Source organism: Anarhichas minor, unplaced genomic scaffold, assembly GCF_050575085.1.
Source record: "Anarhichas minor isolate MPS153535 unplaced genomic scaffold, ASM5057508v1 ptg000028l, whole genome shotgun sequence".
In the NCBI taxonomy this organism is placed as follows: Eukaryota; Metazoa; Chordata; class Actinopteri; order Perciformes; family Anarhichadidae; genus Anarhichas; species Anarhichas minor.
The window spans coordinates 2365741-2509356 of NW_027466474.1; the positions used below are offsets into that span (position 1 = coordinate 2365741).

General features: G+C 37.9%; 13 protein-coding genes and 1 long non-coding RNA gene across 14 annotated transcripts in view; 6 read left to right on the forward strand and 8 right to left on the reverse strand.

Moving 5' to 3' along the window:
* The first annotated feature begins 6230 nt into the window (after window positions 1-6230).
* On the forward strand, window positions 6231-6825 carry LOC142962650 (uncharacterized). The gene is made up of 3 exons (XR_012957347.1): window positions 6231-6363; window positions 6522-6580; window positions 6690-6825. It is a non-coding gene; the product is annotated as an uncharacterized LOC142962650 (long non-coding RNA).
* A 1708-nt stretch (window positions 6826-8533) lies between these two features.
* Window positions 8534-11142, reverse strand: LOC142962894 (immunoglobulin kappa light chain-like). Its single transcript, XM_076103576.1, has 6 exons — window positions 11100-11142; window positions 10636-10974; window positions 10186-10554; window positions 9673-9771; window positions 9044-9108; window positions 8534-8686 (listed from the first exon to the last, which is right to left on the reverse strand). Exons 1-6 carry the CDS (start codon window positions 11140-11142, stop codon window positions 8534-8536), a joined length of 1068 nt encoding a protein of 355 aa, XP_075959691.1.
* A 1048-nt stretch (window positions 11143-12190) lies between these two features.
* LOC142962896 (uncharacterized) lies at window positions 12191-19240 on the forward strand. Its single transcript, XM_076103579.1, has 6 exons — window positions 12191-12209; window positions 16474-16797; window positions 16967-17320; window positions 17458-17589; window positions 17712-17761; window positions 19187-19240. Exons 1-6 carry the CDS (start codon window positions 12191-12193, stop codon window positions 19238-19240), a joined length of 933 nt encoding a protein of 310 aa, XP_075959694.1.
* Window positions 19241-25243: 6003 nt separating this feature from the next.
* Window positions 25244-26749, forward strand: LOC142962897 (signal-regulatory protein beta-2-like). Its single transcript, XM_076103580.1, has 5 exons — window positions 25244-25592; window positions 25761-26114; window positions 26252-26389; window positions 26488-26531; window positions 26615-26749. Exons 1-5 carry the CDS (start codon window positions 25244-25246, stop codon window positions 26747-26749), a joined length of 1020 nt encoding a protein of 339 aa, XP_075959695.1.
* A 2450-nt stretch (window positions 26750-29199) lies between these two features.
* Window positions 29200-30757, forward strand: LOC142962898 (signal-regulatory protein beta-2-like). The gene is made up of 5 exons (XM_076103581.1): window positions 29200-29548; window positions 29717-30070; window positions 30208-30336; window positions 30459-30508; window positions 30623-30757. Exons 1-5 carry the CDS (start codon window positions 29200-29202, stop codon window positions 30755-30757), a joined length of 1017 nt encoding a protein of 338 aa, XP_075959696.1.
* A 2215-nt stretch (window positions 30758-32972) lies between these two features.
* LOC142962900 (immunoglobulin kappa light chain-like) lies at window positions 32973-34932 on the reverse strand. Its single transcript, XM_076103582.1, has 3 exons — window positions 34509-34932; window positions 34071-34406; window positions 32973-33070 (listed from the first exon to the last, which is right to left on the reverse strand). Exons 1-3 carry the CDS (start codon window positions 34930-34932, stop codon window positions 32973-32975), a joined length of 858 nt encoding a protein of 285 aa, XP_075959697.1.
* Window positions 34933-44837: 9905 nt separating this feature from the next.
* On the reverse strand, window positions 44838-50431 carry LOC142962901 (immunoglobulin kappa light chain-like). The gene is made up of 5 exons (XM_076103583.1): window positions 50311-50431; window positions 46946-47299; window positions 46523-46855; window positions 45979-46010; window positions 44838-44990 (listed from the first exon to the last, which is right to left on the reverse strand). Exons 1-5 carry the CDS (start codon window positions 50429-50431, stop codon window positions 44838-44840), a joined length of 993 nt encoding a protein of 330 aa, XP_075959698.1.
* A 1574-nt stretch (window positions 50432-52005) lies between these two features.
* LOC142962902 (uncharacterized) lies at window positions 52006-53724 on the forward strand. Its single transcript, XM_076103584.1, has 6 exons — window positions 52006-52048; window positions 52188-52511; window positions 52680-53033; window positions 53171-53302; window positions 53425-53474; window positions 53590-53724. Exons 1-6 carry the CDS (start codon window positions 52006-52008, stop codon window positions 53722-53724), a joined length of 1038 nt encoding a protein of 345 aa, XP_075959699.1.
* Window positions 53725-55902: 2178 nt separating this feature from the next.
* Window positions 55903-61175, reverse strand: LOC142962903 (immunoglobulin kappa light chain-like). The gene is made up of 4 exons (XM_076103586.1): window positions 61043-61175; window positions 57391-57729; window positions 56977-57309; window positions 55903-56000 (listed from the first exon to the last, which is right to left on the reverse strand). Exons 1-4 carry the CDS (start codon window positions 61173-61175, stop codon window positions 55903-55905), a joined length of 903 nt encoding a protein of 300 aa, XP_075959701.1.
* A 9434-nt stretch (window positions 61176-70609) lies between these two features.
* Window positions 70610-72555, reverse strand: LOC142962904 (immunoglobulin kappa light chain-like). The gene is made up of 3 exons (XM_076103587.1): window positions 72132-72555; window positions 71694-72029; window positions 70610-70707 (listed from the first exon to the last, which is right to left on the reverse strand). Exons 1-3 carry the CDS (start codon window positions 72553-72555, stop codon window positions 70610-70612), a joined length of 858 nt encoding a protein of 285 aa, XP_075959702.1.
* A 9803-nt stretch (window positions 72556-82358) lies between these two features.
* On the reverse strand, window positions 82359-88615 carry LOC142962905 (immunoglobulin kappa light chain-like). The gene is made up of 5 exons (XM_076103588.1): window positions 88483-88615; window positions 84463-84807; window positions 84046-84381; window positions 83500-83531; window positions 82359-82511 (listed from the first exon to the last, which is right to left on the reverse strand). Exons 1-5 carry the CDS (start codon window positions 88613-88615, stop codon window positions 82359-82361), a joined length of 999 nt encoding a protein of 332 aa, XP_075959703.1.
* A 1722-nt stretch (window positions 88616-90337) lies between these two features.
* LOC142962906 (uncharacterized) lies at window positions 90338-102047 on the forward strand. The gene is made up of 8 exons (XM_076103589.1): window positions 90338-90380; window positions 91012-91365; window positions 91757-91798; window positions 99357-99680; window positions 99850-100203; window positions 100341-100472; window positions 100595-100636; window positions 102007-102047. The coding sequence occupies exons 1-8, from the start codon at window positions 90338-90340 to the stop codon at window positions 102045-102047; spliced, it is 1332 nt and encodes a 443-aa protein (XP_075959704.1).
* Window positions 102048-110946: 8899 nt separating this feature from the next.
* LOC142962907 (uncharacterized) lies at window positions 110947-117201 on the reverse strand. The gene is made up of 6 exons (XM_076103590.1): window positions 117069-117201; window positions 113051-113395; window positions 112601-112969; window positions 112088-112186; window positions 111457-111521; window positions 110947-111099 (listed from the first exon to the last, which is right to left on the reverse strand). Exons 1-6 carry the CDS (start codon window positions 117199-117201, stop codon window positions 110947-110949), a joined length of 1164 nt encoding a protein of 387 aa, XP_075959705.1.
* Window positions 117202-143317: 26116 nt separating this feature from the next.
* Window positions 143318-143616, reverse strand: part of LOC142962909 (uncharacterized) — a 2489-nt gene continuing 2190 nt past the window's right edge. Inside the window, exon 5 of the mRNA XM_076103592.1 lies at window positions 143318-143470. Coding sequence (XP_075959707.1) covers window positions 143318-143470 — 153 coding nt within the window. The remainder of the gene's footprint in view (window positions 143471-143616) is intronic.

A 143616-nucleotide genomic window follows, 5' to 3' on the forward strand; every position in this document is an offset into this window, starting at 1 on the left:
TTGTATGATGCAAACAGCTTACTTTATTGTGCACACAGGATATTCTTTTAGCAATATGGATTTTCTCAAGAATGACTGTGGAAGATTTCGGACATAATCCTTTTTTATTTAAACTTTGATTAATGTTTCATGATGCAGTCAATATTCCAAGCCTCAACAGATATATTCATTCTTTAAACACAAGTTAAGGCTGGAGCTCGATACTCAGGCCACGCAGACATCTCTTGAAGACACCATCTTCAAGAAAGATTGTTACTTTGACTTGTATTTTAACAACTTTAACACAGTTAAATCTAAACAATCATAATCTTTAAAGTTCTACTTACACACTGTACCAAGAAGAATCAAAGCGGTCAGTCTTCCGATCATCGTGGTAGATAACCTTCTGTTGCACAGCGGATGTGTTTCCTGCCAAATGGAAGACGAAGATCACGAGGTGATCAAGGTTTACAAAGTAGAAGTCACAGTGATTGGCTCAAAAGAAGACAATGCTCATAACCGTAAATTAACAAAACTCATGATAATTTACCCTTTTAATGAAATCCAGATGGATTTTTGTTTTACTTTATTGTTAGACCAACTACACTGCATTTCAGGTGAGGAATGCTAGTTTAAAGATAAATATACAAAACAACAAATCCGCAATAATAATGAAGCTGAGGTTAAAAAATAAAATCATTTTCATTTTTCAAAAAGTATAAAATGTAACGTCGTCTTAATGGACCATAAGTAAGATACGCTTACTCTGCCTCAGGGAGCAAAGGACAAATAGCTTGATTTGATGTCTTTGACCTTTCCTGCATAAGTGATGCTCAACATGTATTCTGAGTTTCTATCTGCACCTTTAACAGGCTGATTACAGCCTGAACAATTCTGACTTTTCTGTAAGAGACTGGTTGTTACAAAGCTGTCTGACCTGACTAACACAAGACTACCAAACATCATGTAACTGATGTGTACAGGCAGCAAACCACAAAAGAAAACTAACTCTTGTCACAACAGTGTACCCAATTATTAGGAATTTATTGTTTAAAACTTTTTGCTACATGGGCTCACTACATTTTTTTCCGTAAAGTCCAATTCTTTTTGGGTTAGTTTATCAGTGTATGTTGAGTATTCATTCGAAAGTGACATGTCAGGACCATTTATTTGGCTTTCAGCACAATATCTCTATGAATTTGTGATTCTGCAGGACATGATTTCGGTCTGGTGCAGTGTTGGGCAGTGATTATGTTGTATGTGCATTTTTGTTCAGGAATGTTTGCAAAATAATGTATTAGTAAACATCTAGTGGGGACAACCACTGTCTTTCCAGTCTCACAGCACTTTGTAAAGACAATTTACGTTGAAAACAACAAGCAAAGCCACATGCAACAGCTACACTGACAGGCGAGCCGTTTCTGCCTTTGACCAGCCACTGAAGCTGCTTACTTGGAAGAGAACAGCCTATGAGTATCAACAGGATATGTAGTGAGGTTTGTGGTGCAAGAGGGGGAAACGCTACTAGAGGCAGCAGAAAGCTCATTTTAGTTTAACCACTAAAAGTGATCGTTTACATTTTGCCCGCAATTGGACTGCAGTACATTTGTTTTATTCTTAAGGAGTATAGGTCCGCTACATGCACTGTGCATCACACTGCAAATGAAAGGAAAAGCGGTAACCTTTGAGTCGACCGTTTTCACTACACAGTGGTAATGTGTTAATACTGTTTCCATCTGCCCTGCTGCCACATCATGTACATCTGAGAACATATTTACCAAAGACCAGTTATGTCTCATGAGTTCTTTGAGCTGCATGTTTCACTCGTGAGTGTGTGTAATGTGTGTGTGTGTGTGTGTGTGTGTGTGTGTGTGTGTGTGTGTGATGTGTGATGTGTGTGCGTGCATGTGTGTGTGTCCGAAACAGACGCATTATATATTTGGGAGTGTTTGTGGCAGGAATAACTGATGGAGAGTAAGATTTTGCAGCAGTAGAAGAAAACATGGATCTTCACCGAGATCTGGGTTGGATCAGTGAGTGTGTAGCACTCCTCTGTCCCTCAACAACAACCACCAAATAATATAAAAACCCGGACAATCACTCACTGACAATGCATGAGTTAAATACTGGATCACTGACCAGGTGTGGTTTTATAAAAGCCTGCTGCACCATGAAACTGTACTTTGTCTACTGCACTTTGTTTGCTTCATAACCCCCCTCACTCAGACTAAAATGGTGAGAATTAAAGGAAGTAAATGGGGTTTGAAATCACACCTCATTTCGGCAGCCAAACCACAACCATGCTCAACTTTCCACGCGTCATTTGTTTGTCAGTGGTGATCGTTAATGCCTATTTTTACACACACACACACACACACACACAAGAAAGTACAGGGCAGCATACAAATGTATTCTGGTATTTTTTTATTTATTTAGCAGGTACAATGCACATTACAGGTTACAGAGATAAAAGATTAGTTGTGGTAAATCAAAACCTTACACATTGTGAAAAGAAAACCGACACAACAAAGCACCAAAAATAACCACCCAGTTCACCCTGAATTTAGTATTGTTCTTTCAGCAACAAAAGAACAACACTAAATTCCCACTACCATTCCCACCATCAGCAATGCATGTAGGAACAAACACAAGACAGTGTCTACAGACTCCTCTGCCATTGTTTTGATGAGTTTGAGATGTATTTGTACGGGATTGTGTTCAATTGTGAAGTATCCCTACTATTGTATCAACCCAGGAACACACGTGTGTCAGGTGACTCTGAAACTTTAAACTATACAACATGTGTCAACATAGAGGATGGTGTAACAGCTCTCTCTGCTGAACTCTTCCTGCTGATGTGTTTCACTAAAGATGTCAGAAAGAGTGGGCGGGTCATAACTGATGAAGTGGAGTATCTGAATTTGTCCTGGGTTATTTGAAACGTCTCTTCTGTCTTCCGGTCTCCTTTATGACTATTTTGAATCCAATATCTTTATGTATACCACAAACTTAAAGTGATTTTTGATTGATCTGATTAATTTTGAGAATTGATTAAATAAACAAACATATTGATATTACTTGAGCTAATGAACAAAGAGTTTGTCTGCTGTTTGATGACTCATGTGGTTTTTACCAACAGATGGCAGTGATGTGAAGATAATTTGTAGCACCATCCATTGCTGTAAAGTCTCAACAGATAAACACTAAATGTGAAAGACCACAAAAAACAGACAAGGGCTGGTTAAGGGTTTTAAATGTCACTTAATGCAACCACTGAATTTGAGATTTGGTTTTTATTTCTAGTTCAGCTGGATTTCACCCATTCATAGCACCGCAGTAATACTCAAGAGATGTATCGCACGTGTTGAGTTTTAACTATATTCCTCTCAGAAACTGTGTACGGTAACAGTGAGCTGCACACACACCTAGAGAACGGGAGTAACTTGTATTTTGCCTGCTCTCATTACTTTGTATGAAACTACTCCCATGCAGAAGGTTTGTGGTGTAATGGCTTTAATTAATGTGTGTGAGTAGAACAGGAGTAGAAAACCATCTTTAAAGTTGAAATGAAATGGGGAAATGCCTTTTTAATCCTTTTAGATCGCATCCCAGTTATATTGTGCACCAATTTAATAATATCTTAAAAAAAAAAAATCACTGTATTTTTTTACCAATCGTCTTTTCTTCCTGTAAAACAAAATGTGAAGTTTGCTTACGTATGCTAGTACCAAACAATTCCAACCAATCATTTTACATCCATTTATCATTCAATCTGCAACTCTTAGCCACTGCATCTGTGTGTGTGTAGAGCCACAGTCCTCTGTAGCTCTGTGACACGCTTCATTCTAAGCCCACCCACTTTTTAGTGGTCCAATCAAACGTGGAGGATTTCATTTAAATCCTTCTTGTAGCTGTACACGGCTCAAATATTGCGTTTCACTGAGGAATATGTCACAGTAAAGAAGCTACAGACGCTCCAACTTCTGTTTCACTGGGACTTGTAACTTCCTAAATGTTGTCTTTGCTATTAACAATCTTGACCAGCACTGAAAACGTTTTGGGATAAAACACGAGCAGCCCACGCTGACCAATCACATGTCATGATGTGGTACATCTGTGTTGCTGCCATCACCACGACATGTACATTTTGGAGGAGGTACACCTCAGCTGCAGATTAGCTACAAAGCTATGCCATGTTTGAGTTAGGGATATTATATATCTTAACATTCAGTAACTTACATGCTGTTATTGCCAAAAACATTTTGAACCCCATGAATTGTCTTAGGATTGAATTGAGTTCATATTATTGTGCCGTTGGGGAAATTAAATGAAGCTTACATCTCGTCATGGTGTAAAAATTGTCTTTGTCTTTATTTGTAACCCTAACCACAATATTCCCAAACATCAACAATGTGTTTTAGTTACTTAATCATACTGTACTTGCCAAGCAAAGATATTGGTGAGATGAATAATTCCGTCCTGAGATTGTTGGTTTAGTGCTATGGACCAATCTGCAGGTGGAAATCCTTAAATTACATTGAACGATGGTAAAGTGGAGCGTGGGAAAAGAGTTCCCTTTGAGATCAAATTGCATCAGGGCCATGAGAAATGTGCTTTTGTTGTTGTTGATTTTCTTCACAGCAGAAATGTACACAAAATATGTGTAACGTGAGATGGCAAACACATGAAACAACACTAGCAACACTTGTTGGAAGGTTTTGGTTGATATATTTCCGCTGTGGTAGTACAGTGAAGAGCCAACATCACGAGAGGCCAATCAGATTGCTCTGACATTATTCCCTCCCACTTTATATGATTCTATTAAGGTGAATCATCTTCGGATACAATCTAAATTAACTACAGTCCTTCATGTGAAAAGAAGAGAAAATGATGAACATATATTTAATACTGCTCGTGCTGAAAATGGGACGTAAGTATTCAAGTCACATTTACTCCAGATAAGTATTTGAAAATTACATTTTCATGCAATAATATAGAGGAGATATATGAATGATCTCTGTTATTAATCACTCTGTTTTAATTTTATCTTCAGGATGCACCGAAGATCGGATCTTTGAGACAAAGACTGTTGGTGTTGGACAAAATGTCACTCTAACATGTGCCCGCCTGCATTCTTGGCATTCAACGTACTTATTCTGGATCAGGCTTGTTTCTGAAACCTTCCCTGAAATATTAGGAGGAACATTAGCCAATAATCACGACGTTGTTGAGGAGACTCGTCGCATTACAGCAAAACAAGAACCTGGAAAGTTTGTCCTGCATATTAACAAAACACAGTTCAGCGATACTGCAGTCTACTACTGTATGAAAGTGAGAGGCAGCACCATGACATTTACAAAAGGAATATTTCTGAGGATTAAAGGTAAAAACAGCAACAGAAATGATTCATGTTGTACAACAGCAATGTTACGTATTTGAATGTTTTGTAACACTGCATATTCATATTAATGTAGAAGTCACCAGACTTTTGTTAAAGAATAGATCATTGTAACCTAAGCAACCCGTCTATAATCTATTTGCTGATCCGATGCGTGGGTCCAAGGACAGAGGACGTTGTATATTGTAGAGATTGTAAAGCCCTCTGAAATTTAATTCAATAATGTATCAGCATTGAATTGAGTATGACATGTTAACTATTGTTGTTTTGATGTCTCAGGACCAGAACCTGATATCACTGCCGTCACTCAAGACTCTCCATCTGATCCAGTCCGTCCAGGAGACTCCGTGACTCTGCAGTGTTCAGTCCTCTCAGACTCTGAGAAGAAAACGTGTCCAGGAGAACACACTGTGTACTGGTTTATAGCTGGATCAGATGAATCTCGTCCCAGTGTTATTTATGCACAAAGAAACAACAGTGCTGGATGTGAGAAGAGTCCTGAGCCTCACTCTCCACAGAAATGTGTCTACAGCTTCTCTGAGAACGTCAGCTCCTCTGATGCCGGGACGTATTACTGCGCTGTGGCCACATGTGGAGAGATATTATTTGGAAATGGAACAAAACTGGACATTGAAGGTAACGGCAGAACATTTCAATACAAATCATTAATACAGATTCACTTTGAATCCATTTAGATCATGCATCACAAAGCAATTGTACCACATGCATTATATCATCCTGTCAATGATATCTTGTCAATATGAACATTGGAGGTATGTATATGATCATGTTGTCTAATAATCTAAAATGTTTATTACTCTTAATGTTAATTATATGTTGATTTAATGTTTCAGTTGACAGCACCTGTGATTCAAAGAACGACAACACAATTCTCTTTGTGGCGTGTTTTGCTCTGGCTATAAGTCTGATTGTTATAGCCGTCCTTGTTTATGCCGTCAGGAACAAATCCTGCGATTGTTGCAAAGGTAAGAGACGTTACTCGACCTAATAGTGTTTCCCCCAAAGCTAACATTTGATTTACATGTGTGCTGTGTGTGAGAACATACAGTATCATGCATCTTCTATAAAGTTAAATCCATCTTTAACGGTTTATTTTTTTTCAATATTTGTTTTAATAAAACAGCTGCTGCCACTCTGCAAACAAATGCTGCAACAGCCAGTAACAATCAGCAAAATCAGCAGGTAAGGTATATAATGATGTTGTTACTAAATAAAAGATACCTGCAATGGTTATGTATCTGTATGTGCATGTATTAGAATCTGCTTTCTCATGTTACATTTTTTCACTCAGAGAGATGAGGACTCTTTGGTTTATTGTACACCAAACTTTACCAGGAGGAAAGCTGGCAAAGCAGAGAGAAGGAATCAAAGAGAAGAGACGATCTACACAGATGTCAGGACTTTTGTGATGTATAAACGATCCAAAGTCTGAACATTTAACAGTAACGTTTTTGGTATTAGCATGTACGTGTAGCATTGTGCATTCCATCCTTGTAATTTTGTTACATTTTTGTGCGTTTTACAATTAAATGTTTCTACTCAAATGATGCATCTACCCAAGTTTGCTTTTTGGAATATTCATTTTGAAAGTGCGTGAGAAGGGTTGTCTCTCTTTCACTTTATTTTTTTTATCTGTTAATAAGCATGATTGTACTAAAATATATATGAAATCATATTTGTGTGCATGTGTTGTTTCCTTTCTTAGCAAACAAACTTATGACAAAAGATACCACAACTATAATAACATTTAAATAAAAATGAATACCTGTTTACTTCAAGGTCAATATGTACAGTGTGTTCATTTTGAATACTTTTATTTGTAATCACCGCAGGATGCATCTTAATGTACAAAGTCTGTTAACACATTATATTCAAATGTCAGAATTCACCACAAATCAACTTTCTTCATCGCCATCAGCACTCCACATGGAATATTTATGACTGCTGTGTAACCTGTAAGTTCAGCTGACACCACTTTGAGGTTCATGGTGGTTACATTTTCAGTTTTAGAGATTGATAATCACATGATGGAGAGTGACAGTGAGTTGCTTCCTGTCTCTGTATATAAACTGTTAGTTTCTGAGAGATGTTGGTGTTTATTTGCCTGGTATGTGAGTGTGTGAAAGTTAGATGGAGGTAGAGAAAGTTTGTTTTAATCTTTATTCATTACCAGCCCCGACAGCGAAGCTCACACACACAAACACTCACACTCCTGGCCCGATTGGGTGAAACTTCACAGTGACGTGTGAAGTTGAAATCAAAAATAAGGAAGCATTCTAAGATGGATGTTCAGGGTGATTTATTGAATCTATAAGTATTTATTTTCCACTTAGCGAAAGGTGCTCCAACCAATGTGCAGATAAAAAAGAAAACTTGAGACCATCTTGCCACGAGATCACAACAGCCGCAACTCCCAATTGGGCCAGGTTCAAAAAGGAAGGGCCAATGGCCCCTTGCCGACTTCCTAACCATCTAATTCTAGCGCCCTTGCTCGAACCACACCCATCTCTAAACACAACCTTCATTTTGAGCTCAACTACAGATCTGCAAGTTTTGTGACTGACTCTTGCACGGGTCACGGTGACTAACTCCATCCACAGAAACATACAAAGTACTTCTGTGGTAGTTCCTGATACAGTGGTAAAAGGATGTAACATATTTCAGCCATCTTTTTTCATACAAAAAAATTACCTCTTAAAAAGGGATAAAAGTGGAAGCAGACCTGAAGTGAAAAACTGACATACAGAGAAGCCTTTGGCGAAATTTACCCCAGTAAACTGAAAGGATCCTTTTTGTACTATTTGTGATGAGTGAAGATGTGGTTATTTCAAATGAGGAGACAATATAAATATCCATCTTTATGTCAACAAAATAACTAAAGTAAACAAGGCCACAGACATGATGACCTTGATGTTATACAACTACACTTTCTGTGGCTACGAATTCACAAAGCAACTGAAAATCTGGTGCTCTCCCACAAAATCAGCATGCAACATTTTTTTAGAAGATGTACACATTCTGATACACAACTTCCTTCTGTCACTATCGAATATCAGTTGGGAATAAAAAGTTCTGTAGACCAATGCTGAAGCTCTCTGTGGAGACTTTGGGGCCTCTGCACGGGCCCTGCTCTTTCTATGGAGAAGGGTGTTGCTGGTTGTGGTAATCTGCTCTAACAACAGAGTACTCACACTCTTGTGGCGACGCTCTCTTCTTCCTCTTCTCTCTTTTCACTTTCCGTTTGGAGAAATCCAGTGCTGCATAGTTTATTCCCTTTGCTTCAGCATCCTGCAAGAAATATTTGTGTTAATGATGAATATTTCATAGATTTGGGCTGCTCAACACAAAATCTAGAGTAAAGATTATTTTACAGCGACTTTACATCGATCTTAACATACTTTTTTTATGTATTTTCTCAGTCATCAGTACTATATTTAATCCTCTTGACTTTTACCTCATTCGTCATATAGTAACAGATATTATGTTGTACGTAGCTACTCAACAGTTAATTAGATTTGTCTTGTATGTTATGAGTATAATATTATGTGTGTTTTGTCCAGAGGATTAGTGGCAGTATATTTATCACACATCCACATCTAGATCGCTAGCCGGTGTAAATCAGACAGCACGCTGCCACATATTTACCAGATCATTTGACTGATCCACAGTTGACCTGTCATGTCCAAGATGATGGGAAGCACTCTCTGCTCCTGTTGATATAAAAACAAAGACTTCATAATGCGTGTACACATATCGCTGTGAATTTTGTCATTATCTCTTTTGAGGACAAAGAAATCCAACAAAAGATGTGGATCACATTTTCAGTTTTGGCTTCACACTTCAACATATTTACTTCTGCAATAAGCCCAATGATAAGCACTGAAGAGCTCCACTAAGCTTTCTGCAGTCAGGGAGACGTGATTTACTCGAGGGACGGATGATAGTTTGTAATGACTGACTTCTGAAATTGGATGTTCAATATTTTCCTGCTGTAACAGGATAGTGTGGTCGGACATGTCTCAGAGGGACAATGAAAATGACTCGCTGGTTTGAACAATCCTCATATTCTGTTGAATAGACACACAAATGGACAGTATGTTGACCTAAAGAAGACTTATTTGATGGATTGTCCATCATTCCATTATATTTTAGAGATAATGTAAACTGAATCCCACATGTTCTGTTTTAACTGCAAAGTATTTTCCTTCATTCAGAGCTTTATGGTACAATCTCAAAAAGCAAACAGAAACTAAAGTAAAATACGGTGAACCTACCTTTGCAATTTTTGCAAACTTTCCTTTGATTTCTGAAGAAAATAAGGACGACTATCACAATCACACAGCAGGCCAACAGCACTCCAAGCACAAGGACAACTGGGTCCAGTTCTGATGCTGAATCACAAAGAGAGTAAGCATTATCTAATTATGGACTCTTGGGAGTAATCTTATGTTATTGGAAACACAGTGACATTTAGAAAACTATTAGGAGGCACAATTGGTAAGCCTATGTTTCATACAGCGTTTCGTCAAAAATACTCTTTTATTTGAGCTGAAGAAAGTAATGAACACTGATTTATAAATGCAACTTGAAAAATCAAGGCTCATAGGTCCTCATAGGCTCATTAATTTATAATTTCTGTTATAACTTAATAACTTACTGTCTCTATGAAATAAGTATTAAATTTAGTTGATAACTAAGGCTTCAAATTTTGTATAAACTCTTAGTTATCCTCTTAAACTTAAAAATAAACTACCACTAATAATCATTACATTGATTTTAAATAAAACAAATATGATTTAAATACAACTGTAAAAACCTACTTGTCTCCACTTTGGTTCCTTCACCAAACAGGATCTCTCCACATGTGGCCACAGCACAGTAGTAAGTCCCAGCATCAGAGGAGGTCTGTATAGTTCTGTACAGACTGTAGACACAACTTCTTTCTTCTTGTTCATCACTGTGAGTGTAAATGATGCCTGGATGAGATTCTCCTGATCCAGATCTGAACCAGTGCACACTGTGTTCACCTGGACACTGGACTCTGTTTTCTTTGTTCTTGGAGAGAAGTGAACACTGGAGAGTCACTGAGTCGCCCGGCCGGACCGACTCAGTCTCCGGACTTTGTTTCACGTAGATAGATTTCTGATGATTACGATCTGCATGATTCAGGTAAAAATACATTAATAAGAATGAATAATTACAATTACTAAATGTGGCAAAAGAAAAATGTATTTTACCTTTCACAACCAAGAAGGTGCCATTAACAAAACTCTGTGAATATCTTGCTCCATGGACACAGAAGTATGTCGCTTCGTCCTCTTTGCTGATATTTCTGATGGTTAGAAAATACTGAGCGTTCCGCTCTGTGACTTCGAAACGTGGGTTGATAAATTGCACACTAAGTGTCATTTTGCCAACAATAACAGTAACTACCTGTTGGACCATATATCCAAGAGGCTGCTTGTACCAGTAAAATGATTCCGTTTCAGAAACTGAACACTGCAAAGTAACATTTCCACCAAGTTCAGTCAAAGTCAAAGAGAGCTGGTGAGGATCCTCTGCAGTTTGAATCAGATCTGAAGAAAAGAGACAGAATGTAACAAAGTTAAAGCACAAGATAAGTAAACAGGTAAAGTATGAACCCTTCCAAAGATTAATACATGGTCGTGTCTTTCTCAAAGTAGTTAAGAGTTGCACTTACACACTGTACAAAGTAGAATCAAAGCAGCCAGTCCTCCGATCATTGTGGTACAGCACTCGTGTCTTGCACTACTGATGTCACACAACCAAGTGGAAGATGTAGTCACAAGGTGATCAAGGTTTACAAAGTAGAATGATTGGCTGAAACATAGAAAATGACCGTCCCCCTTCATTTTTTCAACCTTTGGTCTATTTTCATTAGATAGGAAATCTACATGTTCTGAGTATTTGTTGTATTTTCAAAGCAGTGTCTTTATTCAGACTGCATGACTAAATGTATTGTTTCTGTGATAACCATTTTGTGTGTTTTGGCCTATTTAAGAGCAAGTACTGAAAGTTTTTCAACAGCAGCAAAATCGGTCTCATCGGTCACAATGTGGAGAAATATTTTTGATTTTAATCGCATGCACATGCACACAGGTGACACAATACACATTTTATATTTGTTTTTTGCAAGACAATTCCATAACTTCAAATTAACTTGGAGTGGCAGATGGTTTGTTACACAGAACAAAAACAAAGTGCTCAGCAGGTGATTGGATGAACCATCTGTGTATCACCGTCAGTCAGGAACAAACACCCTCTCCTTCGAGAAAAGTCTTCATCACTGTACTTTGTTCTTTCACTGAAGAAATACTCTCCAGATCTGATGAAACGGGGCCAAGCCCCTATTCAGAATTACACTAATATAACTGATGCTGTAGCAGCTTTTGTCGTGTCACAAAGACCTAAAACACGCCCGTGGCTGACACACTGCTTGGCCTAACTTGGCTGAAGTCCAGTTTTACAGTGATCCTGCTGGCCTCACACACTTCTGTAACTGAACTAAGACTGAATTAATTTTTGGATATATTGTATATTGCCAGCTTGTTGGCTAATGACATCTGACATGTAAATGAGACAGCGTTTTCCTCTTTCAATGTAGACTAGATGTTTTACTTCCTGTGTTTGTGCTAAGCTAGGCTAAACTCATCCTGGAACTGGATTCCAATGGTTTGATAATTGTCTAAATTTGGACGTCCAATCAACACCAAGAGGTGAAAAGGAGGACTTTTGAAATAGCATTAGCTACAGCATAGCCTGCAGGCTTTAATGACAGTTGTGGAGAAAGGTGAGACGAAATGTGGCCAAAGCCACAAAGAAAATGTCACTGGTTAAAGAGGGAGAAAGAGATCCAAACAAATCCAATAAGGGGCAGGCAAAAATCCAGGGTCGAAAAACAGGCAGGCAGGCAGGGTCGGAACAGGCAGATCATGAACAATATAAAGGTACGCTGGAGAACTTGGCAATAACACACAAGACAATCTGGCAGAGAACAAGTGCAAGTGAGGGGACCTACATAGTGAGGGCTAATGAGGGAATGGGCTGCAGGTGAGATGGGTGTGGAGGACCAGGTGAGGGGAATGAGAGATGATCGGGTGTGAATGGTAGGATCTGAAATGACAGGAGAGTTAATAAAACAAGCAGACAGGATGAAAACAAACTAATATGAAGGGGAATTCGTGACAGTTTGCTTATCATTTCCTCTTTTTTAATAACAGATACTTTGATTTGTTTTAGCACAAAAAGCACTAGTAAAACCAATAACATTAAGGACAGGCCCATTTAATGAATGATGTTACTAGTTACACTTGTGTGTTTCACAAGTCTGAATGTCTGCTTTGAAATGCACATTAAGACACAAAGTGAGAAGGATCAAATAGACTGTCAGTGTTTTTCACCAGTGAACTGCTGTGTAGCTGTCTGCCACAACTTCCCTCAACTGTAGAGCAAAGTATGGCCAACAAAAACACATACTGAGCATTATATGTTGTAGACACAATTAGTTTCCATTTTAAAACATATACAATGTAAAAAATGTAAGGGGACAACTACTCAATTGAATAAACACGTCAATCTGTCTGGTCTCACAGCACTTTGTAAATCCCTTCTGCATGAAGCGAGAGGAGCAAGCAATGCCACATGCAACAGCTGCACTGACAGACTGAAGCTGTGGTGGGCCACTTTTACACCCTTTGACCACCTTCAAGGCTGTTTACTGTCAACAGACTATTCAACAGGATGTGTAGTGAGGGAAGAGCTACAATAAGCTTCAGCAGGCAAACTTATTGTTTTATTTTTACTTGTTGCTGTGTTCATTTAAAGTATAGATACTGTCTATCCTTCATGTTTTTAAGATGCAACCATCTACGACCGTATGCATGTGCAGTCTTAAAATATCACAGATGCATATTTGCGTGTTTTGTTTTAATCTGCAGATTTATTCACCACCTGAGTCATGACATAGCGTGACTGGGTGCGTTTGTCCGACCCTCCTGAACCCTTAACCTACTCCTGTAAGTTGATGTGATATTAATAACAATCATCAAAACAAGTGTGTTATTAAAAGGTAAAACATCGTTCAAGCCGAGCTTCCTGAGGCTAAAACAGAGAAAGGTAGGTTTAGATTGACACAATAGTTTGAGGCCCGGTGTGGAGAATTTCAGTATTAGAAACGCATTATTAGTAGGATTAAATAACACCCCTAGTGGTCAGTAGAAGTGTCACAATAATAAATATAAACAATATGTTTCCATATGGAATGTATTATGTTCATAATATCCTCACTTATAGAGGATATTATATGTTACAGTATATTAACTCATTGAATGTATTAGATCATAGAAGTATAGTCACTGTAGGTATTAAAACACTGTAAGTCTTGAGGGTCAGATAGAGATTCTGAGTGAGGCTACACAGACATGCAGCAGCAAATGGAGGCGACCTCATCGATGGAGGATGGGGCCAGTGGGACGGTCAAATGCCAAAGCTGACCACGACGGAGAGGTGGAGCCAAGATGTTTTGCGAGGAGCCAAGATGTTTAGCTAAAGGATCGATAATGGGAGGGGACAGGATTCAAATGGAGCCAATCACTAATCGCCACGGAGGATCATTCAGACGTTTTATGACAGTATCGGACACTTTCCAACTCTCAGGGGATACAAAAGACAATGTTTTAGGGAGTTTACCTCAGATCTCTGCAGCTCTCATTTTCAGCTAACTGGCCGCGCCGGACTGTGAGGAGATGAGTGTATGTGGTCTCTGCTCTCGAGAACATCACTATTGATAGTTAATTCAGTTTGTAAGTGAACTTTGTGTAGTACATTAAATATTGTTTTTAATTTTAAACCGGATCCAGCTCATTTTTTCTGCTGCGCGTGCGCAGTAAGACGTTCGCAGCAGAGAGAAGTCCTGCGGCCTTGCAGCTCTTCATCCTTTGTTCTAACCCGAACACCAGCTACAGCAATGCTTAAGTTTCCATCCGTCATTTGTTTGTCAGCGGTGACTGTGAATGTGTGTCTATTTCTGTCCGTTTGTGTGTGAAAGTACAAAGCATGTTTTGGCTCGTTGTCAACAATACGTTGAACCTGATGAAGGCCACAAACCACAACGAGCTGGTCTAACAAATGTGATGGAAGTTTCAGTCTGAATTTTCTAGCGTGCATAACATTTAACATGTCTCTATCTCTGTGTATCGTGATGCAAATGGATGAATGCTTCTTTTCTGCACACAAATCAAACTGATCAATACATTCCTGATTAACTGAGTGCTGCAGACAATGTTGTAGAATTTGCATAGTCATATATGGAATTTGACTCCGGTTTTCACATTGCTCTCAACGTACATACATAGAATATACAAATAAACAAGAAAAATATGAAAACAAGGACATTAAAGACAACAAAGTACAACAGAGAAACTAAGCTTTAACATTTAACATTTACCTACTATGTACAATATAAATATATATCCAAGAATATATGTGAACATAAAGAACAACAACAATGACAATGGACAATGGATTTGGGATATTAGTGCAGATAACAGTGCAGTATGTCTGATTAATTGTTCATGAGGGTGACGGCCAGTGGAAAGAAGCTGTTCCTGTGTCTGGTGGTTTTGGCGTACAGTGCTCTGTAGCGCCTACCAGAGGGGAGGAGTTGGAACAGTCTAACACAGAGGAGCCATTTACTGCAGAAAAGAGAGGACATGTAATATGCTGAATATGTGCACAAATACAAGCACTCAACTGTGTGAAGAAAACACAAACAAAGGCTTAAATTAGCAGGGACGCTGGATTGTAAAGCATTTAGAGTTTGGCACTCTTCCTTAGACAGCATCCCGACAAACTGTTAGCATTTTAAATTAAATAGTTTTGTATGTTTTACACACTTTGAATCAATTTGAATCGAATCCTAAAGCTGGACATGTTAGAGCCATGAGTTAGCACAAAGCAACTGGATCTCAGTTTTGATGCATAAATGCTACAATCCTTAAATGTGTAAGCTAACACACAAACATAATGAGTGGCAGTAATTCAGTCTGGTTCTCTTTTGGAGATACATTCATATTGGACTTGTTTGCAATTTGTCATTTACATCCATCAGTGGGTTTAGAGAGAAATGTATAACTAAAATTCTGCACTGCAAACTGGAGCGTTTAAGTTTAAGAGACTTATACTAGTCAGTGAAGCTCTAATGAAAGACTCTTTTGAGTTTCATTAAAGGAAACGTAGGATCCAGTGTTTTTGGAGCTTGACTCATTGTAGGAACAAAGAATCAGGATGTCTTTTCCTCTGCTGCTTCAATTTTGATCACAAATTTAATCCATCTCTTTTAAGTTCTCCAACTTTTTGGGAGTGTCATTCCCCCTCTAATCTTGTTAATTTGCCATTCCAATGATCATAACCTTACAAAGGCTTTATTGTTACCTAACTTTAACCGCACTTTAATCTTTCAGGGAGGAAATGACTTAGTGCATTCTGGACAGGGATAATATCTCACCCCATGAATCACAAAAGAATGCACCAGCAATCTAGTTTAGGGTTTCTGGAAACCAGGCTACATCCCTCATAAATATGGTAGTACACGAGTGAATGAATTATTTTTTAACCAGATTGTTTTTGGATAACTGTGGTTCACATTAGTATTAAATCAAATCATGTCATATTTAGTCAGTGTCAGTTGTAGAAACCCACCATGAAACAAAAGTGAGCTGTTGGTGTTGTTTCATATTTTTAGGTTGGAAAATAATGACAGGCCAATCAGATTGCTCTGAAACTGTTCCCTCCCACATGATATGATTACATTAAGACACATCATCTTCTAATTTGATCTAATTTAACTGCAGTCTCAAGTGGATTAACAAGAAAATGATGATCGTATTTTATTTACTGCTGATTCTCAGAGTGGGGCGTAAGTACATGTAGCAATGTCAGATTTACTTCAGATGTATATTTATATCATTGTCATGTTCTTACGGTAATTTAGCAGAACATACCTGATTCTTTCTCTGTTAATAATCACTGAACCGTGTTTCTCTTAATATTTTCAGGATGCACAGATGATCTGATCATTGAGACAAAGAGTGTTGGAGAAGATGTGACTTTGACTTGTGCTCGCAATACATCTCTGAAAAGAGCAACCATGTTTTGGATCAGGCTTGTTTCTGGAAACTTACCTGAATTCTTTAAAGGAACATTCACTTTTGATTATGATAGTGTTGATACGACTCCTCGCATTACAACAAAACAAGGACCTGGAACATTTCTCCTGCATATTAATCAAGCAAAGCTAAGCGATACTGGAGTTTACTACTGTTTAAGAGTGAACCAACTTAATATGACACTTTTGAAAGGAACATTTCTGAGAATTGGAGGTAAACATTAATAACAAGTAGTTTACATAATTTAATTATCCTACATGTATGTATGAAGATAGTACATGTTTCCATAATTTATAGGAAAGTGTGTGCCATTATATATAAAAACATTGTTTAAGTACTTCAATGCTCACTAAAGCATTATTATCATGTTTGTATTTCTCAGGACCAGAACCTGATATCACTGCCGTCATACAAGAGCGTACATCTGATCCAGTCCGTCAAGGAGGCTCCGTGACTCTGCAGTGTTCAGTCCTCTCTGACTCTGAGGAGAAAACGTGTCCAGAAGAACAGAGTGTGTTCTGGTTCAGAGCCGGATCAGATGAATCTTATCCTAGTGTCATTTATGCACATGGAACCAGTGATGGATGTGAGAAGAGTCCTGAGCCTCACTCTCCACAGAAATGTGTCTACAGCTTCTCTAAGAACGTCAGCTTCTCTGATGCCGGGACTTATTACTGCGCTGTGGCCACATGTGGAGAGATATTATTTGGAAACGGAACAAAACTGGAAATTGAAGGTAACGGCAGAACATTTCCATATAAATCAAGATTAATTTAGATCATGTATCACAAAGCAATTGTACCATATGCCTTATATCATCTTGTTAAAATAGTTGTTAACTTCAATTATTTGCTCATTTTCATATACTTTCAGCACTCAACATGTGGGATTTGCAGAAGGCCAACACAGTTCTGATTCTGCTAGTTGCAGCTCTGGCTAAAAGTCTGATTGTTATTGCCTTCCTGATTTATACCATCAAGAGGAAAACGTGTGATTGTTGCAACGGTAATATAAGTTTCTAACAGTATCTTGCAAAAGCTAACTTTCCAGAATTAACACAACTGATATGTGTAAATTAACCTTCAGGGTCTTTCATCCTAAATCTCTGTTTTTATTTCATAACACAGCTCGGCAAACAAATGCTGCAACAGCCAGCGGTGACCACCAAGGTCAGCAGGTAAGGTTTATAAAGAAAAGATCACTATGGAAAAGTTATTGGACTTTTTTTCCACTCTACATATATAGAAATTAAAAGATGCTTTTTTCATATTTATTCAGAGAAATGAGGACATGTTGGTTTATTCTGCACCAACCTTCACCAAGAGGAAAACTGGCAGAGCAGAGAGAAAGAATGTAAAAACAGCAGAGGGAGAGACCGTCTACACTGATGTCAGGACTTTAGTGAAAGATTAACAATCTACTGGATTTGCTAATTAAAGCTAGTATAAACTGTTGTTAATATGATGCTTCACATCTGATATACCAACCTTAAAAGAGTCAGAGGGTTGAGGAAGGTTTCCATCTGTGTGTTTCGTCTGATGTGCAGTTTTAAGGCTGTAAACTTCTCCTATGTATCAATGCTAAGATGTACCGTTTTCAGTCTGTTCAAAAGTTTTCTCTTTTCTTTTATAATGGCATAATTTCATTGATAATGTTTAGTCATAATTTGTTTATTTTGAAATAACTTTAGTTAGTTGAACTTGTATAAGACAGGGAGATTGATTGATTTTCTTATTAAATGTTTGCAGCGCAGTAGAAACTAGTTCAATACTTTTACAGAAATAAACCAGGAGGCTCAAACAGCATAATCCTTTTTTATTGCTTATTGTTTTTGCTCATGCTGATCTCTTACCACTCTTAAAATCCATTGATTTTCACAATTTTCATTGTTTTGAAGACTTCTCAGAGCAATGTGCTCACATTTGCTCCTGGACAAAAAAATGTAGAGACTACTTTGAAAATAGAATTTGCATGAATAAAATCTACAGGGTTCATCTAGTATAATGAAAAAAATTAAATAAGGATTGCATACATTTTTCATAATTCCTGCAAGTGAAAAGCAATGTGACATACAGTATGTCTTAACCCTAAATTAACTTGAGATCTAAATATTAAAACTGTTTTAAATAATCAGGGCAAAAGAAAAAACAATTACATTCCACACTATCAAGCCTCTCAACAAAACTATACTGTGTCTCTAAATCTATTTGCAAATAAAGACAGTAATTAAATAAGTAATGTGTTGATGTGATTCCTATAAAAAATATTTTAGTATTGAAGTTCAGGTGGTATATCACAACCTTGAGGGTTGTTGTGAAAAAGTTACATTGAGCTGTGTGGCGGGCCGTGTATTTTATACCTGGGCCTTCAGTGCTGTCCTACCACAGTTGAGCCATCTCCTAATAACCTCATTATGACGCCACAGCTACAGGTTAGTATTTGTTTCTCGTGGTGTAACAATACACGTAATCGTATTGAATCGCTCGGTACGAGGCTCACGGTTCGGTACGCATTACGAACCGAACAATACGTTTGAATATTGCATTTGGAAAATGCATGGCCTAAATTGTGGGAAATATAATGTTCCCACCCGATGTAACAGGCAACGTGCTGTCTGACACGCCCACCACAGAAGAACGACATTGTTCCCTGGTGAGGCACGTGTGTTCTGGGAGGTCCGCTATGCTAAACTAGCTTAGCAGGAAAACTAACAGCAGCACACACGCTACAAACTCCCAGCAGGGTTTAGGTAGCTGTTCCCTACCGATTCAAACATGGCTAAAGTAATCGCCACACAACCCCCATTTCTCTAGACCATAATTCCTGCTTTGTAAAAGAAAACAAAAGCCCAAACAGAGAATCAAATGTCCGAACCCTAACCCCTACTGGTTATTTGTTTCATGTAAAAATGAAGCTCAACACCTACAAATACACTAACTGCAGAGTGCAGATACATGAATACGCACATGACAGGATGCTTTGTCATTAACGGACAATACATATAGTCAAAATCAACTTCATTAACACAATGACAAGAACAAACTCACAAGAACCAGTCACATATATTTAAATGACAACAAAGCATGACAAATCAATCCAGCCAAACTGCAGCGCTAAAACGCATTCCGCCACACACTCAAGAGCACGAGCCATTCAAATATTATTCACATCAGAGAGAACAATATTAACCATATCATAAAAACGACACGATAGACAAATTAACACAGTAGTAACGCTACTGCAGATGTAAAAAAACAAAGGCAGTTCACTTACCAAAGCTGCTGTTCACTATTTAATACAGACATAGTTCATCCTCCATTCTTTGTTAACAAAGAGTTTAATGACACAGTTGTACAGAACATCGTTTCAGTTCCAGCAAGAGGTCCTTCTCGATTGCCATGGACACCAGTGATGACAGTTGAGCCTCCCCAGTTGTATTTCTTGAATATCTTTTTATGCGTTTGAGGGTTGAAAATGTCCGCTCATCAGAGGCAGTAGATATTGGGATTGTCACCGCCCAACATGTTATGCTAGCCCACTGACCAATCATGTACTTGTAGGCCAGCTAGACGGCTCTGACATGTCAAAGAATACGCCCAACATGTCAAAGTAAAAATCTGATTGGTTGAAGACTATGACAATCAACAATATCGACCCCATTTACTTAAACTGCAAAAGGATTCACTTGTAACTCTGAAGGCCTCCGGGCAGCTTTTTTTGCTTAGAGACAGCATAGGGGCTAAATCTGATTGGATAAAAGCTCTACTTAAAACAAGCTGTGCTGGACGTAGCGCAACTGAGGAAGACAGTAGCTGTGCAATGAGATAATAAGCTAATGGGAAAAAATATTTAGAATACATGTAGTATATTTATGAAAAATAATTAAATTATAAAATAGCTATAACTGTGATTCTGTCGAGGCCAGCAGAGAAGGCTTTGCTTGCCCTGACGGCCCACCACTGCGTTACACACACCTAAAACATACCTGTTGCTGCCACTAGATCCTTTCAGGATGTTGACGGTTTGGACACCAACGCATAACTTGAAGCCTGACAAGGTGAATTCTTGAAAAAATCAGTTGTTTCATGAGCAGTTTTTACACACTGGAGCCATTTACTGACCAACAACTGCTCGGCCCAACGGCTGAAGTCCAGTTTTACAGTGATCCTGCTGGATTCACGCACTTTTGTAACTAAACTAATCCTATATGATTTTTTAGATGTATTGTTGGCTAATGACATCCGACATGTAAATGAGACAGTATTTTCCTCTTTCAGTATAGGCAAGCTGTTTTGCTTCCTGTGTTTGTGCTAAGCTAGGCTAAACTCATCCTGGAGCTGGATTCCAATGTTTTGATAATTGTCTACTAAGCCACAGGGTTGACCGTGGCTAAGTGGAGAGCAGGGCCGTCCTTCAATCAGAGGATCTGGCTCCACTAGCCACATGTCAATGTGTCCTTGAGCAAGACACTTAACCCCAAATTGCTCCCGTAGCTGTGCCTACAGTGTATAGATAGATACTGAATTGTAAGTCGCTTTGGATAAAAGCGTCTGCTAAATGACTGTAATGTAGTGTAATGTCTAAATTTGGACGTCCATTCAACACTAAGAAGTGAAAAGGAGGACTTTTGGAATAGCATTAGCTACAGCATAGCCTGCAGGTTTTAATGACAGTTGTGGGGAAAGGTGAGACGAAATGTGGCCAAAGCCACAAAGAAAATGTCACTGGTTAAAGTGGGAGAAAGAGGGCTCATGTGAATGTACAATTTGTAATTATGATAAAGCATTGCAGTTTTATCAACTCATAATGGACAATGGACTTATTCAAACTGATCTAAATCTTGATGATCTTGCAAGCACTCTGAAAGAGTTTTGTTTGTTTATCATTTCCTCTTTTTTTAATAACAGATACTTTGATTTGTTTTAGCACAAAAAGCACTAGTAAAACCAATAACATTAAGGACAGGCCCATTTAATGAATGATGTTACTAGTTACACTTGTGTGTTTCACAAGTCTGAATGTCTGCTTTGAAATGCACATTAAGACACAAAGTGAGAAGGATCAAATAGACTGTCAGTGTTTTTCACCAGTGAACTGCTGTGTAGCTGTCCACCACAACTTCCCTCAACTGTAGAGCAAAGTATGGCCAACAAAAACACATACTGAGCATTATATGTTGTAGACACAATTAATTTCCATTTTAAAACATATACAATGTAAAAAATGTAAGGGGACAACTACTCAATTGAATAAACCCGTCAATCTGTCTGGTCTCACAGCACTTTGTAAATCCCTTCTGCATGTAGTGAGAGGAGCAAGCAATGCCACATGCAACAGCTGCACTGACAGACTGAAGCTGTGGTGGGCCACTTTTACACCCTTTGACCACCTTCAAGGCTGTTTACTGTCAACAGACTATTCAACAGGATGTGTAGTGAGGGAAGAGCTACAATAAGCTTCAGCAGGCAAACTTATTGTTTTATGTTTACTTGTTGCTGTGTTCATTTAAAGTATAGATACTGTCTATCCTTCATGTTTTAAGATGCAACCATCTACGACCGTATGCATGTGCAATCTTAAAATATCACAGATGCATATTTGCGTGTTTTGTTTTAATCTGCAGATTTATTCACCACCTGAGTCTATCACTGCACCACAGACTTAAGCAAGGCTGGCTCACCTATTTGCAGATAATCAGGCAAACTTAACTTAAGATCAAGGTTAAAAATTCTGCATAGACAAATAGACCAGAGTGGGTCCAGTGAAGGATGAGCACCTCCCCCTCTGACAGCAATTACAAATGAACAGCACAACACTGCAGAGGAGTGTGATGAGAAATGGTCAGGACATAGCGTGACTGGTTGCTTTTGTCCGACCCTCCTGAACCCTTAACCTACTCCTGTAAGTTGATGTGATATTAATAACAATCATAAAAACAAGTGTGTTATTAAAAGGTAAAACATCGTTCAAGCCGAGCTTCCTGAGGCTAAAACAGAGAAAGGTAGGTTTGTATTGACACATTAGTTTGAGGCCCGGCTACAGCAATGCTTAAGTTTCCACGCATCATTTGTTTGTCAGTGGTGACTGTGAATGTGTGTCTATTTCTGTCCGTTTGTGTGTGAAAGTACAAAGCGTGTTTTGGCTCGTTGTCAACGATACGTTGAACCTGATGAAGGCCACAAACCACAACGAGCTGGTCTAACAAGTGTGACGGAAGTTTCGGTCCTAAACTGTAGATAGATAGGTTGTCTTTCTAATTTCTTTCTCCATTTAACATTCAAGTTGTCAGGAAACCTTAACGCTGTTTTGATAATTATTTTAACGCTGGAGTTTGTGGTGTTGTACTGGGCTGCATTTTAATGTTAGTGTGAGGATGTCAACCACTGTAAATAAAGTGACCCAGGATTGTTTATTGATAATCACCTTGTTATTGATTATATTGTTTTATTTGGGGTTTTGTCCCAGGTTCACACTGGACAGATAAATATATACGGGTCAGAAACTTTAAATCGCCTCCAGGTGAATGTGATACTGTGAGAGTGGCGCTCTGCTGCGGCCTCTCACCAGCCCCCTGAAAAGAAGTGATGTGAGTATAGAGGAGGGATGGTTTAACCGCCCTCCTCTGTACGCTGTGCTCTTCCTGCTGATATGACTGACAGGCAGGAGTGGGCGGGTCATCATTGATGATGTGGAGCATCTGAATTGGCTAGCGTGCATAACATTTAACATGTCTCTATCTCTGTGTATCGTGATGGCAAATGGCTGAATGCTTCTTTTCTGCACACAAATCAAACTGATCAATACATTCCTGATTAACTGAGTGCTGCAGACAATGTTGTAGAATTTTCTGTTAGACCCAGAAACATAGACCTACATATTTACAGATAAATTAAGTGTCATGCATTTATATTCAAAGGGACAGGCCAGTTTTTAAAAGTTAATTGTAAATCTACCGTTTGTATAGGCATGGAATTTGACTCCGGTTTTCACATTGCTCTCAACGTACATACATAGAATATAAAAATAAACAAGAAAAATATAAAAACAAGGACATTAAAGACAACAAAGTAGAACAGAGAAACTAAGCTTTAACATTTACCTACTATGTACAATATAAATATAAATATATATCCAAGAATATATATGAACATTAAGAACAACAACAACAACAATGACAATGGATTTGGGATATTAGTGCAGATAATAGTGCAGTATGTCTGATTAATTGTTCATGAGAGTGACGGCCAGTGGAAAGAAGCTGTTCCTGTGTCTGGTGGTTTTGGCGTACAGTGCTCTGTAGCGCCTACCAGAGGGGAGGAGTTGGAACAGTCTAACACAGAGGAGCCATTTACTGCAGAAAAGAGAGGACATGCAATATGCTGAATATGTGCACAAATACAAGCACTCAACTGTGTGAAGAAAACACAAACAAGGCTTAAATTAGCAGGGACGCTGGATTGTAAAGCATTTAGAGTTTGGCACTCTTCTTTAGACAGCATCCCGACAAACTGTTAGCATTTTGAATTAAATAGTTTTGCATGTTTTACACACTTGGAATCGAATCCTAAAGCTAGACATGTTAGAGCCATGAGTTAGCACAAAGCAACTGGATCTCAGTTTTGATGCATAAATGCTACAATCCTTAAATGTGTAAACTAACACACAAACATAATGAGTGGCAGTAATTCAGTCTGGTTCTCTTTTGGAGAAACATTCATTTTGGACTTGTTTGCAATTTGTCATTTACATCCATCAGTGGGTTTAGAGAGACATTTATAACTAAAATTCTGCACTGAAAACTGAAGCGTTTAAGTTTAAGAGACTTATACTAGTCAGTGAAGCTCTAATGAAAGACGCTTTGGAGTCACACTAAAGGAAACGTAGGATCCAGTGTTTTTGGAGCTTGACTCAAAGTAGGAACTTTGAGTCAAGTCACTCTTTGTTTAGAATTGTATCCGTCTCTTGTAAGTTCTCCAACTTTTTGGGAGTGTCATTCCCCCTCTAATCTTGTTAATTTGCCATTTCAATGATCATAACCTTACAAAGGCTTTATTGTTGCCTAACTTTAACTGCACCTTAATCATGAGAGGAGGAAATGGCTTAGTGCATCCTGGACAGGGATAACATCTCACCCCATGAATCACAAAAGAATGCACCAGCAATCTAGTTTAGGGTTTCTGGAAACCAGGCTACATCCCTCATAAATATGGTAGTACAAGAGTGAATGAATTTTTTTTAACCAGATTGTTTTTGTATAACTGTGGTTCACATTAGTATTAAATCAAATCATGTCATATTTAGTCAGTGTCAGTTGTAGAAACCCACCATGAAACAAAAGTGAGCTGTTGGTGTTGTTTCATTAGTTTAGGTTGGAAAATAATGACAGACCAATCAGATTGCTCTGAAACTGTTCCCTCCCATATGATATGATTACATTAAGACACATCATCTTCTAATTTGATCTAATTTAACTGCAGTCTCAAGTGGATTAACAAGAAAATGATGATCGTATTTTATTTACTGCTGATTCTCAGAGTGGGGCGTAAGTACATGTAGCAATGTCAGATTTACTTCAGATGTATATTTATATCATTGTCATGTTCTTACAGTAATTTAGCAGGACATACCTGATTCTTTCTCTGTTAATAATCACTGAACCATGTTTCTCTTCATATTTTCAGGATGCACAGATGATCTGATCATTGAGACAAAGAGTGTTGGACAAGATGTGACTTTGACTTGTGCTCGCATTACAACTCTGGACATAGCAACATTGTTTTGGATCAGACTTGTTTCTGGAAACTTACCTGAATTCTTTAAAGGAACACATCATTTTGATGATGATGTTCGGGTTAATACGACTCCTCGCATTACAACAAAACAAGGACCTGGAACATTTCTCCTGCATATTCATGAAGCAAAGCTAAGCGATACTGGAGTTTACTACTGTTTAAGAGTGAACCTACTTGATGTGATACTTTTGAAAGGAACATTTCTGAGAATCGGAGGTAAACATTTATAAAAGTAGTTTACATAATTTAATTATCCTACATGTATGTATAAAGAGAGTATATGTTTCCATAATTTATAGGAAAGTGTGTGCCATTATATATAAAAACATGTTTTAAGTACTTCAATGCTCACTAAAGCATTATTATCATGTTTGTATTTCTCAGGACCAGAACCTGATATCACTGCCGTCATACAAGAGCGTACATCTGATCCAGTCCGTCCAGGAGGCTCCGTGACTCTGCAGTGTTCAGTCCTCTCTGACTCTGAGAAGAAAACGTGTCCAGAAGAACAGAGTGTGTTCTGGTTCAGAGCCGGATCAGATGAATCTTATCCTAGTGTCATCTATGCAAATGGAACCAGTGATGGATGTGAGAAGAGTCCTGAGCCTCACTCTCCACAGAAATGTGTCTACAGCTTCTCTAAGAACGTCAGCTCCTCTGATGCCGGGACTTATTACTGCGCTGTGGCCACATGTGGAGAGATATTATTTGGAAACGGAACAAAACTGGAAATTGAAGGTAACGGCAGAACATTTCCATATAAATCAAGATTAATTTAGATCATGTATCACAAAGCAATTGTACCATATGCCTTATATCATCTTGTTAAAATAGTTGTTAACTCCAATTATTTGTTCATTTTCATATCGTTTCAGCACTCAACATGTGGGATTTGCAGATGACCAACACAGTTATGGTTCTGCTAGTTGCAGCTCTGGCTGTGAGTCTGATTGTTATTGCCGTCCTCATTTATACCATCAAGGAAAACAAGTGTGATTATTGCAATAATGAAGGTAATGAAAGTTAAATCTCTATATCACACATTATTTAGCTGACACTTATTATCATTTGTATTGTAACAAACTTTTTTATTTTATATTTCATATTGTAGCTGCTGTTTCCATGCTAGAAAATATTGCAAAAAAGAATTTGAAGGTAAGATCAACTTAACAAAAGAACATACGATGTATATTGATTGGTATTTGTCATCTTACATAATTTGCAATACATTTCCTCAGAGAAATGAAGACACATGGATTTATTCTACTGTCGTCTTTACCGTGATGGAATCTGGCAGCGGTGGAACGAGGAACGCAAAAGCAGCGGAGAGAGAGAAGATCTATGCTGCTGTTAAGGCTTTTGGGTTGGATTAGCATGTTAAGTGGACTGTTTGAGATCAGTTGGTACCGTATGTGATAGCTGATGTTATTCTTTTTAAAGTTAAAGACTGTTGTATGTGGCTATTATGTAATATTTAGCATTTCATGTATATCTGGATTAAATGTTTTGTTTTAGACCGTCCCACTGATACTTTACTGTCACACACACTTTGTCGTTGTCAAATGTGATACTTCTAGTCCTTTACTCTGTCGTCTTTACCGTGATAAAACATGAGCATAGACTTTGTTTCACATAGAAAGATTTCTACTGATTACGATCTGCATGATTCAGTTAAAAATAAATGAAGAGGAATTATAATGTAAATCATTTCCATGAAATAAAAACATGGCACAAACACTGAGTGTTCCCTGTTGTTGCTGTGAACCATGAGTTGTTAAATTGCTCACAAACTGTCATTCTCCCAAAAACTATTGCAACGATGGTTGGACCATATATCCAAGATACTGCTTGTTCCAGTACATTTTGAAGTTTGAATCCGATCTGAAGAAAAGAGATCGGTCTTATTGACTGCATGTGTGTATTTTAAGGTCGCGATGTGCAGCAATATTTTGATTTTAATCACATGCACACAGGTGACACAATACACCTTCTCTGACAGTTTCTTCTGGTTTCCATGGTCCTTTACTGGTCAACAGAAAAATAAAGCCTTCAGTGCTGTTCTTTGTTCTTCTTACTCAGAATGAGAATCAGAATCAGCTTTATTGGCCCTGATGCGTACGCATATATGGAATTTGACTCCGGTTTTCACATTGCTCTCAACGTACATACATAGAATATACAAATAAACAAGAAAAATATAAAAACAAGTACATTAAAGACAACAAAGTAGAACAGAGAAACTAAACTTTAACATTTACCTACTATGTACAATATAAATATAAATATATATCCAAGAATATATATGAACATAAAGAACAACAACAATGACAATGGACAATGGATTTGGGATATTAGTGCAGATAATAGTGCAGTATGTCTGATTAATTGTTCATGAGAGTGAAGGCCAGTGGAAAGAAGCTGTTCCTGTGTCTGGTGGTTTTGGCGTACAGTGCTCTGTAGCGCCTACCAGAGGGGAGGAGTTGGAACAGTCTAACACAGAGGAGCCATTTACTGCAGAAAAGAGAGGACATGTAATATGCTGAATATGTGCACAAATACAAGCACTCAACTGTGTGAAGAAAACACAAACAAAGGCTTAAATTGGCAGGGACGCTGGATTGTAAAGCATTTAGAGTTTGGCACTCTTCTTCAGACAGCATCCCGACAAACTGTTAGCATTTCGAATTTTTACACACTTGGAATCAATTTGAATCAAATCCTAAAGCTGGACATGTTAGAGCCATGAGTTAGCACAAAGCAACTGGATCTCAGTTTTGATGCATAAATGCTACAATCCTTAAATGTGTAAGCTAACACACAAACATAGTGAGTGGCAGTAATTCAGTCTGGTTTGTTTGCAATTTGTCATTTACATCCATCAGTGGGTTTAGAGAGAAATTTATAACTAAAATTCTACACTGCAAACTGGAGCGTTTAAGTTTAAGAGACTTATACTAGTCAGTGATGCTCTAATGAAAGACGCTTTTGAGTTGCACTAAAGGAAACGTAGGATCCAGTGTTTTTGGAGCTTGACTCATTGTAGGAACAAAGAATCAGGATGTCTTTTCCTCTGCTGCTTCAATTTTGACCACAAATTTAATCCATCTCTTTTAAGTTCTCCAACTTTTTGGGAGTGTAATACTTAATTGCTGGATTCCCCCTTAAATCTTGTTAATTTGCCATTCCAATGATCATAACCTTAACAAAGGCTTTATTGTTGCCTAACTTTAACTGCACCTTAATCTTTCAGGAAGGAAATGGCTTAGTGCATCCTGGACAGGGATAACATCTCACACCATGAATCACAAAAGAATGCACCAGCAATCTAGTTTAGGGTTTCTAGAAACCAGGCTACATCCCTCATAAATATGGTAGTACACGAGTGAATGAAAAATACTTTTCTTTTAACCAGATTGTTTTTGTATGAATGTGGTTCATATTAGTATTAAATCATGTCATATTTAGTCAGTGTCAGTTGTAGAAACCCACCATGAAACAAAAGTGAGCTGTTGGTGTTGTTTCATTTGTTTAGGTTGGAAAATAATGACAGACCAATCAGATTGCTCTGAAACTGTTCCCTCCCACATGATATGATTACATTAAGACACATCATCTTCTAATTTGATCTAATTTAACTGCAGTCTCAAGTGGATTAACAAGAAAATGATGATCGCATTTTATTTACTGCTGATTCTCAGAGTGGGGCGTAAGTACATGTAGCAATGTCAGATTAACTTCAGATGTATATTTATATCATTGTCATGTTCTTACAGTAATTTAGCAGAACATACCTGATTCTTTCTCTGTTAATAATCACTGAACCATGTTTCTCTTCATATTTTCAGGATGCACAGATGATCTGATCATTGAGACAAAGAGTGTTGGACAAGATGTGACTTTGACTTGTGTTCGCAATAAATCTCTGGACATAGCAACCTTGTTTTGGATCAGACTTGTTTCTGGAAACTTACCTGAATTCTTTAAAGGAACACACATTTTTGATGATGATGTTCGGGTTAATACGACTCCTCACATTACATTAAAACAAGGACCTGGAACATTTCTCCTGCATATTCATCAAGCAAAGCTAAGCGATACTGGAGTTTACTACTGTTTAAGAGTGAACCAACTTGATGTGATACTTTTGAAAGGAACATTTCTGAGAATCGGAGGTAAACATTTATAAAAGTAGTTTACATAATTTAATTATCCTACATGTATGTATGAAGATAGTACATGTGTCCATAATTTATAGGAAAGTGTGTGCCATTATATATACAAACATTTTTGAAGTACTTCAATACTCACTAAAGCATTATTATCATGTTTGTATTTCTCAGGACCAGAACCTGATATCACTGCCGTCATACAAGAGCGTACATCTGATCCAGTCCGTCCAGGAGGCTCCGTGACTCTGCAGTGTTCAGTCCTCTCTGACTCTGAGAATAAAACGTGTCCAGAAGAACAGAGTGTGTTCTGGTTCAGAGCCGGATCAGATGAATCTTATCCTAGTGTCATCTATGCACATGGAACCAGTGATGGATGTGAGAAGAGTCCTGAGCCTCACTCTGCACAGAAATGTGTCTACAGCTTCTCTAAGAACGTCAGCTCCTCTGATGCCGGGACTTATTACTGCGCTGTGGCCACATGTGGAGAGATATTATTTGGAAACGGAACAAAACTGGAAATTGAAGGTAACGGCAGAACATTTCCATCTAAATCAAGATTAATTTAGATCATGTATCACAAAGCAATTGTACCATATGTCTTATATCATCTTGTTAAAATAGTTGTTAACTTCAATTATTTGCTCATTTTCATATACTTTCAGCACACATGTGGGATTTGCAGAAGGCCAACACAGTTCTGATTCTGCTAGTTGCAGCTCTGGCTATAAGTCTGATTGTTATTGCCTTCCTGATTTATACCATCAAGAGGAAAACGTGTGATTGTTGCAACGGTAATATAAGTTTCTAACAGTATCTTGCAAAAGCTAACTTTCCAGGATTAACACAACTGATATGTGTAAATTAACCTTCAGGGTCTTTCATCCTAAATCTCTGTTTTTATTTTATAACACAGCTCGGCAAACAAATGCTGCAACAGCCAGCGGTGACCACCAAGGTCAGCAGGTAAGGTTTATAAAGAAAAGATCACTATGGAAAAGTTATTGGACTTTTTTTTCCACTCTACATATATAGAAATTAAAAGATGCTGTTTTATAATATCTTTTCATATTTATTCAGAGAAATGAGGACATGTTGGTTTATTCTGCACCAACCTTCACCAAGAGGAAAACTGGCAGAGCAGAGAGAAAGAATGTAACAACAGCAGAGGGAGAGACCGTCTACAATGATGTCAGGACTTTAGTGAAAGATTAACAATCTACTGGATTTGCTAATTAAAGCTAGTATAAACTGTTGTTAATATGCTGCTTCACATCTGATATCGGTTACAGTCTTTTACTTTGATAACCTTGAAAAATGTTTTATGTTTCATTTTGACATGTTTTAATGGCTTTTGTTGATATTCTAGTAGAATGTAAAAAATGTAAAAATGATTAAATATATTTTTCATAATTCCCACAAGTGAAAAGCAATGTGACATACAGTCTGTCTTAATCCTAAATTAACTTGACATCTAAATATTAAAACTGTTTTAAATAATCAGGGCAAAATAAAAAACGATTACATTCCACACTATCAAGCCTCTCAACAAAACTATACTGTATGTCTAAATATATTTGCAAATAAAGACAGTATTTATGTAATGTGTTGTGATTCCTATAAAAATGATTTTAGGATTGTACCTATAAGTTCAGGTGGTTTATTATTACCTTGAGGGTTGTTGTGAAAATGTTACATTGAGCTATAGTGTATTGTATGTTTTTGTAGTATTGTGTATGTTGAAGGAACACAATGGAAACAAGACATCAGTCACGATGTCTGTGCACAGCGTCTGACTTCCATTCTAGAGAGATCATCTCAGACCTACGATTAATGTAAATATTTTAGTAACAATGACGATAGTATTTCCGTCAAACGAATTTCCAGATATTAACCATCCTTTATCTCACTCCATGATCAAAATGTTATCATTGAATAATCTGCCGTTTTAGAATCGTCAAATGTCAACATGCTGTGCTGCGAAAACAGAAGGTTATTTTTTAATTTTGCCAAATTAAAATTCAACACGTCACCAAAATCTGTTGGATCTATTTACAATAATCATGAGGAGGCAAAACTTATTTGTCTTGTTGCTTCTCATTTCACAATCGAGTTGTCCTTGTATGCCACGCTAAGATTACAAAACCTGAATTTACCTTAATTAAGCCCAAAGTGAATGATTTTCACACAAATTCTATGAATCATATCAGTTATCTGTTCTACGTACACATGAGTATTTTTTTAACCTTTAATTATCCAGGATAGTGCCATTGAGATTAAAAATCCCATTTTCAAGAGAGTCTCGTATATGTGGGAAAGTTAACTAAATGTTCTTCTCTTGCTCCAGATATCTGGGTGCACTTCCCTTCTCTCACCAACAACCCCTAAAGAAAAGCTGCTAACCCCAGACAAGTGCAGTCAGATCAATCTGTGACCAACAGTCCATAACCTTAGTCTCACCTTTCTGTGTCCAAACTCCTCCTGCACCTTTATCTGCAGTACTCCTGTACGCTTTTATTGTGAAATGAATAATTAGCATTCCACTTGCCTCATTGAAAATGTAGCAAAGCAGCTTTCAAACTATCAGTTGTCAAATTAGAACGCCCATATGTCGATACGGCAGCAGATCAATATTAAACTAATTTAATACGTGGTTAAGTGCTAAAAGCAGGATACGTCCCACTTGCTCACATTGTATGATGCAAACAGCTTACTTTATTGTGCACACAGGATATTCTTTTAGCAACATGGATTTTCACAAGAGTGACTCTGGAAGATTTCTGACATAATCCTTTTTTATTTAAATTTTGATTAATGTTTCATGATGCAGTCAATATTCCAAACCTCAACAGATATATTCATTCTTTTTTCATCAAAGCAACATTAGTAAACACAAGTTAAGGCTGGAGCTCGCTACTCAGGCCACACAGACACCTCTGAACACACTTAGAGTACGGAGGCGAATATGCGCAGGAATTATTCTGAGACATTCACATGTCTTTTGTATTCATATGGATTTTGAGTACAATATTTCTGTGTATCTAATGTCATGTAAAGATGAAAACATTCACACACACTTTATCCATATAATACATGTTGGCTTTCCAAAATCTAACAAAGAGCTGAACTGTCTTTTTTTTTTTACAATCAGTGGATTTCACCCAAACAGAAATCAGTGCCGATCGTTGATTCCTTTGACTTGTTTTTCTCCTTCTTCTTCCTTTTCATTGTAGATAGATCCAGTGATGGAGTAGTTCAGTGCCTCTGTGTCACCATCCTAAAAATAATAGTTTTAATAGTCAGAGCTGTGACAACAAGACCAAGAGTAAATGGTATCAGAGAGGCTTCCTGTAACTTCCTGGATTTTTATTCAAGAATATCTGTTGATTCCAGTTATGTTCTCCGTCTTTGCAGTTTACTAAACTCACCTTCAGTTCCTTGAGAAAACAAGGATGGCAATCACAATCACACAGAGAGCCAACAGCGCCCCAAGGATGATGTTAACTGGATCCCAATCCTGAATTGTTCCTGAAAGTAATTTAGAAATGTAATTTAACTCTTTACTCCTTGTTTCCATGAAGTCATCCATGACTTTTAGGTGACTCAATGGTAAATAGCTTAAATACTGCAGATTAGTATTATTCAGTTTATCAAATGTGTAATTTATCATAATTCGTAATAATAATTTTAATTATTGAATTTCATGAAATAGTTGAGATGATGTCATATGAGTGAAGACCTTTATTGGTTTTCAAGTCTAAATGTTGGGCACCTTTCAGGTAAACGTGTGAAGGGAACAATAAGTTGTGAGATGATTCATGAATTTAAAGTTATAATTTGCACCATTTTCCTCAAGAACAATGTGTAGACTGTTGAACATTAATCCCTTTCAATCATCACTATGACCCACTAGTGTGTGGTGGTGTCTCTGCAGAGACTCTGCCCTCTGCCTGGATTTCCTCTTTGCTTCTTATCTTGCTGTGTTTGCGACGTTGTTGGGCGTCATTAAAGAGCCTTTGAGCCCCATGTCGGGTTGTCAAAAACCACCGCTTTGTCACGATACAGAGGCACAAGCCCCCCTTTAGCGACTGTGTGATACAAAGCGGCCATTTCTGACAACCTGGGATGAGAACGGGTTGTTACATCGCTGTGTTTTTATGTGCTTCAGTGTTGCCCCTGCTCCTCTCTCTCTCCTTTCTCTGTGCAGAGTGATGTTATCTGTGTGTCTGACTGAGAGCAGCAGCGAGTAACACACAGGGCCGACAGGATGGAGCGTCCACAAATCCGGCAACGCACACCTCTGCAGGGTTGTGCGGAGGTGTGGGTGTGTTAAATCATTGTACAACTTAGCGGTTTATATTATTTAAGGCTAAAAGTTCTGCATAGTTGAGTGCGTGGCCTCTTTGAGTAACAGGTTTGTGCCGTCACATCAGCTAGCTGTGACGTTTTAATGACTAAACTGTTTTTTTAAATATTTAAATACAATATATGAAAATACAATACTTTTAGTTCAACTATAAAAACCTACTTGTCTCCACTTTGGTTCCTTCACCAAACAGGATCTCTCCACATGTGGCCACAGCACAGTAGTAAGTCCCAGCATCAGAGGAGGTCTGTATAGTTTTGGACAGACTGTAGACACAACTTCTTTCTTCTTGTTCATCACTGTGAGTGTAAATGATGCCTGGATGAGATTCTCCTGATCCAGATCTGAACCAGTGCACACTGTGTTCACCTGGACACTGGACTCTGTGTTCTTTGTTCTTGGAGAGAAGTGAACACTGGAGAGTCACTGAGTCGCCCGGCTGGACCGACTCAGTCTCCGGACTTTGTTTCACGTATAAAGATTTCTGCTGATCACGATCTGCATGATTCAGGTAAACAGACATCAAAAGGAATTAATTATCTAAATCAATTGTATGACATAAAAATGTGGTACAAACACTGCAAGTAAAATATATTTTACCTTTAACAGCCAAGAAGATGCCATTACCAAAACTCTGTGAATACCCTGTTCCACTGAGACAGAAGTATGTTGCTTCGTCCTCTTTGCTGATATTTCTGATGGTAAGAAAATACTGACTCTCCCTCTCTGTGACTTTAAAACGTGAGTTGTTAAATTGCAGATCAAGTTTTAGTTGATTGTAACATCCTGTAGCAACCGTTTGGACCATACATCCAAGAGGCTGCTTGTACCAGTAAAAGAATGTGCTTTCCGTCTCAGAAACTGAACACTTCAACGTAACAGTTCCACCAAGTTCAGCCAAAGTCAAAGAGAGCTGGTCAGGAACCTCTGCAGTTTGAATCAGATCTGAAGAAAAGAAAACAAATAAAAACAAATTGACAACACAACAAGACAAAAACCGGGAAAAACGTAAAGTATCTACCATCAGATTATTATTTTGACTTGTCTTTTAACAACACAGTTTAATAGAAACAATAATAATGTTTAAAGTTGCACTTACACACTGTACTTAGAAGAACCAAAACAGCCAGTCTTCTGATCATTGTGGTAAAACACCCTTCTCTTGCACAACTGATGTCTTCCTACCTAAAAGAAGGTTTAGTCACAAGATCATCAAAGTGGAAATCGTCCTGATTGGCTGAAAAGCAGTAAATGCATTTCCTCTTAAATTGAGCAAATCTATAATCCAATTTGAACAACTCTTAGATGCACATGTATTCTTTATTCTTGTGTTTTACTTTATGGTAAGTGTACATGAATTATCATGAATCTATGCATAAAAAAGTAAATTGAAGGACAATATGTTAATTAATGCAACAACTAATGTTTCTCTATCATCATGATTTCTGACTTTATGAAGCAAATGAAACAGAAATTAGAGCATCTGTAGCTTCTGTAATGTGACTTATCCCCCAGTGAAATGAAGTATTTGAGCGATGTACAATCTCAAGAAGGATTTAAATCAAATCCTTCACATTTGATTGGACCTTTTAAAAAGAGAGCTGCAGACTGTGGCTTCACACACACCTCTCTTGTTGCTTCAAGCTAGAGATTAATTGATGTTTGGATGTCATGATATTATTGGTTAAAATTAGTTGTTACCTACTTATGGAAGCTCACGTCATATCTTTTTGAGAGGAAGAAATGATGATTGGATTTTGATCTAAAAAAGCCAACGTGCTGCGAAAACTGGTTATTTTTTTATTTCGTCAAAATCAATGAAAATTCAACACATCACCAAAATCTGATGAATGATTTTCACACAAATTCTACGAATCATATCAGTTATCTGTTCTACGTACACATGAGTATTTTTTGAACCTTTAATTTTCTAGGATAGTGCCATTGAGATTAAAAATCCCATTTTCAAGAGAGTCTCGTATATATGGGAAAGTTAACTAAATGTTCTTCTCTTGCTCCAGATATCTGGGTGCACTTCCCTTCTCTCACCAACGACCCCTAAAGACAAGCTGCTAACCCCAGACAAGTGCAGTCAGAGCAATCTGTGACCAACAGTCCATAACCTTAGTATCACCTTTCTGTGTCCAAACTCCTCCTGCACCTTTATCTGCAGTACTCCTGCACGCTTTTATTGTGAAAATTAGTAATTAGCATTCCACTTGCCTCGTTGAAAATGTAGCAAAGCAGCTTTCAAAATATCAGTTGTCAAATTAGAACGCCCATATGTCGATACGGCGGCAGATCAATATTAAACTAATTTAATACGTGGTTAAGTGCTAAAAGCAGGATACGTCCCACTTGCTCACATTGTATGATGCAAACAGCTTACTTTATTGTGCACACAGGATATTCTTTTAGCAATATGGATTTTCTCAAGAATGACTGTGGAAGATTTCGGACATAATCCTTTTTTATTTAAACTTTGATTAATGTTTCATGATGCAGTCAATATTCCAAGCCTCAACAGATATATTCATTCTTTAAACACAAGTTAAGGCTGGAGCTCGATACTCAGGCCACGCAGACATCTCCTGAAGACACCATCTTCAAGAAAGATTGTTACTTTGACTTGTATTTTAACAACTTTAACACAGTTAAATCTAAACAATCATAATCTTTAAAGTTCTACTTACACACTGTACCAAGAAGAATCAAAGCGGTCAGTCTTCCGATCATCGTGGTAGATAACCTTCTGTTGCACAGCGGATGTGTTTCCTGCCAAATGGAAGACGAAGATCACGAGGTGATCAAGGTTTACAAAGTAGAAGTCACAGTGATTGGCTCAAAAGAAGACAATGCTCATAACCGTAAATTGACAAAACTCATGATAATTTACCCTTTTAATGAAATCCAGATGGATTTTTGTTTTACTTTATTGTTAGACCAACTACACTGCATTTCAGGTGAGGAATGCGAGTTTAAAGATAAATATACAAAACAACAAATCCGCAATAATAATGAAGCTGAGGTTAAAAAATAAAATCATTTTCATTTTTCAAAAAGTATAAAATGTAACGTCGTCTTAATGGACCATAAGTAAGATAAGCTTACTCTGCCTCAGGGAGCAAAGGACAAATAGCTTGATTTGACGTCTTTTACCTTTCCTGCATAAGTGATGCTCAACATGTATTCTGAGTTTCTATCTGCACCTTTAACAGGCTGATTACAGCCTGAACAATTCTGACTTTTCTGTAAGAGACTGGTTGTTACAAAGCTGTCTGACCTGACTAACACAAGACTACCAAACATCATGTAACTGATGTGTACAGGCAGCAAACCACAAAAGAAAACTAACTCTTGTCACAACAGTGTACCCAATTATTAGGAATTTATTGTTTAAAACTTTTTGCTACATGGGCTCACTACATTTTTTTCCGTAAAGTCCAATTCTTTTTGGGTTAGTTTATCAGTGTATGTTGGTTATTCATTCGAAAGTGACATGTCAGGACCATTTATTTGGCTTTCAGCACAATATCTCTATGAATTTGTGATTCTGCAGGACATGATTTCGGTCTGGTGCAGTGTTGGGCAGTGATTATGTTGTATGTGCATTTTTGTTCAGGAATGTTTGCAAAATAATGTATTAGTAAACATCTAGTGGGGACAACCACTGTCTTTCCAGTCTCACAGCACTTTGTAAAGACAATTTACGTTGAAAACAACAAGCAAAGCCACATGCAACAGCTACACTGACAGGCGAGCCGTTTCTGCCTTTGACCAGCCACTGAAGCTGCTTACTTGGAAGAGAACAGCCTATGAGTATCAACAGGATATGTAGTGAGGTTTGTGGTGCAAGAGGGGGAAACGCTACTAGAGGCAGCAGAAAGCTCATTTTAGTTTAACCACTAAAAGTGATCGTTTACATTTTGCCCGCAATTGGACTGCAGTACATTTGTTTTATTCTTAAGGAGTATAGGTCCGCTACATGCACTGTGCATCACACTGCAAATGAAAGGAAAAGCGGTAACCTTTGAGTCGACCGTTTTCACTACACAGTGGTAATGTGTTAATACTGTTTCCATCTGCCCTGCTGCCACATCATGTACATCTGAGAACATATTTACCAAAGACCAGTCACGTCTCATGAGTTCTTTGAGCTGCATGTTTCACTCGTGAGTGTGTGTAATGTGTGTGTGTGTGTGTGTGTGTGTGTGTGTGTGTGTGTGTGTGTGTGATGTGTGATGTGTGTGCGTGCATGTGTGTGTGTCCGAAACAGACGCATTATATATTTGGGAGTGTTTGTGGCAGGAATAACTGATGGAGAGTAAGATTTTGCAGCAGTAGAAGAAAACATGGATCTTCACCGAGATCTGGGTTGGATCAGTGAGTGTGTAGCACTCCTCTGTCCCTCAACAACAACCACCAAATAATATAAAAACCCGGACAATCACTCACTGACAATGCATGAGTTAAATACTGGATCACTGACCAGGTGTGGTTTTATAAAAGCCTGCTGCACCATGAAACTGTACTTTGTCTACTGCACTTTGTTTGCTTCATAACCCCCCTCACTCAGACTAAAATGGTGAGAATGAAAGGAAGTAAATGGGGTTTGAAATCACACCTCATTTCGGCAGCCAAACCACAACCATGCTCAACTTTCCACGCGTCATTTGTTTGTCAGTGGTGATCGTTAATGCCTATTTTTACACACACACACACACACACACACACACAAGAAAGTACAGGGCAGCATACAAATGTATTCTGGTATTTTTTTATTTATTTAGCAGGTACAATGCACATTACAGGTTACAGAGATAAAAGATTAGTTGTGGTAAATCAAAACCTTACACATTGTGAAAAGAAAACCGACACAATAAAGCACCAAAAATAACCACCCAGTTCACCCTGAATTTAGTATTGTTCTTTCAGCAACAAAAGAACAACACTAAATTCCCACTACCATTCCCACCATCAGCAATGCATGTAGGAACAAACACAAGACAGTGTCTACAGACTCCTCTGCCATTGTTTTGATGAGTTTGAGATGTATTTGTACGGGATTGTGTTCAATTGTGAAGTATCCCTACTATTGTATCAACCCAGGAACACACGTGTGTCAGGTGACTCTGAAACTCTAAACTATACAACATGTGTCAACATAGAGGATGGTGTAACAGCTCTCTCTGCTGAACTCTTCCTGCTGATGTGTTTCACTAAAGATGTCAGAAAGAGTGGGCGGGTCATAACTGATGAAGTGGAGTATCTGAATTTGTCCTGGGTTATTTGAAACGTCTCTTCTGTCTTCCGGTCTCCTTTATGACTATTTTGAATCTAATATCTTTATGTATACCACAAACTTAAAGTGATTTTTGATTGATCTGATTAATTTTGAGAATTGATTAAATAAACAAACATATTGATATTACTTGAGCTAATGAACAAAGAGTTTGTCTGCTGTTTGATGACTCATGTGGTTTTTACCAACAGATGGCAGTGATGTGAAGATAATTTGTAGCACCATCCATTGCTGTAAAGTCTCAACAGATAAACACTAAATGTGAAAGACCACAAAACACAGACAAGGGCTGGTTAAGGGTTTTAAATGTCACTTAATGCAACCACTGAATTTGAGATTAGGTTTTTATTTCTAGTTCAGCTGGATTTCACCCATTCATAGCACCGCAGTAATACTCAAGAGATGTATCGCACGTGTTGAGTTTTAACTATATTCCTCTCAGAAACTGTGTACGGTAACAGTGAGCTGCACACACACCTAGAGAACGGGAGTAACTTGTATTTTGCCTGCTCTCATTACTTTGTATGAAACTACTCCCATGCAGAAGGTTTGTGGTGTAATGGCTTTAATTAATGTGTGTGAGTAGAACAGGAGTAGAAAACCATCTTTAAAGTTGAAATGAAATGGGAAAATGCCTTTTTAATCCTTTTAGATCGCATCCCAGTTATATTGTGCACCAATTTAATAATATCTTAAAAAAAAAAAATCACTGTATTTTTTTACCAATCGTCTTTTCTTCCTGTAAAACAAAATGTGAAGTTTGCTTACGTATGCTAGTACCAAACAATTCCAACCAATCATTTTACATCCATTTATCATTCAATCTGCAACTCTTAGCCACTGCATCTGTGTGTGTGTAGAGCCACAGTCCTCTGTAGCTCTGTGACACGCTTCATTCTAAGCCCACCCACTTTTTAGTGGTCCAATCAAACGTGGAGGATTTCATTTAAATCCTTCTTGTAGCTGTACACGGCTCAAATATTGCGTTTCACTGAGGAGTATGTCACAGTAAAGAAGCTACAGACGCTCCAACTTCTGTTTCACTGGGACTTGTAAGTTCCTAAATGTTGTCTTTGCTATTAACAATCTTGACCAGCACTGAAAACGTTTTGGGATAAAACACGAGCAGCCCACGCTGACCAATCACATGTCATGATGTGGTACATCTGTGTTGCTGCCATCACCACGACATGTACATTTTGGAGGAGGTACACCTCAGCTGCAGATTAGCTACAAAGCTATGCCATGTTTGAGTTAGGGATATTATATATCTTAACATTCAGTAACTTACATGCTGTTATTGCCAAAAACATTTTGAACCCCATGAATTGTCTTAGGATTGAATTGAGTTCATATTATTGTGCCGTTGGGGAAATTAAATGAAGCTTACATCTCGTCATGGTGTAAAAATTGTCTTTGTCTTTATTTGTAACCCTAACCACAATATTCCCAAACATCAACAATGTGTTTTAGTTACTTAATCATACTGTAGTTGCCAAGCAAAGATATTGGTGAGATAAATAATTCCGTCCTGAGATTGTTGGTTTAGTGCTATGGACCAATCTGCAGGTGGAAATCCTTAAATTACATTGAACGATGGTAAAGTGGAGCGTGGGAAAAGAGTTCCCTTTGAGATCAAATTGCATCAGGGCCATGAGAAATGTGCTTTTGTTGTTGTTGATTTTCTTCACAGCAGAAATGTACACAAAATATGTGTAACGTGAGATGGCAAACACATGAAACAACACGAGCAACACTTGTTGGAAGGTTTTGGTTGATATATTTCCGCTGTGGTAGTACAGTGAAGAGCCAACATCACGAGAGGCCAATCAGATTGCTCTGACATTATTCCCTCCCACTTTATATGATTCTATTAAGGTGAATCATCTTCGGATACAATCTAAATTAACTACAGTCCTTCATGTGAAAAGAAGAGAAAATGATGAACATATATTTTATACTGCTCGTGCTGAAAATGGGACGTAAGTATTCAAGTCACATTTACTCCAGATAAGTATTTGAAAATTACATTTTCATGCAATAATATAGAGAAGATATATGAATGATCTCTGTTATTAATCACTCTGTTTTAATTTTATCTTCAGGATGCACCGAAGATCGGATCTTTGAGACAAAGACTGTTGGTGTTGGACAAAATGTCACTCTAACATGTGCCCGCCAGCATTCTTCACAAGCATCGTACTTATTTTGGATCAGGCTTGTTTCTGAAACCTTCCCTGAAATATTAGGAGGAACATTAGCCAATAATTACGACGTTGTTGAGGAGACTCGTCACATTACAGCAAAACAAGAACCTGGAAAGTTTGTCCTGCATATTAACAAAACACAGTTCAGCGATACTGCAGTCTACTACTGTATGAAAGTGAGACGCAGCACCATGACATTTACAAAAGGAATATTTCTGAGGATTAAAGGTAAAAACAGCAACAGAAATTATTCATGTTGTATAACAGCAATGTTACGTATTTGAATGTTTTGTAACACTGCATATTCATATCAATGTAGAAGTCACCAGACTTTTGTTAAAGAATAGATCATTGTAACCTAAGCAACCCGTCTATAATCTATTTACTTATCCGATGCGTGGGTCCAAGGATAGAGGACGTTGTATATTGTAGAGATTGTAAAGCCCTCTGAAATTTAATTCAATAATGTATCAGCATTGAATTGAGTATGACATGTTAACTATTGTTGTTTTGATGTCTCAGGACCAGAACCTGATATCACTGCCGTCACTCAAGACTCTCCATCTGATCCAGTCCGTCCAGGAGACTCAGTGACTCTGCAGTGTTCAGTCCTCTCAGACTCTGAGAAGAAAACGTGTCCAGGAGAACACAGTGTGTACTGGTTTATAGCTGGATCAGATGAATCTCGTCCCAGTGTCATTTATGCACAAAGAAACAACAGTGCTGGATGTGAGAAGAGTCCTGAGGCTCACTCTCCACAGAAATGTGTCTACAGCTTCTCTAAGACAGTCAGCTCCTCTGATGCCGGGACTTATTACTGCGCTGTGGCCACATGTGGAGAGATATTATTTGGAAATGGAACAAAACTGGACATTGAAGGTAACGGCAGAACATTTCAATACAAATCATTAATACAGATTCACTTTGAATCCATTTAGATCATGTATCACAAAGCAATTGTACCACATGCATTATATCATCCTGTCAATGATATCTTGTCAATATGAACATTGGAGGTATGTATATGATCATGTTATCTAATAATCTAAAATGTTTATTACTATTATTATGTTAATTATATGTTGATTTAATGTTTCAGTTGACAGCACCTGTGATTCAAAGAACGACAACACAATTCTCTTTGTGGCGTGTTTTGCTCTGGCTATAAGTCTGATTGTTATAGCCGTCCTTGTTTATGCCGTCAGGAACAAATCCTGCGATTGTTGCAAAGGTAAGAGACGTTACTCGACCTAATAGTGTTTCCCCCAAAGCGTACATTTGATTTACATGTGTGCTGTGTGTGAGAACATACAATATCATGCATCTTCTATAAAGTTAAATCCATCTTTAACGGTTTATTTCTTTTCAATATTTGTTTTAATAAAACAGCTGCTGCCACTCAAACAAATGCTGCAACAGCCAGTAACAATCAGCAAAATCAGCAGGTAAGGTATATAAAGATGTTGTTACTAAATAAAAGATACCTGCAATGGTTATGTATCTGTATGTGCACGTATTAGAATCTGCTTTCTCATGTTACATTTTTTCACTCAGAGAGATGAGGACTCTTTGGTTTATTGTACACCAAACTTTACCAGGAGGAAAGCTGGCAAAGCAGAGAGAAGGAATCAAAGAGAAGAGACGATCTACACAGATGTCAGGACTTTTGTGATGTATAAACGATCCAAAGTCTGAACATTTAACAGCAACGTTTTTGGTAATAGCATGTATGTGTAGCATTGTGCATTACATCCTTGTAATTTTGTTACATTTTTGTGCGTTTTACTATTAAATGTTTCTACTCAAATGATGCATCTACCCAAGTTTGCTTTTTGGAATATTCATTTTGAAAGTGCGTGAGAAGGGTTGTCTCTCTTTCACTTTATGTTTTTTATCTGTTAAGCATGATTGTACTAAAATATATATGATATATCATATTTGTGTGCATGTGTTGTTTCCTTTCTTAGTACACAAATGTATGACAAAAGATACCACAATGAAATTTAAATAAAAATGAACACCTGTTTACTTCAAGGTCAATATGTGTACAGTGTGTTCATTTTGAAAATACTTTTATTTGTAATCACTGCAGGATGCATCTTAATGTACAAAGTCTGTTAACACATTATATTCAAATGTCAGAATTCACCACAAATCAACTTTCTTCATCGCCATCAGCACTCCACATGGAATATTTATGACTGCTGTGTAACCTGTAAGTTCAGCTGACACCACTTTGAGGTTCATGGTGGTTACATTTTCAGTTTTAGAGATTGATAATCACATGATGGAGAGTGACAGTGAGTTGCTTCCTGTCTCTGTATATAAACTGTTAGTTTCTGAGAGATGTTGGTGTTTATTTGCCTGGTATGTGAGTGTGTGAAAGTTAGATGGAGGTAGAGAAAGTTTGTTTTAATCTTTATTCATTACCAGCCCCGACAGCGAAGCTCACACACACAAACACTCACACTCCTGGCCCGATTGGGTGAAACTTCACAGTGACGTGTGAAGTTGAAATCAAAAATAAGGAAGCATTCTAAGATGGATGTTCAGGGTGATTTATTTAATCTATAAGTATTTATTTTCCACTTAGTGAAAGGCGCTCCAACCAATGTGCAGATAAAAAAGAAAAATATGTAAACTTGAGACCATCTTGCCACGAGATCACAACAGCCGCAACTCCCAATTGGGCCAGGTTCAAAAAGGAAGGGCCAATGGCCCCTTGCCGACTTCCAAACCACCTAATTCTAGCGCCTTGCTCGAACCACACCCATCTCTAAACCCAACCTTCATTTTGAGCTCAACTACAGATCTGCAAGTTTTGTGACTGAATCTTGCACGGGTCACGGTGACTAACTCCGTCCACAGAAACATACAAAGTACTCAAAATTGCTTCTGTGGTAGTTCCTGATACAGTGGTAAAAGGATGTAACATATTTCAGCCATCTTTTTTCATACCAAAAAAATTACCTCTTAAAAAGGGATAAAAGTGGAAGCAGACCTGAAGTGAAAAACTGACATACGGAGAAGCCTTTGGCGAAATTTACCCCAGTAAACTGAAAGGATCCTTTTTGTACTATTTGTGATGAGTGAAGATGTGGTTATTTCAAATGAGGAGACAATATAAATATCCATCTTTATGTCAACAAAATAACTAAAGTAAACAAGGCCACAGACATGATGACCTTGATGTTATACAACTACACTTTCTGTGGCTACGAATTCACAAAGCAACTGAAAATCTGGTGTTCTCCCATAAAATCAGCATGCAACATTTTTTTAGAAGATGTACACATTCTGATACACAACTTCCTTCTGTCACTATCGAATATCAGTTGGGAATAAAAAGTTCTGTACGAGCAGACCAATGCTGAAGCTCTCTGTGGAGACTTTGGGGCCTCTGCACGGGCCCTGCTCTTTCTATGGAGAAGGGTGTTGCTGGTTGTGGTAATCTGCTCTAACAACAGAGTACTCACACTCTTGTGGCGACTCTCTCTTCTTCCTCTTCTCTCTTTTTACTTTCCGTTTGGAGAAATCCAGTGCTGCATAGTTTATTCCCTTTGCTTCAGCATCCTGCAAGAAATATTTGTGTTAATGACGAATATTTCAGAGATTTGGGCTGCTCAACACAAAATCTATAGTAAAGATTTTTTTACAGCGACTTTACATCGGTCTTAACATACTTTTTTTGTGTATTTTCTCAGTCATCAGTACTATATTTAATCCTCTTGACTTTTACCTCATTCGTCATGTAGTAACAGATATTATGTTGTACGTAGCTACTCAACAGTTAATTAGATTTGTCTTGTATGTTATGAGTATAATATTATGTGTGTTTTGTCCAGAGGATTAGTGGCAGTATATTTATCACACATCCACATCTAGATCGCTAGCCGGTGTAAATCAGACAGCACGCTGCCACATATTTACCAGATCAGTTGACTGATCCACAGTTGACCTGTCATGTCCAAGATGATGGGAAGCACTCTCTGCTCCTGTTGATATAAAAACAAAGACTTCATAATGCGTGTACACACATATCGCTGTGAATTTTGTCATTATCTCTTTTGAGGACAAAGAAATCAAACAAAAGATGTGGATCACATTTTCAGTTGTGGCTTCACGCTTCAACATATTTACTTCTGTAATAAGCCCAATGATAAGCACTGAAGAGCTCCACTAAGCTTTCTGCAGTCAGGGAGACGTGATTTACTCGAGGGACGGATGATAGTTTGTAATGACTGACTTCTGAAATTGGATGTTCAATATTTTCCTGCTGTAACAGGATAGTGTGGTCGGACATGTCTCAGAGGGACAATGAAAATGACTCGCTGGTTTGAACAATCCTCATATTCTGTTGAATAGACACACAAATGGACAGTATGTTGACCTAAAGAAGACTTATTTGATGGATTGTCCATCATTCCATTATATTTTAGAGATAATATAAACTGAAACACACATGTTCTGTTTTAACTGCAAAGTATTTTCCTTCATTCAGAGCTTTATGGTACAATCTCAAAAAGCAAACAGAAACTAAAGTAAAATACGGTGAACCTACCTTTGCAATTTCTGCAAACTTTCCTTTGATTTCTGAAGAAAATAAGGACGACTATCACAATCACACAGCAGGCCAACAGCACTCCAAGCACAAGGACAACTGGGTCCTGTTCTGATCCTGAATCACAAAGAGAGTAAGCATTATGTAATTATGGATTCTTGGGAGTAATCTTATGTTATTGGAAACACAGTGACATTTAGAACTATTAGCGGGCACAATTGGTAAGCCTATGTTTCATAAAGCGTTTCGTCAAAAATACTCTTTTATTTGAGCTGAAGAAAGTAATGAACACTGATTTATAAATGCAACTTGAAAAATCAAGCCTCATAGGTCCTCATAGGCTCATTCATTTATAATTTCTGTTATAACTTAATAACTTACTGTCTCTATGAAATAAGTATTAAATTTAGTTGATAACTAAGGCTTCAAATTTTGTATAAACTCTTAGTTATCCTCTTAAACTTAAAAATAAACTACCACTAATAATCATTACATTGATTTTAAATGAAACAAATATGATTTAAATACAACTGTAAAAACCTACTTGTCTCCACTTTGGTTCCTTCACCAAACAGGATCTCTCCACATGTGGCCACAGCACAGTAGTAAGTCCCAGCATCAGAGGAGGTCTGTATAGTTTTGGACAGACTGTAGACACAACTTCTTTCTTCTTGTTTATCACTGTGAGTGTAAATGATGCCTGGATGAGATTCTCCTGATCCAGATCTGAACCAGTGCACACTGTGTTCACCTGGACACTGGACTCTGTTTTCTTTGTTCTTGGAGAGAAGTGAACACTGGAGAGTCACTGAGTCGCCCGGCCGGACCGACTCAGTCTCCGGACTTTGTTTCACGTAAGATTTCTGCTGATTAAGATCTGCATGATTCAGGTAAAAATGCATTAATGAGAATGAATAATTAAAATAATTAAACGTGGCAAAAACACTTGGAGAAAAATATATTTTACCTTTCACAACCAAGAAGGTGCCGTCAACCGAACTGTGTGAATATCTTGCTTTATGGACACAGAAGTATGTCGCTTCGTCCTCTTTGCTGACATTTCTGATGGTTAGAAAATACTGAGCGTTCCGTGTGTGATTCCGTGTGACTTCGAAACGTGGGTTGTTAAATTGCTCACTAAGTGTCACACTGCCAACAATAACAGTAACGACCTGTTGGACCATATATCCAAGAGGCTGCTTGTACCAGTAAAATGATTTGTCTTCCGTTTCAGAAACTGAACACTGCAAAGTAACATTTCCACCAAGTTCAGTCAAAGTCAAAGAGAGCTGGTGAGGATCCTCTGCAGTTTGAATCAGATCTGAAGAAAAGAGACAGAATGTAACAAAGTTAAAGCACAAGATAAGTAAACAGGTAAAGTATGAACCCTTCCAAAGATTAATACATGGTCGTGTCTTTCTCAAAGTAGTTAAGAGTTGCACTTACACACTGTACAAAGTAGAATCAAAGCAGCCAGTCCTCCGATCATTGTGGTACAGCACTCGTGTCTTGCACTACTGATGTCACACAACCAAGTGGAAGATGTAGTCACAAGGTGATCAAGGTTTACAAAGTAGAATGATTGGCTGAAACATAGAAAATGACCGTCCCCCTTCATTTTTTCAACCTTTGATCTATTTTCATTAGATAGGAAATCTACATGTTCTGAGTATTTGTTGTATTTTCAAAGCGGTGTCTTTATTCAGACTGCATGACTAAATGTATTGTTTCTGTGATAACCATTTTTTGTGGTTTTTTGGCTGTGGAGAAATATTTTTGATTTTAATCACATGCACATGCACACAGGTGACACAATACACATTTTATATTTGTTTTTTGCAACACAATTCCATAACTTCAAATTAACTTGGAGTGGCAGATGGTTTGTTACACAGAACAAAAACAAAGTACTCAGCAGGTGATTGGATGAACCATCTGTGTATCACTGTCAGTCAGGAACAAACACCCTCTCCTTCGAGAAAAGTCTTCAGCGCTGTACTTTGTTCTTTCACTGAAGAAATACTCTCCAGATCTGATGAAACGGTGCCAAGCCCCTATTCAGAATTACATTAATATAACTGATGCTGTAGCAGCTTTTGTCGCGTCACAAAGACCTAAAACACGCCCGTGGCTGCCGCTAGCTCCTCTCAGGATGCTGATTGTTCTGAACCAGAATGGTTTGGACAAAAACGCATTGCTTGAAGCCTGACAAGGTGGATTCTTGCGAAAAAATCAGTGGCTTCATAAACAGTTCACACTGGAGCCATTTACTGACACACTGCTCGGCCTAACGGCTGAAGTCCAGTTTTACAGTGATCCTGCTGCCTCACGCACTTTGGTAACTGAACTAAGCCTCAATGAATTTTTGGGTATATTGCTGGCTAGCTTGTTTGCTAATGACATCCGACATGTAAATGAGACAGCGTTTTCATCTTTCAGTGTAGGCTAGATGTTTTGCTTCCTGTGTTTGTGCTAAGCTAGGCTAAACTCATCCTGGAGCTGGATTCCAATGTTTTGATAATTGTCTAAATTTGGACGTCCAATCAACACTAAGAGGTGAAAAGGAGGACTTTTGGAATAACATTAGCTACAGCATAGCCTGCAGGTTTTAATGACAGTTGTGGAGAAAGTATGTGAATGTACAATTTGTCATTTTTCATGATAAAGCATTGCAGTTTTATCAACTCATAATGGACAATGGACTTATTCAAACTGATCTAAATCTTGATAGTCTTGCAAGCACTCTTAAAGAGTTTTGTTTGTTTATCATTTCCTCTTTTTAATAACAGATACTTTGATTTGTTTTAGCACAAAAAGCACTAAAACAAATAACATTAAGGACAGGCCCATTTAATTAATGATGTTACTAGTTACACTTGTGTGTTTCACAAGTCTAAATGTCTGCTTTGAACGTTATGTGCACATTAAGACACAAAGTGAGAGGGATCAAATAGACTGTCAGTGTTTTTCACCAGGGAACTGCTGTGTAGCTGTCCACCACAACTTCCCTCAACTGTAGAGCAAAGTATGGCCAACAAAAACACATACTGAGCATTATATGTTGTAGACACAATTAATTTCCGTTTTAAAACATATACAATGTAAAAAATGTAAGGGGACAACTACTCAATTGAATAAACCCGTCAATCTGTCTGGTCTCACAGCACTTTGTAAATCCCTTCTGCATGTAGCGAGAGGAGCAAGCAATGCAACATGCAACAGCTACACTGACAGACAGAAGCTGTGGTGGGCCACTTTTACACCCTTTGACCACCTTCAAGGCTGTTTACTGTCAACAGACTATTCAACAGGATGTGTAGTGAGGGAAGAGCTACAATAAGCTTCAGCAGGCAAACTTATTGTTTTATGTTTACTTGTTGCTGTGTTCATTTAAAGTATAGATACTGTCTATCCTTCATGTTTTTAAGATGCAACCATCTACGACCGTATGCATGTGCAGTCTTAAAATATCACAGATGCATATTTGCGTGTTTTGTTTTAATCTGCAGATTTATTCACCACCTGAGTCTATCACTGCACCACAGACTTAAGCAAGGCTGGCTCACCTATTTGCAGATAATCAGGCAAACTTAACTTAAGATCAAGGTTAAAAATTCTGCATAGACAAATAGACCAGAGTGGGTCCAGTGAAGGCTGAGCACCTCCCCCTCTGACAGCAATTACAAATGAAAAGCACAACACTGCAGAGGAGTGTGATGAGAAATGGTCAGGACATAGCGTGACTGGGTGTGTTTGTCCGACCCTCCTGAACCCTTAACCTACTCCTGTAAGTTGATGTGATATCAATAACAATCGTCAAAACAAGTGTGTTATTAAAAGGTAAAACATCGTTCAAGCCGAGCTTCCTGAGGCTAAAACAGAGAAAGGTAGGTTTGTATTGACACATTAGTTTGAGGCCCGGCTACAGCAATGCTTAAGTTTCCACGCATCATTTGTTTGTCAGTGGTGACTGTGAATGTGTGTCTATTTCTGTCCGTTTGTGTGTGAAAGTACAAAGCGTGTTTTGGCTCGTTGTCAACAATACGTTGAACCTGATGAAGGCCACAAACCACAACGAGCTGGTCTAACAAATGTGACGGAAGTTTCGGTCCTAAACTGTAGATAGATAGGTTGTCTTTCTAATTTCTTTCTCCGTACAACCTTCAAGTTGTCAGGAAACCTTAACGCTGTTTTGATAATTATTTAACGCTGGAGTTTGTGGTGTTGTACTGGGCTGCATTTTAATGTTAATGTAAATACGGGTCAGAAACTTTAAATCGCCTCCAGGTGAATGTGATACTGTGAGAGTGGCGCTCTGCTGCGGCCTCTCACCAGCCCCCTGAAAAGAAGTGATGTGAGTATAGAGGAGGGATGGTTTAACCGCCCTCCTCTGTACGCTGTGCTCTTCCTGCTGATATGACTGACAGGCAGGAGTGGGCGGGTCATCATTCATGATGTGGAGCATCTGAATTGGCTATTGTGCATAACATTTAACATGTCTCTATCTCTGTGTATCGTGATGGCAAATGGCTGAATGCTTCTTTTCTGCACACAAATCAAACTGATCAATACATTCCTGATTAACTGAGTGCTGCAGACAATGTTGTAGAATTTTCTGTTTGGCCCAGAAACATAGACCTACATATTTACAGATAAATTACATGTCATGCATTTATATTCAAAGGGACAGGACAGTTTAAAAAAGTTCATTGTTAATCTACCGTTTGTATAGGCATGGAATTTGACTCCGGTTTTCACATTGCTCTCAACGTACATACATAGAATATACAAATAAACAAGAAAAATATAAAAACAAGGACATTAGAGACAACAAAGTAGAACAGAGAAACTAAACTTTAACATTTACCTACTATGTACAATATAAATATATATCCAAGAATATATATGAACATAAAGAACAACAACAATGACAATGGACAATGGATTTGGGGTATTAGTGCAGATAATAGTGCAGTATGTCTGATTAATTGTTCATGAGAGTGACGGCCAGTGGAAAGAAGCTGTTCCTGTGTCTGGTGGTTTTGGCGTACAGTGCTCTGTAGCGCCTACCAGAGGGGAGGAGTTGGAACAGTCTAACACAGAGGAGCCATTTACTGCAGAAAAGAGAGGACATGTAATATGCTGAATATGTGCACAAATACAAGCACTCAATAGTGTGAAGATTACACAAACAAAGGGTTAAATTGGCAGGGACGCTGGATTGTAAAGCACTTAGAGTTTGGCACTCTTCTTTAGACAGCATCCCGACAAACTGTTAGCATTTTGAATTAAATAGTTTTGCATGTTTTACACACTTGGAATCTAATCGAATCCTAAAGCTGGACATGTTAGAGCCATGAGTTAGCACAAAGCAACTGGATCTCAGTTTTGATGCATAAATGCTACAATCCTTAAATGTGTAAGCTAACACACAAACATAATGAGTGGCAGTAATTCAGTCTGGTTCTCTTTTGGAGATACATTCATATTGGACTTGTTTGCAATTTGTCATTTACATCCATCAGTGGGTTTGGAGAGAAATGTATAACTAAAATTCTACACTGCAAACTGGAGCGTTTAAGTTTAAGAGACTTATACGAGTCAGTGAAGCTCTAATGAAAGATGCTTTGGAGTCACACTAAAGGAAACGTAGGATCCAGTGTTTTTGGAGCTTGACTCAAGTCACTCTTTATTGTTTCTAGAAACCAGGCTACATCCCTCATAAATATGGTAGTACACGAGTGAATGAAATATATATTTTTTTCAACCAGATTGTTTTTGTATAACTGTGGTTCACATTAGTATCAAATCAAATCATGTCATATTTAGTCAGTGTCAGTTGTAGAAACCCACCATGAAACAAAAGTGCGCTGTTGGTGTTGTTTCATATTTTTAGGTTGGAAAATAATGACAGGCCAATCAGATTGCTCTGAAACTGTTCCCTCCCACATGATATGATTACATTAAGACACATCATCTTCTAATTTGATCTAATTTAACTGCAGTCTCATGTGGATTAACAAGAAAATGATGATCGTATTTTATTTACTGCTGATTGTCAGAGTGGGGCGTAAGTACATGTAGCAATGTCAGATTTACTTCAGATGTATATTTATATCATTGTCATGTTCTTACAGTAATTTAGCAGAACATACCTGATTCTTTCTCTGTCAATAATCACTGAACCGTGTTTCTCTTCATATTTTCAGGATGCACAGATGATCTGATCATTGAGACAAAGAGTGTTGGACAAGATGTGACTTTGACTTGTGTTCGCAATACATCTCTGGACACATCAACCTTGTTTTGGATCAGGCTTGTTTCTGGAAACTTACCTGAATTCTTTAAAGGAACATTCACTTTTAATTATGATGATGTTGATACGACTCCTCGCATTACAACAAAACAAGAACCTGGAACATTTCTCCTGCATATTAATCAAGCAAAGCTAAGCGATACTGGAGTTTACTACTGTTTAAGAGTGAACCAACTTGATGTGGTACTTTTGAAAGGAACATTTCTGAGAATTGGAGGTAAACATTTATAAAAGTAGTTTACATAATTTAATTATCCAACATGTATGTATAAAGAGAGTACATGTTTCCATAATTTATAGGAAAGTGTGTGCCATTATATATAAAAACATTGTTTAAGTACTTCAATGCTCACTAAAGCATTATTATCATGTTTGTATTTCTCAGGACCAGAACCTAATATCACTGCCGTCATACAAGAGCGTACATCTGATCCAGTCCGTCCAGGAGGCTCCGTGACTCTGCAGTGTTCAGTCCTCTCTGACTCTGAGGAGAAAACGTGTCCAGAAGAACAGAGTGTGTTCTGGTTCAGAGCCGGATCAGATGAATCTTATCCTAGTGTCATCTATGCACATGGAACCAGTGATGGATGTGAGAAGAGTCCTGAGCCTCACTCTCCACAGAAATGTGTCTACAGCTTCTCTAAGAACGTCAGCTCCTCTGATGCCGGGACTTATTACTGCGCTGTGGCCACATGTGGAGAGATATTATTTGGAAACGGAACAAAACGGGAAATTGAAGGTAACGGCAGAACATTTCCATATAAATCAAGATTAATTTAGATCATGTATCACAAAGCAATTGTACCGTATGCCTTATATCATCTTGTCAAAATAGTTGTTAACTCCAATTATTTGTTCATTTTCATATACTTTCAGAACTCAATATGTGGGATTTGCAGAAGACCAACACAGTTCTGGTTCTGCTAGTTGCAGCTCTGGCTATGAGTCTGATTGTTATTGCCTTCCTGATTTACACCATCAAGAGGAAAACTTGTGATTGTTGCAACGGTAATATAAGTTTCTAACAGTATCTTGCAAAAGCTAACTTTCCAGAATTAACACAACTGATATGTGTAAATTAACCTTCAGGGTCTTTCATCCTAAATCTCTGTTTTTATTTTATAACACAGCTCGGCAATCAAATGCTGCAACAGCCAGCGGTGACCACCAAGGTCAGCAGGTAAGGTTTATAAAGAAAAGATCACTATGGAAAAGTTATTGGACTTTTTTTTTCCACTCTACATATATAGAAATTAAAATATGCTGTTTTATATTATCTTTTCATATTTATTCAGAGAAATGAGGACATGTTGGTTTATTCTGCACCAACCTTCACCAAGAGGAAAACTGGCAGAGCAGAGAGAAAGAATGTAACAACAGCAGAGGGAGAGACCGTCTACACTGATGTCAGGACTTTAGTGAAAGATTAACAATCTACTGGATTTGCTAATTAAAGCTAGTATAAACTGTTGTTAATATGCTGCTTCACATCTGATATCGGTTACAGTCTTTTACTTTGATAACCTTGAAAAATATTTTACGTTTCATTTTTACATGTTTTAATGGCTTTTGTTGATATTCTAGTATAATGTAAAAAATGTAAAAATGATTAAATATATTTTTCATAATTCCCACAAGTGAAAAGCAATGTGACATACAGTCTGTCTTAACCCTAAATTAACTTGACATCTAAATATTAAAACAGTTTTAAATAATCAGGGCAAAATAAAAAAACGATTACATTCCACACTATCAAGCCTCTCAACAAAACTATACTGTATGTCTAAATATATTTGCAAATAAAGACAGTATTTGAATAAGTAATGTGTTGTGATTCCTATAAAAATGATTTTAGGATTGTACCTATAAGTTCAGGTGGTTTATCACAACCTTGAGGGTTGTTGTGAAAATGTTACATTGAGCTATAGTGTATTGTATGTTTTTGTAGTATTGTGTATGTTGAAGGAACACAATGGAAACAAGACATCAGTCACGATGTCTGTGCACAGCGTCTGACTTCCATTCTAGAGAGATCATCTCAGACCTACGATTAATGTAAATATTTTAGTAACAATGACGATAGTATTTCCCATAAAACTAATTTTCAGATATTAACCATCCTTTATCTCACTCCATGATCAAAATGTTATCATTGAATAATCTGCCGTTTTAGAATCGTTAAATGTCAGCGTGCTGTGCTGCGAAAACAGAAGGTTCTTTTTTAATTTTGCCAAATTAAAATTCAACACGTCACCAAAATCTGTCGGATCTATTTACAATAATCATGAGGAGGCAAAACTTATTTGTCTTGTTGCTTCTCATTTCACATTCGAGTTGTCCTTGTATGCCACGCTAAGATTACAAAAGCTGAATTTACCTTAATTAAGCCCAAAGTGAATGATTTTTACACAAATTCTATGAATCATATCAGTTATCTGTTCTACGTACACATGAGTATTTTTTTAACCTTTAATTATCCAGGATAGTGCCATTGAGATTAAAAATCCCATTTTCAAGAGAGTCTCGTATATGTGGGAAAGTTAACTAAATGTTCTTCTCTTGCTCCAGATATCTGGGTGCACTTCCCTTCTCTCACCAACAACCCCTAAAGACAAGCTGCTAACCCCAGACAAGTGCAGTCAGATCAATCTGTGACCAACAGTCCATAACCTTAGTATCACCTTTCTGTGTCCAAACTCCTCCTGCACCTTTATCTGCAGTACTCCTGCACGCTTTTATTGTGAAATGTATAATTAGCATTCCACTTGCCTCATTGAAAATGTAGCAAAGCAGCTTTCAAACTATCAGTTGTCAAATTAGAACGCCCATATGTCGATACGGCAGCAGATCAATATTAAACTAATGTAATACGTGGTTAAGTGCTAAAAGCAGGATACGTCCCACTTGCTCACATTGTATGATGCAAACAGCTTACTTTATTGTGCACACAGGATATTCTTTTAGCAACATGGATTTTCTCAAGAATGACTCTGGAAGATTTCTGACGTAATCCTTTTTTATTTAAATTTTGATTAATGTTTCATGATGCAGTCAATATTCCAAGCCTCAACAGATATATTCATTCTTCTTTCAACAAAGCAACATTAGTAAACACAAGTTAAGGCTGGAGCTCGCTACTCAGGCCACACAGACACCTCTGAACACACATCACATGTCTTTTGTACTCACATGGATTTTGAGTATAATATTTCTGTGTATCTAATGTCATGTAAAGATAAAATCATTCACACACACTTTATCCATATAATACATGTTGGCTTTCCAAAATCTAACAAAGAGCTGAACTGTCTTTTTTTTTACAATCAGTGGATTTCACTCAAACAGAAATCAGTGCCGATCGTTGATTCCTTTGACTTGTTTTTCTCCTTCTTCTTCCTTTTCATTAGATAGATCCAGTGATGGAGTAGTTCAGTGCCTCTGTGTCACCATCCTAAAAATAATAGTTTTAATAGTCAGAGCTGTGACAACAAGACAAAGAGTAAATGGTATCAGAGAGGCTTCCTGTAACATCCTGGATTTTTTTATAAACAAGAATATCTGTTGATTCCAGTTATGTTCTCCGTCTTTGCAGTTTACTAAACTCACCTTCAGTTCCTTGAGAAAACAAGGATGGCAATCACAATCACACAGAGAGCCAACAGCGCCCCAAGGATGATGTTAACTGGATCCCAATCCTGAATTGTTCCTGAAAGTAATTTAAAAATGTCATTTAACTCTTTACTCCTTGTTTCCATGAAGTCATCCATGACTTTTAGGTGACTCATTGGTAAATAGCTTAAATACTGCCGATTAGTAATTTGTAATTTATCATAATTCGTAACAATTATTTTAATTATTGAATTTCATGAAATAGTTGAGATGATGTCATATGAGTGAAGACCTTTATTGGTTTTCAAGTCTAAATGTTGGGCACCTTTCAGGTAAACGTGTGAAGGGAACAATAAGTTGTGAGATGATTCATGAATTTAAAGTTATAATTTGCACCATTTTCCTCAAGAACAATGTGTAGACTGTTAAAAAAAGAATCCCTTTCAATCATCACTATGACCCACTAGTGTGTGGTGGTGTCTCTACAGAGACTCTGCCCTCTGCCTGGATTTCCTCTTTGCTTCTTATCTTGCTGTGTTTGCGACGTTGTTGGGCGTCATTAAAGAGCCTTTGAGCCCCATGTCGGGTTGTCAAAAACCACCGCTTTGTCACGATACAGAGGCACAAGCCCCCCTTTAGCGACTGTGTGATACAAAGCGGCCATTTCTGACAACCTGGGATGAGAACGGGTTGTTACATCGCTGTGTTTTTATGTGCTTCAGTGTTGCCCCTGCTCCTCTCTCTCTCCTTGCTGTGTGCAGAGTGATGTTATCTGTGTCTGACTGAGAGCAGCAGCGAGTAACACACGGGGCCGACAGGATGGAGCGTCCACAAATCCGGCAACGCACACCTCTGCAGGGTTGTGCGGAGGTGTGGGTGTGTTAAATCATTGTACAACTTAGCGGTTTATATTATTTAAGGCTAAATGTTCTTCATAGTTGAGTGCGTGGCCTCTTTGAGTAACAGGTCTGTGCCATCACATTAGCTAGCTGTGACGTTTTAATGACTTTTTTTAAATATTTAAATACAATATATGAAAATACAATACTTTTAGTTCAACTGTAAAAACCTACTTGTCTCCACTTTGGTTCCTTCACCAAACAGGATCTCTCCACATGTGGCCACAGCACAGTAGTAAGTCCCAGCATCAGAGGTCTGTATAGTTCTGTACAGACTGTAGACACAACGTCTTTCTTCTTGTTCATCACTGTGAGTGTAAATGATGCCTGGATGAGATTCTCCTGATCCAGATCTGAACCAGTGCACACTGCGTTCACCTGGACACTGGACTCTGTTTTCTTTGTTCTTGGAGAGAAGTGAACACTGGAGAGTCACTGAGTCGCCCGGCCGGACCGACTCAGTCTCCGGACTTTGTTTCACGTAGATAGATTTCTGATGATTACGATCTGCATGATTCAGGTAAAAATACATTAATAAGAATGAATAATTACAATTACTAAATGTGGCAAAAGAAAAATGTATTTTACCTTTCACAACCAAGAAGGTGCCATTAACAAAACTGTGTGAATATCTTGCTCCATGGACACAGAAGTATGTCGCTTCGTCCTCTTTGCTGATATTTCTGATGGTTAGAAAATACTGAGCGTTCCGCTCTGTGACTTCGAAACGTGGGTTGTTAAATTGCTCACTAAGTGTCATTTTGCCAACAATAACAGTAACTACCTGTTGGACCATATATCCAAGAGGCTGCTTGTACCAGTAAAATGATTCCGTTTCAGAAACTGAACACTGCAAAGTAACATTTCCACCAAGTTCAGTCAAAGTCAAAGAGAGCTGGTGAGGATCCTCTGCAGTTTGAATCAGATCTGAAGAAAAGAGACAGAATGTAACAAAGTTAAAGCACAAGATAAGTAAACAGGTAAAGTATGAACCCTTCCAAAGATTAATACATGGTCGTGTCTTTCTCAAAGTAGTTAAGAGTTGCACTTACACACTGTACAAAGTAGAATCAAAGCAGCCAGTCCTCCGATCATTGTGATACAGCACTCGTGTCTTGCACTACTGATGTCACACAACCAAGTGGAAGATGTAGTCACAAGGTGATCAAGGTTTACAAAGTAGAATGATTGGCTGAAACATAGAAAATGACCGTCCCCCTTCATTTTTTCAACCTTTGGTCTATTTTCATGAGATAGGAAATCTACATGTTCTGAGTATTTGTTGTATTTTCAAAGCAGTGTCTTTATTCAGACTGCATGACTACATTTATTGTTTCTGTGATAACCATTTTGTGTGTTTTGGCCTATTTAAGAGCAAGTACTGAAAGTTTTTCAACAGCAGCAAAATCGGTCTCATCGGTCACAATGTGGAGAAATATTTTTGATTTTAATCGCATGCACATGCACACAGGTGACACAATACACATTTTATATTTGTTTTTTGCAAGACAATTCCATAACTTCAAATTAACTTGGAGTGGCAGATGGTTTGTTACACAGAACAAAAACAAAGTGCTCAGCAGGTGATTGGATGAACCATCTGTGTATCACCGTCAGTCAGGAACAAACACCCTCTCCTTCGAGAAAAGTCTTCATCACTGTACTTTGTTCTTTCACTGAAGAAATACTCTCCAGATCTGATGAAACGGGGCCAAGCCCCTATTCAGAATTACACTAATATAACTGATGCTGTAGCAGCTTTTGTCGTGTCACAAAGACCTAAAACACGCCCGTGGCTGACACACTGCTTGGCCTAACTTGGCTGAAGTCCAGTTTTACAGTGATCCTGCTGGCCTCACACACTTCTGTAACTGAACTAAGACTGAATTAATTTTTGGATATATTGTATATTGCCAGCTTGTTGGCTAATGACATCCGACATGTAAATGAGACAGCGTTTTCCTCTTTCAATGTAGGCTAGATGTTTTACTTCCTGTGTTTGTGCTAAGCTAGGCTAAACTCATCCTGGAACTGGATTCCAATGGTTTGATAATTGTCTAAATTTGGACGTCCAATCAACACCAAGAGGTGAAAAGGAGGACTTTTGAAATAGCATTAGCTACAGCATAGCCTGCAGGCTTTAATGACAGTTGTGGAGAAAGGTGAGACGAAATGTGGCCAAAGCCACAAAGAAAATGTCACTGGTTAAAGAGGGAGAAAGAGATCCAAACAAATCCAATAAGGGGCAGGCAAAAATCCAGGGTCGAAAAACAGGCAGGCAGGCAGGGTCGGAACAGGCAGATCATGAACAATATAAAGGTACGCTGGAGAACTTGGCAATAACACACAAGACAATCTGGCAGAGAACAAGTGCAAGTGAGGGGACCTACATAGTGAGGGCTAATGAGGGAATGGGCTGCAGGTGAGATGGGTGTGGAGGACCAGGTGAGGGGAATGAGAGATGATCGGGTGTGAATGGTAGGATCTGAAATGACAGGAGAGTTAATAAAACAAGCAGACAGGATGAAAACAAACTAATATGAAGGGGAATTCGTGACAGTTTGCTTATCATTTCCTCTTTTTTAATAACAGATACTTTGATTTGTTTTAGCACAAAAAGCACTAGTAAAACCAATAACATTAAGGACAGGCCCATTTAATTAATGATGTTACTAGTTACACTTGTGTGTTTCACAAGTCTAAATGTCTGCTTTGAAATGCACATTAAGACACAAAGTGAGAAGGATCAAATAGACTGTCAGTGTTTTTCACCAGTGAACTGCTGTGTAGCTGTCCACCACAACTTCCCTCAACTGTAGAGCAAAGTATGGCCAACAAAAACACATACTGAGCATTATATGTTGTAGACACAATTAATTTCCGTTTTAAAACATATACAATGTAAAAAATGTAAGGGGACAACTACTCAATTGAATAAACCCGTCAATCTGTCTGGTCTCACAGCACTTTGTAAATCCCTTCTGCATGTAGCGAGAGGAGCAAGCAATGCTACATGCAACAGCTACACTGACAGACTGAAGCTGTGGTGGGCCACTTTTACACCCTTTGACCACCTTCAAGACTGTTTACTGTCAACAGACTATTCAACAGGATGTGTAGTGAGGGAAGAGCTACAATAAGCTTCAGCAGGCAAACTTATTGTTTTATGTTTACTTGTTGCTGTGTTCATTTAAACTATAGATACTGTCTATCCTTCATGTTTTTAAGATGCAACCATCTACGACCGTATGCATGTGCAGTCTTAAAATATCACAGATGCATATTTGCGTGCAAATCTGCAGATTTATTCACCACCTGAGTCTGTCACTGCACCACAGACTTAAGCAAGGCTGGCTCACCTATTTGTAGATAATCAGGCAAACTTAACTTAAGATCAAGGTTAAAAATTCTGCATAGACAAATAGACCAGAGTGGGTCCAGTGAAGGATGAGCACCTCCCCCTCTGACAGCAATTACAAATGAACAGAACAACACTGCAGAGGAGTGTGATGAAAAATGGTCAGGACATAGTGTGACTGGGTGCATTTGTCCGACCCTCCTGAACCCTTAACCTACTCCTGTAAGTTGATGTGATATTAATAACAATCATAAAAACAAGTGTGTTATTAAAAGGTAAAACATCGTTCAAGCCGAGCTTCCTGAGGCTAAAACAGAGAAAGGTAGGTTTGTATTGACACATTAGTTTGAGGCCCGGCTACAGCAATGCTTAAGTTTCCACGCATCATTTGTTTGTCAGTGGTGACTGTGAATGTGTGTCTATTTCTGTCCGTTTGTGTGTGAAAGTACAAAGCGTGTTTTGGCTCGTTGTCAACGATACGTTGAACCTGATGAAGGCCACAAACCACAACGAGCTGGTCTAACAAGTGTGACGGAAGTTTCGGTCCTAAACTGTAGATAGATAGGTTGTCTTTCTAATTTCTTTCTCCATTCAACCTTCAAGTTGTCAGGAAACCTTAACGCTGTTTTGATAATTATTTTAACGCTGGAGTTTGTGGTGTTGTACTGGGCTGCATTTTAATGTTATTGTGAGGATGTCAACTGTAAATAAAGTGACCCAGGATTGTTTATTGATAATCACCTTGTTATTGATTATACTGTTTTATTTGGGGTTTTGTCCCTCGTTCACACTGGACAGATAAATATATACGGGTCAGAAACTTTAAATCGCCTCCAGGTGAATGTGATACTGTGAGAGTGGAGCTCTGCTGCGGCCTCTCACCAGCCCCCTGAAAAGAAGTGATGTGAGTATAGAGGAGGGATGGTTTAACCGCCCTCCTCTGTACGCTGTGCTCTTCCTGCTGATATGACTGACAGGCAGGAGTGGGCGGGTCATCATTGATGATGTGGAGCATCTGAATTGGCTATTGTGCATAACATTTAACATGTCTCTATCTCTGTGTATCGTGATGGCAAATGGATGAATGCTTCTTTTCTGCACACAAATCAAACTGATCAATACATTCCTGATTAACTGAGTGCTGCAGACAATGTTGTAGAATTTTCTGTTCGGCCCAGAAACATAGACCTACATGTTTACAGATAAATTAAGTGTCATGCATTTATATTCAAAGGGTCAGGCCAGTTTAAAAAAGTTAATTCTTAATCTTCCGTTTGTATTCCCATGGAATTTGACTCCGGTTTTCACATTGCTCTCAACGTACATACATAGAATATAAAAATAAACAAGAAAAATACAAAAACAAGGACATTAAAGACAACAAAGTAGAACAGAGAAACTAAACTTTAACACTGAACTACTATGTACAATATAAATATATATCCAAGAATATATATGAACATAAAGAACAACAACAACAATGACAATGGATTTGGGATATTAGTGCAGATAATAGTGCAGTATGTCTGATTAATTGTTCATGAGAGTGACGGCCAGTGGAAAGAAGCTGTTCCTGTGTCTGGTGGTTTTGGCGTACAGTGCTCTGTAGCGCCTACCAGAGGGGAGGAGTTGGAACAGTCTAACACAGAGGAGCCATTTACTGCAGAAAAGAGAGGACATGTAATATGCTGAATATGTGCACAAATACAAGCACTCAACTGTGTGAAGAAAACACAAACAAAGGGTTAAATTGGCAGGGACGCTGGATTGTAAAACATTTAGAGCTTGGCACTCTTCTTTAGACAGCATCCCGACAAACTGTTAGCATTTTGAATTTTTACACACTTGGAATCGAATCGAATCCTAAAGCTAGAAATGTTAGAGCCATGAGTTAGCCACAAAGCAACTGGATCTCAGTTTTGATGCCTAAATGCTACAATCCTTAAATGTGTAAGCTAACACACAAACATAATGAGTGGCAGTAATTCAGTCTGGTTTGTTTGCAATTTGTCATTTACATCCATCAGTGGGTTTGGAGAGAAATGTATAACTAAAATTCTACACTGCAAACTGGAGCGTTTAAGTTTAAGAGACTTATACGAGTCAGTGAAGCTCTAATGAAAGACTCTTTTGAGTTGCACTAAAGGAAACGTAGGATCCAGTGTTTTTGGAGCTTGACTCATTGTAGAAACAAAGAATCATGATGTCTTTGCCTCTGCTGCTTCAATTTTGACCACAAATTTAATCCATCTCTTGTAAGTTCTCCAACTTTTTGGGAGTGTAATACTTAATTGCTGGATTCCCCCTTAAATCTTGTTAATTTGCCATTTCAATGATCATAACCTTACAAAGTCTTTATTGTTGCCTAACTTTAACTGCACCTTAGTCATGAGAGGAGGAAATGGCTTAGTGCATCCTGGACAGGGATAACATCTCACCCCATGAACCACAAAAGAATGCACCAGCAATCTAGTTTAGGGTTTCTAGAAACCAGGCTACATCCCTCATAAATATGGTAGTACACGAGTGAATGAATTATTTTTTAACCAGATTGTTTTTGTATAACTGTGGTTCACATTAGTATTAAATCAAATCATGTCATATTTAGTCAGTGTCAGTTGTAGAAACCCACCATGAAACAAAAGTGAGCTGTTGGTTTTGTTTCATTTGTTTAGGTTGGAAAATAATGACAGGCCAATCAGATTGCTCTGAAACTGTTCCCTCCCACTTGATACGATTACATTAAGACACATCATCTTCTAATTTGATCTAATTTAACTGCAGTCTCAAGTGGATTAACAAGAAAATGATGATCGTATTTTATTTACTGCTGATTCTCAGAGTGGGGCGTAAGTACATGTAGCAATGTCAGATTTACTTCAGATGTATATTTATATCATTGTCATGTTCTTACAGTAATTTAGCAGGACATACCTGATTCTTTCTCTGTTAATAATCACTGAACCATGTTTCTCTTCATATTTTCAGGATGCACAGATGATCTGATCATTGAGACAAAGAGTGTTGGACAAGATGTGACTTTGACTTGTGTTCGCAATACATCTCTGAAAACAGCAACCTTGTTTTGGATCAGGCTTGTTTCTGGAAACTTACCTGAATTCTTTAAAGGAACACACATTTTTGATCATGTTGGTGTTAATACGACTCCTCGCATTACATTAAAACAAGGACCTGGAACATTTCTCCTGCATATTCATGAAGCAAAGCTAAGCGATACTGGAGTTTACTATTGTTTAAGAGTGAACCAACTTGATGTGATACTTTTGAAAGGAACATTTCTGAGAATTGGAGGTAAACATTTATAAGAAGTAGTTTACATAATTTAATTATCCAACATGTATGTATAAAGAGAGTACATGTTTCCATAGTTTATAGGAAAGTGTGTGCCATTATATATACAAACATTTTTGAAGTACTTCAATGCTCACTAAAGCATTATTATCATGTTTGTATTTCTCAGGACCAGAACCTGATATCACTGCCGTCATACAAGAGCGTACATCTGATCCAGTCCGTCCAGGAGGCTCCGTGACTCTGCAGTGTTCAGTCCTCTCTGACTCTGAGGAGAAAACGTGTCCAGAAGAACAGAGTGTGTTCTGGTTCAGAGCCGGATCAGATGAATCTTATCCTAGTGTCATCTATGCACATGGAACCAGTGATGGATGTGAGAAGAGTCCTGAGCCTCACTCTCCACAGAAATGTGTCTACAGCTTCTCTAAGAACGTCAGCTCCTCTGATGCCGGGACGTATTACTGCGCTGTGGCCACATGTGGAGAGATATTATTTGGAAACGGAAGACAACTGGAAATTGAAGGTAATTCACTTCTGGTAAACTTGTTTTCACCCTTTTATTGCCACCTCACATGCTTTGAAGGTTGAAAAATCATCTTTCTCCACACTGTTTTACAGCACTATATACTGTATATTCTGTAATAGCTTGTTTTAACCCAATAGTGTGTTTTTATGGCTGCACCATTACATCAAATGGAGATATTCTGAATTTCTTGGGCATCATTTGATACATGTTTCTTGCAATTCATCTTCACATGTTAATGACTGGATGAAAGAAAATAAGGCTCTGTAGGTTTTAATAATATTTTGCTGTAGATCATAAGTTATTAATTACAACCCACTGGCAAGTCTGTGTGGTAAATTAGTTTTATATGGAAATGTGCATATTTAAGTGTTAATTAGTCTTGGTCAGAAGTCAAAGAAAAATCCATACAGATTGATTGTAGGGAAATACTTGAAACAAGTAAAATCCTCTTTGGAGGAATTACATTTTCATTTAGTTTTACTAAAAGTCATTGTTTGTTTTCATGTTTCAGAAACCGGCTGGTGGTCCTTTGGTGACGGTATATTTCTGGTCCTGCTGTGTGCTGTCTTTACTATAAGTGTGAATGTTGCAGCCGTCCTCATTTACGCCACCAAGAAAAACAAGTGTGATTATTGCAATAATGAAGGTAATAAAAGTTACCCCTCTATCTCTCACACACATGAATATATGTATTTATATTTTATCATTTGTGTTGTAACAAACTAGTGCATCCATATCCATTTTTATCTCTTTATATTCTTTTTGTTTATTTCATATTGTAGCTGCTGTTTCCCTGCTTGAAAATGTTGCAAAAAGGAATTTAAAGGTAAGATCAACTTATCCGAAAACACTATTGGTATTTTATTGGTATTTGTCATCTTACATCATGTGCAATACATTTCCTCAGAGAAATGAAGACACATGGATTTATTCTACTGTCGTCTTTACCGTGATGAAATCTGGCAGTGGTGGAACGAGGAACGCAAAAGCAGCGGAGAGAGAGAAGATCTATGCTGCTGTTAAGGCTTTTGGGTTGAATTAGCATGTTAAGTGGACTGTTTGAGATCAGTTGGTACTGTATGTGATAGCTGATGTTATTCTTTTTAAAGTTAAAGACTGTTGTATGTGGCTATTATGTAATATTTAGCATTTCATGTATATCTGGATTAAATGTTTTGTTTTAGACCGTCCCACTGATACTTTACTGTCACACACACTTTGTCTTTGTCAAATGTGATACTTCTAGTCCTTTACTCTGTCGTCTTTACCGTGATAAAACATGAGCATAGACTTTGTTTCACATAGAAAGATTTCTACTGATTACGATCTGCATGATTCGGTTAAAAATAAATGAAGAGGAGTTATAATGTAAATCATTTCCATGAAATAAAAATATGGCACAAACACTGAGTGTTCCCTGTTGTTGCTGTGAACCATGAGTTGTTAAATTGCTCACAAACTGTCATTCTCCCAAAAACTATTGCAGCGACTGGTTGGACCATATATCCAAGATACTGCTTGTACCAGTACATTTTGAATTTTGAATCCGATCTGAAGAAAAGAGATCGGTCTTATTGACTGCATGTGTGTATTTTAAGGTTGCGATGTGCAGCAATATTTTGATTTTAATCACATGCACACAGGTGACACAATTCACCTTCTCTGACAGTTTCTTCTGGTTTCCATGGTCCTTTACTGGTCAACAGAAAAATAAAGCCTTCAGTGCTGTTCTTTGTTCTTCTTACTCAGAATGAGAATCAGAATCAGCTTTATTGGCCCTGATGTATACGCATATATGTAATTTGACTCCGGTTTTCACATTGCTCTCAACGTACATACATAGAATATACAAATAAACAAGAAAAATATAGAAACAAGGACATTAAAGACAACAAAGTAGAACAGAGAAACTAAGCATAAACATTAAACTACTATGTGCAGTATAAATATGAATATATATATATAAATATATATGAACATAAAGAACAACAACAATGACAATGGATTTGGGATATTAGTGCAGATAATAGTGCAGTATGTCTGATTAATTGTTCATGAGAGTGACGGCCAGTGGAAAGAAGCTGTTCCTGTGTCTGGTGGTTTTGGCGTACAGTGCTCTGTAGCGCCTACCAGAGGGGAGGAGTTGGAACAGTCTAACACAGAGGAGCCATTTACTGCAGAAAAGAGAGGACATGTAATATGCTGAATATGTGCACAAATACAAGCACTCAACTGTGTGAAGATTACACAAACAAAGGCTTAAATTGGCAGAGACGCTGGATTGTAAAGCATTTAGAGTTTGGCACTCTTCTTTAGACAGCATCCCAACAAACTGTTAGCATTTTGAATTAAATTGTTTTGCATGTTTTACACACTTGGAATCAAATCGAATCCTAAAGCTGAACATGTTAGAGCCATGAGTTAGCACAAAGCAACTGGATCTCAGTTTTGATGCATAAATGCTACAATCCTTAAATGTGTAAGCTAACACACAAACATAATGAGTGGCAGTAATTCAGTCTGGTTTGTTTGCAATTTGTCATTTACATCCATCAGCGCTGTTGGTGTTGTTTCATTCGTTTAGGTTGGAAAATAATGACAGGCCAATCAGATTGCTCTGAAACTGTTCCCTCCCACATGATATGATTACATTAAGACACATCATCTTCTAATTTGATCTAATTTAACTGCAGTCTCAAGTGGATTAACAAGAAAATGATGATCATATTTTATTTACTGCTGATTCTCAGAGTGGGGCGTAAGTACATGTAGCAATGTCAGATTTACTTCAGATGTATATTTATATCATTGTCATGTTCTTACAGTAATTTAGCAGGACATACCTGATTCTTTCTCTGTCAATAATCACTGAACCATGTTTCTCTTCATATTTTCAGGATGCACAGATGATCTGATCATTGAGACAAAGAGTGTTGGAGAAGATGTGACTTTGACTTGTCCTCGCAATAAATCTCTGGACATAGCAACCTTGTTTTGGATCAGGCTTGTTTCTGGAAACTTACCTGAATTCTTTAAAGGAACACACATTTTTGATGATGATGGTGTTAATACGACTCCTCACATTACAACAAAACAAGGACCTGGAACATTTCTCCTGCATATTCATCAAGCAAAGCTAAGCGATACTGGAGTTTACTACTGTTTAAGAGTGAACCGACTTGATGTGATACTTTTGAAAGGAACATTTCTGAGAATTGGAGGTAAACATTTATAAAAAGTAGTTTACATAATTTAATTATCCTACATGTATGTATAAAGATAGTACATGTTTCCATAATTTATAGGAAAGTGTGTGCCATTATATATACAAACATTTTTAAAGTACTTCAATACTCACTAAAGCATTATTATCATGTTTGTATTTCTCAGGACCAGAACCTGATATCACTGCCGTCATACAAGAGCGTACATCTGATCCAGTCCGTCCAGGAGGCTCCGTGACTCTGCAGTGTTCAGTCCTCTCTGACTCTGAGGAGAAAACGTGTCCAGAAGAACAGAGTGTGTTCTGGTTCAGAGCCGGATCAGATGAATCTTATCCTAGTGTCATTTATGCACATGGAACCAGTGATGGATGTGAGAAGAGTCCTGAGCCTCACTCTCCACAGAAATGTGTCTACAGCTTCTCTAAGAACGTCAGCTCCTCTGATGCCGGGACTTATTACTGCGCTGTGGCCACATGTGGAGAGATATTATTTGGAAACGGAACAAAACTGGAAATTGAAGGTAACGGCAGAACATTTCCATATAAATCAAGATTAATTTAGATCATGTATCACAAAGCAATTGTACCATATGCCTTATATCATTTTGTTAAAATAGTTGTTAACTTCAATTATTTGTTCATTTTCATATACTTTCAGCACTCAACATGTGGGATTTGCAGAAGACCAACACAGTTCTGATTCTGCTAGTTGCAGCTCTGGCTATGAGTCTGATTGTTATTGCCTTCCTGATTTACACCATCAAGAGGAAAACGTGTGATTGTTGCAACGGTAATATATGTTTCTAACAGTATCTTGCAAAAGCTAACTTTCCAGAATTAACACAACTGATATGTGTAAATTAACCTTCAGGGTCTTTCATCCTAAATCTCTGTTTTTATTTCATAACACAGCTCGGCAAACAAATGCTGCAACAGCCAGCGGTGACCACCAAGGTCAGCAGGTAAGGTTTATAAAGAAAAGATCACTATGGAAAAGTTATTGGACTTTTTTTTCCACTCTACATATATAGAAATTAAAAGATGCTTTTTTATAATATCTTTTCATATTTATTCAGAGAAATGAGGACATGTTGGTTTATTCTGCACCAACCTTCACCAAGAGGAAAACTGGCAGAGCAGAGAGAAAGAATGTAAAAACAGCAGAGGGAGAGACCGTCTACACTGATGTCAGGACTTTAGTGAAAGATTAACAATCTACTGGATTTGCTAATTAAAGCTAGTATAAACTGTTGTTAATATGCTGCTTCACATCTGATATCGGTTACAGTCTTTTACTTTGATAACCTTGAAAAATGTTTTATGTTTCATTTTGACATGTTTTAATGGTTTTTGTTGATATTCTAGTAGAATGTAAAAAATGTAAAAATGATTAAATATATTTTTCATAATTCCCGCAAGTGAAAAGCAATGTGACATACAGTCTGTCTTAATCCTAAATTAACTTGACATCTAAATATTAAAACTGTTTTAAATAATCATGGCAAAATAAAAAAACGATTACATTCCACACTATCAAGCCTCTCAACAAAACTATACTGTATGTGGAAACCTATTTGCAAATAAAGACAGTATTTGAATAAGTAATGTGTTGTGATTCCTATAAAAATGATTTTAGGATTGTACCTATAACTTCAGGTGGTTTATCATTACCTTGAGGGTTGTTGTGAAAATGTTACATTGAGCTATAGTGTATTGTATGTTTTTGTAGTATTGTGTATGTTGAAGGAACACAATGGAAACAAGACATCAGTCACGATGTCTGTGCACAGTGTCTGACTTCCATTCTAGAGAGATCATCTCAGACCTACGATTAATGTAAATATTTTAGTAACAATGACGATAGTATTTCCGTAAAACTAATTTTCAGATATTAACCATCCTTTATCTCACTCCATGATCAAAATGTTATCATTGAATAATCTGCCGTTTTAGAATCGTCAAATGTCAGCGTGCTGTGCTGTGAAAACAGAAGGTTCTTTTTTAATTTTGTCAAATTAAAATTCAACACGTCACCAAAATCTGTTGGATCTATTTACAATAATCATGAGGAGGCAAAAATGATTTGTCTTGTTGCTTCTCATTTCACATTCGAGTTGTCCTTGTATGCCACGCTAAGATTACAAAACCTGAATTTACCTTAACTAAGCCCAAAGTGAATGATTTTTACACAAATTCTATGAATCATATCAGTTATCTGTTCTACGTACACATGAGTATTTTTTTAACCTTTAATTATCCAGGATAGTGCCATTGAGATTAAAAATCCCATTTTCAAGAGAGTCTCGTATATGTGGGAAAGTTAACTAAATGTTCTTCTCTTGCTCCAGATATCTGGGTGCACTTCCCTTCTCTCACCAACGACCCCTAAAGACAAGCTGCTAACCCCAGACAAGTGCAGTCAGAGCAATCTGTGACCAACAGTCCATAACCTTAGTCTCACCTTTCTGTGTCCAAACTCCTCCTGCACCTTTATCTGCAGTACTCCTGCACGCTTTTATTGTGAAATGTATAATTAGCATTCCACTTGCCTCGTTGAAAATGTAGCAAAGCAGCTTTCAAAATATCAGTTGTCAAATTAGAACGCCCATATGTCGATACGGCGGCAGATCAATATTAAACTAATTGAATATGTGGTTAAGTGCTAAAAGCAGGATAAGACCCACTTGCTCACATTGTATGATGCAAACAGCTTACTTTATTGTGCACACAGGATATTCTTTTAGCAACATGGATTTTCTCAAGAATGACTGGAAGATTTCAGACGTAATCCTTTTTTATTTAAATTTTGATTAATGTTTCATGATGCAGTCAATATTCCAAGCCTCAACAGATATATTCATTCTTCTTTCAACAAAGCAACATTAGTAAACACAAGTTAAGGCTGGAGCTCGCTACTCAGGCCACACAGACACCTCTGAACACACATCACATGTCTTTTGTACTCACATGGATTTTGAGTACAATATTTCTGTGTATCTAATGTCATGGAAAGATAAAAACATTCACACACACTTTATCCATATAATACATGTTGGCTTTCCAAAATCTAACAAAGAGCTGAACTGTCTTTTTTTTTTACAATCAGTGGATTTCACCCAAACAGAAATCAGTGCCGATCGTTGATTCCTTTGACTTGTTTTTCTCCTTCTTCTTCCTTTTCTTTGTAGATAGATCCAGTGATGGAGTAGTTCAGTGCCTCTGTGTCACCATCCTAAAAATAATAGTTTTAATAGTCAGAGCTGTGACAACAAGACCAAGAGTAAATGGTATCAGAGAGGCTTCCTGTAACGTCCTGGATTTTTTATAAACAAGAATATCTGTTGATTCCAGTTATGTTCTCCGTCTTTGTAGTTTACTAAACTCACCTTCAGTTCCTTGAGAAAACAAGGATGGCAATCACAATCACACAGAGAGCCAACAGCGCCCCAAGGATGATGTTAACTGGATCCCAATCCTGAAATGTTCCTGAAAGTAATTTAAACATGTCATTTAACTCTTTACTCCTTGTTTCCATGAAGTCATCCATGACTTTTAGGTGACTCAATGCTGGTAAATAGCTTAAATACTGCAGATTAGTAATTTGTAATTTATCATGATTGGTAACAATTATTTTAATTATTGAATTTCATGAAATAGTTGAGATGATGTCATATGAGTGAAGACCTTTATTGGTTTTCAAGTCTAAATGTTGGGCACCTTTCCGGTAAACGTATGAAGGGAACAATAAGTTGTGAGATGATTCATGAATTTAAAGTTATAATTTGCACCATTTTCCTCAAGAACAATGTGTAGACTGTTAAAAAAAGAATCCCTTTCAATCATCACTATGACCCACTAGTGTGTGGTGGTGTCTCTGCAGAGACTCTGCCCTCTGCCTGGATTTCCTCTTTGCTTCTTATCTTGCTGTGTTTGCGACGTTGTTGGGCGTCATTAAAGAGCCTTTGAGCCCCATGTCGGGTTGTCAAAAACCACCGCTTTGTCACAATACAGAGGCACAAGCCCCCCTTTAGCGACTGTGTGATACAAAGCGGCCATTTCTGACAACCTGGGATGAGAACGGGTTGTTACATCGCTGTGTTTTTATGTGCTTCAGTGTTGCCCCTGCTCCTCTCTCTCTCCTTGCTGTGTGCAGAGTGATGTTATCTGTGTCTGACTGAGAGCAGCAGCGAGTAACACACGGGGCCGACAGGATGGAGCGTCCACAAATCCGGCAACGCACACCTCTGCAGGGTTGTGCGGAGGTGTGGGTGTGTTAAATCATTGTACAACTTAGCCGTTTATATTATTTAAGGCTAAAAGTTCTGCATAGTTGAGTGCGTGGCCTCTTTGAGTAACAGGTCTGTGCCGTCACATTAGCTAGCTGTGACGTTTTAATGACTAAACTGTTTTTTTAAATATTTAAATACAATATATGAAAATACAATACTTTTAGTTCAACTGTAAAAACGTACTTGTCTCCACTTTGGTTCCTTCACCAAACAGGATCTCTCCACATGTGGCCACAGCACAGTAGTAAGTCCCAGCATCAGAGGAGTTCTGTATAGTTTTGGACAGACTGTAGACACAACTTCTTTCTTCTTGTTCATCACTGTGAGTGTAAATGATGCCTGGATGAGATTCCCCTGATCCAGATCTGAACCAGTGCACACTGTGTTCACCTGGACACTGGACTCTGTGTTCTTTGTTCTTGGAGAGAAGTGAACACTGGAGAGTCACTGAGTCGCCCGGCTGGACCGACTCAGTCTCCGGACTTTGTTTCACGTATAAAGATTTCTGCTGATCACGATCTACATGATTCAGGTAAACAGACATCAAAAGGAATTAATTATCTAAATCAATTGTATGACATAAAAATGTGGTACAAACACTGCAAGTAAAATATATTTTACCTTTAACAGCCAAGAAGATGCCATTACCAAAACTCTGTGAATACGATGTTCCACTGAAACAGAAGTATGTTGCTTCGTCATCTTTGCTGATATTTCTGATGGTAAGAAAATACTGACTCTCCCTCTCTGTGACTTTAAAACGTGAGTTGTTAAATTGCAGATCAAGTTTTAGTTGATTGTAAGATCCTGTAGCAACCGTTTGGACCATACATCCAAGAGGCTGCTTGTACCAGTAAAAGAATTTGCTTTCCGTCTCAGAAAATGGACACTTCAATGTAACAGTTCCACCAAGTTCAGCCAAAGTCAAAGAGAGCTGGTCAGGAACCTCTGCAGTTTGAATCAGATCTGAAGAAAAGAAAACAAATAAAAACAAATTGACAACACAACAAGACAAAAACCGGGAAAAACGTAAAGTATCTACCATCAGATTATTATTTTGACTTGTCTTTTAGAAACAATAATGTTTAAAGTTGCACTTACACACTGTACTTAGAAGAACCAAAACAGCCAGTCTTCTGATCATTGTGGTAAAACACCCTTCTCTTGCACAACTGATGTCTTCCTACCTAAAAGAAGGTTTAGTCACAAGATCATCAAAGTGGAAATCGTCCTGATTGGCTGAAAAGCAGTAAATGCACTTCCTCTTAAATTGAGCAAATCTATAATCCAATTTAAACAACTCTTAGATGCACATGTATTCTTTATTCTTGTGTTTTACTTTATGGTAAGTGTACATGAATTATCATGAATCTATGCATAAAAAAGTAAATTGAAGGACAATATGTTAATTAATGCAACAACTAAGGTTTCTCTATCATCATGATTTCTGATTTTATGAAGCCAATAAAACAGAAATTAGAGCATCTGTAGCTTCTGTAATGTGACTTATCCCCCAGTGAAATGAAGTATTTGAGCGATGTACAATCTCAAGAAGGATTTAAATCAAATCCTTCACATTTGATTGGACCTTTTAAAAAGAGAGCTGCAGACTGTGGCTTCACACACACCTCTCTTGTTGCTTCAAGCTAGAGATTAATTGATGTTTGGATGTCATGATATTATTGGTTAAAATTAGTTGTTACCTACTTATGGAAGCTCACGTCATATCTTTTTGAGAGGAAGAAATGATGATTGGAATTTGATCTAAAAAAGCCAACGTGCTGCGAAAACTGGTTATTTTTTTATTTCGTCAAAATCAATGAAAATTCAACACGTCACCAAAATCTGATGAATGATTTTCACACAAATTCTACGAATCATATCAGTTATCTGTTCTACGTACACGTGAGTATTTTTTTAACCTTTAATTATCCAGGATAGTGCCATTGAGATTAAAAATCCCATTTTCAAGAGAGTCTCGTATATGTGGGAAAGTTAACTAAATGTTCTTCTCTTGCTCCAGATATCTGGGTGCACTTCCCTTCTCTCACCAACGACCCCTAAAGACAAGCTGCTAACCCCAGACAAGTGCAGTCAGATCAATCTGTGACCAACAGTCCATAACCTTAGTATCACCTTTCTGTGTCCAAACTCCTCCTGCACCTTTATCTGCAGTACTCCTGCACGCTTTTATTGTGAAAATTAGTAATTAGCATTCCACTTGCCTCGTTGAAAATGTAGCAAAGCAGCTTTCAAACTATCAGTTGTCAAATTAGAACGCCCATATGTCGATACGGCGGCAGATCAATATTAAACTAATTTAATACGTGGTTAAGTGCTAAAAGCAGGATAAGACCCACTTGCTCACATTGTATGATGCAAACAGCTTACTTTATTGTGCACACAGGATATTGTTTTAGCAACATGGATTTTCTCAAGAATGACTGGAAGATTTCGGACATAATCCTTTTTTATTTAAACTTTGATTAATGTTTCATGATGCAGTCAATATTCCAAGCCTCAACAGATATATTCATTCTTTAAACACAAGTTAAGACTGGAGCTCGCTACTCAGGCCACGCAGACATCTCCTGAAGACACCATCTTCAAGAAAGATTGTTACTTTGACTTGTATTTTAACAACTTTAACACAGTTAAATCTAAACAATCATAATCTTTAAAGTTCTACTTACACACTGTACCAAGAAGAATCAAAGCGGTCAGTCTTCCGATCATCGTGGTAGATAACCTTCTGTTGCACAGCGGATGTGTTTCCTGCCAAATGGAAGACGAAGATCACGAGGTGATCAAGGTTTACAAAGTAGAAGTCACAGTGATTGGCTCAAAAGAAGACAATGCTCATAACCGTAAATTAACAAAACTCATGATAATTTACCCTTTTAATGAAATCCAGATGGATTTTTGTTTTACTTTATTGTTGGACCAACTACACTGCATTTCAGGTGAGGAATGCTAGTTTAAAGATAAATATACAAAACAACAAATCCGCAATAATAATGAAGCTGAGGTTAAAAAATAAAATCATTTTCATTTTTCAAAAAGTATAAAATGTAACGTCGTCTTAATGGACCATAAGTAAGATACGCTTACTCTGCCTCAGGGAGCAAAGGATAAATAGCTTGATTTGATGTCTTTGACCTTTCCTGCATAAGTGATGCTCAACATGTATTCTGAGTTTCTATCTGCACCTTTAACAGGCTGATTACAGCCTGAACAATTCTGACTTTTCTGTAAGAGACTGGTTGTTACAAAGCTGTCTGACCTGACTAACACAAGACTACCAAACATCATGTAACTGATGTGTACAGGCAGCAAACCACAAAAGAAAACTAACTCTTGTCACAACAGTGTTAAAACTTTTTGCTACATGGGCTCACTACATTTTTTTCCGTAAAGTCCAATTCTTTTTGGGTTAGTTTATCAGTGTATGTTGGTTATTCATTCTAAAGTGACATGTCAGGACCATTTATTTGGCTTTCAGCACAATATCTCTATGAATTTGCGATTCTGCAGGACATGATTTCGGTCTGGTGCAGTGTTGGGCAGTGATTATGTTGTAAGTGCATTTTTGTTCAGGAATGTTTGCAAAATAATGTATTAGTAAACATCTAGTGGGGACAACCACTGTCTTTCCAGTCTCACAGCACTTTGTAAAGACAATTTACGTTGAAAACAACAAGCAAAGCCACATGCAACAGCTACACTGACAGGCGAGCCGTTTCTGCCTTTGACCAGCCACTGAAGCTGCTTACTTGGAAGAGAACAGCCTATGAGTATCAACAGGATATGTAGTGAGGTTTGTGGTGCAAGAGGGGGAAACGCTACTAGAGGCAGCAGAAAGCTCATTTTAGTTTAACCACTAAAACTGATCGTTTACATTTTGCCCGCAATTCGACTGCAGTACATTTGTTTTATTCTTAAGGAGTATAGGTCCGCTACATGCACTGTGCATCACACTGCAAATGAAAGGAAAAGCGGTAACCTTTGAGTCGACCGTTTTCACTACACAGTGGTAATGTGTTAATACTGTTTCCATCTGCCCTGCTGCCACATCATGTACATCTGAGAACATATTTACCAAAGACCAGTTATGTCTCATGAGTTCTTTGAGCTGCATGTTTCACTCGTGAGTGTGTGTAATGTGTGTGTGTGTGTGTCTGTGTGTGTGTGTAAGATGTGTGTGCGTGCATGTGTGTGTGTCCGAAACAGACGCATTATATATTTGGGAGTGTTTGTGGCAGGAATAACTGATGGAGAGTAAGATTTTGCAGCAGTAGAAGAAAACATGGATCTTCACCGAGATCTGGGTTGGATCAGTGAGTGTGTAGCACTCCTCTGTCCCTCAACAACAACCACCAAATAAAATTAAAAACCCGGACAATCACTCACTGACAATGCATGAGTTAAATACTGGATCACTGACCAGGTGTGGTTTTATAAAAGCCTGCTGCACCATGAAACTGTACTTTGTCTACTGCACTTTGTTTGCTTCATAACCCCCCTCACTCAGACTAAAATGGTGAGAATGAAAGGAAGTAAATGGGGTTTGAAATCACACCTCATTTCGGCAGCCAAACCACAACCATGCTGAACTTTCCACGCGTCATTTGTTTGTCAGTGGTGATCGTTAATGCCTATTTTTACACGCACACAGAAGAAAGTACAGGGCAGCATACAAATGTATCTGGTATTTTTTTTATTTTATTGTTTATTTAGCAGGTACAATGCACATTACAGGTTACAGAGATAAAAGATTAGTTGTGGTAAATCAAAACCTTACACATTGTGAAAGGAAAACAGACACAATAAAGCACCAAAAATAACCACCCAGTTCACCCCGAATTTAGTGTTGTTCTTTCAGCAACAAAAGAACAAAACTAAATTCCCACTACCGTTCCCACCATCAGCAATGCATGTAGGACCAAACACAAGACGGTGTCTACAGACTCCTCTGCCATTTTTTTGATGAGTTTGAGATGTATTTGTACGGGATTGTGTTCAATTGTGAAGTATCCCTACTATTGTATCACCCCAGGAACACACGTGTGTCAGGTGACTCTGAAACTTTAAACTATACAACATGTGTCAACATAGAGGATGGTGTAACAGCTCTCTCTGCTGAACTCTTCCTGCTGATGTGTTTCACTAAAGATGTCAGAAAGAGTGGGCGGGTCATAACTTATGAAGTGGAGTATCTGAATTTGTCCTGGGTTATTTGAAACGTCTCTTCTGTCTTCCAGTCTCCTTTATGACTATTTTGAATCTAATATCTTTATGTATACCACAAACTTAAAGTGATTTTTGATTGATCTGATTCATTTTGAGAATTGATTAAATAAACAAACATATTGATATTACTTGAGCTAATGAACAAAGAGTTTGTCTGCTGTTTGATGACTCATGTGGTTTTTACCAACAGATGGCAGTGATGTGAAGATAATTTGTAGCACCATCCATTGCTGTAAAGTCTCAATAGATAAACACTAAATGTGAAAGACTACAAAAAACAGACAAGGGCTGGTTAAGGGTTTTAAATGTCACTTAATGCAACCACTGAATTTGAGATTAGGTTTTTATTTCTAGTTCAGCTGGATTTCACCCATTCATAGCACCACAGTAATACTCAAGAGATGTATCGCACGTGTTGAGTTTTAACTATATTCCTCTCAGAAACTGTGTACGGTAACAGTGAGCTGCACACACACCTAGAGAACGGGAGGAACTTGTATTTTGCCTGCTCTCATTACTTTGTATGAAACTACTCCCATGCAGAAGGTTTGTGGTGTAATGGCTTTAATTAATGTGTGTGAGTAGAACAGGAGTAGAAAACCATCTTTAAAGTTGAAATGAAATGGGAAAATGCCTTTTTAGCCCTTTTAGATCACATCCCAGTTATATTGTGCACCAATTTAATAATATCTTAAAAAAAAAAAAATCACTATTTTTTTATCAATCGTCTTTTCTTCCTGTAAAACAAAATGTGAAGTTTGCTTACGTATGCTAGTACCAAACAATTCCAACCAATAATTACATCCATTCATCATTCAATCTGCAACTCTTAGCCACTGCATCTGTGTGTGTGTAGAGCCACAGTCCTCTGTAGCTCTGTGACGTGCTTCATTCTAAGCCCACCCACTTTTTAGTGGTCCAATCAAACGTGGAGGATTTCATTTAAATCATTCTTGTAGCTGTACACGGCTCAAATATTGCGTTTCACTGAGGAATATGTCACAGTAAAGAAGCTAAAGATGTTCCAACTTCTGTTTCACTGGGACTTGTAACTTCCTAAATGTTGTCTTTGCTATTAACAATCTTGACCAGCACTGAAAACGTTTTGGGATAAAACACGAGCAGCCCACGCTGACCAATCACATGTCATGATGTGGTACATCTGTGTTGCTGCCGTCACCACGACATGTACATTTTGGAGGAGGTACACCTCAGCTGCAGATTAGCTACAAAGCTATGCCATGTTTGAGTTAGGGATATTATATATCTTAACATTCAGTAACTTACATGCTGTTATTGCCAAAAACAACATTTTGAACCCCATGAATTGTCTTAGGATTGAATTGAGTTCATATTATTGTGCCGTTGGGGAAATTAAATGAAGCTTACATCTCGTCATGGTGTAAAAATTGTCTTTGTCTTTATTTGTAACCCTAACCACAATATTCCCAAACATCAACAATGTGATTTAGTTACTTAATCATACTGTAGTTGCCAAGCAAAGATATTGGTGAGATGAATAATTCCGTCCTGAGATTGTTGGTTTAGTGCTATGGACCAATCTGCAGGTGGAAATCCTTAAATTACATTGAACGATGGTAATGTGGAGCGTGGGAAAAGAGTTCCCTTTGAGATCAAATTGCATCAGGGCCATGAGAAATGTGCTTTTGTTGTTGTTGATTTTCTTCACAGCAGAAATGTACACAAAATATGTGTAACGTGAGATGGCAAACACATGAAACAACACTAGCAACACTTGTTGGAAGGTTTTGGTTGATATATTTCCGCTGTGGTAGTACAGTGAAGAGCCAACATCACGAGAGGCCAATCAGATTGCTCTGACATTATTCCCTCCCACTTTATATGATTCTATTAAGGTGAATCATCTTCGGATACAATCTAAATTAACTACAGTCCTTCATGTGAAAAGAAGAGAAAATGATGAACATATATTTAATACTGCTCGTGCTGAAAATGGGACGTAAGTATTCAAGTCACATTTACTCCAGATAAATATTTGAAAATTACATTTTCATGCAATAATATAGAGAAGATATATGAATGATCTCTGTTATTAATCACTCTGTTTTAATTTTATCTTCAGGATGCACCGAAGATCGGATCTTTGAGACAAAGACTGTTGGTGTTGGACAAAATGTCACTCTAACATGTGCCCGCCAGCATTCTTGGCATTCAACGTACTTATTCTGGATCAGGCTTGTTTCTGAAACCTTCCCTGAAATATTAGGAGGAACATTAGCCAATAATTACGACGTTGTTTTGGAGACTCGTCGCATTACAGCAAAACAAGAACCTGGAAAGTTTGTCCTGCATATTAACAAAACACAGTTCAGCGATACTGCAGTCTACTACTGTATGAAAGTGAGATACAGCACCATGACATTTACAAAAGGAATATTTCTGAGGATTAAAGGTAAAAACAGCAACAGAAATGATTCATGTTGTACAACAGCAATGTTACGTATTTGAATGTTTTGTAACACTGCATATTCATATTAATGTAGAAGTCACCAGACTTTTGTTAAAGAATAGATCATTGTAACCTAAGCAACCTGTCTATAATCTATTTGCTTATCCGATGCGTGGGTCCAAGGATAGAGGACGTTGTATATTGTAGAGATTGTAAAGCCCTCTGAAATTGAATTCAATAATGTATCAGCATTGAATTGAGTATGACATGTTAACTGTTGTTGTTTTGATGTCTCAGGACCAGAACCTGATATCACTGCCGTCACTCAAGACTCTCCATCTGATCCAGTCCGTCCAGGAGACTCAGTGACTCTGCAGTGTTCAGTCCTCTCAGACTCTGAGAAGAAAACGTGTCCAGGAGAACACACTGTGTACTGGTTTATAGCTGGATCAGATGAATCTCGTCCCAGTGTTATTTATGCACAAAGAAACAACAGTGCTGGATGTGAGAAGAGTCCTGAGCCTCACTCTCCACAGAAATGTGTCTACAGCTTCTCTAAGAACGTCAGCTCCTCCAATGCCGGGACTTATTACTGCGCTGTGGCCACATGTGGAGAGATATTATTTGGAAATGGAACAAAACTGGACATTGAAGGTAACGGCAGAACATTTCAATACAAATCATTAATACAGATTCACTTTGAATCCATTTAGATCATGTATCACAAAGCAATTGTACCACATGCATTATATCATCTTGTCAATGATATCTTGTCAATATGAACATTGGAGGTATGTATATGATCATGCTATCTAATAATCTAAAATGTTTATTACTCTTAATGTTAATTATATGTTGATTCAATGTTTCAGTTGACAGCACCTGTGATTCAAAGAACGACAACACAATTCTCTTTGTGGCGTGTTTTGCTCTGGCTATAAGTCTGATTGTTATCGCCGTCCTTGTTTATGCCGTCAGGAACAAATCCTGCGATTGTTGCAAAGGTAAGAGACGTTACTCGACCCCATAGTGTTTCCCCAAAGCTAACATTTGATTTACATGTGTGCTGTGTGTGAGAACATACAGTATCATGCATCTTCTATAAAGTTAAATCCATCTTTAACAGTTTATTTTTAATAAAACAGCTGCTGCCACTCTGCAAACAAATGCTGCAACAGCCAGTAACAATCAGCAAAATCAGCAGGTAAGGTATATAAAGATGTTGTTACTAAATAAAAGATACCTGCAATGGTTATGTATCTGTATGTGCACGTATTAGAATCTGCTTTCTCATGTTACATTTTTTCACTCAGAGCGATGAGGACTCTTTGGTTTATTGTACACCAAACTTTACCAGGAGGAAAGCTGGCAAAGCAGAGAGAAGGAATCAAAGAGAAGAGACGATCTACACAGATGTCAGGGCTTTTGTGATGGATAAACGATCCAAAGTCTGAACATTTAACAGTAACGTTTTTGGTATTAGCATGTACGTGTAGCATTGTGCATTCCATCCTTGTAATTTTGTTACATTTTTGTGCATTATATTATTAAATGTTTCTACTCGAATGATGCATCTACCCAAGTTTGATTTTTTGGAATATTCATTTTGAAAGTGCGTGAGAAGGGTTGTCTCTCTTTCACTTTATTTTTTTTATCTGTTAATAAGCATGATTGTACTAAAATATATATAATATATCATATTTGTGTGCATGTGTTGTTTCCTTTCTTAGCAAACTAACTTATGACAAAAGATACCACAACTATAATAACATTTAAATAAAAATGAACACCTGTTTACTTCAAGGTCAATATGTACAGTGTGTTCATTTTCAAAATACTTTCATTTGTAATCACTGCAGGATGCATCTTAATGTACAAAGTCTGTTAACACATTATATTCAAATGTCAGAATTCACCACAAATCAACTTTCTTCATCGCCATCAGCACTCCACATGGAATATTTATGACTGCTGTGTAACCTAAGTTCAGCTGATACCACTTTGAGGTTCATGGTGGTTACATTTTCAGTTTTAGAGATTGATAATCACATGATGGAGAGTGACAGTGAGTTGCTTCCTATCTCTGTATATAAACTGTTAGTTTCTGAGAGATGTTGGTGTTTATTTGCCTGGTATGTGAGTGTGTGAAAGTTAGATGGAGGTAGAGAAAGTTTGTTTTAATCTTTATTCATTACCAGCCCCGACAGCGAAGCTCACGCACACAAACACTCACACTCCTGGCCCGATTCGGTGAAACTTCACAGTGACGTGTGAAGTTGAAATCAAAAATAAGGAAGCATTCTAAGATGGATGTTCAGGGTGATTTATTTAATCTATAAGTATTTATTTTCCACTTAGCGAAAGGCGCTCCAACCAATGTGCAGATGAAAAAGAAAACTTGAGACCATCTTGCCACGAGATCACAACAGCCGCAACTCCCAATTGGGCCAGGGGTTCAAAAAGGAAGGGCCAATGGCCCCTTCCCAACTTCCTAACCACCTAATTCTAGCGCCTTGCTCGAACCACACCCATCTCTAAACACAACCTTCATTTTGAGCTCAACTACAGATCTGCAAGTTTTGTGACTGACTCTTGCACGGTTCACGGTGACTAACTCCGTCCACAGAAACATACAAAGTACTTCTGTGGTAGTTCCTGATACAGTGGTAAAAGGATGTAACATATTTCAGCCATCTTTTTTCATACAAAAAAATTACCTCTTAAAAAGGGATAAAAGTGGAAGCAGACCTGAAGTGAAAAACTGACATACGGAGAAGCCTTTGGCGAAATTTACCCCAGTAAACTGAAAGGATCCTTTTTGTACTATTTGTGATGAGTGAAGATGTGGTTATTTCAAATGAGGAGACAATATAAATATTCATCTTTATGTCAACAAAATAACTAAAGTAAACAAGGCCACAGACATGATGACCTTGATGTTATACAACTACACTTTCTGTGGCTACGAATTCACAAAGCAACTGAAAATCTGGTGTTCTCCCACAAAATCAGCATGCAACATTTTTTTAGAAGATGTACACATTCTGATACACAACTTCCTTCTGTCACTATCGAATATCAGTTGGGAATAAAAAGTTCTGTACGAGCAGACCAATGCTGAAGCTCTCTGTGGAGACTTTGGGGCCTCTGCACGGGCCCTGCTCTTTCTATGGAGAAGGGTGTTGCTGGTTGTGGTAATCTGCTCTAACAACAGAGTACTCACACTCTTGTGGCGACTCTCTCTTCTTCCTCTTCTCTCTTTTCACTTTCCGTTTGGAGAAATCCAGTGCTGCATAGTTTATTCCCTTTGCTTCAGCATTCTGCAAGAAATATTTGTGTTAATGACGAATATTTCATAGATTTGGGCTGTTCAACACAAAATATATAGTAAAGATTTTTTTACAGCGACTTTACATCGATCTTAACATACTTTTTTAATGTAATTTCTCAGTCATCAGTACTATATTTAATCCTCTTGACTTTTACCTCATTTGTCATATAGTAACAGATATTATGTTGTACGTAGCTACTCAACAGTTAATTAGATTTGTCTTGTATGTTATGAGTATAATATTATGTGTGTTTTGTCCAGAGGATTAGTGGCAGTATATTTATCACACATCCACATCTAGATCGCTAGCCGGTGTAAATCAGACAGCACACTGCCACATATTTACCAGATCATTTGACTGATCCACAGTTGACCTGTCATGTCCAAGATGATGGGAAGCACTCTCTGCTCCTGTTGATATAAAAACAAAGACTTCATAATGCGTGTACACACATATCGATGTGAATTTTGTCATTATCTCTTTTGAGGACAAAGAAATCAAACAAAAGATGTGGATCACATTTTCAGTTGTGGCTTCACACTTCAACATATTTACTTCTGTAATAAGCCCAATGATAAGCACTGAAGAGCTCCACTAAGCTTTCTGCAGTCAGGGAGACGTGATTTACTCGAGGGACGGATGACAGTTTGTAATGACTGACTTCTGAAATTGGATGTTCAATATTTTCCTGCTGTAACAGGATAGTGTGGTCGGACATGTCTCAGAGGGACAATGAAAATGACTCGCTGGTTTGAACAATCCTCATATTCTGTTGAATAGACACACAAATGGACAGTATGTTGACCTAAAGAAGACTTATTTGATGGATTGTCCATCATTCCATTATATTTTAGAGATAATATAAACTGAAACACACATGTTCTGTTTTAACTGCAAAGTATTTTCCTTCATTCAGAGCTTTATGGTACAATCTCAAAAAGCAAACAGTAACTAAAGTAAAATACGGTGAACCTACCTTTGCAATTTTTGCAAACTTTCCTTTGATTTCTGAAGAAAATAAGGACGACTATCACAATCACACAGCAGGCCAACGGCACTCCAAGCACAAGGACAACTGGGTCCTGTTCTGATCCTGAATCACAAAGAGAGTAAGCATTATGTAATTATGGATTCTTGGGAGTAATCTTATGTTATTGGAAACACAGTGACATTTAGAAAACTATTAGGAGGCACAATTGGTAAGCCTATGTTTCATAAAGCGTTTCGTCAAAAATACTCTTTTATTTGAGCTGAAGAAAGTAATGAACACTGATTTATAAATGCAACTTGAAAAACCAAGGCTCATAGGTCCTCATAGGCTCATTCATTTATAATTTCTGTTATAACTTAATAACTTACTGTCTCTATGAAATAAGTATTAAATTTAGTTGATAACTAAGGCTTCAAATGTTGTATAAACTCTTAGTTATCCTCTTAAACTTAAAAATAAACTACCACTAATAATAATTACATTGATTATAAATAAAACAAATATGATTTAAATACAACTGTAAAAACCTACTTGTCTCCACTTTGGTTCCTTCACCAAACAGGATCTCTCCACATGTGGCCACAGCACAGTAGTAAGTCCCAGCATCAGAGGAGTTCTGTATACTTTTGGACAGACTGTAGACACAACTTCTTTCTTCTTGTTTATCACTGTGAGTGTAAATGATGCCTGGATGAGATTCTCCTGATCCAGATCTGAACCAGTGCACACTGTGTTCACCTGGACACTGGACTCTGTTTTCTTTGTTCTTGGAGAGAAGTGAACACTGGAGAGTCACTGAGTCACCCGGCCGGACCGACTCAGTCTCCGGGCTTTGCTTCACGTATAAAGATTTCTGATGATTAAGATCTGCATGATTCAGGTAAAAATACATTAATAAGAATGAATAATTAAAATTACTAAATGTGGCAAAAGAAAAATGTATTTTACCTTTCACAACCAAGAAGGTGCCATTAACAAAACTCTGTGAATATCTTGCTCCATGGACACAGAAGTATGTCGCTTCGTCCTCTTTGCTGATATTTCTAATGGTTAGAAAATACTGAGCGTTCCGCTCTGTGACTTCGAAACGTGGGTTGTTAAATTGCTCACTAAGTGTCACACTGCCAACAATAACAGTAACGACCTGTTGGACCATATATCCAAGAGGCTGCTTGTACCAGTAAAATGATTTGTCTTCCGTTTCAGAAACTGAACACTGCAAAGTAACATTTCCACCAAGTTCAGTCAAAGTCAAAGAGAGCTGGTGAGGATCCTCTGCAGTTTGAATCAGATCTGAAGAAAAGAGACAGAATGTAACAAAGTTAAAGCACAAGATAAGTAAACAGGTAAAGTATGAACCCTTCCAAAGATTAATACATGGTCGTGTCTTTCTCAAAGTAGTTAAGAGTTGCACTTACACACTGTACAAAGTAGAATCAAAGCAGCCAGTCCTCCGATCATTGTGGTACAGCACTCGTGTCTTGCACTACTGATGTCACACAACCAAGTGGAAGATGTAGTCACAAGGTGATCAAGGTTTACAAAGTAGAATGATTGGCTGAAACATAGAAAATGACCGTCCCCCTTCATTTTTTCAACCTTTGGTCTATTTTCATTAGATAGGAAATCTACATGTTCTGAGTATTTGTTGTATTTTCAAAGCAGTGTCTTTATTCAGACTGCATGACTACATTTATTGTTTCTGTGATAACCATTTTTTGTGTTTTTTTGGCCTATTTAAGAACAAGTACTGAAAGTCTTTCAACAACAGCAAAATCGGTCTTATCGGTCACGATGTGGAGAAATATTTTTGATTTTAATCACATGCACATGCACACAGGTGACACAATACACATTTTATATTTGTTTTTGCAAGACAATTCCATAATTTCAAATTAACTTGGAGTGGCAGATGGTTTGTTACACAGAACAAAAACAAAGTACTCAGCAGGTGATTGGATGAACCATCTGTGTATCACCGTCAGTCAGGAACAAACACCCTCTCCTTCGAGAAAAGTCTTCAGCGCTGTACTTTGTTCTTTCACTGAAGAAATACTCTCCAGATCTGATGTAACGGGGCCAAGCCCCTATTCAGAATTACATTAATATAACTGATGCTGTAGCAGCTTTTGTCGCGTCACAAAGACCTAAAACACGCCCGTGGCTGCCGCCGCTAGCTCCTCTCAGGATGCTGATTGTTCTGAACCAGAATGGTTTGGACAAAAACGCATTGCTTGAAGCCTGACAAGGTGGATTCTTGCGAAAAAATCAGTGGCTTTATAAACAGTTCACACTGGAGCCATTTACTGACACACTGCTCGGCCTAACGGCTGAAGTCCAGTTTTACAGTGATCCTGCTGTCTCACGCACTTTGGTAACTGAACTAAGCCTCAATGAATTTTTGGGTATATTGCTGGCTAGCTTGTTTGCTAATGACATCCGACATGTAAATGAGACAGCATTTTCCTCTTTCAGTGTAGGCTAGATGTTTTACTTCCTGCGTTTGTGCTAAGCTAGGCTAAACTCATCCTGGAGCTGGATTCCAATGTTTTGATAATTGTCTAAATTTGGACATCCAATCAACACTAAGAGGTGAAAAGGAGGACTTTTGAAATAACATTAGCTACAGCATAGCCTGCAGGTTTTAATGACAGTTGTGGAGAAAGGTGAGACGAAATGTGGCCAAAGCCACAAAGAAAATGTCACTGGTTAAAGTGGGAGAAAGAGGGCTCATGTGAATGTACAATTTGTAATTATGATAAAGCATTGCAGTTTTATCAACTCATAATGGACAATGGACTTATTCAAACTGATCTGAATCTTGATGGTCTTGCAAGCACTCTTAAATAGCTGTTTGTGTAAGGATTACAGACACTAGAAACCCAAAAGCACAACTCAGAGACAAGATACAAGTTCAGTTCTTTTACTAGAGTTCAGGCAGGGTCAAAACCGGGAGGTCAGTCAAACAAGCGAACAAATCTAATATCCAAGAAATCCAGAAATCCAAGGTCGAAAACAGGCAGATCATGAACAATATAAAGGTACGCTGAGAACTTGGCAATAACACACAAGACAATCTGGCAGGGAACAAGTGCAAGTGAGGGGACCTACATAGTGAGGGCTAATGAGGGAATGGGCTGCAGGTGAGATGGGTGTGGAGGACCAGGTGAGGGGAATGAGAGATGATCGGGTGTGAATGGTAGGATCTGAAATGACAGGAGAGTTAATAAAACAAGCAGACAGGATGAAAACAAACTAATATGAAGGGGAATTCGTGACAGTTTGCTTATCATTTCCTCTTTTTTTAATAACAGATACTTTGATTTGTTTTAGCACAAAAAGCACTAGTAAAACCAATAACATTAAGGACAGGCCCATTTAATTAATGATGTTACTAGTTACACTTGTGTGTTTCACAAGTCTAAATGTCTGCTTTGAAATGCACATTAAGACACAAAGTGAGAAGGATCAAATAGACTGTCAGGGGTTTTCACCAGTGAACTGCTGTGTAGCTGTCCACCACAACTTCCCTCAACTGTAGAGCAAAGTATGGCCAACAAAAACACATACTGAGCATTATATGTTGTAGACACAATTAATTTCCATTTTAAAACATATACAATGTAAAAAATGTAAGGGGACAACTACTCAATTGAATAAACCCGTCAATCTGTCTGGTCTCACAGCACTTTGTAAATCCCTTCTGCATGTAGCGAGAGGAGCAAGCAATGCCACATGCAACAGCTGCACTGACAGACTGAAGCTGTGGTGGGCCACTTTTGCACCCTTTGACCACCTTCAAGGCTGTTTACTGTCAACAGACTATTCAACAGGATGTGTAGTGAGGGAAGAGCTACAATAAGCTTCAGCAGGCAAACTTATTGTTTTATTTTTACTTGTTGCTGTGTTCATTTAAAGTATAGATACTGTCTATCCTTCATGTTTTTAAGATGCAACCATCTACGACCGTATGCATGTGCAGTCTTAAAATATCACAGATGCATATTTGCGTGTTTTGTTTTAATCTGCAGATTTATTCACCACCTGAGTCTATCACTGCACCACAGACTTAAGCAAGACTGGCTCACCTATTTGCAGATAATCAGGCAAACTTAACTTAAGATCAAGGTTAAAAATTCTGCATAGACAAATAGACCAGAGTGGGTCCAGTGAAGGATGAGCACCTCCCCCTCTGACAGCAATTACAAATGAACAGCACAACACTGCAGAGGAGTGTGATGAGAAATGGTCAGGACATAGCATGACTGGGTGCGTTTGTCCGACCCTCCTGAACCCTTAACCTACTCCTGTAAGTTGATGTGATATTAATAACAATCATAAAAACAAGTGTGTTATTAAAAGGTAAAACATCGTTCAAGCAGAGCTTCCTGAGGCTAAAACAGAGAAAAGTAGGTTTGTATTGACACCTTAGTTTGAGGCCCGGCTACAGCAATGCTTAAGTTTCCACGCATCATTTGTTTGTCAGTGGTGACTGTGAATGTGTGTCTATTTCTGTCCGTTTGTGTGTGAAAGTACAAAGCGTGTTTTGGCTCGTTGTCAACGCTACGTTGAACCTGATGAAGGCCACAAACCACAACGAGCTGGTCTAACAAGTGTGACGGAAGTTTCGGTCCTAAACTGTAGATAGATAGGTTGTCTTTCTAATTTCTTTCTCCATACAACCTTCAAGTTGTCAGGAAACCTTAACGCTGTTTTGATAATTATTTAACGCTGGAGTTTGTGGTGTTGTACTGGGCTGCATTTTAATGTTAGTGTGAGGATGTCAACTGTAAATAAAGTGACCCAGGATTGTTTATTGATAATCACCTTGTTATTGATTATATTGTTTTATTTGGGGTTTTGTCCCTCGTTCACACTGGACAGATAAATATATACGAGTCAGAAACTTTAAATCGCCTCCAGGTGAATGTGATACTGTGAGAGTGGCGCTCTGCTGCGGCCTCTCACCAGCCCCCTGAAAAGAAGTGATGTGAGTATAGAGGAGGGATGGTTTAACCGCCCTCCTCTGTACGCTGTGCTCTTCCTGCTGATATGACTGACAGGCAGGAGTGGGCGGGTCATCATTGATGATGTGGAGCATCTGAATTTTCTAGCGTGCATAACATTTAACATGTCTCTATCTCTGTGTATCGTGATGGCAAATGGATGAATGCTTCTTTTCTGCACACAAATCAAACTGATCAATACATTCCTGATTAACTGAGTGCTGCAGACAATGTTGTAGAATTTGCGTAGTCATACATTGAATTTGACTCCGGTTTTCACATTGCTCTCAACGTACATACATAGAATATACAAATAAAAAAGAAAAATATAAAAACAAGGACATTAAAGACAACAAAGTAGAACAGAGAAACTAAGCTTTAACATTTACCTATTATGTACAATATAAATAAAAATATATATCCAAGAATATATATGAACATAAAGAACAACAACAATGACAATGGACAATGGATTTGGGATATTAGTGCAGATAATAGTGCAGCATGTCTGATTAATTGTTCATGAGAGTGACGGCCAGTGGAAAGAAGCTGTTCCTGTGTCTGGTGGTTTTGGCGTACAGTGCTCTGTAGCGCCTACCAGAGGGGAGGAGTTGGAACATTCTAACACAGAGGAGCCATTTACTGCAGAAAAGAGAGGACATGTAATATGCTGAATATGTGCACAAATACAAGCACTCAATAGTGTGAAGATTACACAAACAAAGGTTTAAATTGGCAGGGACGCTGGATTGTAAAGCATTTAGAGTTTGGCACTCTTCTTTAGACAGCATCCCGACAAACTGTTAGCATTTTGAATTTACCGGTAATTGTTTTGCATGTTTTACACGCTTGGAATCGAATCCTAAAGCTGGACATGTTAGAGCCATGAGTTAGCACAAAGCAACTGGATCTCAGTTTTGATGCATAAATGCTACAATCCTTAAATGTGTAAGCTAACACACAAACATAATGAGTGGCAGTAATTCAGTCTGGTTCTCTTTTGGAGAAACATTCATATTGGACTTGTTTGCAATTTGTCATTTACATCAATCAGTGGGTTTAGAGAGAAATGTATAACTAAAATTCTGCACTGCAAACTGGAGCGTTTAAGTTTAAGAGACTTATACTAGTCAGTGAAGCTCTAATGAAAGACGCTTTTGAGTTGCACTAAAGGAAACGTAGGATCCAGTGTTTTTGGAGCTTGACTCATTGTAGAAACAAAGAATCAGGATGTCTTTGCCTCTGCTGCTTCAATTTTGACCACAAATTTAATCCGTCTCTTGTAAATTCTCCAACTTTTTGGAAATGTCATTCCCCCTCTAATCTTGTTAATTTGCCATTCCAATGATCATAACCTTACAAAGTCTTTATTTTTGCCTAACTTTAACTGCACCTTAATCATGAGAGGAGGAAATGGCTTAGTGCATCCTGGACAGGGATAATATCTCACCCCATGAATCACAAAAGAATGTACCAGCAATCTAGTTTAGGGTTTCTAGAAACCAGGCTACATCCCTCATAAATATGGTAGTACAAGAGTGAATGAAATATTTTCAACCAGATTGTTTTTGTATAACTGTGGTTCACATTAGTATCAAATCAAATCATGTCATATTTAGTCAGTGTCAGTTGTAGAAACCCACCATGAAACAAAAGTGCGCTGTTGGTGTTGTTTCATATTTTTAGGTTGGAAAATAATGACAGGCCAATCAGATTGCTCTGAAACTGTTCCCTCCCACATGATATGATTACATTAAGACACATCATCTTCTAATTTGATCTAATTTAACTGCAGTCTCAAGTGGATTAACAAGAAAATGATGATCGTATTTTATTTACTGCTGATTCTCAGAGTGGGGCGTAAGTACATGTAGCAATGTCAGATTTACTTCAGATGTATATTTATATCATTGTCATGTTCTTACAGTAATTTAGCAGGACATACCTGATTCTTTCTCTGTCAATAATCACTGAACCGTGTTTCTCTTCATATTTTCAGGATGCACAGATGATCTGATCATTGAGACAAAGAGTGTTGGACAAGATGTGACTTTGACTTGTGTTCGCAATACATCTCTGGAAGGAACAACCTTGTTTTGGATCAGGCTTGTTTCTGGAAACTTACCTGAATTCTTTAAAGGAACATTCACTTTTAATTATGATGGTGTTAATACGACTCCTCGCATTACAACAAAACAAGGACCTGGAACATTTCTCCTGCATATTAATCAAGCAAAGCTAAGCGATACTGGAGTTTACTACTGTTTAAGAGTGAACCAACTTGATGTGGTACTTTTGAAAGGAACATTTCTGAGAATTGGAGGTAAACATTTATAAAAGTAGTTTACATAATTTAATTATCCAACATGTATGTATAAAGATAGTACATGTTTCCATTATCAATAGGAAAGTGTGTGCCATTATATATACAAACATTGTTTAAGTACTTCAATGCTCACTAAAGCATTATTATCATGTTTGTATTTCTCAGGACCAGAACCTGATATCACTGCCGTCATACAAGAGCGTACATCTGATCCAGTCCGTCCAGGAGGCTCCGTGACTCTGCAGTGTTCAGTCCTCTCTGACTCTGAGAGGAAAACGTGTCCAGAAGAACAGAGTGTGTTCTGGTTCAGAGCCGGATCAGATGAATCTTATCCTAGTGTCATCTATGCACATGGAACCAGTGATGGATGTGAGAAGAGTTCTGAGTCTCACTCTCCACAGAAATGTGTCTACAGCTTCTCTAAGAACGTCAGCTCCTCTGATGCCGGGACTTATTACTGCGCTGTGGCCACATGTGGAGAGATATTATTTGGAAACGGAACAAAACGGGAAATTGAAGGTAACGGCAGAACAGTTCCATATAAATCAAGATTAATTTAGATCATGTATCACAAAGCAATTGTACAGTATGCCTTATATCATCTTGTCAAAATAGTTGTTAACTTCAATTATTTGTTCATTTTCATATACTTTCAGAACTCAACATGTGGGATTAGCAGAAGACCAACACAGTTCTGGTTCTGCTAGTTGCAGCTCTGGCTATGAGTCTGATTGTTATTGCCTTCCTGATTTACACCATCAAGAGGAAAACGTGTGATCGTTGCAACGGTAATATAAGTTTCTAACAGTATCTCGCAAAAGCTAACTTTCCAGAATTAACACAACTGATATGTGTAAATTAACCTTCAGGGTCTTTCATCCTAAATCTCTGTTTTTATTTTATAACACAGCTCGGCAAACAAATGCTGCAACAGCCAGCGGTGACCACCAAGGTCAGCAGGTAAGGTTTATAAAGAAAAGATCACTATGGAAAAGTTATTGGACTTTTTTTTTTTTCCACTCTACATATATTGAAATTAAAATATGCTTTTTTCATATTTATTCAGAGAAATGAGGACATGTTGGTTTATTCTGCACCAACCTTCACCAAGAGGAAAACTGGCAGAGCAGAGAGAAAGAATGTAACAACAGCAGAGGGAGAGACCGTCTACAATGATGTCAGGACTTTAGTGAAAGATTAACAATCTACTGGATTTGCTAATTAAAGCTAGTATAAACTGTTGTTAATATGCTGCTTCACATCTGATATCGGTTACGGTCTTTTACTTTGATAACCTTGAAAAATGTTTTCAGGACTTTTGTTGATATTCTACAGCATCTCATATCTCTTAATTCTTGTTTAATTTCATGCATTGTTTATTAAATCTTTGGCGAAATTAGTTCAAATATTTGACCATATTCTACTACCGACCTTAAAAGTGTCAGAGGATTGAGGAAAGTTTCCATCTGTGTGTTTCGTCTGATGTGCAGTTTTAAGGCTGTAAACTTCTCCTATATGTATCAATGCTAAGATGTACCGTTTTCAGTCTGTTCAAAAGTTTTCTCTTTTCTTTTATAATGGCATCATTTCATTGATAATGTTTAGTCATAATTTGTTGATTTTGAAATAACTTTAGTTAGTTGATCTTGTATAAGACAGGGAGATTGATTGATTTTCTTATTAAATGTTTGCAGCGCAGTAGAAACTAGTTCAATACTTTTACAGAAATAAACCAGGAGGCTCAAACAGCATAATCCTTTTTTATTGCTTATTGTTTTTGCTCATGCTGATCTCTTACCACTCTTAAATTCCATTGATTTTAACAATTTTCATTGTTTTGAAGACTTCTCAGAGCAATGTGCTCACATTTGCTCCTGGACAAAAAAATGTACAGATTACTTTGAAAATATAATTTGCATGAATAAAATCCACATCTAGTATAATGGAAAAAAATTAAATAAGGATTGCATACATTTTTCATAATTCCTGCAAGTGAAAAGCAATGTGACATACAGTATGTCTTAACCCTAAATGAACTTGAGATCAGGGCAAAAGAAAAAACAATTACATTCCACCCTATCAAGCCTCTCAACAAAACGATACTGTGTGTCTAAATCTATTTGCAAATAAAGACAGTAATTAAATAAGTAATGTGTTGATGTGATTCCTATAAAAAATATTTTAGTATTGAAGTTCAGGTGGTATATCACAACCTTGAGGGTTGTTGTGAAAAAGTTACATTGAGCTGTGTGGCGGTCCGTGTATTTTATACCTGGGCCTTCAGTGCTGTCCTACCACAGTTGAGCCATCTCCCAATAACCACATTATGACGCCACAGCTACAGGTTAGTATTTGTTTCTCGTGGTGTAACAATACACGTAATCGTATTGAACCGTTCGGTACGAGGCTCACGGTTCGGTACGCATTACGAACCGAACAATACGTTTGAATATTGCATTTGGAAAATGCAGAAGCTTAAATTGTGGGAAATATAATGTTCCCACCCGATGTAACAGGCAACGTGCTGTCTGACACGCCCACCACAGAAGAACAACATTGTACTCGGGTGAGGCACGTGTGTTCTGGGAGGCCCGCTATGCTAAACTAGCTTAGCAGGAAAACTAACAGCAGCACACACGCTACAAACTCCCAGCAGGGTTTAGGTAGCTGTTCCCTACCGATTCAAACATGGCTAAAGTAATCGCCACACAACCCCCATTTCTCTAGACCATAATTCCTGCTTTGTAAAAGAAAACAAAAGCCCAAACAGAGAATCAAATGTCCGAACCCTAACCCCGACAGGTTATTTGTTTCATGTAAAAATGAAGCTCAACACCTACAAATACACTAACTGCAGAGTGCAGATACATGAATATGCGCATGACAGGATGCTTCGTCATTAACGGACAATACATATCGTCAAAATCAACTTCATTAACACAATGACAAGAACAAACTCACAAGAACCAGTCACATATATTTATATGACAACAAAGCATGACAAATCAATCCAGCCAAACTGCGGTGCTAAAACGCATTCCGCCACACACTCAAGAGCACGAGCCATTCAAATATTATTCACATCAGAGAGAACAATATTAACCATATCATAAAAACGACACGATAGACAAATTAACACAGTAGTAATGCTACTGCAGATGTAAAAAAACAAAGGCAGTTCACTTACCAAAGCTGCTGTTCACTATTTAATACAGACATAGTTCATCCTCCATTCTTTGTTAACAAAGAGTTTAATGACACAGTTGTACAGAACATCTTTTCAGTTCCAGCAAGAGGTCCTTCTCGATTGCCATGGACACCAGTGATGACAGTTGAGCCTCCCCAGTTGTATTTCTTGAATATCTTTTTATGCGTTTGAGGGTTGAAAATGTCCGCTCATCAGAAGCAGTAGATATTGGGATTGTCACCGCCCAACCTGTCACGCTAGCCCACTGACCAATCACGTACTTGTAGGCCAGCTAGAAGGATCTGACATGTCAAAGAATACGCCCAACATGTCAAACTAAAAATCTGATTGGTTGAAGACTATGACAATCAACAATATCGACCCCATTTACTTAAACTGCAAAAGGATTCACTTGTAACTCTGAAGGCCTCCGGGCAGCTTTTTTTGCTTAGAGACAGCATAGGGGCCAAATCTGATTGGATAAAAGCTCTACTTAAAACAAGCTGTGCTGGACATAGCGCAACTGAGGAAGACAGTAGCTGTGCAATGAGATAATAAGCTAATGGGAAAAAATATTTAGAATACATGTAGTATATTTATGAAAAATAATTAAATTATAAAATAGCTATAACTGTGATTCTGTCTAGGCCAGCAGAGAAGGCTTTGCTGGCCCTGACGGCCCACCACTGCGTTACACACACTTAAAACATACCTGTTGCTGCCACTAGATCCTCTCAGGATGCTGATTGGTCCGAACAAGAACGGTTTGGACACCAACGCATAACTTGAAGCCTGACAAGGTGGATTCTTGAAAAAATCAGTGGCTTATTGAGCAGTTTTTACACACTGGAGCCATTTACTGACCAACAACTGCTCGGCCCAACGGCTGAAGTCCAGTTTTACAGTGATCCTGCTGGATTCACGCACTTTTGTAACTAAACTAATCCTATATGATTTTTTAGATGTATTGTTGGCTAATGACATCCGACATGTAAATGAGACAGTATTTTCCTCTTTCAGTATAGGCAAGCTGTTTTGCTTCCTGTGTTTGTGCTAAGCTAGGCTAAACTCATCCTGGAGCTGGATTCCAATGTTTTGATAATTGTCTACTAAGCCACAGGGTTGACCGTGGCTAAGTGGAGAGCAGGGCCGTCCTTCAATCAGAGGATCTGGCTCCACTAGCCACATGTCAATGTGTCCTTGAGCAAGACACTTAACCCCAAATTGCTCCCGTAGCTGTGCCTACAGTGTATAGATAGATACTGAATTGTAAGTCGCTTTCGATAAAAGCGTCTGCTAAATGACTGTAATGTAGTGTAATGTCTAAATTTGGACGTCCAATCAACACTAAGGTGAAAAGGAGGACTTTTGGAATAGCATTAGCTACAGCATAGCCTGCAGGTTTTAATGACAGTTGTGGAGAAAGGTGAGACGAAATGTGGCCAAAGCCACAAAGAAAATGTCACTGGTTAAAGTGGGAGAAAGAGGGCTCATGTGAATGTACAATTTGTCATTATGATAAAGCATTGCAGTTTTATCAACTCATAATGGACAATGGACTTATTCAAACTGATCTAAATCTTGATGGTCTTGCAAGCACTCTTAAAGAGTTTTGTTTGTTTATCATTTCCTCTTTTTTAATAACAGATACTTTGATTTGTTTTAGCACAAAAACCACTACTAAAACCAATAACATTAAGGACAGGCCCATTTAATGAATGATGTTACTAGTTACACTTGTGTGTTTCACAAGTCTGAATGTCTGCTTTGAAATGCACATTAAGACACAAAGTGAGAGGGATCAAATAGACTGTCAGTGTTTTTCACCAGTGAACTGCTGTGTAGCTGTCCACCACAACTTCCCTCAACTGTAGAGCAAAGTATGGCCAACAAAAACACATACTGAGCATTATATGTTGTAGACACAATTAGTTTCCATTTTAAAACATATACAATGTAAAAAATGTAAAGGGGACAACTACTCAATTGAATAAACCCGTCAATCTGTCTGGTCTCACAGCACTTTGTAAATCCCTTCTGCATGAAGCGAGAGGAGCAAGCAATGCAACATGCAACAGCTACACTGACAGACTGAAGCTGTGGTGGGCCACTTTTACACCCTTTGACCACCTTCAAGGCTGTTTACTGTCAACAGACTATTCAACAGGATGTGTAGTGAGGGAAGAGCTACAATAAGCTTCAGCAGGCAAACTTATTGTTTTATTTTTACTTGTTGCTGTGTTCATTTAAAGTATAGATACTGTCTATCCTTCATGTTTTTAAGATGCAACCATCTACGACCGTATGCATGTGCAGTCTTAAAATATCACAGATGCATATTTGCGTGTTTTGTTTTAATCTGCAGATTTATTCACCACCTGAGTCTGTCACTGCACCACAGACTTAAGCAAGGCTGGCTCACCTATTTGTAGATAATCAGAGAAACTTAACTTAAGATCAAGGTTAAAAATTCTGCATAGACAAATAGACCAGAGTGGGTCCAGTGAAGGATGAGCACCTCCCCCTCTGACAGCAATTACAAATGAACAGCACAACACTGCAGAGGAGTGTGATGAGAAATGGTCAGGACATAGCGTGACTGGGTGTGTTTGTCCGACCATCCTGAACCCTTAACCTACTCCTGTAAGTTGATGTGATATTAATAACAATCATAAAAACAAGTGTGTTATTAAAAGGTAAAACATCGTTCAAGCAGAGCTTCCTGAGGCTAAAACAGAGAAAGGTAGGTTTGTATTGACACATTAGTTTGAGGCCCGGCTACAGCAATGCTTAAGTTTCCACGCATCATTTGTTTGTCAGTGGTGACTGTGAATGTGTGTCTATTTCTGTCCGTTTGTGTGTGAAAGTACAAAGCGTGTTTTGGCTCGTTGTCAACGATACGTTGAACCTGATGAAGGCCACAAACCACAACGAGCTGGTCTAACAAGTGTGACGGACGTTTCGGTCCTAAACTGTAGATAGATAGGTTGTCTTTCTAATTTCTTTCTCCTTACAACCTTCAAGTTGTCAGGAAACCTAAATGCTGTTTTGATAATTATTTTAACGCTGGAATTTGTGGTGTTGTACTGGGCTGCATTTTAATGTTAGTGTGAGGATGTCAACTGTAAATAAAGTGACCCAGGATTGTTTATTGATAATCACCTTGTTATTGATTATATTGTTTTATTTGGGGTTTTGTCCCTCGTTCACACTGGACAGATAAATATATACGGGTCAGAAACTTTAAATCGCCTCCAGGTGAATGTGATACTGTGAGAGTGGCGCTCTGCTGCGGCCTCTCACCAGCCCCCTGAAAAGAAGTGATGTGAGTATAGAGGAGGGATGGTTTAACCGCCCTCCTCTGTACGCTGTGCTCTTCCTGCTGATATGACTGACAGGCAGGAGTGGGCGGGTCATCATTGACGATGTGGAGCATCTGAATTGGCTATTGTGCATAACATTTAACATGTCTCTATCTCTGTGTATCGTGATGGCAAATGGATGAATGCTTCTTTTCTGCAAACAAATCAAACTGATCAATACATTCCTGATTAACTGAGTGCTGCAGACAATGTTGTAGAATTTTCTGTTCGGCCCAGAAACATAGACCTACATGTTTACAGATAAATTAAGTGTCATGCATTTATATTCAAAGGGACAGGACAGTTTAAAAAAGTTAATTCTTAATCTACCGTTTGTATTCCCATGGAATTTGACTCCGGTTTTCACATTGCTCTCAACGTACATAAATAGAATATACAAATAAACAAGAAAAATATAGAAACAAGGACATTAAAGACAACAAAGTAGAACAGAGAAACTAAGCTTTAACATTTAACTACTATGTACAATATAAATATAAATATATATCCAAGAATATATGTGAACATAAAGAACAACAACAATGACAATGGACAATGGATTTGGGATATTAGTGCAGATAATAGTGCAGTATGTCTGATTAATTGTTCATGAGAGTGACGGCCAGTGGAAAGAAGCTGTTCCTGTGTCTGGTGGTTTTGGCGTACAGTGCTCTGTAGCGCCTACCAGAGGGGAGGAGTTGGAACAGTCTAACACAGAGGAGCCATTTACTGCAGAAAAGAGACGACATGTAATATGCTGAATATGTGCACAAATACAAGCACTCAATAGTGTGAAGAAAACACAAACAAAGGCTAAAATTGGCAGGGACGCTGGATTGTAAAGCATTTAGAGTTTGGCACTCTTCTTTAGACAGCATCCCGACAAACTGTTAGCATTTTGAATTAAATTGTTTTGCATGTTTTACACACTTGGAATCGAATCGAATCCTGAAGCTGGACATGTTAGAGCCATGAGTTAGCCACAAAGCAACTGGATCTCAGTTATTTGGATAAATGCTTCAATCCTTAAATGTGTAAGCTAACACACAAACATAATGAGTGGCAGTAATTCAGTCTGGTTTGTTTGCAATTTGTCATTTACATCCATCAGTGGGTTTGGAGAGAAATGTATAACTAAAATGCTGCACTGCAAACTGGAGCGTTTAAGTTTAAGAGACTTATACGAGTCAGTGAAGCTCTAATGAAAGACGCTTTTGAGTCACACTAAAGGAAACGTAGGATCCAGTGTTTTTAGAGCTTGACTCAAAGTAGGAACTTTGAGTCAAGTCACTCTTTGTTAAGAATCGTATCCGTCTCTTGTAAGTTCTCCAACTTTTTGTAACTTTAACTGCACCTTAATCTTGAGAGGAGGAAATGGCTTAGTGCATCCTGGACAGGGATAACATCTCACCCCATGAATCACAAAAGAATGCACCAGCAATCTAGTTTAGGGTTTCTAGAAACCAGGCTACATCCCTCATAAATATGGTAGTACAAGAGTGAATGAATTATTTTTTAACCAGATTGTTTTTGTATAACTGTGGTTCACATTAGTATTAAATCAAATCATGTCATATTTAGTCAGTGTCAGTTGTACAAACCCACCATGAAACAAAAGTGAGCTGTTGGTGTTGTTTCATTTGTTTAGGTTGGACAATAATGACAGGCCAATCAGATTGCTCTGAAACTGTTCCCTCCCACTTGATACGATTACATTAAGACACATCATCTTCTAATTTGATCTAATTTAACTGCAGTCTCAAGTGGATTAACAAGAAAATGATGATCGTATTTTATTTACTGCTGATTCTCAGAGTGGGGCGTAAGTACATGTAGCAATGTCAGATTTACTTCAGATATATATTCATATCATTGTCATGTTCTTACAGTAATTTAGCAGAACATACCTGATTCTTTCTCTGTTAATAATCACTGAACCATGTTTCTCTTCATATTTTCAGGATGCACAGATGATCTGATCATTGAGACAAAGAGTGTTGGACAAGATGTGACTTTGACTTGTGTTCGCAATACATCTCTGAAAACATCAACCTTGTTTTGGATCAGGCTTGTTTCTGGAAACTTACCTGAATTCTTTAAAGGAACAAATAATTTTGATTATGTTGGTGTTAATACGACTCCTCACATTACATTAAAACAAGGACCTGGAACATTTCTCCTGCATATTCATCAAGCAAAGCTAAGCGATACTGGAGTTTACTACTGTTTAAGAGTGAACCAACTTGATGTGATACTTTTGAAAGGAACATTTCTGAGAATCGGAGGTAAACATTTATAAAAAGTAGTTTACATAATTTAATTATCCTACATGTATGTATAAAGATAGTACATGTTTCCATTATCAATAGGAAAGTGTGTGCCATTATATATAAAAACATTGTTAAAGTACTTCAATGCTCACTAAAGCATTATTATCATGTTTGTATTTCTCAGGACCAGAACCTAATATCACTGCCGTCATACAAGAGCGTACATCTGATCCAGTCCGTCCAGGAGGCTCCGTGACTCTGCAGTGTTCAGTCCTCTCTGACTCTGAGGAGAAAACGTGTCCAGAAGAACAGAGTGTGTTCTGGTTCAGAGCCGGATCAGATGAATCTTATCCTAGTGTCATCTATGCACATGGAACCAGTGATGGATGTGAGAAGAGTCCTGAGCCTCACTCTCCACAGAAATGTGTCTACAGCTTCTCTAAGAACGTCAGCTCCTCTGATGCCGGGACGTATTACTGCGCTGTGGCCACATTTGGAGAGATATTATTTGGAAGCGGAACAAAACTGGAAATTGAAGGTAACGGCAGAACATTTCCATATAAATCAAGATTAATTTAGATCATGTATCACAAAGCAATTGTACCGTATGCCTTATATCATCTTGTCAAAATAGTTGTTAACTTCAATTATTTGCTCATTTTCATATACTTTCAGAACTCAACATGTGGGATTTGCAGAAGACCAACACAGTTCTGGTTCTGCTAGTTGCAGCTCTGGCTATAAGTCTGATTGTTATTGCCTTCCTGATTTACACCATCAAGAGGAAAACGTGTGATCGTTGCAACGGTAATATAAGTTTCTAACAGTATCTTACAAAAGCTAACTTTACAGAATTAACACAACTGATATGTGTAAATTAACCTTCAGGGTCTTTCATCCTAAATCTCTGTTTTTATTTCATAACACAGCTCGGCAAACAAATGCTGCAACAGCCAGCGGTGACCACCAAGGTCAGCAGGTAAGGTTTATAAAGAAAAGATCACTATGGAAAAGTTATTGGCATTTTCCACTCTACATATATAGAAATTAAAATATGTTTTTTCATATTTATTCAGAGAAATGAGGACATGTTGGTTTATTCTGCACCAATCTTCACCAAGAGGAAAACTGGCAGAGCAGAGAGAAAGAATGTAAAAACAGCAGAGGGAGAGACCGTCTACACTGATGTCAGGACTTTAGTGAAAGATTAACAATCTACTGGATTTGCTAATTAAAGCTAATATAAACTGTTGTTAATATGCTGCTTCACATCTGATATCGGTTACAGTCTTTTACTTTGATAACCTTGAAAAATGTTTAATGTTTCATTTTGACATGTTTTAATGGCTTTTGTTGATATTCTAGTAGAATGTAAAAAATGTAAAAATGATTAAATATATTTTTCATAATTCCCACAAGTGAAAAGCAATGTGACATACAGTCTGTCTTAACCCTAAATTAACTTGACATCTAAATATTAAAACTGTTTTAAATAATCAGGGCAAAATAAAAAACGATTACATTCCACACTATCAAGCCTCTCAACAAAACTATACTGTATGTCTAAATATATTTGCAAATAAAGACAGTATTTATGTAATGTGTTGTGATTCCTATAAAAATGATTTTAGGATTGTACCTATAAGTTCAGGTGGTTTATTATTACCTTGAGGGTTGTTGTGAAAATGTTACATTGAGCTATAGTGTATTGTATGTTTTTGTAGTATTGTGTATGTTGAAGGAACACAATGGAAACAAGACATCAGTCACGATGTCTGTGCACAGCGTCTGACTTCCATTCTAGAGAGATCATCTCAGACCTACGATTAATGTAAATATTTTAGTAACAATGACGATAGTATTTCCGTCAAACGAATTTCCAGATATTAACCATCCTTTATCTCACTCCATGATCAAAATGTTATCATTGAATAATCTGCCGTTTTAGAATCGTCAAATGTCAGCGTGCTGTGCTGCGAAAACAGAAGGTTCTTTTTTAATTTTGCCAAATTAAAATTCAACACGTCACCAAAATCTGTCGGATCTATTTACAATAATCATGAGGAGGCAAAACTTATTTGTCTTGTTGCTTCTCATTTCACAATCGAGTTGTCCTTGTATGCCACGCTAAGATTACAAAACCTGAATTTACCTTAATTAAGCCCAAAGTCAATGATTTTCACACAAATTCTATGAATCGTATCAAATATCTGTTCTATGTACACGTGAGTATTTTTTTAACCTTTAATTATCTAGGATAGTGCCATTGAGATTAAAAATCCCTTTTTCAAGAGTCTCGTATATGTGGGAAAGTTAACTAAATGTTCTTCTCTTGCTCCAGATATCTGGGTGCGCTTCCCTTCTCTCACCAACGACCCCTAAAGACAAGCTGCTAACCCCAGACAAGTGCAGTCAGATCAATCTGTGACCAACAGTCCATAACCTTAGTATCACCTTTCTGTGTCCAAACTCCTCCTGCACCTTTATCTGCAGTACTCCTGTATGCTTTTATTGTGAAAATGAATAATTAGCATTCCACTTGCCTCATTGAAAATGTAGCAAAGCAGCTTTCAAAATATCAGTTGTCAAATTAGAACGCCCATATGTTGTAGTCCTGTAAATTTCCCCACAGCGGGACTAATAAAGGATTATCTTATCTCATTTTACGGCGGCAGATCGATATTAAACTAATTTAATACGTGGTTAAGTGCTAAAAGCAGGATAAGACCCACTTGCTCACATTGTATGATGCAAACAGCTTACTTTATTGTGCACACAGGATATTGTTTTAGCAACATGGATTTTCTCAAGAATGACTGGAAGATTTCTGACGTAATCCTTTTTTATTTAAACTTTGATTAATGTTTCATGATGCAGTCAATATTCCAAGCCTCAACAGATATATTCATTCTTTAAACACAAGTTAAGACTGGAGCTCGCTACTCAGGCCACGCAGACATCTCTTGAAGACACCATCTTCAAGAAAGATTGTTACTTTGACTTGTATTTTAACAACTTTAACACAGTTAAATCTAAACAATCATAATCTTTAAAGTTCTACTTACACACTGTACCAAGAAGAATCAAAGATAACCTTCTGTTGCACAGCGGATGTGTTTCCTGCCAAATGGAAGATGAAGATCACGAGGTGATCAAGGTTTACAAAGTAGAAGTCACAGTGATTGGCTAAAAAGAAGACAATGCGCATAACCGTAAATTAACCAAACTCATGATAATTTACCCTTTTAATGAAATCCAGATGGATTTTTGTTTTACTTTATTGTTAGACCAACTACACTGCATTTCAGGTGAGGAATGCTAGTTTAAAGATAAATATACAAAACAACAAATCCGCAATAATAATGAAGCTGAGGTTAAAAAATAAAATCATTTTCATTTTTCAAAAAGTATAAAATGTAACGTCTTCTTAATGGACCATAAGTAAGATACGCTTACTCTGCCTCAGGGAGCAAAGGACAAATAGCTTGATTTGATGTCTTTGACCTTTTCTGCATGAGTGATGCTCAACATGTATTCTGAGTTTCTATCTGCACCTTTAACAGGCTGTTTACAGCCTGAACAATTCAGACTTTTCTGTAAGAGACTGGTTGTTACAAAGCTGTCTGACCTGACTAACACAAGACTACCAAACATCATGTAACTGATGTGTACAGGCAGCAAACCACAAAAGAAAACTAACTCTTGTCACAACAGTGTACCCAATTATTAGGAATTTATTGTTTAAAACTTTTTGCTACATGGGCTCACTACATTTTTTTCTTTAAAGTCCAATTCTTTTTGGGTTAGTTTATCAGTGTATGTTGGTTATTCATTCGAAAGTGACATGTCAGGACCATTTATTTGGCTTTCAGCACAATATCTCTATGAATTTGTGATTCTGCAGGACATGATTTCGGTCTGGTGCAGTGTTGGGCAGTGATTATGTTGTATGTGCATTTTTGTTCAGGAATGTTTGCAAAATAATGTATTAGTAAACATCTAGTGGGGACAACCACTGTCTTTCCAGTCTCAGCACTTTGTAAAGACAATTTACGTTGAAAACAACAAGCAAAGCCACATGCAACAGCTACACTGACAGGCGAGCCGTTTCTGCCTTTGACCAGCCACTGAAGCTGCTTACTTGGAAGAGAACAGCCTATGAGTATCAACAGGATATGTAATGAGGTTTGTGGTGCAAGAGGGGGAAACGCTACTAGAGGCAGCAGAAAGCTCATTTTAGTTTAACCACTAAAACTGATCGTTTACATTTTGCCCGCAATTGGACTGCAGTACATTTGTTTTATTCTTAAGGAGTATAGGTCCGCTACATGCACTGTGCATCACACTGCAAATGAAAGGAAAAGCGATAACCTTTGAGTCGACCGTTTTCACTACACAGTGGTAATGTGTTAATACTGTTTCCATCTGCCCTGCTGCCACATCATGTACATCTGAGAACATATTTACCAAAGACCAGTCACGTCTCATGAGTTCTTTGAGCTGCATGTTTCACTCGTGAGTGTGTGTAATGTGTGTGTGTGTGTGTGTGTGTGTGTGTGTGTGTGTGTGTGTGTGTGTCTGTGCGTGTGTCTGTCTGTGCGTGCATGAATGTGTGTGTCCAAAACAGACGCATTATATATTTGGGAGTGTTTGTGGCATGAATAACTAATGGAGATTTTGCAGCAGTAGAAGAAAACATGGATGTGCAGCATCTTCACCGAGATCTGGGTTGGATCAGTGAGTGTGTAGCACTCCTCTGTCCCTCAACAACAACCACCAAATAAAATAAAAACCCGGACAATCACTCACTGACAATGCATGAGTTAAATACTGGATCACTGACCAGGTGTGGTTTTATAAAAGCCTGCTGCACCATGAAACTGTACTTTGTCTACTGCACTTTGTTTGCTTCATAACCCCCCTCACTCAGACTAAAATGGTGAGAATGAAAGGAAGTAAATGGGGTTTGAAATCACACCTCATTTCGGCAGCCAAACCACAACCATGCTGACCTTTCCACGCGTCATTTGTTTGTCAGTGGTGATCGTTAATGCCTATTTTTACACACACACACACACACACACAAGAAAATACAGGGCAGCATACAAATGTATTCTGGTATTTTTTTTATTTTATTGTTTATTTAGCAGGTACAATGCACATTACAGGTTACAGAGATAAAAGATTAGTTGTGGTAAATCAAAACCTTACACATTGTGAAAAGAAAACCGACACAATAAAGAACCAAAAATAACCACCCAGTTCACCCTGAATTTAGTATTGTTCTTTCAGCAACAAAAGAACAACACTAAATTCCCACTACCGTTCCCACCATCAGCAATGCATGTAGGAACAAACACAAGACAGTGTCTACAGACTCCTCTGCCATTGTTTTGATGAGTTTGAGATGTATTTATACGGGATTGTGTTCAATTGTGAAGTATCCCTACTATTGTATCACCCCAGGAATACACGTGTGTCAGGTGACTCTGAAACTCTAAACTATACAACATGTGTCAACATAGAGGATGGTGTAACAGCTCTCTCTGCTGAACTCTTCCTGCTGATGTGTTTCACTAAAGATGTCAGAAAGAGTGGGCGGGTCATAACTTATGAAGTGGAGTATCTGAATTTGTCCTGGGTTATTTGAAACGTCTCTTCTGTCTTCCAGTCTCCTTTATGACTATTTTGAATCTAATATCTTTATGTATACCACAAACTTAAAGTGATTTTTGATTGATCTGATTCATTTTGAGAATTGATTAAATAAACAAACATATTGATATAACTTGAGCTAATGAACAAAGAGTTTGTCTGCTGTTTGATGACTCATGTGGTTTTTACCAACAGATGGCAGTGATGTGAAGATAATTTGTAGCACCATCCATTGCTGTAAAGTCTCAATAGATAAACACTAAATGTGAAAGACCACAAAAAACAGACAAGGGCTGGTTAAGGGTTTTAAATGTCACTTAATGCAACCACTGAATTTGAGATTAGGTTTTTATTTCTAGTTCAGCTGGATTTCACCCATTCATAGCACCGCAGTAATACTCAAGAGATGTATCGCACGTGTTGAGTTTTAACTATATTCCTCTCAGAAACTGTGTACGGTAACAGTGAGCTGCACACACACCTAGAGAACGGGAGGAACTTGTATTTTGCCTGCTCTCGTACTTTGTATGAAACTACTCCCATGCAGAAGGTTTGTGGTGTAATGGCTTTAATTAATGTGTGTGAGTAGAACAGGAGTAGAAAACCATCTTTAAAGTTGAAATGAAATGGGGAAATGCCTTTTTAATCCTTTTAGATCGCATCCCAGTTATATTGTGCAGCAATTTAATAATATCGTAAAAAAAAAAAAATCACTGTATTTTTTTACCAATCGTCTTTTCTTCCTGTAAAACAAAATGTGAAGTTTGCTTACGTATGCTAGTACCAAACAATTCCAACCAATAATTACATCCATTCATCATTCAATCTGCAACTCTTAGCCACTGCATCTGTGTGTGTGTAGAGCCACAGTCCTCTGTAGCTCTGTGACGTGCTTCATTCTAAGCCCACCCACTTTTTAGTGGTCCAATCAAACGTGGAGGATTTCATTTAAATCATTCTTGTAGCTGTACACGGCTCAAATATTGCGTTTCACTGAGGAATATGTCACAGTAAAGAAGCTAAAGATGTTCCAACTTCTGTTTCACTGGGACTTGTAACTTCCTTAATGTTGTCTTTGCTATTAACAATCTTGACCAGCACTGAAAACGTTTTGGGATAAAACACGAGCAGCCCACGCTGACCAATCACATGTCATGATGTGGTACATCTGTGTTGCTGCCATCACCACGACATGTACATTTTGGAGGAGGTACACCTCAGCTGCAGATTAGCTATAAAAGCTATGCCATGTTTGAGTTAGGGATATTATATATCTTAACATTCAGTAACTTACATGCTGTTATTGCCAAAAACATTTTGAACCCCATGAATTGTCTTAGGATTGAATTGAGTTCATATTATTGTGCCGTTGGGGAAATTAAATGAAGCTTACATCTCGTCATGGTGTAAAAATTGTCTTTGTCTTTATTTGTAACCCTAACCACAATATTCCCAAACATCAACAATGTGATTTAGTTACTTAATCATACTGTAGTTGCCAAGCAAAGATATTGGTGAGATAAATAATTCCGTCCTGAGATTGTTGGTTTAGTGCTATGGACCAATCTGCAGGTGGAAATCCTTAAATTACATTGAACGATGGTAATGTGGAGCGTGGGAAAAGAGTTCCCTTTGAGATCAAATTGCATCAGGGCCATGAGAAATGTGCCTTTGTTGTTGTTGATTTTCTTCACAGCAGAAATGTACACAAAATATGTGTAACGTGAGATGGCAAACACATGAAACAACACGAGCAACACTTGTTGGAAGGTTTTGGTTGATATATTTCCGCTGTGGTAGTACAGTGAAGAGCCAACATCACGAGAGGCCAATCAGATTGCTCTGACATTATTCCCTCCCACTTTATATGATTATATTAAGGTGAATCATCTTCGGATACAATCTAAATTAACTACAGTCCTTCATGTGAAAAGAAGAGAAAATGATGAACATATATTTAATACTGCTCGTGCTGAAAATGGGACGTAAGTATTCAAGTCACATTTACTCCAGATAAGTATTTGAAAATTACATTTTCATGCAATAATATAGAGGAGATATATGAATGATCTCTGTTATTAATCACTCTGTTTTAATTTTATCTTCAGGATGCACCGAAGATCGGATCTTTGAGGCAAAGACTGTTGGTGTTGGACAAAATGTCACTCTAACATGTGCCCACCAGAATTCTTGGCATTCAACGTACTTATTCTGGATCAGGCTTGTTTCTGAAACCTTCCCTGAAATATTAGGAGGAACATTAGCCAATAATTACGACGTTGTTGAGGAGACTCGTCGCATCACAGCAAAACAAGAACCTGGAAAGTTTGTCCTGCATATTAACAAAACCCAGTTCAGCGATACTGCAGTCTACTACTGTATGAAAGTGAGACGCAGCACCATGACATTTACAAAAGGAATATTTCTGAGGATTAAAGGTAAAAACAGCAACAGAAATGATTCATGTTGTATAACAGCAATGTTACGTATTTGAATGTTTTGTAACACTGCATATTCATATTAATGTAGAAGTCACCAGACTTTTGTTAAAGAATAGATCATTGTAACCTAAGCAACCCGTCTATAATCTATTTACTTATCCGATGCGTGGGTCCAAGGACAGAGGACGTTGTATATTGTAGAGATTGTAAAGCCCTCTGAAATTGAATTCAATAATGTATCAGCATTGAATTGAGTATGACATGTTAACTATTGTTGTTTTGATGTCTCAGGACCAGAACCTGATATCACTGCCGTCACTCAAGACTCTCCATCTGATCCAGTCCGTCCAGGAGACTCAGTGACTCTGCAGTGTTCAGTCCTCTCAGACTCTGAGAAGAAAACGTGTCCAGGAGAACACAGTGTGTACTGGTTTATAGCTGGATCAGATGAATCTCGTCCCAGTGTTATTTATGCACAAAGAAACAACAGTGCTGGATGTGAGAAGAGTCCTGAGCCTCACTCTCCACAGAAATGTGTCTACAGCTTCTCTAAGAACGTCAGCTCCTCTGATGCCGGGACGTATTACTGCGCTGTGGCCACATGTGGAGAGATATTATTTGGAAATGGAACAAAACTGGACATTGAAGGTAACGGCAGAACATTTCAATACAAATCATTAATACAGATTCACTTTGAATCCATTTAGATCATGCATCACAAAGCAATTGTACCACATGCATTATATCATCTTGTCAATGATATCTTGTCAATATGAACATTGGAGGTATGTATATGATCATGTTATCTAATAATCTAAAATGTTTATTACTCTTAATGTTAATTATATGTTGATTTAATGTTTCAGTTGACAACACCTGTGATTCAAAGAACGACAACACAATTCTCTTTGTGGCGTGTTTTGCTCTGGCTATAAGTCTGATTGTTATAGCCGTCCTTGTTTATGCCGTCAGGAACAAATCCTGCGATTGTTGCAAAGGTAAGAGACGTTACTCGACCCCATAGTGTTTCCCCAAAGCTAACATTTGATTTACATGTGTGCTGTGTGTGAGAACATACAGTATCAGGCATCTTCTATAAAGTTAAATCCATCTTTAACGGTTTATTTTTTTTCAATATTTCTTTTAATAAAACAGCTGCTGCCACTCTGCAAACAAATGCTGCAACAGCCAGTAACAATCAGCAAAATCAGCAGGTAAGGTATATAAAGATGTTGTTACTAAATAAAAGATACCTGCAATGGTTATGTATCTGTATGTGCACGTATTAGAATCTGCTTTCTCATGTTACATTTTTTCACTCAGAGAGATGAGGACTCTTTGGTTTATTGTACACCAAACTTTACCAGGAGGAAAGCTGGCAAAGCAGAGAGAAGGAATCAAAGAGAAGAGACGATCTACACAGATGTCAGGACTTTTGTGATGTATAAACGATCCAAAGTCTGAACATTTAACAGTAACGTTTTTGGTAATAGCATGTACGTGTAGCATTGTGCATTCCATCCTTGTAATTTTGTTACATTTTTGTGCGTTATATTATTAATTTTTTCTACTCGAATGATGCATCTACCCAAGTTTGCTTTTTGGAATATTCATTTTGAAAGTGCGTGAGAAGGGTTGTCTCTCTTTCACTTCATTTGTTTTATCTGTTAAGCATGATTGTACTAAAATATATATAATATATCATATTTGTGTGCATGTGTTGTTTCCTTTCTTAGTACACAAATGTATGACAAAAGATACTACAATGAAATTGAAATAAAAATGAACACCTGTTTACTTCAAGGTCAATATGTACAGTGTGTTCATTTTCAAAATACTTTTATTTGTAATCACTGCAGGATGCATCTTAATGTACAAAGGCTGTTAACACATTATATTCAAATGTCAGAATTCACCACAAATCAACTTTCTTCATCGCCATCAGCACTCCACATGGAATATTTATGACTGCTGTGTAACCTGTAAGTTCAGCTGACACCACTTTGAGGTTCATGGTGGTTACATTTTCAGTTTTAGAGATTGATAATCACATGATGGAGAGTGACAGTGAGTTGCTTCCTGTCTCTGTATATAAACTGTTAGTTTCTGAGAGATGTTGGTGTTTATTTGCCTGGTATGTGAGTGTGTGAAAGTTAGATGGAGGTAGAGAAAGTTTGTTTTAATCTTTATTCATTACCAGCCCCGACAGCGAAGCTCACACACACAAACACTCACACTCCTGGCCCGATTCGGTGAAACTTCACAGTGACGTGTGAAGTTGAAATCAAAAATAAGGAAGCATTCTAAGATGGATGTTCAGGGTGATTTATTTAATCTATAAGTATTTATTTTCCAATTAGTGAAAGGTGCTCCAACCAATGTGCAGATGAAAAAGAAAACTTGAGACCATCTTGCCACGAGATCACAACAGCCGCAACTCCCAATTGGGCCAGGGGTTCAAAAAGGAAGGGCCAATGGCCCCTTCCCAACTTCCTAACCATCTAATTCTAGCGCCCTTGCTCGAACCACACCCATCTCTAAACACAACCTTCATTTTGAGCTCAACTACAGATCTGCAAGTTTTGTGACTGAATCTTGCACAGTTCACGGTGACTAACTCCGTCCACAGAAACATACAAAGTACTCAAAATTGCTTCTGTGGTAGTTCCTGATACAGTGGTAAAAGGATGTAACATATTTCAGCCATCTTTTTTCATACCAAAAAAATTACCTCTTAATTAAAAAGGGATAAAAGTGGAAGCAGACCTGAAGTGAAAAACTGACATACGGAGAAGCCTTTGGCGAAATTTACCCCAGTAAACTGAAAGGATCCTTTTTGTACTATTTGTGATGAGTGAAGATGTGGTTATTTCAAATGAGGAGACAATATAAATATCCATCTTTATGTGAACAAAATAACTAAAGTAAACAAGGCCACAGACATGATGACCTTGATGTTATACAACTACACTTTCTGTGGCTACGAATTCACAAAGCAACTGAAAATCTGGTGCTCTCCCACAAAATCAGCATGCAACATTTTTTTAGAAGATGTACACATTCTGATACACAACTTCCTTCTGTCACTATCGAATATCAGTTGGGAATAAAAAGTTCTGTACGAGCAGACCAATGCTGAAGCTCTCTGTGGAGACTTTGGGGCCTCTGCACGGGCCCTGCTCTTTCTATGGAGAAGGGTGTTGCTGGTTGTGGTAATCTGCTCTAACAACAGAGTACTCACACTCTTGTGGCGACTCTCTCTTCTTCCTCTTCTCTCTTTTCACTTTCCGTTTGGAGAAATCCAGTGCTGCATAGTTTATTCCCTTTGCTTCAGCATTCTGCAAGAAATATTTGTGTTAATGACGAATATTTCATAGATTTGGGCTGTTCAACACAAAATATATAGTAAAGATTTTTTTACAGCGACTTTACATCGATCTTAACATACTTTTTTAATGTAATTTCTCAGTCATCAGTACTATATTTAATCCTCTTGACTTTTACCTCATTCGTCATATAGTAACAGATATTATGTTGTACGTAGCTACTCAACAGTTAATTAGATTTGTCTTGTATGTTATGAGTATAATATTATGTGTGTTTTGTCCAGAGGATTAGTGGCAGTATATTTATCACATATCCACATCTAGATCGCTAGCTGGTGTAAATCAGACAGCACACTGCCACATATTTACCAGATCATTTGACTGATCCACAGTTGACCTGTCATGTCCAAGATGATGGGAAGCACTCTCTGCTCCTGTTGATATAAAAACAAAGACTTCATAATGCGTGTACACACATATCGATGTGAATTTTGTCATTATCTCTTTTGAGGACAAAGAAATCAAACAAAAGATGTGGATCACATTTTCAGTTGTGGCTTCACACTTCAACATATTTACTTCTGTAATAAGCCCAATGATAAGCACTGAAGAGCTCCACTAAGCTTTCTGCAGTCAGGGAGACGTGATTTACTCGAGGGATGGATGACAGTTTGTAATGACTGACTTCTGAAATTGGATGTTCAATATTTTCCTGCTGTAACAGGATAGTGTGGTCGGACATGTCTCAGAGGGACAATGAAAATGACTCGCTGGTTTGAACAATCCTCATATTCTGTTGAATAGACACACAAATGGACAGTATGTTGACCTAAAGAAGACTTATTTGATGGATTGTCCATCATTCCATTATATTTTAGAGATAATATAAACTGAAACCCACATGTTCTGTTTTAACTGCAAAGTATTTTCCTTCATTCAGAGCTTTATGGTACAATCTCAAAAAGCAAACAGTAACTAAAGTAAAATACGGTGAACCTACCTTTGCAATTTTTGCAAACTTTCCTTTGATTTCTGAAGAAAATAAGGACGACTATCACAATCACACAGCAGGCCAACAGCACTCCAAGCACAAGGACAACTGGGTCCTGTTCTGATCCTGAATCACAAAGAGAGTAAGCATTATGTAATTATGGATTCTTGGGAGTAATCTTATGTTATTGGAAACACAGTGACATTTAGAAAACTATTAGGAGGCACAATTGGTAAGCCTATGTTTCATAAAGCGTTTCGTCAAAAATACTCTTTTATTTGAGCTGAAGAAAGTAATGAACACTGATTTATAAATGCAACTTGAAAAACCAAGGCTCATAGGTCCTCATAGGCTCATTAATTTATAATTTCTGTTATAACTTAATAACTTACTGTCTCTATGAAATAAGTATTAAATTTAGTTGATAACTAAGGCTTCAAATGTTGTATAAACTCTTAGTTATCCTCTTAAACTTAAAAATAAACTACCACTAATAATAATTACATTGATTATAAATAAAACAAATATGATTTAAATACAACTGTAAAAACCTACTTGTCTCCACTTTGGTTCCTTCACCAAACAGGATCTCTCCACATGTGGCCACAGCACAATAGTAAGTCCCAGCATCAGAGGAGTTCTGTATACTTTTGGACAGACTGTAGACACAACTTCTTTCTTCTTGTTTATCACTGTGAGTGTAAATGATGCCTGGATGAGATTCTCCTGATCCAGATCTGAACCAGTGCACACTGTGTTCACCTGGACACTGGACTCTGTTTTCTTTGTTCTTGGAGAGAAGTGAACACTGGAGAGTCACTGAGTCACCCGGCCGGACCGACTCAGTCTCCGGGCTTTGCTTCACGTATAAAGATTTCTGATGATTAAGATCTGCATGATTCAGGTAAAAATACATTAATAAGAATGAATAATTAAAATTACTAAATGTGGCAAAAGAAAAATGTATTTTACCTTTCACAACCAAGAAGGTGCCATTAACAAAACTGTGTGAATATCTTGCTCTATGGACACAGAAGTATGTCGCTTCGTCCTCTTTGCTGATATTTCTAATGGTTAGAAAATACTGAGCGTTCCGCTCTGTGACTTCGAAACGTGGGTTGTTAAATTGCTCACTAAGTGTCACACTGCCAACAATAACAGTAACGACCTGTTGGACCATAAATCCAAGAGGCTGCTTGTACCAGTAAAATGATTTGTCTTCCGTTTCAGAAACTGAACACTGCAAAGTAACATTTCCACCAAGTTCAGTCAAAGTCAAAGAGAGCTGGTGAGGATCCTCTGCAGTTTGAATCAGATCTGAAGAAAAGAGACAGAATGTAACAAAGTTAAAGCACAAGATAAGTAAACAGGTAAAGTATGAACCCTTCCAAAGATTAATACATGGTCGTGTCTTTCTCAAAGTAGTTAAGAGTTGCACTTACACACTGTACAAAGTAGAATCAAAGCAGCCAGTCCTCCGATCATTGTGGTACAGCACTCGTGTCTTGCACTACTGATGTCACACAACCAAGTGGAAGATGTAGTCACAAGGTGATCAAGGTTTACAAAGTAGAATGATTGGCTGAAACATAGAAAATGACCGTCCCCCTTCATTTTTTCAACCTTTGGTCTATTTTCATTAGATAGGAAATCTACATGTTCTGAGTATTTGTTGTATTTTCAAAGCAGTGTCTTTATTCAGACTGCATGACTACATTTATTGTTTCTGTGATAACCATTTTTTGTGTTTTTTTGGCCTATTTAAGAACAAGTACTGAAAGTCTTTCAACAACAGCAAAATCGGTCTTATCGGTCACGATGTGGAGAAATATTTTTGATTTTAATCACATGCACATGCACACAGGTGACACAATACACATTTTATATTTGTTTTTGCAAGACAATTCCATAATTTCAAATTAACTTGGAGTGGCAGATGGTTTGTTACACAGAACAAAAACAAAGTACTCAGCAGGTGATTGGATGAACCATCTGTGTATCACCGTCAGTCAGGAACAAACACCCTCTCCTTCGAGAAAAGTCTTCAGCGCTGTACTTTGTTCTTTCACTGAAGAAATACTCTCCAGATCTGATGTAACGGGGCCAAGCCCCTATTCAGAATTACATTAATATAACTGATGCTGTAGCAGCTTTTGTCGCGTCACAAAGACCTAAAACACGCCCGTGGCTGCCGCCGCTAGCTCCTCTCAGGATGCTGATTGTTCTGAACCAGAATGGTTTGGACAAAAACGCATTGCTTGAAGCCTGACAAGGTGGATTCTTGCGAAAAAATCAGTGGCTTTATAAACAGTTCACACTGGAGCCATTTACTGACACACTGCTCGGCCTAACGGCTGAAGTCCAGTTTTACAGTGATCCTGCTGCCTCACGCACTTTGGTAACTGAACTAAGCCTCAATGAATTTTTGGGTATATTGCTGGCTAGCTTGTTTGCTAATGACATCCGACATGTAAATGAGACAGCATTTTCCTCTTTCAATGTAGGCTAGATGTTTTACTTCCTGTGTTTGTGCTAAGCTAGGCTAAACTCATCCTGGAGCTGGATTCCAATGTTTTGATAATTGTCTAAATTTGGACATCCAATCAACACTAAGAGGTGAAAAGGAGGACTTTTGAAATAACATTAGCTACAGCATAGCCTGCAGGTTTTAATGACAGTTGTGGAGAAAGGTGAGACGAAATGTGGCCAAAGCCACAAAGAAAATGTCACTGGTTAAAGTGGGAGAAAGAGGGCTCATGTGAATGTACAATTTGTAATTATGATAAAGCATTGCAGTTTTATCAACTCATAATGGACAATGGACTTATTCAAACTGATCTGAATCCTGATGATCTTGCAAGCACTCTGAAATAGCTGTTTGTGTAAGGATTACAGACACTAGAAACCCAAAAGCACAACTCAGAGACAAGATACAAGTTCAGTTCTTTTACTAGAGTTCAGGCAGGGTCAAAACCGGGAGGTCAGTCAAACAAGCGAACAAATCTAATAAGGGGCAGGGAGAAATCCAAGGTCGAAAACAGGCAGATCATGAACAATATAAAGGTACGCTGAGAACTTGGCAATAACACACAAGACAATCTGGCAGGGAACAAGTGCAAGTGAGGGGACCTACATAGTGAGGGCTAATGAGGGAATGGGCTGCAGGTGAGATGGGTGTGGAGGACCAGGTGAGGGGAATGAGAGATGATCGGGTGTGAATGGTAGGATCTGAAATGACAGGAGAGTTAAGAAAACAAGCAGACAGGATGAAAACAAACTAATATGAAGGGGAATTCGTGACAGTTTGCTTATCATTTCCTCTTTTTTTAATAACAGATACTTTGATTTGTTTTAGCACAAAAAGCACTAGTAAAACCAATAACATTAAGGACAGGCCCATTTAATGAATGATGTTACTAGTTACACTTGTGTGTTTCACAAGTCTAAATGTCTGCTTTGAAATGCACATTAAGACACAAAGTGAGAAGGATCAAATAGACTGTCAGTGTTTTTCACCAGTGAACTGCTGTGTAGCTGTCCACCACAACTTCCCTCAACTGTAGAGCAAAGTATGGCCAACAAAAACACATACTGAGCATTATATGTTGTAGACACAATTAATTTCCATTTTAAAACATATACAATGTAAAAAATGTAAGGGGACAACTACTCAATTGAATAAACCCGTCAATCTGTCTGGTCTCACAGCACTTTGTAAATCCCTTCTGCATGTAGCGAGAGGAGCAAGCAATGCCACATGCAACAGCTGCACTGACAGACTGAAGCTGTGGTGGGCCACTTTTGCACCCTTTGACCACCTTCAAGGCTGTTTGCTATCAACAGACTATTCAACAGGATGTGTAGTGAGGGAAGAGCTACAATAAGCTTCAGCAGGCAAACTTATTGTTTTATTTTTACTTGTTGCTGTGTTCATTTAAAGTATAGATACTGTCTATCCTTCATGTTTTTAAGATGCAACCATCTACGACCGTATGCATGTGCAGTCTTAAAATATCACAGATGCATATTTGCGTGTTTTGTTTTAATCTGCAGATTTATTCACCACCTGAGTCTGTCACTGCACCACATACTTAAGCAAGGCTGGCTCACCTATTTGCAGATAATCAGGCAAACTTAACTTAAGATCAAGGTTAAAAATTCTGCATAGACAAATAGACCAGAGTGGGTCCAGTGAAGGATGAGCACCTCCCCCTCTGACAGCAATTACAAATGAACAGCACAACACTGCAGAGGAGTGTGATGAGAAATGGTCAGGACATAGCGTGACTGGGTGCGTTTGTCCGACCCTCCTGAACCCTTAACCTACTCCTGTAAGTTGATGTGATATTAATAACAATCATAAAAACAAGTGTGTTATTAAAAGGTAAAACATCGTTCAAGCAGAGCTTCCTGAGGCTAAAACAGAGAAAAGTAGGTTTGTATTGACACCTTAGTTTGAGGCCCGGCTACAGCAATGCTTAAGTTTCCACGCATCATTTGTTTGTCAGTGGTGACTGTGAATGTGTGTCTATTTCTGTCCGTTTGTGTGTGAAAGTACAAAGCGTGTTTTGGCTCGTTGTCAACGCTACGTTGAACCTGATGAAGGCCACAAACCACAACGAGCTGGTCTAACAAGTGTGACGGAAGTTTCGGTCCTAAACTGTAGATAGATAGGTTGTCTTTCTAATTTCTTTCTCCGTACAACCTTCAAGTTGTCAGGAAACCTTAACGCTGTTTTGATAATTATTTAACGCTGGAGTTTGTGGTGTTGTACTGGGCTGCATTTTAATGTTAGTGTGAGGATGTCAACTGTAAATAAAGTGACCCAGGATTGTTTATTGATAATCACCTTGTTATTGATTGTATTGTTTTATTTGGGGTTTTGTCCCTCGTTCACACTGGACAGATAAATATATACGAGTCAGAAACTTTAAATCGCCTCCAGGTGAATGTGATACTGTGAGAGTGGCGCTCTGCTGCGGCCTCTCACCAGCCCCCTGAAAAGAAGTGATGTGAGTATAGAGGAGGGATGGTTTAACCGCCCTCCTCTGTACGCTGTGCTCTTCCTGCTGATATGACTGACAGGCAGGAGTGGGCGGGTCATCATTGATGATGTGGAGCATCTGAATTGGCTAGCGTGCATAACATTTAACATGTCTCTATCTCTGTGTATCATGATGGCAAATGGATGAATGCTTCTTTTCTGCACACAAATCAAACTGATCAATACATTCCTGATTAACTGACTGCTGCAGACAATGTTGTAGAATTTGCGTAGTCATACATTGAATTTGACTCCGGTTTTCACATTGCTCTCAACGTACATACATAGAATATACAAATAAAAAAGAAAAATATAAAAACAAGGACATTAAAGACAACAAAGTAGAACAGAGAAACTAAGCTTTAACATTTACCTATTATGTACAATATAAATAAAAATATATATCCAAGAATATATATGAACATAAAGAACAACAACAATGACAATGGACAATGGATTTGGGATATTAGTGCAGATAATAGTGCAGCATGTCTGATTAATTGTTCATGAGAGTGACGGCCAGTGGAAAGAAGCTGTTCCTGTGTCTGGTGGTTTTGGCGTACAGTGCTCTGTAGCGCCTACCAGAGGGGAGGAGTTGGAACAGTCTAGCACAGAGGAGCCATTTACTGCAGAAAAGAGAGGACATGTAATATGCTGAATATGTGCACAAATACAAGCACTCAATAGTGTGAAGAAAACACAAACAAAGGCTTAAATTAGCAGGGACGCTGGATTGTAAAGCATTTAGAGTTTGGCACTCTTCTTTAGACAGCATCCCGACAAACTGTTAGCATTTTGAATTTACCGGTAATTGTTTTGCATGTTTTACACGCTTGGAATCGAATCCTAAAGCTGGACATGTTAGAGCCATGAGTCAGCACAAAGCAACTGGATCTCAGTTTTGATGCATAAATGCTACAATCCTTAAATGTGTAAGCTAACACACAAACATAATGAGTGGCAGTAATTCAGTCTGGTTCTCTTTTGGAGAAACATTCATATTGGACTTGTTTGCAATTTGTCATTTACATCCATCAGTGGGTTTAGAGAGACATGTATAACTAAAATTCTACACTGCAAACTGGAGCGTTTAAGTTTAAGAGACTTATACTAGTCAGTGAAGCTCTAATGAAAGACGCTTTTGAGTTGCACTAAAGGAAACGTAGGATCCAGTGTTTTTGGAGCTTGACTCATTGTAGAAACAAAGAATCAGGATGTCTTTGCCTCTGCTGCTTCAATTTTGACCACAAATTTAATCCGTCTCTTGTAAATTCTCCAACTTTTTGGAAATGTCATTCCCCCTCTAATCTTGTTAATTTGCCATTCCAATGATCATAACCTTACAAAGTCTTTATTTTTGCCTAACTTTAACTGCACCTTAATCATGAGAGGAGGAAATGGCTTAGTGCATCCTGGACAGGGATAATATCTCACCCCATGAATCACAAAAGAATGTACCAGCAATCTAGTTTAGGGTTTCTAGAAACCAGGCTACATCCCTCATAAATATGGTAGTACAAGAGTGAATGAAATATTTTCAACCAGATTGTTTTTGTATAACTGTGGTTCACATTAGTATCAAATCAAATCATGTCATATTTAGTCAGTGTCAGTTGTAGAAACCCACCATGAAACAAAAGTGCGCTGTTGGTGTTGTTTCATATTTTTAGGTTGGAAAATAATGACAGGCCAATCAGATTGCTCTGAAACTGTTCCCTCCCACATGATATGATTACATTAAGACACATCATCTTCTAATTTGATCTAATTTAACTGCAGTCTCAAGTGGATTAACAAGAAAATGATGATCGTATTTTATTTACTGCTGATTCTCAGAGTGGGGCGTAAGTACATGTAGCAATGTCAGATTTACTTCAGATGTATATTTATATCATTGTCATGTTCTTACAGTAATTTAGCAGGACATACCTGATTCTTTCTCTGTCAATAATCACTGAACCGTGTTTCTCTTCATATTTTCAGGATGCACAGATGATCTGATCATTGAGACAAAGAGTGTTGGACAAGATGTGACTTTGACTTGTGTTCGCAATACATCTCTGGAAGGAACAACCTTGTTTTGGATCAGGCTTGTTTCTGGAAACTTACCTGAATTCTTTAAAGGAACATTCACTTTTGATTATGATGGTGTTAATACGACTCCTCGCATTACAACAAAACAAGGACCTGGAACATTTCTCCTGCATATTAATCAAGCAAAGCTAAGCGATACTGGAGTTTACTACTGTTTAAGAGTGAACCAACTTGATGTGGTACTTTTGAAAGGAACATTTCTGAGAATTGGAGGTAAACATTTATAAAAGTAGTTTACATAATTTAATTATCCAACATGTATGTATAAAGATAGTACATGTTTCCATTATCAATAGGAAAGTGTGTGCCATTATATATACAAACATTGTTTAAGTACTTCAATGCTCACTAAAGCATTATTATCATGTTTGTATTTCTCAGGACCAGAACCTAATATCACTGCCGTCATACAAGAGCGTACATCTGATCCAGTCCGTCCAGGAGGCTCCGTGACTCTGCAGTGTTCAGTCCTCTCTGACTCTGAGAAGAAAACGTGTCCAGAAGAACAGAGTGTGTTCTGGTTCAGAGCCGGATCAGATGAATCTTATCCTAGTGTCATCTATGCACATGGAACCAGTGATGGATGTGAGAAGAGTCCTGAGCCTCACTCTCCACAGAAATGTGTCTACAGCTTCTCTAAGAACGTCAGCTCCTCTGATGCCGGGACTTATTACTGCGCTGTGGCCACATGTGGAGAGATATTATTTGGAAACGGAAGACAACTGGAAATTGAAGGTAATTCACTTCTGGTAAACTTGTTTTTTCCCTTTTATTGCCACCTCACATGCTTTGAAGGTTGGAAAATCATCTTTCTCCACACTGTTTTACAGCACGATATACTGTATATTCTGTAATAGCTTGTTTTAACCCAATAGTGTGTTTTTATGGCTGCACCATTACATCAAATGGAGATATTCTGAATTTCTTGGGCATCATTTGAAACATGTTTCTTGCAATTCATCTTCACATGTTAATGACTGGATGAAAGAAAATAAGGCTCTGTAGGTTTTAATAATATTTTGCTGTAGATCATAAGTTATTAATTACAACCCACTGGCAAGTCTGTGTGGTAAATTAGTTTATTATGGAAATGTGCATATTTAAGTGTTAGTCTTGGTCAGAAGTCAAAGAATAATCCATACAGATTGATTGTAGGGAAATACTTGAAACAAGTAAAATCCTCTTTGGAGGAATTACATTTTCATTTAGTTTTACTAAAAGTCATTGTTTGTTTTCATGTTTCAGAAACCGGCTGGTGGTCCTTTGGTGACGGTATATTTCTGGTCCTGCTGTGTGCTGTCTTTACTATAAGTGTGAATGTTGCAGCCGTCCTCATTTACGCCACCAAGAAAAACAAGTGTGATTATTGCAATAATGAAGGTAATAAAAGTTACCCCTCTATCTCTCACACACATGCATATATGTATTTATATTTTATCATAAGTGTTGTAACAAACTGGTGCATCCGTATCCATTTGTATCTCTTTATATTCTTTTTGTTTATTTCATAATGTAGCTGCTGTTTCTCTGCTTGAAAATGTTGCAAAAAGGAATTTAAAGGTAAGATCAACTTATCCAAAATCACTATTGGTATTTTATTGGTATTTGTCATCTTACATCATGTGCAATACATTTCCTCAGAGAAATGAAGACACATGGATTTATTCTACTGTCGTCTTTACCGTGATGAAATCTGGCAGTGGTGGAACGAGGAACGCAAAAGCAGCGGAGAGAGAGAAGATCTATGCTGCTGTGAAGGCTTTTGGGTTGGATTAGCATGTTAAGTGGACTGTTTGAGATCAGTTGGTACCGTATGTGATAGCTGATGTTATTCTTTTTAAAGTTAAAGACTGTTGTATGTGGCTATTATGTAATATTTAGCATTTCATGTATATCTGGATTAAATGTTTTGTTTTAGACCGTCCCACTGATACTTTACTGTCACACACACTTTGTCTTTGTCAAATGTGATACTTCTAGTCCTTTACTCTGTCGTCTTTACCGTGATAAAACATGAGCATAGACTTTGTTTCACATAGAAAGATTTCTACTGATTACGATCTGTGTGATTCAGTTAAAAATAAATGAAGAGGAGTTATAATGTAAATCATTTCCATGCAATAAAAACATGGCACAAACACTGAGTGTTCCCTGTTGTTGCTGTGAACCATGAGTTGTTAAATTGCTCACAAACTGTCATTCTCCCAAAAACTATTGCAGCGACTGGTTGGACCATATATCCAAGATACTGCTTGTACCAGTACATTTTGAAGTTTGAATCCGATCTGAAGAAAAGAGATCGGTCTTATTGACTGCATGTGTGTATTTTAAAGTCGCGATGTGCAGCAATATTTTGATTTTAATCACATGCACACAGGTGACACAATTCACCTTCTCTGACAGTTTCTTCCGGTTTTCATGGTTCTTTACTGGTCAACAGAAAAATAAAGCCTTCAGTGCTGTTCTTTGTTCTTCTTACTCAGAATGAGAATCAGAATCAGCTTTATTGGCCCTGATGTATACGCATATATGTAATTTGACTCCGGTTTTCACATTGCTCTCAACGTACATACATAGAATATACAAATAAACAAGAAAAATATAAAAACAAGGACATTAAAGACAACAAAGTAGAACAGAGAAACTAAACTTTAACATTTACCTACTATGTACAATATAAATATAAATATATATCCAAGAATATATATGAACATTAAGAACAACAACAATGAGAATGGACAATGGATTTGGGATATTAGTGCAGATAATAGTGCAGTATGTCTGATTAATTGTTCATGAGGGTGACGGCCAGTGGAAAGAAGCTGTTCCTGTGTCTGGTGGTTTTGGCGTACAGTGCTCTGTAGCGCCTACCAGAGGGGAGGAGTTGGAACAGTCTAACACAGAGCAGCCATTTACTGCAGAAAAGAGAGGACATGTAATATGCTGAATATGTGCACAAATACAAGCACTCAACTGTGTGAAGAAAACACAAACAAAGGCTTAAATTGGCAGGGACGCTGGATTGTAAAGCATTTAGAGTTTGGCACTCTTCTTTAGACAGCATCCCGACAAACTGTTAGCATTTCGAATTTTTACACACTTGGAATCAATTTGAATCGAATCCTAAAGCTGGACATGTTAGAGCCACGAGTTAGCACAAAGCAACTGGATCTCAGTTTTGATGCATAAATGCTACAATCCTTAAATGTGTAAGCTAACACACAAACATAGTGAGTGGCAGTAATTCAGTCTGGTTTGTTTGCAATTTGTCATTTACATCCATCAGTGGGTTTAGAGAGAAATTTATAACTAAAATTCTACACTGCAAACTGGAGCGTTTAAGTTTAAGAGACTTATACTAGTCAGTGAAGCTCTAATGAAAGACGCTTTTGAGTTGCACTAAAGGAAACGTAGGATCCAGTGTTTTTGGAGCTTGACTCATTGTAGGAACAAAGAATCAGGATGTCTTTGCCTCTGCTGCTTCAATTTTGACCACAAATTTAATCCATCTCTTTTAAGTTCTCCAACTTTTTGAGAGTGTAATACATAATTGATGGATTCCCCCTTAAATCTTGTTAATTTGCCATTTCAATGATCATAACCTTAACAAAGGCTTTATTGTTGCCTAACTTTAACTGCACCTTAATCATGAGAGGAGGAAATGGCTTAGTGCATCCTGGACAGGGATAACATCTCACACCATGAATCACAAAAGAATGCACCAGCAATCTAGTTTAGGGTTTCTAGAAACCAGGCTACATCCCTCATAAATATGGTAGTACACGAGTGAATGAAAAATACTTTTCTTTTAACCAGATTGTTTTTGTATGAATGTGGTTCATATTAGTATTAAATCATGTCATATTTAGTCAGTGTCAGTTGTAGAAACCCACCATGAAACAAAAGTGCGCTGTTGGTTTTGTTTCATTTGTTTAGGTTGGAAAATAATGACAGGCCAATCAGATTGCTCTGAAACTGTTCCCTCCCACATGATATGATTACATTAAGACACATCATCTTCTAATTTGATCTAATTTAACTGCAGTCTCAAGTGGATTAACAAGAAAATGATGATCGCATTTTATTTACTGCTGATTCTCAGAGTGGGGCGTAAGTACATGTAGCAATGTCAGATTTACTTCAGATATATATTTATATCATTGTCATGTTCTTACAGTAATTTAGCAGGACATACCTGATTCTTTCTCTGTTAATAATCACTGAACCATGTTTCTCTTCATATTTTCAGGATGCACAGATGATCTGATCATTGAGACAAAGAGTGTTGGACAAGATGTGACTTTGACTTGTGCTCGCATTACAACTCTGGACACATCAACCTTGTTTTGGATCAGGCTTGTTTCTGGAAACTTACCTGAATTCTTTAAAGGAACACACATTTTTAATCATGTTGGTGTTAATACGACTCCTCGCATTACATTAAAACAAGGACCTGGAACATTTCTCCTGCATATTCATGAAGCAAAGCTAAGCGATACTGGAGTTTACTACTGTTTAAGAGTGAACCAACTTGATGTGATACTTTTGAAAGGAACATTTCTGAGAATTGGAGGTAAACATTTATAAAAGTAGTTTACATAATTTAATTATCCTACATGTATGTATGAAGATAGTACATGTTTCCATAGTTTATAGGAAAGTGTGTGCCATTATATATACAAACATTTTTGAAGTACTTCAATGCTCACTAAAGCATTATTATCATGTTTGTATTTCTCAGGACCAGAACCTGATATCACTGCCGTCATACAAGAGCGTACATCTGATCCAGTCCGTCCAGGAGGCTCCGTGACTCTGCAGTGTTCAGTCCTCTCTGACTCTGAGAAGAAAACGTGTCCAGAAGAACAGAGTGTGTTCTGGTTCAGAGCCGGATCAGATGAATCTTATCCTAGTGTCATCTATGCACATGGAACCAGTGATGGATGTGAGAAGAGTCCTGAGCCTCACTCTCCACAGAAATGTGTCTACAGCTTCTCTAAGAACGTCAGCTCCTCTGATGCCGGGACTTATTACTGCGCTGTGGTCACATGTGGAGAGATATTATTTGGAAGCGGAACAAAACTGGAAATTGAAGGTAACGGCAGAACATTTCCATATAAATCAAGATTAATTTAGATCATGTATCACAAAGTAATTGTACCATATGCCTTATATCATCTTGTCAAAATAGTTGTTAACTTCAATTATTTGTTCATTTTCATATACTTTCAGCACTCAACATGTGGGATTTGCAGAAGACCAACACAGTTCTGATTCTGCTAGTTGCAGCTCTGGCTATGAGTCTGATTGTTATTGCCTTCCTGATTTATACCATCAAGGGGAAAACGTGTGATTGTTGCAACGGTAATATAAGTTTCTAACAGTATCTTGCAAAAGCTAACTTTCCAGAATTAACACAACTGATATGTGTAAATTAACCTTCAGGGTCTTTCATCCTAAATCTCTGTTTTTATTTTATAACACAGCTCGGCAAACAAATGCTGCAACAGCCAGCGGTGACCACCAAGGTCAACAGGTAAGGTTTATAAAGAAAAGATCACTATGGAAAAGTTATTGGACTTTTTTTTCCACTCTGCATATATAAAAATTAAAATATGCTTTTTTATAATATCTTTTCATATTTATTCAGAGAAATGAGGACATGTTGGTTTATTCTGCACCAACCTTCACCAAGAGGAAAACTGGCAGAGCAGAGAGAAAGAATGTAACAACAGCAGAGGGAGAGACCGTCTACACTGATGTCAGGACTTTAGTGAAAGATTAACAATCTACTGGATTTGCTAATTAAAGCTAGTATAAACTGTTGTTAATATGCTGCTTCACATCTGATATCGGTTACAGTCTTTTACTTTGATAACCTTGAAAAATGTTTTACGTTTCATTTTGACATGTTTTAATGGCTTTTGTTGATATTCTACAGCATCTCATATCTCTTAATTCTTGTTTAATTTTATGCATTGTTTATTAAATCTTTGACGAAGTTTCCTCAAATATTTTCCCATATTCTACTACCGACCTTAAAAGAGTCAGAGGGTTGAGGAAGGTTTCCATCTGTGTGTTTCGTCTGATGTGCAGTTTTAAGGCTGTAAACTTCTCCTATATGTATCAATGCTAAACTGTACCGTTTTCAGTCTGTTCAAAAGTTTTCTTTTCTTTTATAATGGCATAATTTCATTGATAATGTCTAGTCATAATTGGTTTATTTTGGGAGATTGATTGATTTTCTTATTAAATGTTTGCAGCGCAGTAGAAACTAGTTCAATACTTTTACAGAAATAAACCAGGAGGCTCAAGCAGCATAATCCTTTTTTATTGCTTATTGTTTTTGCTCATGCTGATCTCTTACCACTCTTAAAATCCATTAATTTTAACTTTTCATTGTTTTGAAGACTTTTCAGCACAATGTGCTCACATTTAGTCCTGGACAAAAAAATGTACTGATTACGTTGAAAATAGAATTTGCATGAATAAAATCCACAGGGTTCATCTAATGAAAAAAATGAAAAAAGAATTACATTTTACAGATTAAATTTCTGCAAGTGAAAGGCAATGTGACATACAGTCCGTCTTAACCCTAAATTAACTTGAGATCTAAATATTAAGTGTTTTAAAAAATCAGGGCAAAAGAAAAAACAATTCCATTCCACACTATCAAGCCTCTCAACAAAACTATACTGTATGTCTAAATCTATTTGCAAATAAAGACAGTTGTTGAATAAGTAATGTGTTGTGATTCCTATAAAAATGATTTTAGGATTGTGCCTATAAGTTCAGGTGGTATATCATAACCTTGAGCGTTGTTGTGAAAAAGTTACATTGAGCTATAGTACTGTATACAGTGGTGGGCCGTGTATTTTATACCTGGGCCTTCAGTGCTGTCCTACCACAGTTGAGCCATCTCCTAATAACCTCATTATGACGCCACAGCTACAGGTTAGTATTTGTTTCTAGGGGTGTAACAATACCAGTGACGTGCGGTGAGGTTCGTGGCTGGTGAGGCACTGACTCTTTAAGAGTCAGATTTACAAATATATGAACCCAATAGAGTAGCTTAAATCACCATTCAATTGGCAGCTTGCACATTGACTACTGGTTGTTTTTCATATTTATAACAAGCAAGAACGTTCAATTTATAGCGGCTGAGAGAAAGAGCGCATTTCCTCTGCACCCTCCGTGTGCTTTTAATTTGCCATCACAATTCCACAATTCATACTCATTCAATACAAATAAAAAATAGGTTACTGCAGCGTATGCATGGTCTTACCTTTACTTGTAACGTCTATCCTTCTGGACAAAAATCTCCGTGACTTTGTTGTAAAAGTCCTCCTTATCTTCTTTCAGTTTTAGAAGTCTCTCCGTCTCAATGGAGATCATTGCCAGGGATGAAAGTCGTCCTTGGTCAGTCCGATTCCGACTGTATGTTTTGAGTCTTTTCAAAGCAGAGAATGACCTTTCCACAGACACTGTTGTAGCCGGTATAGTGAGCACCAGCTGGAGTAACTTTGTTGCCTCAGGAACAGTCTGCATCAGATCCTTCTGGGCCAAAAAGCCGAGAAGCTGTCCAGGGGATTTACATCCATCCCTCACTGTTTGTGAGTTATATAGTCCGATGAGATCAGCCTTTAGTCTCACAAAGTCAAAGAACCTGGCATATTTTGACAGGCTCTGCAGTTTGGTGTCATCAAAATGTTGTGACATTTCATTAAATTTTGTACAATCGACCAAACCAAGGAAAGCTAGCTCACCAAAATGATCAAACCTAGCTTTCAGTTGAACACTTACATTGTCCAGAATGTTATAAAACATTCGTTTCCTCTCATCTCTGACTGAGTTTTGACTTCGGACACTATCTGTCGTCCCGAGCGTGGCACATTTCTGTTCAAATCGCTCATAGAAACTGTTAAACTCTTGTCTCTGGCGTTCCACAAATCCAATTGTGTCGCGGATTCGTGCACAACAAAATCCAATGTCCATTACTTTGTTTTGCAGCACTCTGGAGAGTGCATCGGTTGCACTGAAAATGTCCTCATATGCCATAATGAAAAAGCACGTTGATGCCTTTGACAGCTACCGCTCATATCCAGCGGCCATCATTAGGGTGTCATTATCCCAACTATCTGGATTTTCTCTCATAATACGGAATACAGCACGCAGATCAGATTGGTACATGCTTATTGTCTGCAACAGTCTTGAATTTGAGCTCCATCTCGTGGGTGCTGCTCTTGGTAGACGTCGCTTCACAACATCATCCAATAAGTGGGTGCGCTTCGTGGACTTACTGAAAAATGCCGCTAGTCCCTCAAGTGTTTTAAAAAAAGTTCTACACTCAGGCATGCATCTTGCTGAATGCAAGAGCACCAGGTTCAATTTGTGTGCGTAACAGTGAGTAAACATGGCCTCAGGCACCTTTTCTTTAATCCTGGCCTGCACCCCATTAAGCTCTGATGACATCACAGCTGCTCCGTCATAAGTCTGAGCTACCAGCTTTTCGACACGCTTGTATTTCTCCAACACTCCCAAGACATACTCGGCTATGGCAGGGGCTCGTCTGTCATCACTCACATCATCAAATCCCAAAAACGCTTCCCTCAGTTCACAGGCCACCTCACTTTTAGCCACATAACGCAAAATGACAGAGATCTGGGCTTTGCTTGTGACATCCATTGTCTCGTCTACTTCTACAGCAACAAATGAGGCTGCATTAATCTCCTTTTTGATATAATTTCTAATCACCTCACCGGCTGCTTCGATTAAATTGTTCTGTATTCTGTTTGACAAGCCAGAAAACACAGTGGATGTCTCCAAATGTCTAGCTAATCTTTCATCTTTCTCAGCAAATGCATGTAATAGTTCTACATAGTTGCCACGATTAGAAGAGCTTGAACTCTCATCGTTACCACGAAATGCCAGTTCCTGTTTGGCTAGGAAGCAGGTTGCATTAATGAGGTCTTTTAAAATCTCTCGGTTTTCCTTTACCTTAGCATTGTGGATGCTAATATTTAGTCTCTGCTGTTCGTCCAAAGCCAAATCTATTCTCGAGGTTCCAAAAGTTTTCAAAGCAATTTGGCTTTGAATGTGAGTAGTTGATCTTTCATGTTTGCTGAGGCTTCTTGGTAGATTTTTCAAGTCACAAAATCCTGATTTAGTCCAGACATTGTCCCACGTTGAGAACAGAAGACAGGGAAAGCAGTAAAGGCGGTTTCTTGTAGCACAGACACACAGCCAGTCTTTTCGATCATACCACTCCGTTTGAAAAGAGCGAGTTATCTTCTGTCCCGTCGTTTGAAGCAAACTTTTTAGCTCCGGTATTGGTCTCCCATCATTTATCATTTCACGTTTCGATTGAAAGTCCAGCTTTGAAAAATGTTTAAGCTTAGCTATAGATTCTTCCATTATTGCGGTCAAAGCTAAATATAGGACGAAGAGAAGTGTAGAAGAAGAGCGTGCTCAGCATAACCCCGACCCGTGGGCTCTCGCACGCCTCCTTCATTGAGGCAGAGGTACTGTTTGCCTCCCCTCTGTGCTTTTTCACTGCGGTTTCTGTCAGATTAGCAAGACTAAATATGTTCTACACATACGTGAAATACATGACCTATTCTATGGAAAGAAAGGACATATAATACAAGTGTCAACAAATATTACAGTGGTGACAAACAATGAGAAAGCAAAAGGCACGCGTTCAACCCAGTTTGTGAGGGATTGTGCAATCTGAGGTGAGGCACAGCTTGTCGCTGCCTCACCTCGCGTCTCCTCTCTGTTTGAACAGGAAATGCGCAAATTCAGCGATTTTGATTACAAAAATGCTTGAAATGATGGGAATCATACATAAATTACATTTATACCACAGATCAGTAGATAAATATTCATTTTTATTTTATTTTATCATTATTTGTTTTTTACTTTTCATGATGACAGGTGAGGCTCTGCCTCCCCTGCCTCCCCTGACCGCACGTCCCTGAACAATACACGTATCGTATTCAACCGTTTGGTACGAGGCTCACGGTTCGGTAAGCATTACGAACCGAACAATACGTTTGAATATTGCATTTGGAAAATGCATGGCCTAAATTGTGGGGAATATGATGTTCCCACCCGATGTAACAGGCAACGTGCTGTCTGACACGCCCACCACAGAAGAACAACATTGTACCCTGGTGAGGCACGTGTGTTCTGGGAGGCCCGCTATGCTAAACTAGCTTAGCAGGAAAACCAACAGCAGCACACACGCTACAAACTCTCCCCGCAGCGTTTAGGTAGATTCAAGCATGGCTAAAGTAATCGCCACACAACCCCCATTTCTCCAGACCATAATTCCTGCTTTGTAAAAGAAAACAAAAGCCCAAACAGAGAATCAAATGTCCGACCCCTAACCCCAACAGGTTATTTGTTTTGTGTAAAAATGAAGCTCAACTCCTACAAATAAACTAACTGCAGAGTGCAGATACATGCCCAACATGTCAGGCTAGCCCACTGACCAATCACGTATGGCTAGGCTAGCTAGCAGGCTCTGGCACGTCAAAGAATACGCTCAACATGTCAAACTAAAGATCTGATTGGTTGAACACTACGACAATCAACAATATCGTCCCCATTCACTTAAACTGCAAAGGGATTCACTTGTGAGTCTGCAGGCCTCAGGCCTCTCTTCTTACCTAGAGACACAGAGGTGAAATCTGATTGGATAAACTTAAAACTACTACTCTACTTAAAACAAGCTGCACTGGAAGCAGAGCAACTGAGGAAGACAGTAGCTGTGCAATGAGAAAATAAGGTAATGGGAAAAATATTTTTATAAATTATAATACATGTAGTGTATTTAAGAAAAATTATTAAATTATAAAATAGCTATAACTTTGTGATTCTGTTTAGGCCAGCAGAGAAGTCCTTGCAGGCCCTGATGGCCCACCACTGGGGTCCAGTGAAGGATGAGCACCTCCCCCTCTGACAGCAATTACAAATGAACAGCACAAAACTGCAGAGGAGTGTGATGAAAAATGGTCAGGACATAGTGTGACTGGGTGCATCTGTCCGACCCTCCTGAACCCTTAACCTACTCCTGTAAGTTGATGTGATATTAATAACAATCATAAAAACAAGTGTGTTATTAAAAGGTAAAACATCGTTCAAGCCGAGCTTCCTGAGGCTAAAACAGAGAAAGGTAGGTTTGTATTGACACATTAGTTTGAGGCCCGGCTACAGCAATGCTTAAGTTTCCACGCATCATTTGTTTGTCAGTGGTGACTGTGAATGTGTGTCTATTTCTGTCCGTTTGTGTGTGAAAGTACAAAGCGTGTTTTGGCTCGTTGTCAACGATACGTTGAACCTGATGAAGGCCACAAACCACAACGAGCTGGTCTAACAAGTGTGACGGAAGTTTCGGTCCTAAACTGTAGATAGATAGGTTGTCTTTCTAATTTCTTTCTCCATACAACCTTCAAGTTGTCAGGAAACCTTAACGCTGTTTTGATAATTATTTTAACGCTGCAGTTTGTGGTGTTGTACTGGGCTGCATTTTAATGTTAGTGTGAGGATGTCAACCGCTGCAAATAAAGTGACCCAGGATTGTTTAATGATAATCACCTTGTTATTGATTATATTGTTTTATTTGGGGTTTTGTCCCAGGTTCACACTGGACAGATAAATATATACGGGTCAGAAACTTTAAATCGCCTCCAGGTGAATGTGATACTGTGAGAGTGGAGCTCTGCTGCGGCCTCTCACCAGCCCCCTGAAAAGAAGTGATGTGAGTATAGAGGAGGGATGGTTTAACCGCCCTCCTCTGTACGCTGTGCTCTTCCTGCTGATATGACTGACAGGCAGGAGTGGGCGGGTCATCATTGATGATGTGGAACATCTGAATTGGCTAGCGTGCATAACATTTAACATGTCTCTATCTCTGTGTATCGTGATGGCAAATGGATGAATGCTTCTTTTCTGCAAACAAATCAAACTGATCAATACATTCCTGATTAACTGAGTGCTGCAGACAATGTTGTAGAATTTTCTGTTTGGCTCAGAAACATAGACCTACATATTTACAGATAAATTAAGTGTCATGCATTCATATTCAAAGGGACAAGCCAGTTTAAAAAAGGTTAATTGTAAATCTACCGTTTGTTGAAACACTTGACTTTCACTAAAAGATGGCGGTGATGTAAATAGAGAGCAAATGGCACATGTTATCAAATCCAGTCAGAATTAGAATCAGAATCAGCTTCATTGGCCCTGATGTATACGCATATATGGAATTTGACTCCGGTTTGCACATTGCTCTCAACGTACATACATAGAATATACAAATAAACAAGAAAAATATAAAAACAAGGACATTAAAGACAACAAAGTAGAACAGAGAAACTAAACTTTAACATTTACCTACTATGTACAATATAAATATAAATATATATCCAAGAATATATATGAACATTAAGAACAACAACAATGACAATGGACAATGGATTTGGGGTATTAGTGCAGATAATAGTGCAGTATGTCTGATTAATTGTTCATGAGGGTGACGGCCAGTGGAAAGAAGCTGTTCCTGTGTCTGGTGGTTTTGGCGTACAGTGCTCTGTAGCGCCTACCAGAGGGGAGGAGTTGGAACAGTCTAACACAGAGGAGCCATTTACTGCAGAAAAGAGAGGACATGTAATATGCTGAATATGTGCACAAATACAAGCACTCAACTGTGTGAAGATTACACAAACAAAGGGTTAAATTGGCAGGGACGCTGGATTGTAAAACATTTAGAGCTTGGCACTCTTCTTTAGACAGCATCCCGACAAACTGTTAGCATTTTGAATTTTTGCACACTTGGAATCGAATCGAATCCTAAAGCTAGACATGTTAGAGCCATGAGTTAGCACAAAGCAACTGGATCTCAGTTTTGATGCCTAAATGCTACAATCCTTAAATGTGTAAGCTAACACACAAACATAATGAGTGGCAGTAATTCAGTCTGGTTTGTTTGCAATTTGTCATTTACATCCATCAGTGGGTTTGGAGAGAAATGTATAACAAAAATTCCGCACTGCAAACTGGAGCGTTTAAGTTTAAGAGACTTATACGAGTCAGTGAAGCTCTAATGAAAGACTCTTTTGAGTTGCACTAAAGGAAACGTAGGATCCAGTGTTTTTGGAGCTTGACTCATTGTAGAAACAAAGAATCATGATGTCTTTGCCTCTGCTGCTTCAATTTTGACCACAAATTTAATCCATCTCTTGTAAGTTCTCCAACTTTTTGGGAGTGTAATACTTAATTGCTGGATTCCCCCTTAAATCTTGTTAATTTGCCATTTCAATGATCATAACCTTACAAAGTCTTTATTGTTGCCTAACTTTAACTGCACCTTAATCATGAGAGGAGGAAATGGCTTAGTGCATCCTGGACAGGGATAACATCTCACCCCATGAACCACAAAAGAATGCACCAGCAATCTAGTTTAGGGTTTCTAGAAACCAGGCTACATCCCTCATAAATATGGTAGTACACGAGTGAATGAATTATTTTTTAACCAGATTGTTTTTGTATAACTGTGGTTCACATTAGTATTAAATCATGTCATATTTAGTCAGTGTCAGTTGTAGAAACCCACCATGAACCAAAAGTGAGCTGTTGGTGTTGTTTCATTCGTTTAGGTTGGAAAATAATGACAGGCCAATCAGATTGCTCTGAAACTGTTCCCTCCCACATGATATGATTACATTAAGACACATCATCTTCTAATTTGATCTAATTTAACTGCAGTCTCAAGTGGATTAACAAGAAAATGATGATCATATTTTATTTACTGCTGATTCTCAGAGTGGGGCGTAAGTACATGTAGCAATGTCAGATTTACTTCAGATGTATATTTATATCATTGTCATGTTCTTACAGTAATTTAGCAGAACATACCTGATTCTTTCTCTGTCAATAATCATAAAACCATGTTTCTCTTCATATTTTCAGGATGCACAGATGATCTGATCATTGAGACAAAGAGTGTTGGAGAAGATGTGACTTTGACTTGTGTTCGCAATACATCTCTGAAAACAGCAACCTTGTTTTGGATCAGGCTTGTTTCTGGAAACTTACCTGAATTCTTTAAAGGAACACACATTTTTGATGATGATGGTGTTAATACGACTCCTCACATTACATTAAAACAAGGACCTGGAACATTTCTCCTGCATATTCATGAAGCAAAGCTAAGCGATACTGGAGTTTACTACTGTTTAAGAGTGAACCAACTTGATGTGATACTTTTGAAAGGAACATTTCTGAGAATTGGAGGTAAACATTTATAAAAGTAGTTTACATAATTTAATTATCCAACATGTATGTATAAAGATAGTATATGTTTCCATTATCAATAGGAAAGTGTGTGCCATTATATATAAAAACATGTTTTAAGTACTTCAATGCTCACTAAAGCATTATTATCATGTTTGTATTTCTCAGGACCAGAACCTAATATCACTGCCGTCATACAAGAGCGTACATCTGATCCAGTCCGTCCAGGAGGCTCCGTGACTCTGCAGTGTTCAGTCCTCTCTGACTCTGAGGAGAAAACGTGTCCAGAAGAACAGAGTGTGTTCTGGTTCAGAGCCGGATCAGATGAATCTTATCCTAGTGTCATTTATGCACATGGAACCAGTGATGGATGTGAGAAGAGTCCTGAGCCTCACTCTCCACAGAAATGTGTCTACAGCTTCTCTAAGAACGTCAGCTCCTCTGATGCCGGGACGTATTACTGCGCTGTGGCCACATGTGGAGAGATATTATTTGGAAGCGGAACAAAACTGGAAATTGAAGGTAACGGCAGAACATTTCCATATAAATCAAGATTAATTTAGATCATGTATCACAAAGCAATTGTACCGTATGCCTTATATCATCTTGTCAAAATAGTTGTTAACTTCAATTATTTGCTCATTTTCATATACTTTCAGCTCTCAACATGTGGGATTTGCTGAAGACCAACACAGTTCTGGTTCTGCTAGTTGCAGCTCTGGCTATGAGTCTGATTGTTATTGCCTTCCTGATTTATACCATCAAGATGAAAACATGTGATTGTTGCAACGGTAATATAAGTTTCTAACAGTATCTTGCAAAAGCTAACTTTCCAGAATTAACACAACTGATATGTGTAAATTAACCTTCAGGGTCATTCATCCTAAATCTCTGTTTTTATTTTATAACACAGCTCGGCAAACAAATGCTGCAACAGCCAGCGGTGACCACCAAGGTCAGCAGGTAAGGTTTATAAAGAAAAGATCACTATGGAAAAGTTATTGGCATTTTCCACTCTACATATATAGAAATTAAAATATGTTTTTTCATATTTATTCAGAGAAATGAGGACATGTTGGTTTATTCTGCACCAACCTTCACCAAGAGGAAAACTGGCAGAGCAGAGAGAAATAATGTAAAAACAGCAGAGGGAGAGACCGTCTACACTGATGTCAGGACTTTAGTGAAAGATTAACAATCTACTGGATTTGCTAATTAAAGCTAGTATAAACTGTTGTTAATATGCTGCTTCACATCTGATATCGGTTACAGTCTTTTACTTTGATAACCTTGAAAAATGTTTTACGTTTCATTTTGACATGTTTTAATGGTTTTTGTTGATATTCTAGTAGAATGTAAAAAATGTAAAAATGATTAAATATATTTTTCATAATTCCTGCAAGTGAAAAGCAATGTGACATACAGTATGTCTTAACCCTAAATTAACTTGACATCTAAATATTAAAACTGTTTTAAATAATCAGTGCAAAATAAAAAACGATTACATTCCACACTATCAAGCCTCTCAACAAAACTATACTGTATGTCTAAATATATTTGCAAATAAAGACAGTATTTGAATAAGTAATGTGTTGTGATTCCTATAAAAATGATTTTAGTATTGTACTTATAAATGCAGGTGGTTTATCATTACCTTGAGGGTTGTTGTGAAAATGTTACATTGAGCTATAGTGTATTGTATGTTTTTGTAGTATTGTGTATGTTGAAGGAACACAATGGAAACAAGACATCAGTCACGATGTCTGTGCACAGCGTCTGACTTCCATTCTAGAGAGATCATCTCAGACCTACGATTAATGTAAATATTTTAGTAACAATGACAATAGTATTTCCGTAAAACGAATTTCCAGATATTAACCATCCTTTATCTCACTCCATGATCAAAATGTTATCATTGAATAATCTGCCATTTTAGAATCGTTAAATGTCAGCGTGCTGTGCTGCGAAAACAGAAGGTTCTTTTTTAATTTTGCCAAATTAAAATTCAACACGTCACCAAAATCTGTCGGATCTATTTACAATAATCATGAGGAGGCAAAACTTATTTGTCTTGTTGCTTCTCATTTCACATTGGAGTTGTCCTTGTATGCCACGCTAAGATTACAAAACCTGAATTTACCTTAACTAAGCCCAAAGTGAATGATTTTCACACAAATTCTATGAATCATATCAGTTATCTGTTCTACGTACACATGAGTATTTTTTTAACCTTTAATTATCTAGAATAGTGACATTGAGATTAAAAATCCCTTTTTCTAGAGAGTCTCGTATATGTGGGAAAGTTAACTAAAAGTTCTTCTCTTGCTCCAGATATCTGGGTGCACTTCCCTTCTCTCACCAACGACCCCTAAAGAAAAGCTGCTAACCCCAGACAAGTGCAGTCAGATCAATCTGTGACCAACAGTCCATAACCTTAGTATCACCTTTCTGTGTCCAAACTCCTCCTGCACCTTTATCTGCAGTACTCCTGCACGCTTTTATTGTGAAATTAATAATTAGCATTCCACTTGCCTCGTTGAAAATGTAGCAAAGCAGCTTTCAAAATATCAGTTGTCAAATTAGAACGCCCATATGTTGATACGGCGGCAGATCAATATTAAACTAATTGAATACGTGGTTAAGTGCTAAAAGCAGGATAAGACCCACTTGCTCACATTGTATGATGCAAACAGCTTACTTTATTGTGCACACAGGATATTCTTTTAGCAACATGGATTTTCTCAAGAATGACTCTGGAAGATTTCTGACATAATCCTTTCTTATTTAAACTTTGATTAATGTTTCATGATGCAGTCAATATTCCAAGCCTCAACAGATATATTCATTCTTCTTTCAACAAAGCAACATTAGTAAACACAAGTTAAGGCTGGAGCTCGCTACTCAGGCCACACAGACACCTCTGAACACACATCACATGTCTTTTGTACTCACATGGATTTTGAGTATAATATTTCTGTGTATCTTTGAAGAAACATAATTCCAACCTTAAATGTAAATAAACAATGCACAACTAATGTCATGTAAAGATAAAATCATTCACACACACTTTATCCATATAATACATGTTGGCTTTCCAAAATCTAACAAAGAGCTGAACTGTCTTTTTTTTTACAATCAGTGGATTTCACCCAAACAGAAATCAGTGCCGATCGTTGATTCCTTTGACTTGTTTTTCTCCTTCTTCTTCCTTTTCATTGTAGATAGATCCAGTGATGGAGTAGTTCAGTGCCTCTGTGTCACCATCCTAAAAATAATAGTTTTAATAGTCAGAGCTGTGACAACAAGACCAAGAGTAAATGGTATCAGAGAGGCTTCCTGTAACATCCTGGGTCTCCTGAAGACACCATCTTCAAGAAAGATTGTTACTTTGACTTGTATTTTAACAAATTTAACACAGTTAAATCTAAACAATCATAATCTTTAAAGTTCTACTTACACACTGTACCAAGAAGAATCAAAGCGGTCAGTCTTCCGATCATCGTGGTAGATAACCTTCTGTTGCACAGCGGATGTGTTTCCTGCCAAATGGAAGATGAAGATCACGAGGTGATCAAGGTTTACAAAGTAGAAGTCACAGTGATTGGCTAAAAAGAAGACAATGCTCATAACCGTAAATTAACAAAACTCATGATAATTTACTCTTTTAATGAAATCCAGATGGATTTTTGTTTTACTTTATTGTTAGACCAACTACACTGCATTTCAGGTGAGGAATGATAGTTTAAAGATAAATATACAAAACAACAAATCCGCAATAATAATGAAGCTGAGGTTAAAAAATAAAATCATTTTCATTTTTCAAAAAGTATAAAATGTAACGTCGTCTTAATGGACCATAAGTAAGATACGCTTACTCTGCCTCAGGGAGCAAAGGATAAATAGCTTGATTTGATGTCTTTTACCTTTCCTGCATAAGTGATGCTCAACATGTATTCTGAGTTTCTATCTGCACCTTTAACAGGCTGATTACAGCCTGAACAATTCTGACTTTTCTGTAAGAGACTGGTTGTTACAAAGCTGTCTGACCTGACTAACACAAGACTACCAAACATCATGTAACTGATGTGTACAGGCAGCAAACCACAAAAGAAAACTAACTCTTGTCACAACAGTGTACCCAATTATTAGGAATTTATTGTTTAAAACTTTTTGCTACATGGGCTCACTACATTTATTTCTGTAAAGTCCAATTCTTTTTGGGTTAGTTTATCAGTGTATGTTGGTTATTCATTCTAAAGTGACATGTCAGGACCATTTATTTGGCTTTCAGCACAATATCTCTATGAATTTGTGATTCTGCAGGACATGATTTCGGTCTGGTGCAGTGTTGGGCAGTGATTATGTTGTAAGTGCATTTTTGTTCAGGAATGTTTGCAAAATAATGTATTAGTAAACATCTAGTGGGGACAACCACTGTCTTTCCAGTCTCACAGCACTTTGTAAAGACAATTTACGTTGAAAACAACAAGCAAAGCCACACGCAACAGCTACACTGACAGGCGAGCCGTTTCTGCCTTTGACCAGCCACTGAAGCTGCTTACTTGGAAGAGAACAGCCTATGAGTATCAACAGGATATGTAGTGAGGTTTGTGGTGCAAGAGGGGGAAACGCTACTAGAGGCAGCAGAAAGCTCATTTTAGTTTAACCACTAAAACTGATCGTTTACATTTTGCCCGCAATTGGACTGCTGTACATTTGTTTTATTCTTTAGGAGTATAGGTCCGCTACATGCACTGTGCATCACACTGCAAATGAAAGGAAAAGCGATAACCTTTGAGTCGACCGTTTTCACTACACAGTGGTAATGTGTTAATACTGTTTCCATCTGCCCTGCTGCCACATCATGTACATCTGAGAACATATTTACCAAAGACCAGTCACGTCTCATGAGTTCTTTGAGCTGCATGTTTCACTCGTGAGTATGTGTAATGTGTGTGCGTGTCTGTGTGTGCGTGTGTGATGTGTGTGCGTGTGTCCACAACAGACACATTTTATATTTGGAAGTGTTTGTGGCACTGCATCTGTGTGTGTGTAGAGCCACAGTCCTCTGTAGCTCTGTGACGTGCTTCATTCTGAGCCCACCCACTTTTTAGTGGTCCAATCAAACGTGGAGGATTTCATTTAAATCCTTCTTGTAGCTGTACACGGCTCAAATATTGCGTTTCACTGAGGAATATGTCACAGTAAAGAAGCTAAAGATGTTCCAACTTCTGTTTCACTGGGACTTGTAACTTCCTTAATGTTGTCTTTGCTATTAACAATCTTGACCAGCACTGAAAACGTTTTGGGATAAAACACGAGCAGCCCACGCTGACCAATCACATGTCATGATGTGGTACATCTGTGTTGCTGCCGTCACCACGACATGTACATTTTGGAGGAGGTACACCTCAGCTGCAGATTAGCTACAAAGCTATGCCATGTTTGAGTTAGGGATATTATATATCTTAACATTCAGTAACTTACATGCTGTTATTGCCAAAAACAACATTTTGAACCCCATGAATTGTCTTAGGATTGAATTGAGTTCATATTATTGTGCCGTTGGGGAAATTAAATGAAGCTTACATCTCGTCATGGTGTAAAAATTGTCTTTGTCTTTATTTGTAACCCTAACCACAATATTCCCAAACATCAACAATGTGTTTTAGTTACTTAATCATACTGTAGTTGCCAAGCAAAGATATTGGTGAGATAAATAATTCCGTCCTGAGATTGTTGGTTTAGTGCTATGGACCAATCTGCAGGTGGAAATCCTTAAATTACATTGAACGATGGTAAAGTGGAGCGTGGGAAAAGAGTTCCCTTTGAGATCAAATTGCATCAGGGCCATGAGAAATGTGCTTTTGTTGTTGTTGATTTTCTTCACAGCAGAAATGTACACAAAATATGTGTAACGTGAGATGGCAAACACATGAAACAACACGAGCAACACTTGTTGGAAGGTTTTGGTTGATATATTTCCGCTGTGGTAGTACAGTGAAGAGCCAACATCACGAGAGGCCAATCAGATTGCTCTGACATTATTCCCTCCCACTTTATATGATTCTATTAAGGTGAATCATCTTCGGATACAATCTAAATTAACTACAGTCCTTCATGTGAAAAGAAGAGAAAATGATGAACATATATTTAATACTGCTCGTGCTGAAAATGGGACGTAAGTATTCAAGTCACATTTACTCCAGATAAGTATTTGAAAATTACATTTTCATGCAATAATATAGAGAAGATATATGAATGATCTCTGTTATTAATCACTCTGTTTTAATTTTATCTTCAGGATGCACCGAAGATCGGATCTTTGAGACAAAGACTGTTGGTGTTGGACAAAATGTCACTCTAACATGTGCCCGCCAGCATTCTTGGCATTCAACGTACTTATTCTGGATCAGGCTTGTTTCTGAAACCTTCCCTGAAATATTAGGAGGAACATTAGCCAATAATTACGACGTTGTTAAGGAGACTCGTCACATTACAGCAAAACAAGAACCTGGAAAGTTTGTCCTGCATATTAACAAAACACAGTTCAGCGATACTGCAGTCTACTACTGTATGAAAGTGAGACGCAGCACCATGACATTTACAAAAGGAATATTTCTGAGGATTAAAGGTAAAAACAGCAACAGAAATTATTCATGTTGTATAACAGCAATGTTACGTATTTGAATGTTTTGTAACACTGCATATTCATATTAATGTAGAAGTCACCAGACTTTTGTTAAAGAATAGATCATTGTAACCTAAGCAACCCGTCTATAATCTATTTACTGATCCGATGCGTGGGTCCAAGGACAGAGGACGTTGTATATTGTAGAGATTGTAAAGCCCTCTGAAATTGAATTCAATAATGTATCAGCATTGAATTGAGTATGACATGTTAACTATTGTTGTTTTGATGTCTCAGGACCAGAACCTGATATCACTGCCGTCACTCAAGACTCTCCATCTGATCCAGTCCGTCCAGGAGACTCAGTGACTCTGCAGTGTTCAGTCCTCTCAGACTCTGAGAAGAAAACGTGTCCAGGAGAACACACTGTGTACTGGTTTATAGCTGGATCAGATGAATCTCGTCCCAGTGTCATTCATGCACAAAGAAACAACAGTGCTGGATGTGAGAAGAGTCCTGAGGCTCACTCTCCACAGAAATGTGTCTACAGCTTCTCTAAGACAGTCAGCTCCTCTGATGCCGGGACTTATTACTGCGCTGTGGCCACATGTGGAGAGATATTATTTGGAAATGGAACCAAACTGGACATTGAAGGTAACGGCAGAACATTTCAATACAAATCATTAATACAGATTCACTTTGAATCCATTTAGATCATGCATCACAAAGCAATTGTACCACATGCATTATATCATCTTGTCAATGATATCTTGTCAATATGAACATTGGAGGTATGTATATGATCATGTTATCTAATAATCTAAAATGTTTATTACTCTTAATGTTAATTATATGTTGATTCAATGTTTCAGTTGACAACACCTGTGATTCAAAGAACGACAACACAATTCTCTTTGTGGCTTGTTTTGCTCTGGCTATAAGTCTGATTGTTATAGCCGTCCTTGTTTATGCCGTCAGGAACAAATCCTGCGATTGTTGCAAAGGTAAGAGACGTTACTCGACCTAATAGTGTTTCCCCCAAAGCTAACATTTGATTTACATGTGTGCTGTGTGTGAGAACATACAGTATCAGGCATCTTCTATAAAGTTAAATCCATCTTTAACGGTTTATTTTTTTTCAATATTTCTTTTAATAAAACAGCTGCTGCCACTCTGCAAACAAATGCTGCAACAGCCAGTAACAATCAGCAAAATCAGCAGGTAAGGTATATAATGATGTTGTTACTAAATAAAAGATACCTGCAATGGTTATGTATCTGTATGTGCACGTATTAGAATCTGCTTTCTCATGTTACATTTTTTCACTCAGAGAGATGAGGACTCTTTGGTTTATTGTACACCAAACTTTACCAGGAGGAAAGCTGGCAAAGCAGAGAGAAGGAATCAAAGAGAAGAGACGATCTACACAGATGTCAGGACTTTTGTGATGTATAAACGATCCAAAGTCTGAACATTTAACAGTAACGTTTTTGGTAATAGCATGTACGTGTAGCATTGTGCATTCCATCCTTGTAATTTTGTTACATTTTTGTGCGTTATATTATTAATTTTTTCTACTCGAATGATGCATCTACCCAAGTTTTCTTTTTGGAATATTCATTTTGAAAGTGCGTGAGAAGGGTTGTCTCTCTTTCACTTCATTTGTTTTATCTGTTAAGCATGATTGTACTAAAATATATATAATATATCATATTTGTGTGCATGTGTTGTTTCCTTTCTTAGTACACAAATGTATGACAAAAGATACTACAATGAAATTGAAATAAAAATGAACACCTGTTTACTTCAAGGTCAATATGTACAGTGTGTTCATTTTGAAAATACTTTTATTTGTAATCACTGCAGGATGCATCTTAATGTACAAAGGCTGTTAACACATTATATTCAAATGTCAGAATTCACCACAAATCAACTTTCTTCATCGCCATCAGCACTCCACATGGAATATTTATGACTGCTGTGTAACCTGTAAGTTCAGCTGACACCACTTTGAGGTTCATGGTGGTTACATTTTCAGTTTTAGAGATTGATAATCACATGATGGAGAGTGACAGTGAGTTGCTTCCTGTCTCTGTATATAAACTGTTAGTTTCTGAGAGATGTTGGTGTTTATTTGCCTGGTATGTGAGTGTGTGAAAGTTAGATGGAGGTAGAGAAAGTTTGTTTTAATCTTTATTCATTACCAGCCCCGACAGCGAAGCTCACACACACAAACACTCACACTCCTGGCCCGATTGGGTGAAACTTCACAGTGACGTGTGAAGTTGAAATCAAAAATAAGGAAGCATTCTAAGATGGATGTTCAGGGTGATTTATTTAATCTATAAGTATTTATTTTCCACTTAGCGAAAGGTGCTCCAACCAATGTGCAGATAAAAAAGAAAACTTGAGACCATCTTGCCACGAGATCACAACAGCCGCAACTCCCAATTGGGCCAGGTTCAAAAAGGAAGGGCCAATGGCCCCTTGCCGACTTCCTAACCACCTAATTCTAGCGCCCTTGCTCGAACCACACCCATCTCTAAACCCAACCTTCATTTTGAGCTCAACTACAGATCTGCAAGTTTTGTGACTGACTCTTGCACGGGTCACGGTGACTAACTCCGTCCACAGAAACATACAAAGTACTTCTGTGGTAGTTCCTGATACAGTGGTAAAAGGATGTAACATATTTCAGCCATCTTTTTTCATACAAAAAAATTACCTCTTAAAAAGGGATAAAAGTGGAAGCAGACCTGAAGTGAAAAACTGACATACGGAGAAGCCTTTGGCGAAATTTACCCCAGTAAACTGAAAGGATCCTTTTTGTACTATTTGTGATGAGTGAAGATGTGGTTATTTCAAATGAGGAGACAATATAAATATCCATCTTTATGTCAACAAAATAACTAAAGTAAACAAGGCCACAGACATGATGACCTTGATGTTATACAACTACACTTTCTGTGGCTACGAATTCACAAAGCAACTGAAAATCTGGTGCTCTCCCACAAAATCAGCATGCAACATTTTTTTAGAAGATGTAAACATTCTGATACACAACTTCCTTCTGTCACTATCGAATATCAGTTGGGAATAAAAAGTTCTGTACGAGCAGACCAATGCTGAAGCTCTCTGTGGAGACTTTGGGGCCTCTGCACGGGCCCTGCTCTTTCTATGGAGAAGGGTGTTGCTGGTTGTGGTAATCTGCTCTAACAACAGAGTACTCACACTCTTGTGGCGACTCTCTCTTCTTCCTCTTCTCTCTTTTCACTTTCCGTTTGGAGAAATCCAGTGCTGCATAGTTTATTCCCTTTGCTTCAGCATCCTGTAAGAAATATTTGCGTTAATGACGAATATTTCATAGATTTGGGCTGCTCAACACAAAATATATAGTAAAGATTATTTTACAGCGACTTTACATCGATCTTAACATACTTTTTTTATGTAATTTCTCAGTCATCAGTACTATAT

What these genes read in the sequence shown, in the direction of transcription:
- LOC142962894 (XM_076103576.1), bottom strand. Translation starts at nt 11,142, where the DNA reads ATGATCGGAGGACTGGCTGCTTTGATTCTACTTTGTACAGTGT. An exon ending in GATTCTACTTTGTACAGTGT is followed by an intron (nt 10,975 to 11,099) that starts GTAAGTGCAACT and finishes TCTTTTCTTCAG; the next exon opens with ATCTGATTCAAACTGCAGAG. An exon ending in TGGATCAGTCAAATGATCTG is followed by an intron (nt 8,687 to 9,043) that starts GTAAATATGTGG and finishes TATTTCTTGCAG; the next exon opens with GATGCTGAAGCAAAGGGAAT.
- LOC142962896 (XM_076103579.1), top strand. An exon ending in AACATTTCTGAGAATTGGAG is followed by an intron (nt 16,798 to 16,966) that starts GTAAACATTAAT and finishes TGTATTTCTCAG; the next exon opens with GACCAGAACCTGATATCACT. An exon ending in GTGACCACCAAGGTCAGCAG is followed by an intron (nt 17,762 to 19,186) that starts GTAAGGTTTATA and finishes CCGATGTAACAG; the next exon opens with GCAACGTGCTGTCTGACACG.
- LOC142962897 (XM_076103580.1), top strand. Translation starts at nt 25,244, where the DNA reads ATGTTTCTCTTCATATTTTCAGGATGCACAGATGATCTGATCATTGAG. An exon ending in AACATTTCTGAGAATCGGAG is followed by an intron (nt 25,593 to 25,760) that starts GTAAACATTTAT and finishes TGTATTTCTCAG; the next exon opens with GACCAGAACCTGATATCACT. An exon ending in TTGCAAAAAAGAATTTGAAG is followed by an intron (nt 26,532 to 26,614) that starts GTAAGATCAACT and finishes ACATTTCCTCAG; the next exon opens with AGAAATGAAGACACATGGAT.
- LOC142962898 (XM_076103581.1), top strand. Translation starts at nt 29,200, where the DNA reads ATGTTTCTCTTCATATTTTCAGGATGCACAGATGATCTGATCATTGAG. An exon ending in AACATTTCTGAGAATCGGAG is followed by an intron (nt 29,549 to 29,716) that starts GTAAACATTTAT and finishes TGTATTTCTCAG; the next exon opens with GACCAGAACCTGATATCACT. An exon ending in AACGTGTGATTGTTGCAACG is followed by an intron (nt 30,337 to 30,458) that starts GTAATATAAGTT and finishes TTTATAACACAG; the next exon opens with CTCGGCAAACAAATGCTGCA.
- LOC142962900 (XM_076103582.1), bottom strand. Translation starts at nt 34,932, where the DNA reads ATGGTAGATACTTTACGTTTTTCCCGGTTTTTGTCTTGTTGTGTTGTC. An exon ending in CATCTTCTTGGCTGTTAAAG is followed by an intron (nt 34,407 to 34,508) that starts GTAAAATATATT and finishes TGAATCATGCAG; the next exon opens with ATCGTGATCAGCAGAAATCT. An exon ending in AGGAACCAAAGTGGAGACAA is followed by an intron (nt 33,071 to 34,070) that starts GTAGGTTTTTAT and finishes AATTACTTTCAG; the next exon opens with GAACAATTCAGGATTGGGAT.
- LOC142962901 (XM_076103583.1), bottom strand. Translation starts at nt 50,431, where the DNA reads ATGAATGATGACCCGCCCACTCCTGCCTGTCAGTCATATCAGCAGGAA. An exon ending in AGGAACCAAAGTGGAGACAA is followed by an intron (nt 46,011 to 46,522) that starts GTAGGTTTTTAC and finishes TATTTTCTTCAG; the next exon opens with AAATCAAAGGAAAGTTTGCA. An exon ending in AGTTTGCAGAAATTGCAAAG is followed by an intron (nt 44,991 to 45,978) that starts GTAGGTTCACCG and finishes TATTTCTTGCAG; the next exon opens with GATGCTGAAGCAAAGGGAAT.
- LOC142962902 (XM_076103584.1), top strand. Translation starts at nt 52,006, where the DNA reads ATGATGATCGTATTTTATTTACTGCTGATTGTCAGAGTGGGGC. An exon ending in GCTGATTGTCAGAGTGGGGC is followed by an intron (nt 52,049 to 52,187) that starts GTAAGTACATGT and finishes TCATATTTTCAG; the next exon opens with GATGCACAGATGATCTGATC. An exon ending in AACAAAACGGGAAATTGAAG is followed by an intron (nt 53,034 to 53,170) that starts GTAACGGCAGAA and finishes ATATACTTTCAG; the next exon opens with AACTCAATATGTGGGATTTG.
- LOC142962903 (XM_076103586.1), bottom strand. Translation starts at nt 61,175, where the DNA reads ATGCTCCACATCATCAATGATGACCCGCCCACTCCTGCCTGTCAGTCA. An exon ending in CACTTCTTTTCAGGGGGCTG is followed by an intron (nt 57,730 to 61,042) that starts GTGAGAGGCCGC and finishes TCTTTTCTTCAG; the next exon opens with ATCTGATTCAAACTGCAGAG. An exon ending in AGGAACCAAAGTGGAGACAA is followed by an intron (nt 56,001 to 56,976) that starts GTAGGTTTTTAC and finishes AATTACTTTCAG; the next exon opens with GAACAATTCAGGATTGGGAT.
- LOC142962904 (XM_076103587.1), bottom strand. Translation starts at nt 72,555, where the DNA reads ATGGTAGATACTTTACGTTTTTCCCGGTTTTTGTCTTGTTGTGTTGTC. An exon ending in CATCTTCTTGGCTGTTAAAG is followed by an intron (nt 72,030 to 72,131) that starts GTAAAATATATT and finishes TGAATCATGTAG; the next exon opens with ATCGTGATCAGCAGAAATCT. An exon ending in AGGAACCAAAGTGGAGACAA is followed by an intron (nt 70,708 to 71,693) that starts GTACGTTTTTAC and finishes AATTACTTTCAG; the next exon opens with GAACATTTCAGGATTGGGAT.
- LOC142962905 (XM_076103588.1), bottom strand. Translation starts at nt 88,615, where the DNA reads ATGCTCCACATCATCAATGATGACCCGCCCACTCCTGCCTGTCAGTCA. An exon ending in CACCTTCTTGGTTGTGAAAG is followed by an intron (nt 84,382 to 84,462) that starts GTAAAATACATT and finishes TGAATCATGCAG; the next exon opens with ATCTTAATCATCAGAAATCT. An exon ending in AGTTTGCAAAAATTGCAAAG is followed by an intron (nt 82,512 to 83,499) that starts GTAGGTTCACCG and finishes TATTTCTTGCAG; the next exon opens with AATGCTGAAGCAAAGGGAAT.
- LOC142962906 (XM_076103589.1), top strand. Translation starts at nt 90,338, where the DNA reads ATGATGATCGTATTTTATTTACTGCTGATTCTCAGAGTGGGGC. An exon ending in GCTGATTCTCAGAGTGGGGC is followed by an intron (nt 90,381 to 91,011) that starts GTAAGTACATGT and finishes TGTATTTCTCAG; the next exon opens with GACCAGAACCTGATATCACT. An exon ending in AGCCAGCGGTGACCACCAAG is followed by an intron (nt 91,799 to 99,356) that starts GTCAGCAGGTAA and finishes TCATATTTTCAG; the next exon opens with GATGCACAGATGATCTGATC.
- LOC142962907 (XM_076103590.1), bottom strand. Translation starts at nt 117,201, where the DNA reads ATGCTCCACATCATCAATGATGACCCGCCCACTCCTGCCTGTCAGTCA. An exon ending in GTTGTATTTAAATCATATTT is followed by an intron (nt 112,187 to 112,600) that starts GTTTTATTTATA and finishes AACAGGACCCAG; the next exon opens with TTGTCCTTGTGCTTGGAGTG. An exon ending in AGTTTGCAAAAATTGCAAAG is followed by an intron (nt 111,522 to 112,087) that starts GTAGGTTCACCG and finishes TTATATCAACAG; the next exon opens with GAGCAGAGAGTGCTTCCCAT.